This window comes from Eulemur rufifrons, chromosome 1 (assembly GCF_041146395.1).
Source record: "Eulemur rufifrons isolate Redbay chromosome 1, OSU_ERuf_1, whole genome shotgun sequence".
Classification (NCBI taxonomy): domain Eukaryota; kingdom Metazoa; phylum Chordata; class Mammalia; order Primates; family Lemuridae; genus Eulemur; species Eulemur rufifrons.
Window position 1 is genome coordinate 19,541,719 of NC_090983.1, and position 109,696 is coordinate 19,651,414.

Consider the following 109,696-nt stretch of genomic DNA (forward strand, 5'->3'; position numbering starts at 1 on the left):
CCCTGCTGCCACCTTGTTCCCCAGGCTCCCCCAGATGCCACCTTCCTTCTGTTCCCCTCGCCCCATCTTGCCGCCACCTCAACACCCCAAGTAGTTCATCAACGTATTTACCCAACAAACCAGACCTGCTCCTCAGGGGGATTCTGCTGCAAATGAGTTTTAGTTCCCATCCTGTTTTGCCAACAGGCCATATGCTGTTAGTTAGTGCCCACCAAGCCTACAATAACTGTGAGGGCCCTCAGGATTCCAGCGTACTGAAAAGGTAACAGGGAGAGGCTTATATAAATTCAGACTCACCCTCCCTAAGACCCCACCCCAGATCTGTCAGCCCCCTGGCCAGTGCCCTTAGCCACCCAACAATGCTGCAATGCAAAAGCAGGGGACAGGGGCACCTGGGAAACATAACACGGGAGGCTGTGGGTGGGGGCTGTGTCTGGGGCTGCTTCCTCCACACTCCTGGCAGCGCCTGTTCCCATATTCAAGCAGCTCCTGCAAAGCCACCTACAAATCCCTTTTGACTGGGAAAGTTGTCTTCCCCTGGGCCATCCTGCCCACAGATGAAATGCAAGTGATTTCATTATTCTGTTGCTTGCACTTGCTAAGACCACATAGCTGTTCAATGCTACTGACATTGGGATTTATAAGCCTAGCAGCAATTAACATCCAGGTGACACTATGAGGCACTATGCCATTATGCCTCTCTAAAGGAAGTCTAGTCCTAGGTTATGCTTAGATGGAGAAAAGGGGCACTTCCTTCCTTTCCAAAATGACCACAGGAAGCCAACACCATCTAAGCAGGGATTAGCAATTCTACCTCTGACTAGGGAGAGTGACCTCTATGAGGGTGAAAGTACAGAGTGAGGGAAGCCCCCTCTCCCCCCCTCTCTCCTAACATTCCCCTGACTGCTACAGGGAGGACTTACAAATAGGACTGGTGACTGGGCCACATTTATCAGGCGGTCATTAAGACCCCTAATAGGTTACATATGTGTTCAACATCATGCACATTTCCACTTCCCGCTCCATGCTGTCTGCCAGGCCCCACTCCTGTTTCTGCACAGGCCCGGCGAGACGCCTTTGCTCTGTCTCAGGTTCGGCAGCCAGCTGGTGGTGAGATCTGGATGTCGGAGGTAGACGACAAACCTAAGCCATGAGCTACAACCTAGCTGTTCCAAAGATCTTTGAAATAGCTAATACGAAATAGTGTATTGATTTCTATATTGCTGTTTGCTCCTTGTGCATTTAGCTCCAGCAGGGAGTTAACAGGAGAGGGTGGCTGGCAATGCAGGATACGGCCATTCCTTCGGCCTTGGTTGTGACACTAACTTAATATAATCAAAACTAAGGGAGGCCATATAATCTGTAATCCACTCGGGACACTTGTGAGAGTGAAAAAGAATGCCATTCATTATTCCAGGACACTAATTCCCTGTAAAATGGGATGCACAGTCACCCTGTCAAAACTAGCCAAACCTACCTGGGGTCTTAACCCACCACCTTTGATCACATGGACACTTTCTCATGTAATAACTGGGTAAGAAAACCTAAGTCCAATAGCAATAGATAATTATGAAAACCAGCACTGGAATACTCAGGTTCTAAAAAAATTAAGATGAAAAAGACAGGAGGTAGACCTATTTAAAAGTTCCTATGTTCTGCCCAGGCCTATAAAACCACCTCATTTGTGGAAAGCATTCCAGAATTACAGAGTACACCCACGGGCATGCTCTCACTTAGCCTGGAGAGGAAATAGGTTCAGCATCTTGACAAAGGCCAAGTGGCAGAGGCAGGACTCAAGTCACTCAAGTCTGGGGTCTGGGCTAGCCCAGTGTTTTCTCCCTGACCACACTGTGTCCCCTCATGGCTTCTGCCCTGAATGGGCCACCAGTTTGTGTTCCGAACCGAGAACACCTGGGGGAGAAGAGGATAATATGCAATGAGGCCCACGGGAGACAGTGGACCAAACAGAGTATCTGTTGCCTGAGTCAAAACTAGCTGCAAAGCCAGTCACCAGCACTGCACACATTCCAAATAGACGCCTAGATCTGTGACCATTTATTTTCAAAACCATCATGGGCTTGGTAAAAATACTGCCTAATCCCAACATGGTTTTCTAAAGAATTTTCTAAAAGTCTATTATATGTAAATTAATTGGCAAAGGATTAAAATCCAACATTTAAAACAGTGGCTCTTAACAGGGGGACAGCACATACCTCAAGGGGGCATTTGGAAATGCATAGGGTCATTTGGGTTGTGACTGGAGGGTGAGTCCCCCTCTTTTATCTCTGCCTCCTCTCTCAGTCAACAAATTTTAGTGATATAGAAGACCAAAGGTGACAGGGACCATAGTTGCTGACTTCCAGTTCACACACAAGCCTATCATTGGTGGGAGTACTGGGTTTCCGAGGACTAGCCCATGGCTAACTGTAGGAAAACACAGCACCTGCTACCCTCCAAGGCCACAGCCAGCAGAACACCTGGGAGTTCTGTAGATCTGCAAATGGCATTTCAGGGAACTGGGACCTTGGTGTGTTCCTCCAAAACGTCACGTCCCTATTCAAAACAGTTTGCTCTGACGAAGTCTACACAGCACCTATACTGTGCCTACAAGAAAGGAATTTGGAAATTACACGGCTAACTTAGTCATTTCTCTCCCTAGCCTATGAAACTCATTTTTTCCTTTAGGTATTTAAATAATTTAGGTAAAAGCAGGGTTAGGGAAACAGACATAATCCCACTACATACAACCTAAATCAAAAAGTATGAGAAGATCTAAAAGAATAACTTGATTCAAATTTTTCCTGGTTTGATAGAAGGATTGATGTTTCCAAGAAGAAATTCCCAAACTGCCAAAGACGGGGGTGATTATGGAGCCCAACTTACCGAGCTGATTCATATTGCCAGGAGGATCTGATGAGAATGATGCAGAATTTAGAGAACATGGTTTTCACTGCTGTGATTCTAAGAATGTCTCAGTTTTGTACAAATCACAAACATCCCCTCAGCTTTAACTATCCAACTGGACACTATGATATGGCATCCTTCACTGGGGTTACTTTAAATGGGGACCTGTATGTCAAGTTTGACTCAGATGTGCACAGTAAGGAGGGGACGTGCTCAAGGCCCAAAGTAAACCACTCCCCTCTCTCTCCTCAGCTGAATGGATGATATTCCATCTTCGAAATCCATTTGCAATCAATACATGAGGGTCTTTAATTCTCAGAACAGCACTGAAGAAGTCTTTTGCAGACAATTAGTAATTGGCAGTGATCCACAGAGGAATGAGTTATTTATGCCTTTAACGTCACATATGGAAAATAAAGCGTATCACTGACCATTTATGGGGGTGCTGAGGATATGGGAGATTGGGCACCAAGAAGTTTGTGACACTTGGGAAAAGAAGCTAGAACTCAGGGAAGGAATGAGGACAGGAAGAAGGAAAATAAGGGCTTTATGCTTTTCTTATTTAGGAAAGGAAGCATCACTCATAGAGACATGAAAGTAGACGTAGGTAGATGGAAAAAGTGGGAAATTAGGGAAGAAGAGTTTTAATAAATCCAAACTTTCTCTTTTGGAGACCTGCCAGTATAATGAATGACACGATTCTAACTACTGGTGGTAAATTTCCCAATATGAGGTTTTGTTTTTTAAGGTTTGCTGATGTGGAAGAGGCTGGGCCAAGAGAGGACCCTTGCTTCATGAGAGCACCGTCATACTCACTGCTTGAAGCGGGCATGCAGGGAAACTGAGCTCCCCTTCCCGCTCTGCTTAGGGAAAACCACCTGTATGCAGAGCCAAAGTAATGTGGTGAATAAAAGGCTTTACTAAAGAGAAATGGGTCCGTCCTTACCTGTGATTTTCCTAACCCAGCTATTTTTGGTAGGAAACAAATGCTATTGCTTGTTCAGTGTAAGCTGTGAATGCTGTTAGACAAAGGACTCCTGGGAAGGGTTGAGAAACTCACCATTAACCATGCCATGGTTCCAAATGAGACGCTAATCACTTCACAAGGGCTGCAATCCTCACCAATATATCAGGTCAAGATGAAATCTCCTTTCCAGAAACTTCAAAGCATGTGTATAATATACCGAGATCAGTAAGACCACAAAAGAAATAATTACGCCAATCAGAAGATAACAATGACTCTTTATAAAATTGCATGGGGTCTAAATTATCCCTTATAATATGTATGTGTGTACTCATTCCTCGAAGAATTAGGTGATCCACTTCCGAGTAACCTGCTGGGACTATCTCCAGAGCTTCTGAATGGCCTCCTCCAGCTTGTTCTGTCAGAACTTCCAACACCACGGCGAGAGCAGCTCTCTAAGATTCCCCACACATCCACCACCTATATCATGTCCAGCTGTAAACAAGAATAACATATTTAGAAAGGAACTAGGCCAATTTTGGAAGACTGCTCCTCTGGTGAGAGAGGGTTTAATGAAAATGGTTGTCTACATTGGTAGGCATGCACAGATTTGCACACTCATGCACTGCTCACTATTTTAGGAGTTAAATACCAAGTACCTCCTCATTTCAGTACTAAGAACTTCTCCACAAAATGGCTGAAAGCATAGCGTGCAGGTTTTGTTGGACAGTTGTCATGTGAGTCTTAAACATAGGAAGTTTCCAAACTTGGAGGATGGATAAAAAAGCCAACATTTACAGAGCTTCTCAGACATTCACAACATAGTAAAATGAGGTTCAGAATGAAATCCTCAAATGCCATTTATCAGTCTACTTTGTTTACACTGAGTTAATTGAGAGCATTTAAGAGGTAGGCTTTTTAAAGGCTGTTTTTGTCAACCCACACAAATTACATGTTCTATTGCTTATTTTGGGTTAAGAGTAATTTCAGTGAATTACAATATTTTGTTACTAAAGGATTAGCCTCCCTAGCTCTTTTTTAGCCTTTCAAAGGAGAGGATTAATCTGAATGAAAAATATAACTGAAACCATGAAACACAGGACGCTCCATTATGAAATTACCTGATTAAATTTATAATGGCAATAAATAATAGTGGAGGGAGCTTCTGGTGTGTTAGAAATTAAAACACAAATAAGCAACAAGTCTATGATAAGCAGCCTTTGTGGCTGTATTTACAGCTCAGGCGAGTTCGATCATTAGAACACCTGGTATACATTAAAAGTACTTACTAAATCGTCCACATCACCACCTTCTTCAAATACGGCTGCTGCATTTTCATTTGGTTTTTCTTTGGAAGCCAGAAACTGTGAATACAAAGTCAGTTATTTTTTGCCTCTTTTGACGGAGGAATAAGCTGCTAGCATTGCCAAAGGCAAACTTAAGAAGGTCTGAAACATCATCTTGGCCTACTCTCCTTCACATGGCTCTGAATGAGATGTCCCATTTTGAGGTTCAATACTAATAGTCACCAGAGAAAGTTCTCGTGCAGAGGGAGGAAGTGACATGGCTTGTCAAGACAGTGCCTATGTGGAAGGTCCCGTAACAGCATGGTAGATATTTCCGTTCCTGCATCCGCAGGGACTTGTTAAAGTTAAGAAAATAACCAAACATCCCAAACCAGTATGCTCTTTTGAAAGGAGTGTAAGAATCAAGTCAAGATTAAAATCAACTATTCTTGAACTATACTGAGGACAAAAAAGTATAAAGAAAGGACTTCCTGTAAGAAATGAGAAATACAAAAATGGGTGAGCTTGGGAAGTTGGTTAATTCCTTTTATGAAAATCTTTCAATTTGGGTTAGAAATTGTTTGAAAATAGGTAGATGAGAAATAGATGAAAAAACAATAGCTCAGCATCAGTGTTCTAGATCTGGACTTTTTAAAAGGCAGAGACATAGAAAGGCAAAGACCCTAAAGTAAAGTCTGGGAGGATCTAGGAATGGCAATCTGATTTTAAAGGGCTAGTGAATGCCCTTGACAATTATCTGAACACTCTTTTTAAATCCTGTCCCTCCAAGAGATAACAGCAGGGAGTCTTTTCCTTCAAGGCATGTGGCAAGTACATCTAAGAGCTAGGTTCTAGCAATGCCCACCTGTCCTAGCATGGGAAAGTGGTCTTCCGGACATCCTGTAGGAGTGAGTGTTTAAAGGGGGTGGTGGCAGGTGGGGCACGCCTCTCTCTGGTGGCATTCCTCAGGGGCATGACAGGGAGTGGGAACGTGGCGAGCCAGCCTTCCAGCTCACCTCTGCTCTCCTGTTGTTGCCTCTACCCAAGAGGGAAAAGCAGTTTATACTTCTCTCATTTTGTCAACATGAAAAATGGCAAGGACTGCTTTCCCTCTACATTCCTGGTATTTTTATGGTACAGTGGATACAGTCAAGGCCTCTGAAACCTAAGACCTATAAATAAACTATGTCTCTTTAACAAATCATAAACCAAAGTCACCTATTAAATATTAGGCTGTGTGAAGCAAGTTTCAAGAAGCAACCTCTGCCTGTCCTTTCATTCCTCAGGTACAGAAATTCACACGCAGGTAACGAAGTGGCAACAACAGCAGAGGCCGCGTCTGCCCAACTGGGCACTGCCTTCATCAGCACCGCGAGCGTGGCTTGCTGACTTAACCTCTTTTCTGGACTTTGTTTCCCCCTTCAGTCAAAACCACCTTGCTATTCATTAACTTCCATTTTGACTGAGTGAATAAGGAATTTATTTTCTTGTAAGAATATTTATGGATCTTTCTATAGCCCTTTGTTGCCCCTAAACTGGACCACGTGCAGGGCTGGAACCCAATGGTACAAGAGACGGAAAATCCCAGCAATGGGGGCAGACGGTCTGGAGCAGAATTGTAATCACTAATTCTATTTCTGTACTCAGGGTGATTATTAATAAAGATATCTGAGGGCCAAATACAGATAAATGAATAAGAAATCCATACGTTTACTGACATATGGTTTATGTCTAAAAGTTGAGCAAACTGTGCTCTATCCTAGATTCTCAAGTCAATCTTTATTTTGGGTTTTCCTGATTATCATAATTTTTACTTTGTCCCTCTCCTCTCTCACTCATTCTCATTATCCCCGCATGGTTTTCCCTATATCAGGAATATATGGCTACAGGATAAAACTTATCCAGTTGGGGTGAAGAGACCAAAAAGTAGAGCTGTGTCCTGCCATAAACCTCTGTGGGGCCACATATGACCAGCACCTTCCAAACAGATGACAAACTCCAGTACATCTTTTATTATCCCTTAGTTAGCTATTTATTGATGAATCTAGAAAAATCCCTGATGTTTTTTGGCGCTGAGCCTCTAAAAGCTCCAATTCCCACTCCCTCCCCACCTGCAAAGCCCCTTCACAATGCAATTAAAGGATAAATTAAGATAGGGCCGTCTGCACAGTATGACCATGGTATATATAATTAAACACAAATGGCACATCTGTGAGACAAGGCCAAATTCCTATGAAAGGAGGAACAGAAGAAAAAAACCCCTTCATTTCCATCACATGCTAAACATCTGCAACTGCTTTTCCTGACAGATCTGCTTCACATTTCTGTGTAAGCAAATTATGGCTAAGAGCTAGGCTGCCATCCATTATCCTTCCCAGAGCCCCAGGCAAGGCTGATCTCTTACACATATCACTCCTCATCATCAGAGTTTTTAACTGCAAGTAATTCCAGGCTGTGCAGAGGCAGGGAAGCTAGAGACACAGCAGAGAATTCAATGATTGGCCTGCTTTCTCAACAAAAGCAACGGATTCTCTGAACGCAGCAGAAAGGGGTAGGAGTCAACTCTCATCTTTTCTCGTGGTCTTTCCCTCTGCAATACGCTGAAAAAATAGAGAATAAATAGAGACGACATTGTGTGACACATTCTTTCTTCCTCAAGCCACCGTCACTTACTTGGGGTTACCACAAAAGAGCCTCCGTACCTGGAGATCTTTATAAAATGGATCATCTATTACTTTTCAAGTACACTGAAATACAATCCTGGCCACAAGCAGAGAAATGGAATCGATAACCGCTGTGTAGAAACTGCCAGTCCCATTTCTCCATAAGCCTAAAAACTAACAAATCAGCTCATGCTCAGACCTTTACCAATCCCCAAATTAAAAACACATGGCGTTCATCGGGCTGACGCCAACACCATCAGGTGATTCCAAATGGTCATCCACAATCCAGATGTATAAAAAAGCCTCAGAAAGAACAAAAGTCAGTTTGCATGTGTTTTGCCTAAATTGACACACACTTGCATTTTATGAATGCTACCCATAGCTTTCTTCATGCTATAAAGGCAATAGGGTGCAGCAGAAAAATCCTGTAGCCTAGTGTGGAAAACACACCCATAACCTCAGCTCTGTCAGTTTCTCAGAACCCTGGGCAAGCCATCTGACCTTTTTATAACTAATTTTCCTCAAAAATAAAATGGGAACACTACTACTTACCCTACTTATCTTATAAGATTGTGGTCAGTTTCACATGAAATAAAGTATACAAAAATTCTTTGTGGTAGTGTAAGTTTTTGTTCTAATTCCTAGTATTATACCCAATATATGTCCACCAAATGATATGTACAAGATTATCCACAGCATCTTTATTGGTAATTGCCAAAGTTTGGAAACAGGCAAATGTCCGTCATAAAGAGAATAGATGAATAAATTGTGGTATAACTATATAGCCAAAATAAACGATGAGTAACTAAAACATGGATGAATCACAAAGGCATGATTCCAATTACACGAAGGTGAAAAACAGGAAAAACTACTCTCAAGTGACAGAAGTCAGAATAATGGTTACCTCAGGGGACAGGAGAGTTCTGGTTGGAAAGATACCACGGGAGCCTGCCAGGGTGATGGAGACGTTCTATTATTTTGATCTGGGTGGTGAGTTCCCAAGTATATGGACGTGTAAAAAGTCATCCAGTTGCACGTTTAAGATCTGTGCATTTACTGTATGCATGTTCCACCTCAATAAAAAGTTCAAGCTCTAAACAAATATTAGGTAATACTGTGACATTTTCATTATTGCGGTTCTTACATTAGCATATAAAAAAAATATACCAGAGATTTACGCAGAAAAGAGCAAAGGTCCAATAGGAGCCAGCAGTTTTAGAATACTGTTCTCAAGAAATGATCCTTAAACGTTGTTTTAGAATCCTTCCTGAGGTTTGGAGATCTCTCACACACTCACACACACAAAAATGAGTGGACTCTTGAAAGAGGGAGTGTGAATTTCTTTCCTCTAGGTAGACATGGCTGATGGCATTATAAGGTAGAGGCATGGAGAGGTGGCGCCATGGGTGGTGGAAAGGTGACTGGGAGTCCAGGGCTCTGGATTCTAGTCAATTCTGCCAGCCACTAACTTGGTGTGAGACACTGAGCTAGTCAACTTCACCTCTCTAGATGGAGTAGGTAAAATGACCAGATACCTAAGCATCACTGTGATGCTAAGGTGGAAAATCAATAAATGTCAACAACAACAAGAAGGATAGATTAGGCAGTTACAAGGAAGACAAGCACTAAAATGATGATTTTTTTTCTCATAGAGCTTGTATCAAATGATTATTTAGACACAGCTCAGCCTCTTGGAATCCTGTGAAAAACAACATTCCAAAGCCACGGGGATAAATCCTCTTTCCCTGCTGTGTTCTCAACACAGAGTAAAAAGAATGGGAGACCGAGAGTCAGTTCTAGAACTGGATTCCTGGCCAGTGACTTACTGTGAGATCTCAGACACATCACTTTCCCTCTCCTACCCACCACAGGGCCACACAGCGAGAACTAACTGATGGACGAAGGGCACACAAGCGCTCTACACTGACTTTACCAAAGGTCACCTGCTAATGACACATCTAACAACCCAACTAGAAATAGCATAAGTGAAAGAACTGACAGGTTATAATGATAATAAAAATGAATATAAAAGAGGGGCAATATTTATGCGTAGGTTTCAAAAGGAAATGAGAGGTACCAGGAAACTTAAAAGAAAGCGACTACCTAAACTTACATCATGGGAGACTGTTCTGTTTCTAAAAGAGGGCTGACTTATTTCTAAAACACACTGGAAGGAAATGGCTCTCCTTAAGATGGCTGTGCAAGTGTAAAGTTATAATATAATTTTCATTTGTTCATTTTTTATTTTTTAAACTTTTTGTAGAGATAGGGTCTCACTACGTTGCCCATGCTAGTCTTGAACTCCTGGCCTCAAGAGATCCTCTCGCCTTGTCCTTCCAAAGTGCTGGGATTACAAGTGTGAGCCACCACACCCAGCCTTAATTTTCATTTAAAATGGACATCCTGGATAATTATACCCTTTCAAATGTCAACATTTAATAGCAAGAATTTGACAGCTTGCTAATTTTCAATAACTTACAGCGAATACCTCAAAAGAATTTAAATGGACTAGGATTGTTCTTTAATCTCTGATTATAGTCACGTTTCCTTAAATGATTATTTGGGAAGTGACCAAACTTAACACTTGAAGGCAATACAAATGAGTATTTCAGTGTATGGTCAACAGTGATTACACTTCCCCCACTTGGCTAACAGAAGTAGCTGAGGTATGTCTCTATTAAACCACAAGGAATCAGTTTCCTTGAGCCAGAATTTTCCTCTGCAATTCTCCCCCTTATCATTTCTATGTGTACTCTCCCTTCTATAATTCTTTCTAAAGATCAACAGATGCCATTTAAAAACATTTTTAATACAAAGGATCAACTTTCCACTCTGAAAAACAAAGTGCTCATGTGATATTAAAGAGGACATAAAGCTTAATCTCACAAGTCAGACGTGGTAGAGGGGAATCAGAATTATAGGCTCTACTTTATGGTCTTCCGGGTCATTCTATCCACTGCCTGGTTCTAGGCCAATTATTTGTTGAGATGAAGCAGGTAGGGACTACTGTATTAGAGACTGTTAGTGTAAGATTCCGTTTATAAGATGTAATCCATTCAGGAATGAAGGTACAGTGCAGTGCACAGGAACTAGCATTTTAATCCTCTTGCTGCCTCTGTGTGCTCACAGTGTGACCCCGTTTAACCTTTCTGGGGCTTGGCTTTCAGTGGTAACAGGGATGGGATGGCAGTTCCTGCTCCTTCCTGTCAAGTCTTAGCAGATCACTGTGAGAATCACAGAAATAGTGCAGGGCTCTTTGGTGCTGGATTTAGATATATACAAAATTTTATTACCATTATTTTCTACCATTATCCACATATGATATATATAGTATTCTAGGTAAACATCATATAATGTGAATGTTCCTTAGAAGGCAAAGTGTTATATAAATATTTGGTATAAATATTAAATTGGCTGAAGCACCGGTAAATGTGAAAAAAAGAAAATGTCATTTTCTAGATGTGAAAGAGAGTCTGCAAGGTTAATGTGCAATATACTTTTTTGAAGGCTGTGAGATAATGTATATCAAAGTGCCTAGCATAGAGCTGTTATCAATATATTTCAGTTGAATTTCCTAATTTCCTATCTGCTATGACAGTAACGTTAAGTTTTGCTGCGAGTATTGGAAAGAGAATTACTTTCCTTTGATTATGGAAACACCGTGCTCCAAAAGGAAGATACCAGTCAAAGCCAGGCAACCAGTGGTGGGAGCAGAAGAGATTCTCTTCACTTGTTTTTTACTGCTTTCTCTAATGAAAGCTGGTGAAGTTTTCAGAGTTGTCTTAAACTACAAGTGAAATCAGCCTGCTGATATGCTAAGGACACCACCTCATACCTGGTCATTAACTGAAATTTCTCTCTATAGTTTAACTATCAGACATTAAAATTCCTGATGCTTAGGCTCAGTGCCCTTAAATTCCAAAGAAGGCATAGCATTTGCAATATAAAACAAGCCTCACACAATTTGCAAGTGCATTATCCATTTTTAGATTTCTTTCCTCTCTAATATTCTGGCTGCACTTAGCTGTGACACCTCTGGTTAAGATGCACTGCTGGGAGGAAGCATCACCCTTTTAGATCTGTGCTCCGCACTTCCTCCAAAAACTGTTACACTCTCATCTGAAGGATAGATTTTTAAAAATGCAATGACTGAAATTATTTGTCTTGACTTATTTTACTTGATTAGCAGAAACTAAGTCTTCAACCAATGTGACAGTTAATATTGTATGTCATCTAGGCTAGGCTATGGTGCCCCGTTGTTCCATTAAACACCACTCTAGGTGTTGCTGTGAAGGTATTTTGTAGATGCGATTAATATTTACAATCAGCTTACTTTAAGAAGGTTACCCTCGATAATGTTGGTGGGGCTCATCCAATCAGTTGAAGGCCTGAAGAGCAAAAACTGAGGTTTCCTGAAAAAGGAATTCTGCTTTAAGATTGCCACATATGGCTGGGCGTGGTGGCTCACACCTATAATCCTAGCACTCTGGGAGGCCGAGGTGGGTGGATTGTTTGAGCTCAGGAGTTCGAGACCAGCCTGAGCAAGAGCGAGATCCTGCCTCTACTAAAAATAGAAAGAAATTATATGGACAGCTAAAAATATATATAGAAAAATTAGCCGGGCATGGTGGCGCATGCCTGTAGTCCCAGCTACTTGGGAGGCTGAGGCAGGAGGATTGCTTGAGCCCAGGAGTTTGAGGTTGCTGTGAGCTAGGCTGATGCCATGGCACTCTAGCCTGGGCAACAGAGCGAGACTCTGTCTCAAAAAAAAAAAAGGAAAGATGGAAAGATTGCCACATAGAAATCCTGCCTGAGTTTCCAGCCTGCTGGCCTGTCCTACAAATTCCAAACTTGTCAGTCCCCACAATCCCATACGTCAATTCTTTAAAGTCAGTCAATCAATCTCTCTTTGTGTGTGTGTGTGTGTGTGTGTGTCTGTGTGTGTTTGTATGTGTGTATATGCGTGTATGTTCTATTGGTTGTTTCTCCAGGGAACCCTGACTGATAGATCCTAGCTCAAGGGGAAAATATTATCCCAACATTGTATAAAGTGACATAAAGAAATAAAACCCAACAGTTAAATGACATACTGACTGTGGCAGAAGAGGGTATAGACACCATGGAACTCCTTCTGAGATAATAATCACCACCTTACTATGCTTCTAAAATTCCAGGATCTTACTCCTTAAAAGTAGGGACCATACCTATTTTTTAACAAAATTCTTTTGCCAGGCAAAGTGCTTAATAAAAATTCCTGTATATCCTAACTTCTCTCCCAAACCATACTATGGTTTCTGCCAAATGCCTCTACTGAGTTGAAAATTCAAGACATTTTTAATTTGGTCTGAATTTAGCCATATGATATACATTTCCAGCCTTGCTCACGTCACTTCCCTAATGGATTCCTGTCTGCCAGCCCCAGACCAAGTTCTCCCTTAGCCTGTAGAGTTTTTGAGTTTCTGTGGCCTCCTTATGCTCCCTTATAACTGACAGCCTGAGCCTCTGGAGGACAGAGGTGCTGGCATGTCATCCAGTACTGTGCCCAGCACAGAGCAGAAGCTCGAGGCTGACAGTTGCCAGGCATTGTGCCAGCAGGACTAGATCAATCGATGACTGTAATTGAAACTGAATGTTATGAACTATATACTTTTGAGCTATTCAATTTAATTTCATTAAAATTTCATCACAACCTTGAGGTATAATGAAGGATTACTGAACGAAATAGCCACATGTATCTGACTCATGACTACATCAGATGCAATACTTACACACCAAGCAGGGAGGCCCTGACCTAACAATTTGTGTCAATAAAAAGCTCCTGGGGTCTGTATACATGGGGGTCTTTTACTGAAAACCCCTGGATGCCCCTTTTGCTAGAATACTAGTGCTTCTGTACCCCCTACACATTGCATTCATCTGAGGGCTTTCAAAACTCAAACAAACCAGGCCCTGGACCCATCTTAGAGTAACAGAATCTCTGGGGTTATTCCCTGATTTTTAATTAGTATTAAAAAAAAATTCTCCAGGTGACTAATGTATGGGTGGGTATCACTGGGCTAGCCGGATTTCATAGCCTTTACCAGGGCCTAGGCTATGTTTGGTATGCTCTATGGAGTTCAGCACCTCTAGAACTATTAAGGCTGGGATTACAGGTAAATTTTAGAAATGCAACCATGGCCTATGGGAAACCAAAGTAAGATGATAATTTCTCCCATAGGATGCTGCAGTAGAAGCAATTTGCTCGCTGGCTGAATAAAGAATGGGATAATTTAGTTATCCTTAAAATTTAACTTCTTCAAGGGTATCAAGAAAATAATATCCACTGCAATAATTCATTTAAAGAAGGGGAGTTGCCCCTCAATACCTTTTTGGCCTCCTCAGCTGTGACAGAGCTTCCAGGGGCTTCATCTTTGGTGATGAGAGTAATTCCATCTAAAAAGTAATTCATAGAGTAAAATCCACATGCAAATCAATCCCAATCTTACTTTTCTTTCCACCACACCTCCTCCCCACTTTGTGCTGAAGATTTTTACCACAGGTGCTCTGTTCCATAAAAAATATAAAACTATAGAGGCAATAGATTCACATTGTTTGTTTTATCTGACATTAGCCTTTCCCCTATTTTTGCTTGTGCAATAAACAATAAAGGCCACATCCCAAATGCCACCAGCTCCACGAAGCCTTCCTTGATCAACTCCAGAAAGAAATAGCCTCCCCTTCTTTAGAATTCCCAGATCAATCTTTTATCCTTTCAGAACGGCTCTGGTCATATCTTATGTTGTGTAACTATTTGTACATATGGTATCTCTCTGAATGGACTATACTTTTCTCAGGGGTTGCTTTCATCCTTAACGTTGTTGATAGGTTCTTGGAAACTGTGACTTTAAGTGAAATGACATATAGCAGGTCCTTGAATAATGTCATTTTGTTATAATGTTGATGAGAAGAAAATGGTTTTGTTACATACCTTTCCCTTAAAGTTGCAGTTTTCAAGAATCTATCAACATTGAGGACTTAGTGTAGTATATAGCAGAAGCTCAATAAATAAACGATAATTGAATGACTGTATGCTTTTATCCAAACCCATCAGGAACCCAGTATGGGACTCTGCACACATTTTGGCTTATGGCAGTGTTACTGACTACTGACAGAGTGGCCCGAGGACTAGGGCAGAAGGAAACATGCTCAACAAGAGGCACGTCTACCACTTAGCACAGAGCATCACTTTTAGCTCAGTGAGAGCAAATCAAAGACAGAAAATCTACCTTTTAGTTTTCTCTTCTTCCTTTTTTTTCCTACCTCAGATGGCTGATGCACAATACTCTTTCAGAAAAACACATATGCATTTGACATCCATTTTTACCTACAAATGACATAGGTCATTTGTATTCTCTCAACAGCATATAATCTATCAGAAAACATGTATCTTGTGTATATCCTGTATGTTTCTCTTCAGCAAATGATATGCTGTAGGCATTCAACAAATAACAAAACCAATCTCTTTCATCTACTAGGTCGGCAGCAGAGACACAAAAATGATTTGAGGAAGCCCCGTTCACCACCTATTCTAATTGCTTTTGCTTTTCGTCCCCAGTGTAGAAGTTAAAGGGCTGAAAAATTAACTGTCAGGGCGACGGTTGCCTGTGTGATGAAAAGCAGCCCATTAGAAGTAGAATAGATAGGTATGTGACTCCCTTTATATAGAATTTGGACAGGAAGACAGGTTGAAACTAATTGTGGATCTCTACTATAAGTGAAAAGTATCATATTAACTCTTAAACATCACTATTTTCATAATATGTATTTTTAATAGGTAATATCTTATACGTGGGTTCTAAAAGAATCAGATCAGGTTAAAAAACGGGCAAAGGGCATAAATAAAAGCAAAGATCAAGCCTAACACCGAGAGACTGTGTGTTGCCTTCTCTCTGGGTGGAATGTGCACTGGTCGCTGTGAACAAGTGAAGAACTGAATGGCTTTGGGGCATGACGGTGCTGGCCTGCTGATACCCAAAGCCTAAGAACACGATCATGAAAAGGCAGAAGGGAGGCAAAATGCGGTGAGGTCAAAGTGCTGTGGATCCAGCAGGAATGAAATGGCCTAAGAATCCGAAAAAGGGGCAATGCTTGCCTGCACCGCTGCTCCACTCCACCAACAGAAACGCACGGCCTTGGAAATGGGTCATGCTGTGCAAAGTTCCAGATGGGACTTACATGTTTACCTATCGTTTATCACTTTGCATCTCTGCTTATTAACGGAGAGCCTTTCCCACGGCCAAGTAAAAAGTCATCAGGTCCCCACACAACTCAGCACATAACAGAATTTATATTTAGAATTTGCATGTTTATTTAGAAAAGAAAAAAGGTGTAAGTATTTGGACAAAAAGACGAATGAAAACTTACCCTGAATGACAATTTCCCAGAAATGATTTAATTGTTTAGTTTCTACTTTCTCTTGAAGGGCTTTCAGGAAGCTGTTAAAGCGCTGCTCTTCTGAAAACTGTGGTGGCAAGTGGGGGGAGAAGTGGCAGGTCAGAGTAAACACAAAACCCAGCCCAGACCCGGACCACAGTACTACCTATTTTGAATCACCACAATTTATATATGTATAAAAATGTCCTTTTGTAAGTGAGAAGGTGGCATTTCAAATTGAGCTATGTTCACTGGGGACCAGAAATGCTTCCATCTGTGGAAGGTGTAGAATATCCCAGAGCCACATAGTTTTTTTGGTGGCCTGGCACTTTGTTTTTTAACTTTTAATATAGAAGATTCCAAACAAAATCAGAGAGAATAATTTAGTGAGTGCACACGGACTAATCACCCAGCTTCAATAAGTATCAACTCAACCAATCTTGGTCCATCTATACCCCTGCCTTCTCCCATAGCCCTAGGATTGTTTTGATGCAAATTTCAGTCCTATTATTTCATTTATAAATATTTCTGTATAAAATATCTAAAATATATACTTTTTTTTTTTTTTTTTTTTACAAAACTACACACCCAGATGCCATGATACACCTCACAAAAAATTAATAATTCCTACATAGGAGCAAATAACATTTAGTATTCTCATTTTCTTAATTGTTCTATAAAACTTTCTTCCTTTCTTTCTTTTTGAGTTTTTACAGTTCAAAAAAGGTCTCTATATGAAGACTGATCGTCTCTAAAGTCTTTTGCTCCTCTTCCATTGCTGGTTCTCTTTTTTTTTTTAAGAAACGCAGTCAGGTGTGGTGGCGCACACCTGTACTTCCACCTACTTGGGAGGCTGAGTGGTAGGATCACTTGAGCCCAGGAATTTGAGACCAGCCTGGGCAACACAGCAAGACACTGTCTCTAAAAAAAGTTAAAAAAAGGAAAAAAGAAAAAGAAACCCAGTGACCTGGTACTTTTAAGGACATGCAGTGGCAACCATGCACAGCACAGAAGTTCTACCAGACACTCCTTCTAGCCTGGGGCAGTGCTAATGACAAGCAATACATTTTTACCACTTCTTTCCGTCCATCCAAGTCTTTCTTCATCCCACTGAGTCATCCTTAGTCTTGTCTTGGCTCTACTTATCCAAAATTTTGTTTTTTATCTGTAGGGTATTTGGGTCATTTACTTCTGAATCTTTTACTCTAATTTTAATGAATTTCTCATTTTCCTGTCATTCTTTGTAAGCATCTAAATTATTCAAGCATTAATTTGTTCATTCATTCTGCAAATATTTAATAAGCACCCACACAAGAACATATACAACCCATGCCTACTTTAAAAATATGCTTTCTAATTTAAATTTGTTCACCTCTTGCCTAAACATTTAAAAGTCTGTAAATAATTTGGGAGATTTTTAAAAAGCATTTTCTAAAAATTTCTAATAAAACAAACAAAACTTAACCCACACCAAAGGGAGGGGGAACTGAGTAATTAACTTTCAGTGCTCTTTGTTTTCTGGCATTCTGAGCCCTACTTCTGTCTTCATAAAATCTTTTTCAACAATTATATCAATATACATTTTCCATCAATTTCTCTAAAATAGCCTGGCCTTTACAATAATGACTGGGCCACTAGAGGTTACGATGGAAATTACCTTGGTTTCCAAAGTAGGAACACAAAGCCAGAGCTTTATGTAATAAAAAGCTAACGCCCAGGGAGAAAACATCCCACCCACCAACCCACCTTTGTTGCCCTTCAGAAATGACAATGACAGTGATATGGGTTTAGTCATTTCTACTTCTCTTGGCATACACTGCTATTCACATTGAGAATGATTATTTCCAAAGCCCAAGTTTATTTGTGGAATGCCCTATGTTATTCCCTTGTGATGGTGGCCAACTGTTCGGGAGGAGAAGACAAGTGAGAATAGCATTACCTGAATGGCTTCTTCACGGAAGGCTTTGATGCAGTCCATGCTCTTCATAAAATATGGTACTTCGTTAGTATCCAAAAACTGTTCAATGTGATTTATGAGCTGGTGACTCACTAGAACGTAAGACAATAAATTTTCCTAGATTGGAGTGATGCTTGTTAGAGAGAGGGCGTGCTTCTGTATTATGTATGGTTCAAGAGCTCATGGTCAGTATGCACAATAGCCATACTTCTTTTAGGTGGGAGATGAGATGCAAAATTCTGATTTCAAAAGCCTATATTTGAGAAGTTTAAATATAATATTTGTCAAAAAATAAAATTTAACTCCAAAAGGTTGAGAATTATGGCTAAATACTTCTTTTTGGGATGTCATACACTAGGTTGTGGTTATTGTTGTTTTTTAAATTGTTTTTGTCATTAACTTTTTATTTTCCTTCCAGAATTTAGGAGCAACTAAAGAAAACAGATCCTCTCTAGTTCCTCCCCTAATTCCACTCAGGATTATTACCAAACAGTGCCAGGCAATGAAAAATAATGAACCAGGGACACCCCATTTTCTACCAATCCCAGGTTAAATTAGAAAAGACCAGCTCCAGTCTTTATATAATATCCCTTTAGAATAAGAAATCTATATATCTTATACTCATAGCTGGACCTAAATTCTCCCTGTTGCTTAGCACTTCACAAGCCATGAATACTTAATAAACACTAACTGGTAGCACTATAAATGCTATAGAAAGAAGAAATACATTAATAATGTTATCATTTCCAAGGTGAGTTACAACTTGAGGTTGCCTCACAAAGAAACAAAAAAGTTCTTCAGTATGAAAAAAAAGCAGAGGAAAACAGAAACGTAAAAGTCATCAGGAAACTTAACTTGCTGAGCAGATCAAAAATGACCCTTATAATCTGTGTAGAAGAACAAACCAAGGAGATGTGAGCATTCATACCCTAAAAGCCCCCTCTCCTTTGTCCCCTCAAGCCACTCACTACCAGCTGGCTATTTGGCAATTTATGCTGAATGGTCAAGATATATGACTGCATGTTTCCCAAAATCACAGCCTCATTTGAGCATTCTAATAGCTATGAATGTGTGTGCACAATACTAAAGAAAACTACTTTCAAGCTTCACCAATAAAGGCTCAAGGCCACTAACTCTGAATCACAGTGACCTGAACATTACTCAATGCCTTATGAAAGACATGAAATCAGTGCTATCTACTTATTTCCTAAGGACCTTACAGCATGTGGAAAGGATTAAAAAAACTGCAGGAAGTATTTTCTCACATACCACTTCTGCAGCAAGGGAGAAATATCCCCAGTAACCATTTCATCTTTTCCACCAACTAGGAGATTATGATCTCCATTATAATAAAGCACCTAACAAACTTGAGGGATTAAAGAAACATTTTCTTGCAATTTCAGAAATCTTTACCAATGTATCCTAGAGCAGTGAATTAATACCCAACTACAATTCAAAGGAGAGAAAGAACGTCCAGATGGGTCTTTTTAAACAAGGTAAATAATACAACCCTGATTAGCAGGCAGAGCAGAAAACCATCAACAAGAAGCTCAAAGCAAATAGAAGCTATCTCCCTTTTTCAGCTTGAAAGGCAAAGTAACAGAAATGTCTGATAATGAAGCAGTGTACCTTCTCAGTCTGATATAAAGTTCACTCGAAGTTACATACCAAGGCACAAATAAAAACCTTTACAGGCCGAGGGCAGTAATCCTAGAGGCTCCAGGTTCCCTACTTCTTTTGAAATGAGAATGAGAACTCTCTTAGGAAACTATTTCTGTTTGTTTGATTTAGTGATTATTTTCATTAATTCTTCCTAGTATATACTTATTGTGTATAACTATTATGTATAAGGCACTATGCTGTGTTTTATGAGGGATATAATTAAGTTGAAAATAAGACGTTTGCCTTTGAGTTTATAGTCTAATAGTGGACATAATACATATGCACAAAAATAATAATAGCAAGTAAATGTGAAGAGGGCTGTGAGTATTATAAAATATATTAATTGATCTGAATTTTAAAAAATATTTAGTGATTATAGAAAGCTTCATGAATTAACATGGCTTTTCACCTAGGCAATGAAAAATAGAATTTGGCCATTATACAGCAGGAAACAGAATGAGCCTAAGAAAGAAGAGGTGGGAACGCACAGGGTGTGTCTGGAGAAAAGTGAATAGTCCAGAACACGGACAAAAAAGAAGAGGACAAAAAAAGAATAAGAACTAGACAGAAAAGGGATGGAGGTAAGGGAGTTCCAAGAAGAGAGAACAGTATGTGTGAGAGTCCTGAGGCAGGGTAGAGCTTGGCTCCTTAGAAAGGGTAGAAGAAATAAGAGGTCAAGACCAAGCCTTTTAGGAACTACCACACTTAGAAGTTGGATAGAGGAAAGTGAGCTGAAGAAGGAGGCTAAGAAGGAATAGTCAGAGAGAGAGAAGAAAACCAGGAGGATATGGCATCACAGATACTAAGAGAAGAGATTATTTAAAGAAGAGAGCTGTCTGCTGTGTCTAAACTATTACATAAACACCACGAGAAAAAGAGTATAAAGAGATAAAGGATTAAGGATTGAAACTTAGGGAGTCCTAGGAGCTAGGAGCCCATGATGCAACTAGAAGGTACTGAATTGCTTTGCAAAAAAATAGCTTCCCGACTCATTTTATCCTGAAATATGATAGAATACACACACACACATACACACACACACACACACACACACAGCTGCCATCTTACAGAGAAAAATATTTAAGAGACTAAAATAAAGCACATGCCAAAGCCAACAATCCATTTGCAATAACAACACACAAAAGAAGGTACAGAAAGAAAAGGAAGTAGAAGTCTCAACATCTAGTTTCTCTTTGAAAATGAAGTCCTCGTGTATCTGCGGGCCTATCTGGATTTGGTTTTTCTTATTTACATGTTGGACTGTTCTGTCTTTTTCTCCAAAGAGTTCAGAAACACAGGTGCATAAACACATCCAAACTTCAAAAAAGGCAATGAATACAAAAAACCAGATTTTGCCCTATTCTAGGAATAATCAGCTACATGGCCTGTACATCTGGCCCATGATTCTAAATACTGTCTCTCTACCTAGACTATTTTGTGGTTCACTGACTGTAATGAACCATTTAACACCAGGGCATAGCTGTGATGGATGATGCTTTAATATACTGAATATAAGAATAGGATGTGGACTAGAGACTGCCCTTCCAAAGTTTGGTGGCACTTCACACTTCCCTGCCATTCTTAATACAAGTAAAACGCAAAAAGGGCTGACAAAAATAATATTCTACTTTGGCTGGATTATGCTTTTGACTTTGCCGCCACCCCCAGTCCCCCAGAAAGTGAATGCTGGCAATCAGGGTACTTTTTCTCTGCTTCCACATCAATTACAGGGCTAAGCAATGGCCTGTCAGTCTTCATACTCAGTAAATCACAGCCCCAATTATAATTCACCAAAATGTTCTTCAGAATTAGTCAGTGACTCAATAATACTCATTAGTAGCTAATATAAAAAAATGGCCCTTGGAAGGGCCATTTGTCTTAGGGTACTAAGTCATGCATACGGCTGTCATTTATCTCAAGTAGTACTTCAAAAATGTCTGTTCCAGATTTTGAGGTTTTAAATATGGGTATCATATATTAACCCAGCATCTTCCATGTTGATACACAAAATTAGTCTCAATACAGTAATACTTCAGTGTCATATTCAAAATGTTATTCAGATTCAGAAGAGGAAAATGGCAATTTTCTCATTTAATCTGAAATACATGTTCTTCCTCTCTACAGGAAACATTCAACGCCATCCAAAGTCCTACGAAGGGACTACCTCCCTTCTCGTTACATGGTCATAAGGGCCAAAACACCCAGGGCCACGTGCTTTTCAGCCTCTGACTTTACATTTACTAACTACCTCTGCTGTTTGCAAAGATGCTTCCAACAAAAGGAAAGGAAGCCATTTATTGTGGTTTTTTTCCCTCCACCTGACATCGCCAAAAAAGCAGCAGGTCCCTCACCTGTCACACATTATACATAAAGGACTAAAAAGGCATCTCGAACCATTTTGCTGAACTCAAGCATCATACAGGATGTTTCCCAATTTAATTCTTTTCATAGTATCAATGCGTCATGTGAATTTTACTTATGGAAAGCTGTACACTTTGCAGATTGTAGCAGTTAAATAATTTTTAAATGTCAAAAAATTTATATAGCCAATGACAATGGCATCTTAATAACACAAAATTAAAAAGTGACAATAAAAAATCAAGCACTTAAAATAAGTATAAGGTCAGGCCACTCATTATTCAGAGAACAAAAAGAAATATCCATCAGCAAATAATGCTCTAGGTAAGTAGTCCAGTCTTCCATAAACTAAATGCACATGTAAACTACAATCACTGTTTTAAGCCAGAAACATACAAGACACATTTGCCTGACAAGAAAAGGAGTTTGCGTTTTAATATAGGCAATTAAAACAGAAACGCATCACAAATAGGCTTCCTTTCTGGCCTATTTCTATGGGATATAAATTGACCATTGTGGTTAAGGGCTGTGTATATATCAGTCCAACCAGAAGACTAGAAATCACTCTGAATATTTAACACAGGAAATTTAATGTAGGCAACTGGTACATAGGTAATGAAGAGTGGTGAAGCCAACTGAGAATGGTGTTATAGCCTAGAGATTAGCAGCAGCAAGAAGGCCTTAGCATCCCTTGGCATGAGGGAAAAAGAAAAGTAGGGGTATAAATAGAGTCAAGGACCTGTCCTGTGGAAGCTGAAACCATGGAGGATCAGAGATGCTGCCCAACACAGAAAGGGAGAGGGAGATACCCTGGTTTCTCCCTCCCTCCCTTCTTCCCACCAATCTCCCACCAAAGTCTTCCACTGGCTGAACCTAGTATTAATAGAAATCTTTTCCACACAGGAGCCTGGGAAATGCAAGCTGCAGGGGCCAGCTCTGCCGGCCCCTCCCCCAGATGCAGTGCACACAGGGGAAGGGTGAGGAGTGCATCTAAGGATGGTGGGTTCTTATGAACTCCCAAGAGGGAGGCCCCATTTTATGAACTGGATATTTCTAGGAGACAGATATTAATAAAGCATTACTTAATTTAAATAATAAGAGAATATAACATTTACAGGTTTTTCTTCTTTCCTTCTTTCTAGTGAGGTAGGATGCAATGAAATTCAATTAAAAGTTATTGAAAAGGTTCACAGGCACATTTAATTTTTTTAAAAAAGTTGTATTTCTACAGAAACAGAATTATGTAAAAAATATTATTTCCACTTCTATCAATACTTTAAACATCTTTAGGGCCGGGCGCGGTGGCTCACGCCTGTAATCCTAGCACTCTGGGAGGCCGAGGCGGGTGGATCGCTCAAGGTCAGGAGTTCGAGACCAGCCTGAGCAAGAGTGAGACCCCGTCTCTACTAAAAATAGAAAGAAATTATATGGACAACTAAAGTATATATATACAAAAAAATTAGCCGGGCATGGTGGCGCATGCCTGTAGTCCCAGCTACTCGGGAGGCTGAGGCAGGAGGATCGCTTGAGCCCAGGAGTTTGAGGTTGCTGTGAGCTAGGCTGATGCCACGGCACTCACTCTAGCCTGGGCAACAGAGTGAGACTCTGTCTCAACAAAAAAAAAAAAAAAAAAAAAAATAAATAAACATCTTTAGAGCTACATATGCTTCCCTTCCTTCAGGTTTAACATGGTTGTGCCACAACTCTGTGGGCTGTGACAATGAACGAGAGTTACTGGAAACAACTGAGTACTTTCCATGGTGTTCACGTCCTCTCAGAAATCAAACGTACTTCTGAAATTTAAGTACAAAAAGAAGGCATCTTAAATATTTTTTCTCTAAATGACAAAAGTTATCCTGACTTATTTCTTTTTATCCTTTCTGCTTCCACTTCCAGTGTATCTCTTTAACTGAAACATTTAGAGTGTGTGTGTGTGTGTGTGTGTGTGTTTTCTTTTTGAGATAAGTTTCTCTCTGTCACCCCAGCTAGAGTGCAGTGGTGTCATCATAGCTCACTGCAACCTCACACTCCTGGGCTCAAGCGATCCTCCCACCTCAGCCTCCTGAGTAGCTGGGACTACAGGTGTACGCTACCACACCCAGCTGCTTTTTTTATTTTTTTGTACAGACAGGGTGTCACTCTTGCTCTAGCAGGTCTCAAACACCTGACCTCAAACAATCCTCCTGCCTCAGCCTCCCAAAGTGTGAGGATTACAGGCGTAGCCACCACACCCGGCCTTCTAATGAAATATTATTATAGAGGAAAAAGAAATATCACTGGATGGCAACAAAAGAAATGGAGAATTTGGGGAAAAAGTATAAACTTTATGAACCTGAAAATGACATTTAAATTTGGCTTCTTTTTAAAGCAGCTGGATTATGAAGCAGCCACAGATCTGCTCTTTGCCCTGTCTAGTCTGTCCCCCTTTTAGAAACTGTTCTCCCAGACTCTTTGTCCCAAACTTCCTCATCTAGCAGAAAAGAAGTTGCCTGCCTCCCTTTTAAGAACAGAAAAGGTCAGTAGCTATGACTCAGAGAACACCATGGCCATAATCTTCTGCATGACCAGTGGCACAGGAAATTGAACTAAGGTATATAAAGTGCTGACCACCTCCACATACAGATGCAGCCCTGTTTGTTTTCTTTTTAAATTATTATTATTTTTCTTACCAATAACTAAAAAACTCAATTAAAATCTCACCATTTAAGTTCTACAAATTCAGTCACAACCCATTTTTTCATGCTTAAAGATTTTCTCATTAAGTGCAGTAATTTCTTACAAATTGCACTAATAAAAGTAAGTCCTGCTGGGTGTTTTCCCCCCTTTTTAAATGCTGCCTTTTCATTGATGTGTTAAATTAAAACCCCAGGCACAAGGAGCAGAGTAAATGCAAAGTCTTTATTGTCAGAATCCATTCCTGCAGACTATGAGATCTCTCTGGTTTTATTTTTGTTTTTATTTGAGCTAACTGTGAGTCCTACTTTACAGCCACAGGAAGAAAGCTATTGAAGGTCTCTTGGCCTTGGCGCACTCTGTAGAACAAACATGGGACTGCCAGCAAATGAGAAACTAGAAAAGTGATATCCAGTTAGCCCACTGGCTTAATTTAAGCTCTCTTTATGTAAGAGAACATCATGACATATCATTTTTATTCTGGATGAAATAACATTTCTCATCTTAAACAGGTTAAGCATAAGAATAGATCTGTTCCCAGGTCAGCTGGTAAATTTTAGGTTCCATGGCATTCTATGGTCTTGTAATTTTTTATCAAAAACATTCAATTTAGGCCGGGCGCGGTGGCTCACGCCTGTAATCCTAGCACTCTGGGAGGCCGAGGCGGGTGGATCGCTCAAGGTCAGGAGTTCGAGACCAGCCTGAGTGAGACCCCGTCTCTACTAAAAATAGAAAGACATTATATGGACAACTAAAAATCTATATAGAAAAAATTAGCCGGGCATAGTGGCGCATGCCTGTAGTCCCAGCTACTCGGGAGGCTGAGGCAGTAGGATCGCTTAAGCCGAGGAGTCTGAGGTTGCTGTGAGCTAAGCTGACGCCACGGCACTCACTCTAGCCTGGGCAACAAAGTGAGACTCTGTCTCAACAAAAAAAAAAAAACCATTCAATTTAACCATAAAAGATCCACTAAACATGTCCCACAAAGCCTGAAGGTCATCAATTAATATTTACAGGGCATATAGCAGCTAGCTAAAGACCAAAGAACATCATTCTCTAGTGTAACTAATTTTCCCAAATTCCAGAAAGGAGTATACTTAAAATACAATATTGAGACATTATGTTAATGTAAGAAAGAAACTAAAGAAAAACTTTCTTATTAAACGAAGTGATTTCTTGGCTTATTTAAGTAATGTATATGCCATATGCCTGAAAAAATGTGTTGGGGGTAAAAGTGAGAGGTAAGGAGAGCAGAGAAAGAGGATCTTCACAATTTTCCAGGGTCCTAGAATTCTACAACTTGGCAAGACTTACTAAATTAAAAGTGATATAGAAGAATTAAGAACCATACCACTCCAACTTGATCCCATTCCATGTGGGCTGTAGAAAGGAGGATGAAAGGAAGCTAATAGTGTTTGGTACTGTAGCAATTTTACAGTATCTGTCCAGCTTCATACCTGAGTAGATGTCATCAAGCTAATACATGAAGTAAGCAGAAGCAGCCCAGTAGCCATAGTAACGGTGCAACCAAGAGGAAACACTCTGGAACAGGGGACCAGTCTGGCAATGGGATCCAATTAAAAGTTGGTAATTGAATGGAATTCAAACTCACAATCAGTCGAAGAGATACAGTGAGTGATGAGTCAGACTCCTTACCAAGCAGAGAAATAGGCGGCCAACGGCTGAATGCGCTTTTGTGGACGTTGGAGGACGGGAGGCAGCTTACAGCATTTCAGATGCCTCAAGAATTTGAGTCATTCTTGAAAGGACATATTACGTACCAGAAATTGTAGAGAGACTATATTCTATGTAGTAAATCCTTCTAAAAACTGACAAAAAATGATGCCTTGTGTTTATATGACATCTTTGCTTAGACCTCTCAGACTCTTCTTTTTTCCCCTTTCATTTTCTCCCCTCTCTCCTTTTCTGGTTTTATAAAGAAAGTTTTATAATATTCTAGAGCTCAAAATACAGAAATGCTATATTTCTCTACTTCTTCTTTGAAGGGGCTAAGACTTAAGAATTGATCCAAAGAACCAGAGAAGTAAATCTGCTGTAAATCAAAAATTCAAACTCTTACTACTCCTAAGTACTGTTTTATTAAAGTCGACAAGAGAAACCAAAAACTACTACTAGCCAGCAATACTCAGAGAACATCAAAACAGATGGTGGTCATTTCGTTTTACTGATGGTAGATTAGCAGCAGCATTTATGATAATGCATCATAGTTTAATGAAACTACAGCCAAACATTGGTACCCAAAGACACACTGGTTCTCAAATCATGGGCATCTCTTTAGAGTGGGACTTAGGGGTGAGAGAGAAGAATGGACATTTTTGTGAAGACAATATCATGAACAAACATGAACATATACTTATTTTTTTAATGAGGAAAAGCCCAAGGAATAATTAAATCATCGTGAAACATATAAGAGACTGTAGTGTAAGCAGACAATGAACAATTGTTTCTCTTTCCAGTGAATTCTAAATGGGAAGACATTTTCATAGGTTCACATTTACTGATGGTGATACTCAGAATACTTCTATTTCATCGATCTTTTTATTTCTTTTTTGTTTTATTCTTTCTGCACCATGCACCTTGCTCTTTCTGTTTATTATCCATATACTTAAAGAATACAGGTACAAAGGACCTTAGAAATGATTTCATTTCATCTGCTGTCCTCGTGAAAGTCTACCAATTTGAAGCAGATTTGCGTTTGGCAAATCTTATCTTTGGTTTGTGGATTCTATGTTCCTTATAATCTTATATATTTAAAATTCCAATTCTAAGTCTTGCTGGCTTCATCACAGTCCATCGAAGAATAATTAGAAATCGGGCAAATTATGGAATAATCCAACCTTAGTTACTGCATATATATTTTCCTCTCAGTGTATGAGACAAGTAATGAATCAAACAAAATAATCACATGCTTGAGAAAAATGGCACAAAAGAAGAAACAAATGAAAAGAATAATGAACCTAAAATTTTTCCAAATCTATAAATATTGATCTAAGACTTAACATATCAAAATAACTATTGCCACTAAAATTAACTTTCATTTCTCACAACAAATCACCTTCTGCTCTAACAAGTTGCTTAAATCTACACAATTTTTTCTGTACTGAGTAAGCTTATCCTCTACTAATATAAAGGAATTCTTCCCAAGAAGCAAAAGATTCCCAAAACACAAACATAATCTTGCATACATGTATCTAAGTTTATTTTTCTTAGAACTTCAATACTTGAAGGCTTTTATATAAAATACACTTTAGATGGGTGTAATGGCTCACACTTGTAATCCTAGCTACTCAGGAGGCTGAGGTGGGTAGATCACTTGAGGCCAGGAGTTTGAGATCAGCCTAGGCAACATAGTGAGACCCCGTCTCTAAATAAATTTTTTTAAAATTACCTGGGCGCATGCCTCTAGTCCCAGCTACTTGGGAGGCTGGGGTGGGAGGAGCGCTTGAATCCAGGAGTTTGAGGCTACAGTGAGCTATGATGTCACCACTGCACTCCAGCCTGGGAAACAGAACAAGACTCTGTATGTATGTATGTATGTATCTATCTATCTATCTAACAAACTAAATAAACAGTACACCCTATTACCTGAACTGGTCCTCTGTATAAATTCACTTGAATCTCTTGGCCCAGCTAAGTTAGCTAGGTGAGGCAAAAAATATAAAGGTCTCACTAGCACATAGGATCTCAAGGTAAGCAACTTTCAATACTCAAAACATCATGGAAAACAACTAGACAGAAAATCAACAAAGACATAGATATCAACAAACTATCAACCAAACTGACCTAAACTGGTATTTACAGTTGACCTAACAACAGCAGAATACCTGTCCTTTTTAAGGCCACAGGGAACATTTGTCAGAACAGTCTATGCTAGGCATCAGAATGAGTCTCAACAAATTTAAAAGGATTAAAGCTATTCAAAATATGTTCTCCAATTACAACAGAATTAAATTAAAAATCAATAACAGAAAGAAATTTGGAAAACTCAGTATTTGGAAATGAAAAATATACTTCTAAATAACCCAAATATCAAAGAAATAATCACAAAAGACATTGGAAAATATGTGAACTGAATGAAAACAAAAACATAACATCACAATTTATGGTGTGCAGATAAAGTACTACTTAAAAGTAAATGGATAGCCTTAAATGCTTATATTATAAAAGAGGTTTCAAATCAATAATCTAAGCTTCTACCTTAAGAAACAAGAAAAAAGAAGAACAAATTATCCAAAACAAGCAGAAGGAAGGAACGAACAAAGACCAGAGCAGAAACTAATTAAATAAAAAGAGAATGATAATAAAGAAAAGCAATAAAACTAACTAAAAGCTAGGATCTCAAAAACATAAAATCAATAAGCCTTTATCTAGACAGACCAAGAAAAAGATACAAAACCCCCAAATCAGGAATAGGCAACATATCTCAAAAATATTATAAGGGAATAATAATATGAACCATGTCATGCCAACAAATTAGACAACTCAGATGAAATGGACAAATTCTTACAAAGATACAAATGACCAAAATTGATTCAAGAAGCAATAAAAACTCCAAGTAGATCTGTAAGTTAAAAAATCTAATTAGTATTAAAAAGGTTCCCACAAAGAACCCAGGCCCAGATGGCTTTACTAGTAAAGTCTATCAAATACGTAAAGGAGAAATAGTAACAATCCCAAAGAAAAGGAAGGAAACCCCCTAACTTATTTTATGAGTCCAGTATTTCTTTGTTGCCAAAGCCAGACAAAGATATTAAAAAAAAAAAAAATACAAACAAATGTCCCTCATGAACATATACACAAAAATCCTAACAAAGTATTAGCTCTCTTGGTCGGTTTTGTGCTATTATAACAGAATACCTGAGACTGGGTAATTTACAAAGAACAGATATGTATTTAGCTCACAGTTCTGGAGGCTGCGGAGTCCAAGAGCATGGTGTTAGCATCTGGCAGGGGTCATTCCACCCTTCCGTGGAGGCAGAAGCAAGCCAGAGACAGAGAGAGGAAATTGGGCTGAACTTATCCTTTCTACAACTAACAGACTCCTGCGATAATGGCCTTAATCCATTCATGAGGGTGGTGCCCCCAAGACCTAATCACTCCTTAAAGGTTCCAACTGTCAACATTGTTACAATGTGAATTAAGGTTCTAGCACATGAACTTTGAGGGGCATAGTCAAACCACAACAATACCAAAATGAATTCAGGACATATAAAAAAGATTTTATACTATGATTAACTGGAATTTATTCCTGAAATTCAAGGTTGAGTAAATATTTCAAAATCAATTAATATGAGATACCATATTAACAGAAGAATAAAAACCACACAGTAGTCTCAATAGATACAGAAAATGCATCTGACAAAACTCAAAACTGATTCATAATAAAAAACTCTCAACCAACTAGAAATGGAAGGAAACTTCCTCAAGCTGACAAAGAGAATCTGGGGAAAACTTAAAACTAACATCATAGTAATGCTGAAAGACAAAGTTTTCCTCCTCAGGTCAGGAACAAGGCAAGGATGTTCACCCATCGTTTTTATTTAACACTGCACTGGAAATTTCAAGCAGTACCATCAAGAAAAAGAGATTAAAGGCATATAACTGGCAGGGTGGGGTAGCTCATGCCTGTAATTATAGCACTCTGGGAGGCTAAGGCAGGAGGATTGTTTGAGCTCAGGAGGTTGAGACCAGCCTGAGCAACAGAGTTAGACCCCATCTCTACTAAAAATAGAAAGATTAGCCAGGTGCTCTGGTGTGCGCCTGTAGTCCCAGCTATTCAGGAGGCTGAGGCAGAGGGATCGCTTAAACCTAGGGGTTGGAGGTTGCAGTGAGCTACAATGACATCACTGCACTCTACTTGGGGCAACAGAGTGAGACTTTGTCTCAAAAAAAGGCATATAAGTTATAAAGGAAGAAGCAAAGCTTTCTTTATTTGTAGACAACATGATCCTGTATGTAGAAAATCCTAAGGAGTATATACATAAAAAAACTACAACTAAAAAATAAGTTTAATAAAGTTGCAGGATATAAGATCAATAAACAAAAAGCAATCACAGCTCTCTATACTAGCAAAAAACAATCCAAAAATAAAATTAAAAAAGTAATTCCATTCACAACAGCATCAAAAAGAATAAAATACTTGGCAGTAAATTTAACAAAGTATAAGACTTGTACACTAAAAACTATAAAACATTATGGAAAGTAAACAAGATCTAAATAAATGGAGAAATAGTCAATGTTCATGGATTAGAAAACTCAATATTGTTAAGATGGCCTTAATTATTCTTATATACTCATTACAATCCCTAAATTGAAAGCTGATTCTAAAACTTCTATGGAAATGCAAAGGACCTAGAGTAGCCTAAACAATTTTAGACAATCAAGTTGGAGGACTATTACATGATTTCAAAACTTGCAATAAAGTTATAGTAACCAAGACAGTGTATGAGGGGAAGATAGACATATAGATCAATGTTAACAGAATGGAAGAAATAAATCCTTAAATTTATGGTCAACTGATTTTCAACAAATGTGCCAAGGCAATTTGATGGGAAAAGGTCAGTCTTTTCAACAAATGATGCTGGGACAATTGGTTATCCCCAGGTAAAACAATGAACCTGGACCTTACCTCATACTCATTCACAAAAATCAACTAAAGATGGATTACAGACTTAAATAGAAGAACTAAAACTTTCAGAAGAAAATACAGGAGAAAATCTCTGTGACTTGGGCTAGGCAAAGATTTCTTATATATGACATTAAAATGACAGCCCATAAAAGAAAAAAATGATAAACTGGACTTAATCAAAATCAAGAACTTTACTCTTCAAAAGACAGTATTAAAAAAAAAAAAAAACGCAAGCCACAGAGTGGCAGAAAATATGTGAAAGTCACATATGTGATACAGGACTTGTATTCAGAATATACACAGAACTCTCTACATCTCAGTAATAAGACAATCCAATTAAAAACTAGTCAAAAGATATGAAGAGACATTTCACCAAAGAACATCCATGAATGGCTAATAAACACATGAAAAAATTCCTTAGTTTTTTAAGAACTGCAAATCAAAACCACAATGAAAGAACTCAAACACTGCCACTCAAATAGCTGACACCACCAGTGTTATTAAATATGTGAAGAAATTGGAATCCTCATATGTTGCTGGTGGGGATGGAAACTAGTGAGCCACTTTTGAAAAGAGTTTGGCTGTTTCTTAAAAAGTTGAACTTCACATATGGCCCAGCAATTCCACTCCTACCCAAGAAAAACAAAAACATACAAAGACTTGCATGCAAATGTTCCTAGCAACACTATTTATAAAAGCCTTAAACTAGAAACAATCCAAAGGCTGGTGAATAAATAAACAAAATGTGGCATACCCATGAATGGAATATTATTCACCCATAAAAAGAAATGAACTACTGATATACCTATAGGGATAAACCTCAACTACACGCTAAGTGAAAGAAGCAAATGCAAAAAGACTGTATATTAAGCAATTCCACTTTTGTGAAATTTCTAGAATGAGCAAATCCATAGAGACAGAAAGCGGTAGAAGCAAGAATTGAGTATAAACAGGAATGGAGAACTTTTTGAGGTGAGGGAAATGTCCTTTAGCTGAATTGTGGTGATGATTATACAGCCCTATAAATTTACAAAAGATCATCAAATTGTATAATACCAGTACATTTTATAGTGGAAAATTTTACTTCAAGAGAGATTAAAAAAACAGAATTAATGAGTGCAACTTATCTAAGATGAGACTTGTGGAAGTTTACCACAGACAGGAGGGAGACACTAGATGCTTCTACTACAGAATAACTACTAAAGCTTAGACAGCAACTCTTACCCTCAATGCCCCAAGAAAACATTATTCGATTCCAAGGGCAAGGGAATTATAAAAGGCAATTCTCATATAAGCAAAGGCTCCTGACTCCAATGGCCTACCAATGAAATACAGTGAGTATCCTGAGTGTTATGGCTGAACCTCATTACCGCTGAAAGACATAAAGAGATAATTACAGGATTTCAGCAGTTTAATCTGACAAAGGAAAACAAAAATGGACCTTGAATCATAACGACTAACTGAAGATTTTTCTACAACTGTCCATAAGGAAACTGATAACAAAAAAACTAATTTTTCTCCTGTTTCCAAAGACATCTATTGCTGGTAATATTCTCAAGCCCTGCTGAAACTGTGTTCTATATTGGAATCAAACCCCTTCCTTTTTCTAGCCAAAGAAGCAAGCATGCCATTTTTTTAAGGTTTTATGTAGACATACAGGGATCTAACAGGACTAACTGAACCAAATTATACTTGCCACTTTTTTCTGTGTCAGCATATTTTTTGCCTTGGGCTTGCAATTTGAAAGGGGAGGACAAAACACTTTTATTACATTTAAGTAGAGCTCCAAGCTGTTTCTAGGCTCCTGTTAACACATTTTAGCTGATTAGTGACTATTTTAACAAAAGCCCGACATCTTTTCCTAAACATCCTAATTGGTTAAGAGCTTCTGTTGTTTGCCACCAGCAGTCACTTTAAGTCATTGATTAAAGCAGTTTGCACATCAGCACAATCTGAAATCAGTTTCCTTTTTCAACCAGCTGGGCTTACGAAGCAGTCTTGAAGACAGCCCGATATTAAGGAGAACGAAGTGCAATGCCCTGCATGACAATGATGTACCACGGAAGGAAGAACTGCAGAATTTAGAGGAGGCAGAGGGAAAGAACCAAACTGCCATGAGTAAGTACTTGAAGCGCTCTCTGCCTCACAAATCATACTCATAAGCAGTTACTGCAAGGACAAACTCTTAACAGCAAGTTGGATGACATACCCTTTCTCCTAAGCACACAGGAATTCTGTTTCCATCAGAGCTGATTGTGAGCACTTTGCTGTTGCCCTGATGGTGGCCCGGGTCATCAGTGCAAGCCAATGGTTCAGTATGTTAAATGCAGGCTCAAATAGACTCGGGCTCTTTTAGTTGTTTTGACGCTGGGACAGCGTTCAAGAATTCCACATTTTCAGCTAGAGGGAAAAATATCCTTTCCACTTTTAACATAAAAAGAGAAAAATTACTCAGCAGGTTTAAGGCAAGCAACTTTACTATGTAGCATAAAGAAAACAAAACACTGGGAGAAAATAGGAACCCGTCATATATTACATATAGACTTCCTTTAATGCTCTCGGGAAGAAATCCAAGCACTGAGAACGTAACTATAGCAAAGATGCTTTCAATTTTATGCTACCAGTTGTCTTTCTTTCTTAATGGACAGCTAGGCTACATTTTACAAGAGCCATACCCTGTAATTAGGGACATTCTGATGCACAGATTGACAGGAACTTGAAAGGATTTTAGAAGCTGAGTAAGAATGGATGGAAGCCTTTTAGGGAGAGTTGCTGAAAAACAAATACACTTAATATAAAAATGGTTATGTGCATATCATGGTCTTTGGTTTCTATGTCATGTCTTCTTTATTTTTTCCTTTCATCTTTATTCCAATGCTTTCATTTTAATTATTTGGTTGAGGAGTTTTATAATATTAAAATGTCAACTTCAGGGTAGTGCTGTGCCATCTAATGAAATCTGTGCAACAAATGCAGAAGTTTAAGCCACAAGAGGCCAAGAACTGGCTCTCTGGAATTTGATCCAGTGTCTTCCACCCATTTGCAATAATCTGCGGAAAGCCATCTTAACTACTCTGGGCTCCAGTGCACCCACGCAGAAGATGAACAAGACCCTAAAGGCCCATTGATGTGTAATTACCACGTTGAGTAATAATGCATCACTTAAGGTACCTGTGTGTATCCTCCACAATTCCAAACAGACTGATTTTTGTGTTAGAATGAGCCTAGTCTTGATAAACAAGGCATAAAATAAGCCTGGATCATCAAGTTCTGGGGTTTAACAATTTAAAACAAGTCAAAAAAGGAATCCAGTGAAGAACAAGTGAGATATTTAATAAAAAATATGAAGTACAGATTAAACCTCTAAAATCCTTAATCATGTATTTTCTCTCATGATAAGATGCATCAATACTATTCTGGGAAAGCACTAAGAAAGTATGTCAAATTGTTAAAAAAAACCTTTTAAACATTTAAAGATGTTTAAAATTTTAGTCACTGTTTGTATTTAGAATTGTTAAGATTTTTAAGGCATTTGACAAAATTTATTTTTCTTAAATTTACCAGCTCTGTTTAGATAAAGGCCATATTTTTATCTTTATCTTTATTTGAACAAGGCTATGATGGTTACATAATTCATATCCAAGATTACATAAATCAGGGCCAATTAAAAAAAGAAAACACATACACATGGGAAATTTATCCTTGATCACAATTCTCGAGGATCCACAGGCTGGGGCAGGGAACTTGGGGCCTTAAGGTGAAATGGGGCCTTCTAGGTCTTTAAGTGCGGCCTTCTGACTGAATCCAAATTTCACAGAACAAACCCTTTTCTTAAAAGGGGTGCAGCAGAGAAAGATGAAGCTTTTCTCGCCTCTTTTGGTGCTTAAAAAAGAACAATCTTCAAATCAGAAGGCCACAGGTTCCCCAATTCTGGTAGGACTTAACTCATGGTAGAAAATCATATAATCTATGTAAGTAAACTGCTGTGCAAACAGGATAGTGTTATAACCGACAAAAACACAATTGAAAAAAATTGTCTATTTGGCTTTGATGAATAATACCATTTTATTACTAACTGCACCATATTCTATCTAGCACTGGAAGGACTTGAATTTTTGGAAAACTCTTCTAAAACTGAAATGCTGTTTTTGATGAATGACAATAAGGTAGGTTGGAGAACAAAAGGCAAAAAGACTTGAGGATGAGATGTGATCCAAAGGAAGTGAAAGGAGGGGAAAAATGAGAGAAATTAAATGCTTCAGCAGCCACAGATTAAATTGATCATCTTCTAATCAAACAGACAAGTGCACATTACTGTTCACTTGCACATAAATCTACTGTTAAAATACCAGCTGTTTGGGGGTCTGTGCCATTTCTACTTAGGATGTCTTCTCTTGACAGGTGTGTTTTTTTTTTTAAACCCAGTCATGTTCATGTGAATTCAATTGGGTGGAATGGAGTTCTGCCACCTGTCACTATGCAGAAGCCTAATATAGAACGTATAATCTAAGTGGCAAAGACAAGGCCCATGAAAGAGAGAATCATCTTAGTATAAAATAAGTCACATTCCAGCCTTTTATCTGTTCTCAGATATCCACCTTTTCTGGCTCGTAAGGTCCTGAAAGAATCTGTTCTGGACACACCAGGGACATTCAAGCTATTTTACATAATGCCCTGTACTCAGCGGGAATTTATAAATTCAGACTAATTTGGAGGATTAAAGTAATGTGGCTTTTCCTTCTTCAATTTGCTCTCTTTTGACCATTTCAGCATTCTTCCTAAGTAAAAGTAGGGAAAAGGCAAGGAGTTGGGAATTCAACTCCTTGGGAGTTAGAAGTTAAGACTGTTTCTCCTCAGCAGCTCTGCTGATCGGCTGAGGAGAATGTCCTAGTAAGTGGATAAACTCAATGTGAGCGGCCACTGCGGACTCCATGGCACCCACAGCCACAGATCACAGATGACGGCGGTGATGCGTCATGAACAGTGTACGCAGGGAAACAACCCTACTCTCACAATTGATAGATGGCCAAGAATTTTTCTACTGTAACACTGTGGTGACAGAATGGCGGGTGGGTGGGGAGGGAGGAGGAAAGGGACTGGAAAAAGAAGGGCACCCAAGAGGGAATCAAGGACAGCTTGCAGAAGCATGGCAGCCAGGAAGAACACTTTCCCAGCTTCAGAGCGTTAGTTATCTCCTCTCTGCCAATAAGCTTAGAACGAGAAACATCCCGAGTGCTGAAAATTAGAAGGTAAGAAAATGGGTAGCTGCCTACTGTAGACTGCTGATGTCAGGGGAGAGGATCACGGTACTGTCTCGGTTTGACTACGCTACTATTAGGCCCCACAGAAAGTACACCCATATTTTAGTTTATAACAATAAGTGAAATAGCCAAGTTCTACCTAAGGATAAAACCATCTTACCAACTATCTATTGTTGATCACACTTTTGGCAACTGAATTGAAAATATAGATAAGCTGGAGAAAAGGGAAGGGCTTCCCCTCTCCCAATCCTGGACAGGGATCTCTCAAAGAGAAGATCACTGCTAGGGAGACAGCTTAAAATTTGGAGGGAGTACTCTTTGGGCTTGCAAGGGTATTGGGTCTTGGCTCACAAAGAGCGTTAATAAAAAGATTCCCAAGCAGAAGAACAAAGGCAGGACAAGGAACAGAGAGACAAAATTTCTGGAGCTGGAAGCAAGAAGGGGAGGAGGGAGATAAGGGAAGCCAAGTTAGGACCACAAGGCAGAACTAGTTGCTAACAAGCAGGCAGTCCCATTTTTTGACAGCTCTGCGGAAAGTCTGGTTTTGTGCCGTCACTGAAGAGCTTTGATTCACCAAGTCCTAGATGTAGATACAGAGGGACAGCCACCATCAAAATGCTAGCAACGTGCTGGGACTCAAAGTCACATTCAATATAAAAGGACAGTCTACACATCAAAAGTCCTATCTATAGGCACAAGGTTTTAGATACATGACCTTATAATGTTTTTAAAAAGTGTAGGAAAGGATGGCATTAGGAATCAGGAGTGACAGTGTGGCTAAGCTGAAAAATCTAGTATTTGAAAGAGACATGGGTTTGAATCCCTGTGTGATTTTGGGGGAAGCTCATCTCTTCTAATTTTAGTTTTTCCATCCACAAAATGGGGATAACAATACTTATTGTAACTTATTTGCCATCTAGGGTCCACTTGTCCTCATTATTTTGTCAAACTGCTTCAAATCCCCAATCCCATGGCCTGGGGAAAACCATGTTTTCCTGGGATGTGAGCAAATTCTCAGGAATTTACTCTCATGGTCTCTTCCGACTCTGGCTTCTTGTGTTCCCAGGTGCTTTTTCTGCTCTGTGTGAAGTAATGCTAGATGCCAAACTCTTCCTCTTCCAGCTTCCCCAAATAGAGCACTTAAACCTAGCATTTCCAGAGTGTCACTGATGTTGAGTACTTGTAGTCATGAGTTGGCACATATGTAGAAGGCTGTGTCATGTGTACATTCACTCCCTTCCTCTTAGCTCTTCTCCTAAGCCCCTCCTCTTCTGAAGTAGCTCCCCTTTTTCTAGTTCTATGGTGCTACAGAATTCCCCTGCACCCCTAAAGCCTCAGCACTGGCCAATTTCCAAGCCTGGAGACAGAGACTCATTCTCTACCCTAAACACTTATCAAAGTATCTTCCCCATAAAAATAACTCTCTCTTTCAGAAAATTCTAGCACCAGCTGTTAAAGCTCTAACTTTTCTCTACTTCTTCATATGACTTTGCAGGACTGCTATGTGGGATAAATAACGAATATAATACAGTGCTAGCACAATGTCTTGCACATAGGAGATACAAAATAACTAGTGACTACTATATAATGTTTATGACAACCAGGTTTAGTCTCTGAAAAGACATGCTACAGCCACCTGGGAGACTAACCACTTCCAAAGGGAGCACCTTGGACTTGGACTGGCCGAGGTAATGGCAACATACAATCAAAAGTTAAGGAGGTCTCAATCTTCCTTCAAAAAGCACAGTAATCATGAGACGGAGTTTGTTGACTTGTTACAGCAGTTATCTCTGTCCCCTTCCAAACACATAGTCATAATATACAGCTAAACAGCTAACAGCAAAGGCACAACGCTGTGGGAAGTCTCTTTTGATCACCCCAATGCATGGAAGAGGGAAATTCTAAAGTACTGTTTCTACCAATCCTTCTGGAAAACTATCACTTAGAATTTTAGATTTCCCTCTTCTATTTAGATGAAGTTCTGTTTTGGGAAAACTCAAAAGCTTTTCTCTTATATGCAAACCCTTAGCAGGGCAAAAAGCTCTTTCTCTGTCTCAAAACACAAAACATATACACCCCACTTAAAGGACTGCAGATTACCATGATGATGAAGCTGGTCTTCCTCAGGAAATTCTCATGCGCTTGGCCTTTGGCATGCCTGCCGATGGGATTTGGCCTGGTTGACTGTATGCTCTGAGGGCTCAGCTGGTCACATTTGCCTCTTGGGCAATAGCACAATCAGTCTGGGTATCTCGCCAGGACTCCCAGACTCTAAGTAGTAAAGTACCTTAGACCTATGTTAGGCAGTAGTGTTTCTCGACACTTAAAAATTACTCTTTCCCCTAACATGCCAAGATGTGGGAAGAGAAAGTTCTGTGCACGCATAAACACTCACACACATAGAAGCAGCACACAGAAAGGCCTGACATGGGACAGCAATAATGAATGCAATACTGTATACACAAACTTGCAGGATTAACAACTGCCAGTCGCCACTGTTCAAAGGATAAATGAACAGGACCCTGAATGCAGTCAAGTGAAGGAATGTTAGTCGTAGACCCTTCTGTCTAGCCTGGGAAGCTGTTATGATATTAAGCACAGTCTAAATTGGAATTCTAGGTAATACGTGATAAGAAAAAGTGAGGATGTAGTCAATTTGAGAAGGATCAAATTTAGGGGCAGCAGCAAGGTCTCTCTGGTACTACTATAAATGGGGCTCAAATTCTTAGGACTGTAACAAGAATTCTGTCCCTGAAAATAGGAAGATATGACACGAAAATGTTTTACTACAAGTTTACTCACAAGATCCAAAAAAACTTTAATTAAGTAGAACTAAAAGCTCCAAGGTTCTGACCCAGTTTCCTTAACAAGGAGACATACAAATTAGTTCTCTGTTTGGCAGATCTGTGCTGAGTTTACCTTCAGGTGCTCATAATGTCACCTGGCGGGGGGGGGGGGGGGGGCCTAACAAGGGACAATCACAAAGACTATCAGTAAAAGAAAATGCTGTCTAATGCATTACAACAAAAGACTACACTTACTAATCCAGATTTTAAATCAGTTAGTTTAACTAAGTACCTTCTCTTACATGCAAAGCCAATGGCATATATATCACTTACCTTCCTCAAAGCTGGCATTCTTCTGTCTCACTAAAACACGGAAGTTTTCAGCAGGATTTACGCTTCCAACCTAGAATATACCCACAGACAATAAACCTGCAGGTCACGTCTTTTTTTGGCAGCACCCCAGGCAATACAAGATGGCTTAATGTAGTAAATGTACTCTTATGAAACCAAAGACAAAGAGAAGGCTGTTTCTGTTCATTTTCATTTCCAGGGCTCTGTTCAACGCTAGCAGATTCCAGCGGTCAAACAGCTGCCCTCTGTATTTTCACTCACTTTTCTTTAAGCAAGCTGATTTCTTTCCAGAAGGGTCAGAAAAGTATTACAACCTAAGCCACCAGCCAGCCTAGCGTAAAGACTTTAGGAATTACAGACTGCCTGTACATCCTGACACTCAGCCAATTAGGAAGGGGAGGATTCTGCAGTGTGGGGTCAGTTCGGAATACATTTGCCCCACTAAGATGACATGAGAAATAACAGCCTGATGCTTGATTCACTGAAGTACCCTTTCTGAGGGACTGTTGCTGACCTTTTGGCATTGAAATTTTTCAGTAGAATATATAATATAAACATGCCCAAAGTTGAACACATCATCAAAAAATAAAAGCAGATTATGTAAAGAGATTTACTGTAGGCTAGGTGAGAAAGTTTTAAAGATGAAACTCTCTGCCCTTTCTGATTATACCTATGCCTTTAATCTGCTGGTTCCAACCCTAACAGGGCCTAAGTACTACCCAGCTCACAGGAAAGAAAACAATGGGGTCCCAAAATGTACCGAAGTTTCCAGTTTGCTCTCGTACAGCAAACAGAAAAGCTCTCAGAACAAATGAAATCATGATTGTTTTTCCTTTGCTATATAAAAAATCTAAATGAAATCCAAATCATTTTTCAGACATTCAATTTTTCTGAGAGAATTTCTGTTTGAGGTGTGAATAAAGGCATGTCTTATGACTATCCTTCCTAGTGTATTTCGTAATAAGGGACATTTTTTCTTTTTGAGACAGAGTCTCACTTTGTTGCCCAGGCTGAAGTGCAGTGCCAACATCACAGCTCACTGCAGCCTCAAACTCCTGGGCTCATGCAATCCTCCTGCCTCAGCCTCCTGAGCAGCTAGAACTACAGGCGCACACCACTACAACCAGCTAATTTTTTTTGTTTTTTGTAGAGACAAGGTCTCACTATTGCCCATGCTGGTCTCGAACTTCTGGCCTCAAGCAATTCTTCCTCCTTGGCCTCCCAAAGTGTCAGGATTACAGGCGTGAACCACTACGCCTGGCCAATAAGGGACAATTTTTAAGATTCCTTGATTCAGACCAATGCCACTTAAAATAAGGCAATATTTTCAAGTTCCAAAAACCTTCTCATTAAATAAAGATCTTAGGGGTCAAAGGATACTTAGTTTGGAGAAAACCTAAAACTTGTGAATCCTGTTCTAAGGTTGTATATTAGAAAAGAAATGGACCTATACTAACTTAAATTTTATGTATTAATACTTGGAGATTAAGACTCATATATTAACTCTCATTATCCTATCATTTTGACTAAATGGAAAGCTGCAAAATAAAGCTAACAACAAAATCTCTACAAAAAAATCTCAACACTGAGATGTTTCATGTTCTTTAGATTATAAAGAGCTCTACATCCTATATATCATATAGGTTATTCTACAGGTAATTCATGACAATAATTACTTAAAGGAAGAAAGGAAGAAGTACAGGATAGGCCTCCTTTATGGTTTATATAGAGAGAGGACCAGAGAAAGCCGTTATGATCTTATTTCAAAGAAAGAATGGACCAACAAAAAATGATGCAATCTCCCCCAAGCCCCAACCTTCCTGAGAAGGGGGAAGCACACTGCAAAAGCTCTGCTTACACTGGTGATGCTGCCTTCCGCCAGGCTGGAGACATTAAAACGGGCTTCCTCTTCCTCAGTCTTGCATTTTTTAGCAGTGGGTCCATCTTCATGACTAGAAAAGAAAGAAATGGTGTTTTTCCTCTTAAAATAAACAACACAAAAAACCAGAATGGCTGTTGTAAAAAGTTTTAACTTATTTTTCAAGCATCAAAAATAAACAGCTGCACTTAGTCCTTCTTTACAAACAGCCTGCCTCCCTTTCTCAGCCATAGGGCTCCTGACAGCACGACCTGAAGCAGCCCTGCCTTTGTTTCACGGCAGTATAGGAATCAGAATTAGCAGTCACATCGCAACATCCTTGCAAAGGATGAAACTGCAAGCACAGGTAATGGAAACTTAACATTTAAGTAAGAAATCCATTTACACTTCAGATATTATTTGCTAGTTTCTGTCTCAGAATTGATAGATATTAGCCTTCCATGTACAAAGAAGATCTTTGTGTTCAACAGCCCATCTTCTCCATCATGTATATGAGAACTTCATAAGCTTCTACTTAAAACTGTCAAAACTTACTAGACAATCCTTAATTAAATATGCAAGAGCTTCCTCTTAGAGAAGTCTTAAACTATTTTAAAAGAAAACTCTTTCAAAAAAACCTTTTAATTTGTTCTTTTATAAACCTAATTTTGTTTTGGGCAATATGTTAACAGAGTCCCAAAGCATCAGTGTGCTAAGGGAAAGATGACTCTGAGAAAGTGTATCAAACATCTTGCCTCAAGGAACATGCTGGCTTTAATAGCCTGCCTTAAAGTCAAGAGGAGGTCAAGTTAATTGCAAAGGAGAAGAAAATCAAATCCAAAGACTATGCCCATAATCTCCCTTAAAATGCAGAACATAAAGATTTTTCACCCAGAGAAATAAGCAATCTGGAACAAAAGCAATGATCAAGAAATGGCTGTATGATAACAGAAATTAGTAACCAATATCTAGTATTTCTTTTTTTTTTTTTTATTTCAGCTTATTATGGGGGGTACAAAAGTTCAGGTTACATACGTTGCCCATGTACCGCCTATCCCCCAAGTCAGAGCTCTAGGAGTGTCCATTCCCAAGACAGTGCACATTGCACTCATCATGTAGGTATACACCCATCCCCTCCTCGCACGCCCCCCTTCCCGAGTCAGCACCTTTAAGTGTGACCATTCCCCAGATGGTGTGCAGCACACTCATCATGTAGGCATACACCCATCCCCTCCCCCCACCCCCCACCTCAGTCTGATATCCGATTAGTATCATTCCCAGATGTGAGTTTAGGTGATGATCAGGGAAACCAATTTTCTGGTGAGTACATGTGATGCTTGTTTTTCCATTCTTGGGATACTTCACTTAATATAATGGGTTCCAATTCTCTCCAGGAGAACCAAAGAGATGTCGTATCACTGTTATTTCTTATAGCTAAGTAATACTCCATGGTATACATATACCATAATTTACTAGTCCAATCATGAATTGATGGGCATTTGGGTTGTCTCCACATCTTTGTGATTGTGAATTGTGCTGCTATAAACATTCGGGTACAGGTGTCTTTGTCATAGAATGACTTATGTTCCTTTGGGTAGATGCCCATTATTTTATGACTAATAAAAATTGTGTGTTTATCATGTATAACAGGTTTTAAAATATGTGTACTTGTGGAGTGGCATAAACATTACCTCACATACTTATCATTTTTTTGTAGTGAGAATGGTTAAAATCTCTCTTAGTGACTTGCAAGACTAGTATTTCTAAATGTGTTGGTTTTTTGCTCAAAACCTCAACCTCCAGACAACAAGACTTAAAGAGGTTATCCTAAAAATGAAGCAAAGGAAAAAAAGACATAAGCTGGCTTCCTCAGTGGTATTTCAATAATGAATCTTCTCTTACAGGTAGGCAAAAGAACTACAGTAATCATCACAGCCATACATATACAAATTAAAAGTTTTATTACTTGACATCTTTCCCATTCACCACTAACCTTTTTCCCTTTGGGAAGTACAGAAGAGGTAAGTGGAAGACAGAAGGATGGGAACCAGGAAATATCAAAAGGGGTAAGTCATCCAGAGCTCTTTCCTTGCAAGTAGACTAAAAAACAAACACACAAAGCCTTCACGGCAAAAATGGAAGAAAAATGCACAAACCCAAGGAAGAATAAAATAACATTAGAAGTTGAATCTGTTAAAAAGAAAAAAGGTCCCAGCCATCCATTTTGGTTAGCTTTTGCCAGTTCTTCCCAAGCAACAGGCAACAACATGGTACTGCTGAAGATCTGGAGACGAAAGACCTGGATGCTAGTCTTAATTTTGCCACTAACTGGCCCTGGAATCTTACACCTTGAAGATGTTCTCTGTGTGTTAACTTTTGTATATCTAGAGTTTAGAGTCTAGTAAGTTACTATCCTCTCTCAGCTTCAGTTTGCTCCTTAGGAGAACACTATGATGAAATACCATATTGTTCTTTTCCAAAAATACAAATAAACTTATATAATAGTATTAAGAAGCATCACACAAAGTACCATGCTAAGTTCTGCTGGAATACATGTTTGAATCACATGAAGAATTTTTTTTTTATTTCAGAGTATTATGAATTTCTTAAGCCCTTCAAAATAAGATTCTAGGGAAGGAAGGATAAAGAGACATACACACCAATTGTCCAGAACCAGGTGGATAAAAACAGCCCCAGAAATAAGCAAAAATAGTGAAAATTTAATAGGGTTAATATTCTCCAGGTCAAATCATTTAACAGCATTATTAGTAACTGTGCACATGTTAAACTCATAATATGTATGTGAAGTGGGAAAGGGTAAAAGACTCTCATCCCTAAATTATCTATGAATACATAATTTCTATTCTTAGATTTCTATCTAAGCTCTAGAAATTTCTCCATACAAGATCACAGTTGACGAATCTTAATAGCTGCTGCATTTGGATGGTAGGAACACATGTAATTTGTTTTTTCTGCTTTTCTCATTTTCTTTCAAAAATATATATAAATTTTGTAATTCATTTGTTCAGTCTAACATTTACTGAATACCTACTATATGTCAGCCATGAAGCTAGACTCTAAACTCTAGATATACCAAAATTAATATTAATACATAATCAACACCTCTAAGAAGTTCAGCCAAATAAAAAAATGAATACATAAACAGGCAATAAACAAAATACTGTGATAGGCAGCATATCCCTTTTGGAAGATAGCAAGTAGCTATATTAGGCTTGAGCATGAGGTACAAGCTAGGAAATGGTGAGAGATGGAGCTAGAAAATATTAAATTATGAGGCATGAAAAATGTGAGGAAAGAAAATGGTTTTTTCTAGGTAGCTGGATTATGGATAGACGCTTCTTTTCTTTCTGCTTATCTGGCTTTTCTCATTTGATCAACAAAGTTTGATCTTATGCTGAAGATAATAGGAATCCACTAAAGCACGGGATTTTAACCAGGAATCCAAAGATGACATCAAAAAATCTGTGAACCACCTCAAATTATATTCTAAACTTCAAAACTTGGTATGTTAGGGCATTTTTCTGGGGAGAGGGTCCATAGCTTTTGTATCAAACAGGTCCATCACACACACACGCACACACACACACGATTAAGAATCACTGCTTTAAAAGAATTTTAAGCAAAGGAGTGATGTGATCAGATTTGTTTTCTTAAAAAGTCACTCAGGTATTAGAATGGATTGGAAAGGGATAAGACTGGAATGAGGGGAGTCAGTGAAGAGGTTAGTTTGGTGAATAAGGCTAAAATGAGAAGGCCTATTATAAAAGCAATGGCAGTGGGCGATGCCAATAACAGCTGACATTTCTTTTTAATGCTTACCATGTGCTAGTCACTATGCTAAGCACATTTAAGTCATCTCAGTTAAACTTTGTAACAGCCCTGTGAGTTAGGTATTATCAGTGTCCTTTTACAGATAAGCAAACCAAGGCTCCAAAGAATTCAATCACTTGTCTAAAGCATGCAGTTAGTAAGGGGTCAGAACTCACTTTGTACTCTTAACCATTTTCCTATCCAGCCTCCTGAAAGGCAGGTATTTGTTATTGCTACTTGACACTGAGTGACTTGCCAATTTCAGCTGCTATTAAGGGGAAATGCTTGGGTTTAGATTCAAATCTGACTCCAAAATCAATGCTATTGCCTGAAGCAAAAAGGATGGATTTGAGATAATTTCAATACAAGTTGGTAAGCCAACTAGATGTGGAATGTAAAATGGATATGGATGACTCCTAGGAAATTAGGCATCATTCACTGAAATAGAGAATAATTGCATAAAGAAGGGCTTGAAAGGAGCATGGAAGGAGGAAGAAGATGACAAAGTCATTTCTGAACTTGAAGAACCTACAGACACTTAAGCTATCCAGTGGATAGGATGGAGATCTGGGCCACAGATAGATATTTAGTAGTTTTTGAGGCCCTATATATGAAGTAATAAAAGATCTTGCCTTTGCATTGCTAAGGCAAAATGACATTATGGATAAGAGTGCAAAGTCTGGAGTCAGATTGCTTGCATTCAAATCATTACCCTGACACTTACCAACTGTGATGCTGGGCAAGTTCCTTATCTCCTCTAATCCTCAGTCTCCTCAGCTTTAAGATGGGTGGAGGTCAATAAAAGAACCTCCTTCACAGGCAGGCCAAGTGAAGCCAAGAGGGTAACACATGTAAAGCTCTCAGCATCATACTTGTGTTCAGTAAATGTTAGCTATTTCTGAGGACAAGTCCTACAGAATACCAACACTCAATGTTGGGGTAACAAAAGCAGCCCCCAGAGGAATCTGAGAGGAAGTCGCTAAAGACTTAGAAAACAAAGTCTAGAGAAGTAAAAGTTAAGGAAGGTACACGAGTTTCAAGAGAGAAAGATAGTTGACCATGTCAAGTGCTACAAAGCAGTCAGGAAAGAAAAGGACTGCACAGCTGAAGTGAGCTGAGCGGTTGGTGTTCTTTGGAAAGCTAGTTTCAAGGAAGTGGTGGGGGTAGAAGCCCAAGACAATGACAGCTAAGAAAAGAAGCAGGGCAGACTGTTCTTCCAATAACCTGGCTTCTGGAAGGAAAGATAATAATTATATTAGTAATTAGTAACAGGTAGTAATTAGAGGGAGGAAGCTGGGGGGCACTATTTTATTTTGTTTTAGATGAATGGAATGTTAACATGAGGAAAGAAAGGAGCTGGTAGAGAGGGAGAAACTGAAAATATAGAAAGAGAAGAAATTCTTAATGGACTAAGGTATCGGATAAAACAGAAAAAGGGATCCCAGGACACAGGTAAGGGATTCACTGTAGACAGGATGAGGTGCCCTATTTTGCTGAGAGAGGAAAGAAGGAAGTAAAGGCACATGCAAAAACACGTTTTTGGATAACATGGGCCTGAAAATTGAGGAATTCCCACTTATGGGCTTCCATTTTCTCTGTGAAATCATCGCCACCACCATCATCGTCATTGTTATCACTAACGTGCCAGGGACATGACTAGAACTTTTAAAATCATTGTGTTGGGTGCTAGGGATACATACAACAGTGAACAGTGTATTATATGGCTCAATTTACCCCCATGAAAACCCTACGAGACAGACATTCATTCCTACTATCCCTATTTTACCCACGAAGAAGCTGAGGCCTAGAGAAGATGAGCAATCCATGCCCAAGTCACACTGCAGAACAAGAGGACCAACTCACATTGGCTGACTCTGGAGTCTTCAGTGCTAACCATCACCAAGTGAGGCTGTCTGCTGAGAGTATGTAGGGAGGAGTCTTAGGAGACTTGAAAGAGCAGAAAACTTTAGTTTATCTGCATAGAGACAAATAGAATTCAAGATCATGTCTGCATCAGTTGTGCAAGCAGCATTAGACCCTAGGTGTCCTAGTTCTCATGCAAGTTCCCTGTCAAGAGATGATATTTTCATTTCAAGGATGTACATCAACATTAAAGGAAGCAGTGCTTTTATATGATAAGGGTAATATTTAGTATATTTTGGGACTACAATATCAAATAGTGCTCTTATCTGCTTGAAATGAAGAAATCACTTCTAACACTAGATATTCAACAGGTCCAAGACAACATCAGACCTTCTCAAATGTTCAGTGTTTTTATTGATAATGATACTACTTTAGGTTTTGACTATCACCTTCCCTCTAATATATTCATGTGCCACATAAGTCAACGATAAATTGCATATACAATAGTGGTGCCATAAGATTATAATGGAGCTGAAACACTCCTATAGCCTAATGACACTGCGGCCATCATGACATCACAGTGCAATGCATTACCTTACCTTTTCTATCTTTAGATATGTTTAGATACAAAAATACCACTCTGTTACAATTAAGTGTGTATGGTATTCAGTACAGTAACATGCTGGACAGGTTTGTAACCTAGGCGTGTACTGGGCTGTAACATCTAGGTTTGTATAAGTACATTCACTCTATGATGTTCACATGATGATGAAATTGCCTAATGATGCAATTCTGAGAATGTATCCCTGTTGATAAGTGAAGCATATCTATCTATAGCTCGAAGTGCTTTAATATCTGTGATTTCATTGCTATAATATCTCTTGAGAGGAGGCTGTTTTTAAATGGAGAAAATCTCATAAAGGTAAAATTGTTTAACCAAAATCAGATCAAGAATGGCAAAGTAGGAATGAACACTAGTGATTCCCAGCTCAGGATTCTTGTCTCAAGACTACGAAACTTCCTCAGCAGACATTTGCCAACTCCTCAATCTTCTCCTCGTCCCTCCACTGAAAATAAGTACCCTGAATACAGGGATGATGAATACATACAAAAATACTACTAATTGCTAGCAGGTTTTATTTCCTTAGGGGAACTACCTCTAAAACTGATTGGAGCCCTTATTGTAGAAATTGAGGGTTTCAAGAACCTTGCGGAAGAATGGCTGAGGCATTCTTCTTGCATACAGGAGGCACTCAAATATTTGCGAAATGCGTCATTTCTACCGTTCTTAAAAACTGAGATTTCTGAGAAGAAAGGGGGTAGAACAGGAGTGTGAGTAGGTGTGTGTGAGTGAGATAATTCTCAGGCCCCAGGCAGATAACTTGGCTGTGTTGCAAACCATTATGGGAGGAAAGAACAAGAGCTCAGCACACCCAAGCTTCCAGAAGAGTAAGTGGCAGGACTAGAGCCCAAGGTGTAATCCACAGCAGGGATCAAATCACAGAACAACAGCCTTCTGAATCTGTGTGGTGTGTTTTTTTAACCAGCTAATTTACATTTTAATCAAAGGGAGGAGGGGGAAATGGCCCATTTCTTTCCCACATCACCAGAAGGTAATCAAGATCATGAACTAGAGTTTTAATACATACAGAGAGAATAGCACGGTGATTGCAGTGAGCCTGGAGCAAGGTACCATGGGAAAAAAAAGGCCAAAGACTTTTATTGAATTGTTCTAAAACACTAATCCAGAGGCACGCAGGCAGATGAGGACAGCAGAGAAGAGAAAGTGGATTTTTAGGGACACTCTTCCTATGTCCTTAAAGAAGAAGGCATGATAGGCTAAAAAGGAATATAAACCTCCCCAGAATGTGTCAGGAATACACATGATACAATTCGTCAGTACATTTTTTAAAATTCTGACAAAGCTCAGAGTGTTAACCTCTAGAAAGCCGCAGAAAACAAATATTTCTATTCAAGTTAGACAACAATTCTCTAAATCAATGATTTATAGAAACTTGTGAAGGTTTCTGGAAATTACTCAGTACACTTCCACTGAGGTATTTATAAATAATAAACTTTGCCAATAAAGATACAGCTGTGGGGAGGGAATAAAAAAAAAAGAAAAAAAAAATCATGGTCTAAAACCAGGTCTCAAAATGCAGCCTAAAGAAATACATAGATTATTCTGGTGTGAGAAAAAAAGTCAATAACTAGTTGACCTAAACCTGGTAAAATCAATGTTACATATCCAAATAATTCTGGATAATCAAGAATAGTATCTTCTGGGTTATTTTTATTTTGTTTTGAATGGAAATGGCTACAGATTGTGAACAGAATTTGATGAGGGAAAATACATAATAGCCACTTAAAGCTTGATTTAAGGATTACATGAAAAGCATTCTGTAATCCTTAAACTACAATTATCTTGCAAATGGCATAACCAACTACATCACTGATACCTAATAAAACAGCTAAAAAGGGCTAGATTTTTCACTCTCCTTTTTACTTTTCCTCCAAAAATCTCATTGATAGTCTTGACATCTAACCTCCCAACCAAAAAAACCTATGACCTTCAACACTCTCCTCTCATCCTTAGCATCTCACTTTAAAAAGGGTAAAATTTAGCCTTAGATATTCAAAAACTTTGCTTAGCCTTCCTATGTATAATTCACCAAGAATCTGATGCTGATCAAAAAGTCAACAACCCAGTAAGTAGCTCTAAAGGTGAACAGCAAGGATAAAATATGACTACAGTGGACAGATACAAGAAACCAGTATTTCAATGCTAGGGCCAAATGGCACAAGTTTCTTCCTTCCAACCGTTTAATTCTACAGACCCCTATGCAACACCCTGATTTCAGAGCCATGCCAAACTATTACCAATCTTACGTGCTCCAACATTCAATACAACTCCACTGAGTACTTACTTGTCTTGGAAAATATCCTGAGCAGTTACTTGATCCTTTTTCTTGATGGCTTCAGTCAGAGGGAAAAGGGTCTTTATTTTAGAGAGAGGAATCTGACATTTTGCTGTCACCTCAGTGGGGGGATCCAGCATATTCAAAATGTGCTGCTGAACTGGGGGCAGAGGCTCCTGCGGATGTAAAGCTCTGTGCAGCAGGCACTGTTGGAAAAGGTACAAGGATTTTAAAACACATTTGGAGACATCGTATACAGCTTCTGTATATTTTCTGATCAGGGATCCCCCATCTTCAGTTTGGGAGGCCTAAGTGATCCATATTGTATGTAGAAGACAACAAAGAGGGTTGGCCTAGAACCACCTTTATATAAGCAAGACATTGGCAATGCCTAATACCAATTGTGAAAACACATCCAAGCCTAGCAGCAATATCTTCTGTAGATTTCTTGGAAAGGAGCTTCACCTTATAAAAAGAAGCTGTGGCTTTAACTACTTGGGGAATATGCAAGGTCCCCTAAGAAACCTAATTCCAAGAGCTTCTGACAATCTGAGATTATAACCTTTTCATTATAATCTTTTTACTTCCTTTAATTATACTGTGCTTTCTCTCTCACTTAATCCTAGAAAATGCTGTGAGGTGGATGAAACAGGTGGCTAAGGAGGCTGCTCGTGCTCAGTGAGTCCAGGAAGGAGAAAGAGCTGAGAGCACTGAGTTGCTTCAGACGTCCCAAGAGTGCTGAGTGTGCACTTTTCTCCACGCGTCTATCACCTCTCCCCCTCCCCACTGCTACCGCTCTTGCCTGGGCCCCACACCTCTCCTCTGGTCTATCACAGTCACCACCCACCCGGCCTCCCAGCTTCTCCTTCCACTGTCCCACTACAGTTAAGGGGTCTGAGAATGAGCCTGTCACCATACCCTGGGAAGTCCCACATGACGTGGCCCTGCCTGCCTCACTGACAGCATCCTGGCCACTGCCCCGCTCCCTGACAACCCTGCTCACTCATATGCCAACCTCATCCTGCTTTCAGGTCCTGGGCTTAATGCTCCCTCTGCCTCTTCTGCCTTTCCCTAGACCTTGACAGCGTTGGCTCATTTTATCATTCTGGTCTTTGCTCACAAATTATGTCCTCAGAGAGGCTTCTTTGACAGTGTATATAAAGTAGCACCTCCACCCCATCCTACCACCCAATCATTCTTAATCATTTCTCTTATTTTGTATGTTTTTACAGCCTTTATTATTACTTTATCATTACCTAAAATTACCTTATCCATTTTTTAATTTATCTGTTATTAAGTCTAGGCCTCCTCCTGGAAAGCAGGGATCTTGTCTTCTTTACTGTTGAATTCCAAACACTAAAAATAGGGCCTGGCACATAATAAGCACCTGACAGACACTGGTTGAAGGAATAAAGTGCTCTTTCCCAGAGTTCTAGTTGTTGACAGAGGTATCAGGAAGCAGCACCAAGAGCAGGGCCAAGATCAAGGCCAGGAGAGGTTTCCCACTGCCCATGTGAGTGGAGATCTGCACAACAGGCCACTTCCATTCAATCACCTACACTACCTTGACTCTACTGACCCAGGCCTTGGCGGTACTTATATCTGCCCAGAAAAGTAAATGCCCTAAAAGGAGCGTAGAAAGGTAAGCATTTAAAAAACAAACAAAAAAAATAAATAAATAAAAGGAAGAAATGAAATGAAACTATCAGTTCATTGATATTTTCCTTCCATTGATAAATTCCAAAATTAGGTAGGAGAATAAGGATTCAATTACTCCCACTCTTAAACAACTTATACATTAGTAATTCTGAAGAAAAAACCAGCTTGGCATGGTGGTGTGTGCCTGTAGTCCCAATTACTTGGGAGGCTGAGGTGGGAGAATCACTTGAGCCCAAGATTTTGGGCCAGCCTGGACAATATAGCGAGACCCTGTCTCAAAAGAAAAAAACAACAAAACAACAGGGAGCTGAATGAATAGCTCCTGTAATTTCAAAATACTGTTTCATATCACAAAGTATATGATTTAAACTATCCCATGGATTCTTTTCCTACACCGAAGGAAATGTGAGCTAGAAGTTTCCATTTTTAAAAAAAAATAGGCCAGGTACAGTGGCTCATGCCTGTAATCCGAGCACTCTGAGAGGCCAAGGTGGGAGGAGTGCTTGAGCTCAGGAGTTCAAGACCAGCCTGAGCAAGAGTGAGAGACCCCGTCGCTACTAAAAATAGAAATATTATCCGGGCATGGTCGCACGCACTTGTAGTCCCAGCTACTTGGGAGGCTGAGGCAGGAGGATTGCTTGAGCCCAGGAGTTTGCGGATACAGTGAACTACCATGATGCCACTGCTCTCTACCCAGATGATGGAGTAAGACTATCTCAAAAAAATAAAATAAAATAAAATAAAAAATACATAGAAGATACTTAGGTTTAATAGTGAATATTATCCAAGAGTCAATGTCCTATAAATTCAGAAAACCCTAAAGTTTTAAGTACCAATTTCCTCCAGAAATTCCATGTGCTACCCCTCTGGCTTTCAGCCACCAACCACAACTCTTCCTTCTCCATAGTATATTGATTCATTTCGGAGTTTGACTCCTGCTTTCCTCTTTCTTAATTACTTGACTTTCTCTTGAGTATCAATAACATCAAGCCTGTTTAATGTAAAGCAAAAGGGGAAACCAAAATGGTCCCAAACCCTGTGACTAGACCCTAACCTTCTTGTGCATAATCTTAATCACAGTGCTCTCCCTCAATTCACTAAAATATCTCAACAGATTAGAAAGTCCTAAAGATAGATGTAAGCAGTAATCAAACACCCAATACAGCAGACTACCTCTCGTATGCTCTTAAAGATCCTATCTGTGATATACAATGATATGTTTTGGAAAAGAGCTAGAACAACCAAGGGATAAATATCCTGCCCAGCCTCCCTACTGAAAAACATTCTGGACACTCAGTATAAACAATCCAGGCAATCTTTTCAAACAGTGTTGTCATCCATACGTCAATGGTAAAGGATCTACAAGTGATGTTCTGAAGTATCAACCTCTCTCTCATATGTTCTCAAATGTCACATTTTAGATAAATAAAGGTAAGTGGGATACTTATAAAATCCGTTCAAGCAAAAAATTCCAATTCATTAAAAAAAATGAGGTTATGAGAAAGTGACATTTTTTAGTGACTAGGAAGCTGAGATCACAATCCTTGATCTATTTATTTCTCTTCTAAGCAACTGTTACTCCTTGATGTGTTTTTTACAGTTTGAAAAAGATTAGAGAAAAAACCTACAGGCCCTATGGCTAACTCAGAAATTACTAATACATTGATTTCAGCAACATTGTATCAATTATTCAAAAGGTAGTTTTAACTGTACACTTGACAAAAGACGTATTTTCAGAATTTCCTTCCAAAATTAAAATTAAGTTAACCTCCAGCCAATGAATTGATTATTAATCTCTCCGTCCTTCTCCCAGCTCATTCACCCTCAACTATAGATATTTCATTGAAAGAGAAAAAAGACATCTTCCTGGGTCCCACATCCTCCCGTAGATTACTATGTCCTTTCCCTCCATCAGGAAACCTTTCTCCTCTAGGCATTGTAACCTGGCTTCTACCCCATTACTCAACTGATACTGGGTCCCCAAAGTCATCAAAGACAGTAATCCCTAAAGGCCCTCTGCCAAGCTCACCTTTACTCACCATCGTGCAACATCTGACTTGGGATTCCTTGCTTACAGACACTTCTCTTCTTGTACCTTCCATGATGCCAGTTTCCCCTAGTTCTTTCTACCTCTCTGAGCTTTGTTGTGGGGTAGAGGTACAAGCATTGGGTTTTGTTTTTTAACAGCCCTTCCTTGTGTGTCTATGCCTAATTATCCACGCATATGTTGGGGTTCAGTACTTCGTTCTCTTTCCTTCTCACTCACTGTGCTCTCCCAGGTGATCCTGTTCACTTCTTTTTCTACCTAAATGAGGAAGACTCTCAAATCTATACATTTAGACCTACCTTCTCTTGTGGGCTCTGAATCACTATTTCCAACTTCCCACTGAGTGTCTGTATTGGGAGATCCAACAAACACCTCAGATTTAACACTTGGGAAAATAAATAAATTACCTTTTCCATCTGTTATTCCATATTCCTTATCACAAATACTGGTGACACCATCCTTTCAGTCACCCCAGCTAGGATCCTGTTCTCTTCAATTCCTCTTTATTTCTCATCAACCGCCATCCAGTATCTCAAGTTCTACCTACTCTACCTTCTAAAGGCCTTCAGAATCTGCTCTCCTCTCCACACTCTCCACCACTGCTTTAACTCAACCCTTCATGTGGGCCACTGCAGGTTTCCCAGCTGGTCTCTAGTCCATCTCCTATGCCGCCCCACCAGAACTGTTTTTTTAAAAATCATGTCACCCACTTGCTGATAAAATTCTTTCATGATTACCCACTTCCATTAAATCCAAACTACTTGAGTGTGGCCTACAAGGTTCTTCACAATCTACCTGCTACTTAGCTTCCCCTTTCCATCATTTTCCCATAGAGAACCTATTCCCCAGCCAAATGGAACTATCTGTGGATCCCTAGACACACCCCACTTCTTCATATTTTCATGCCTTTGTACATGCCATTTCTTTTGCATGGCATGGTCTCCTGCCATCATGCATGCCCTTTTTTCTTTTAGAACTCTAAATCTTAATTCCGTAGTGAAGCCTTCCTTAAGCTACCTAGTTGCAAGCATCTCTTTCTCCTCTTCTTCCCATTGTGTTTTCCCACCACTGTTGTAACTACTGGTTTTCTCTCTCTCTACTTCTCTAACTTCTCTAAAGGAATCCTTGAAAATAGAGAGCTTATAGCATCTTTAGCACATGGCACACTAATAGTACACACTCCTTTTGTTTTTTTTTTTAAAAAGGTGAATCCAATTTATACATGCCCTAGTGAAAATACCTCTTCACACGGATAAGCCATATTAAAAACTCACCCCCCACAAAAGCAAGTAAAGTTGGTAAGTTGTAAAAATCAAAGTTGCCAGTGCTTGCAGCTTTGAAAAATAAAAATGCCTGCATTTATGGCTTTTATCTGTTCATTATTCCAACAAACATTTATTGAATATAAATAGAGCTCACCCTAGACAAATCTGCCAAGTAGCAGAAGTTTCTCTTTTTCTCCATAGTGACCTGTTCGGACAAGGTTCCAACTGGTCTACTACATGCTTCCCTACAAATGGCACAGGCCTTCAGGTCTTCAAAGTCACTTGTCAAAAACACCGTTTTGTTTTTTTTTTAAATCAGTAATTTATACATGATTACACTTAGAATACTAGGGTACAGATAGTCCCCAATTCATGATGGTTCAATTTACAATTTTTCAACCTAACAATGGTGTGACAGCGATACACATACAACAGAAATTGGAAGGATACTCTCTTGTAATGCTGGGCAGTGCTATCGAGCCACAGCTCCAGTTAGTCACGGGATCTCGAGGGTAAACAACCAACACTCTACAGCATACTGTGTTGCCAGATGATTTTGACCAATTGTAGGTAAATGTAAGTGTTCTGGGCACGTTTAAGGTAGGCTAGGCTAAGCTATGATATTTGGGAGGTTGAGTGTCTTAAAGATATTTTCAACTTAGATAGAGTTATAGGGACATAACTCCATCACAAATCGAGTAACATCAGTATTTACTGAGTCAGCCTTTTACATGTTAAGCTTCATGTTTCTAACTTTAGAATAAAAGATTTTTTTTTCACTACTTAAACGAATTATAAGCATCAAAAAAATTGGCAGTTTCTTTTGAGTAGAGAATCCCTTGAATCACAACAGATCCCAATATGGACTTGAGCTAGTTAAGGATGTTTTGTGAAGTGATTCAAAAGAGACAACCTATGGTCTCTCCATCACATGCCCTGTGCCCCTTCCTGCCCCCAGAAGTGGGCCTTCCACTCCTCTGTGGGGAAGGGTTTGCCTGAAAAAGCTGCTTGTGATTTTTCTTTCAGTGTTGTGCGGGTCAAGGAAACCTATGTCCTGCTGTCATTAACTTAATCCAGGACTGGAATATTCCTTCCCCTTCAACCTTGGTCTATGCTTCCTCTTCCTGAGCATAAATCAGCTCTCTTGTCAACTTCCCCAATTTACCTTGATCCAATCTCCACCTTCCAATTCCTTTGTCCTAAGAAATACATATTTTATATTTTTCTGTATTTTAATTACTCTTTAATAGTTTCATAGTATAACCTCTTTATCTGACCTGTATTCTACCTAAAATTATGAAATTTTTGACAAATGTAGCACTGGAACACTTCTTCCCTAATAGTGGTTATATTATTATATAGTTCATAGAATTTCTCTTACTATTTTGATATTAAAAAAAACAAACAAAAACCTCATGCACATACAAGAGAAAGACCTGAAAAAGCACAAAATAATATGCTTTTCATTAAGACCTTCTGTATTTTTTTTTAAACTAGCCTTCTTCCAGATTTAAAAAAAAAAAAAAAGCATTCTAACTTTACTTTTCTTTCTAAGAGCTCAGGATATTTTTATCTTTTGAAGTAGGAAGAAGATGATGTTATTCTCCCATAAAATAGATAGAGCAAATGGGGCCCTCAGAAGATAAAGATGTTTATTTGGGACTGGCCAATTACCAAAACTTTTCATGTAATTGTCTTTCATTTAAATGAAATATGACTGGTTCATCTTTCCTCTCTCACCTGAAATAATCTTTGAAATTGAGGATTTGGGATTTTGGTGGTTGAAAACAAGTCTTCAATGGTGTCTTCCTCCTCATCTTTCTTTACCAAGCTCATGGAGTCAATCAAAGCATCAACAGCACTCAACTGTGACTCTTAAAACAAAGATAAATAGAGAAACAGAAAGAAAAATTATTACCTCTATTATTCTCCACTAAAACAAATGCTTTCCGTTTATAGATATTTGCAGCAATATTGGCAGGTTATAGAGTCCTGGCTCTGCAAAAAATATTCTCTAGTTACTTAAGTACTTAACCCGAGTCTCGGTTTGCTTATCCATGAAAAGAGCTATTTAGAGTAATTGACTGCTTAGGTCCCAGCCCTACCATTCACTGATCCTTTGATAATGGAGTACCGTATCAAAAGCAAGAGTTTGTTCCAGGGAATATGGACATACAAAATCCAACTTCCACAAGGAGATTCAAACATAATATTCAATATTCAATGAGATACTATTAAAAACTCTGTAATCAGCTAAAGGATAAAAACATCAAAAGGAAAAATAAAACCCCTTTAGTAATGAAGCATAAGCTTTATAAGGATTTACTGTAACTTTTAGCACAGTCTAGCACCTTAACAGGAAGACACCACTGAACCAGAATGAGCTGACTCCTTCCCAATCTACATAGGCAGAATCAGCTCTTTCCTCTCGCAAAGTCTCATGACATTAATCACACTGCACATCTGCACAGCTGTGTACATGTCTTACTCTACTCCATTCAAACTTTAAAACTTCCTTGAGAGCAGAAATATGACATCCTCTTTTTTATGTGTCTCGTAATACCTAACAGAAAGCAAGTGTTCCTCAATAAAAATCTACCAAGTCAACAAAAACGGCAAAGCCCAAAGCACTGTGGATGAAAGGCAACTCTCCCCAAAATGCTTCTACCGAAACTACCATGTGTAACTGTCATTCTGCTGATTCAGAATGAAACAGTGCTGAACTAAGCACTGTTTTTGGATCATTCACAGTCACCAGGCAAAGGTAGAAAAGAGTGTGCAGTTCCTGAAAAGTACATTATGCTTCTCTTCTTCACCTTTTCAAATATTCCTTTTGTATAATCACAACAAAATAAATGAGCATATGGATATTTATCATGAGACATTTCTTTTCTATCTGCTTTTGGACTTTCTAGGGGAGGTTTCAGGCCATTGCACAGCCATCACCGTCTTAAGCTGGCTAATTCAGCGTCCACCCGGCAAAAGGCAAAAGATAGGACTTGGATATGTGAACATTCAGTGATTTTTACCTACTACTACAAGTTAGTAACAGGCCAGATCATTGTGGCATTGCATGTCCCTTCATAAAGGTCTGCTTGGGAAATAGGCCAAATAGCTTTAAGGATCCATTTTTCCAATGGTGAAAATGTAAACAAATATGTTAACTCACAGAAAATAGATCAACAGATCAAAAGATATTTAATGTTTTGGCTCCTGAATGATTTATGTCTATAAGATAATTTATCAACAAAGTTCTCTTTTTAAAGCATTCTATTTATCTAAAAGCTTGGCATTATCAAGAGGTAGAGACAGAATAACACTGTAACACAGTGGCAACTTCTATACATTCAGTTCCATGCCTGCCTCCACTGTGATGCAGAGGGACTTGTCTCTAGAAAAGGTAAAGATACAGGTCCCTAGGGACACATTTGATTCTTGGCCTTTTCACAGCACACTGCTCCCAAAGGGTCTAACCACAATAACACACAGGGAGAACCCAGTTCTGAGATTTACCTCACAGTTCTCTCATCCTACACTGACACAGATAATACATTTTGTAAACTAAAATATCTACACATCATTTGTTGTTCTTTTTGGTCTGTGAGCTCTCAGCGGTAAGCTCTCTGGAAGACAGGCCCTGTGGCTGTCAGAATCATTCAGTATAACATCCTGACATTTGCAGCCAGGTGCTTAATAAAGGCCTCTCTCATCAAGCTTGAAGTAATTCCTAGAAGCCAGAAATAAGTAACAATGAGACCTGAACTGTTTACTGTAGTTACTGTAAACTACAAAGACAGAATAAAAAGAAAAGTTAATCTCCATCATTTTCAGTTTTCAGTTCAAAGTTACATAAGATTTTATGCAGGACACTGAAGTCACAGGTTTGATATCGCACACTGATTCACTTCAGCAGGGGCAAACCTCCTGCTCACAATTAGAGATGGCCATTCATTACCAACAAGCTGCTCCCTAGACACGTGCTCTATGTCAGAAGAGGGAACTAGACAGCGTTTGGAGAGTTCAGGGCAAACCTATCCCTACTAATGGAAAAACACCTGCCAAACCCTCTTCATCATTACTGTGTATAAGTATATGATTGGAATCCAACTAATTCTACCCTGTGAAATTCTGACCCTGACGAATGGCTGCAGACAGGTGAGTCCCCAAGAACAGTCTGTATGTAGAGCCAATTAGTAAGCTAAATGGAAATAAACTCACCCGTAGGAGTGAATTTCTTATTATTTTTCAAGGATGAAAACATGTACTGCCGCAAGTCTTCCATGAAAGGCAGCTGCACATACACTAAACACTAATGAGAAAGAAGGGGTAAAAGCAGAAACAACCAAATTAATGAAAAAATACAAAACTGGTCCCAAATCCTGTGAAACTGGCACAACAGATATATTTCAAAAATCAGACAGCTCAAATCTGGTACGTGAAAAGTAAAGTGTTTTGACTTTTGCCATTAGCTGTTCAAAACTACAAATAGTATGAAGAATATTAAACACAAAAGAAATGCTTCGAAGAAAGACTACCAAAGGATAATTATAAAATGCACGTCCAACACAACAAATGAGAAGACTGGGGTGATTGAAGGCTGATCTGGAAGTCAAGACATTTTGCCTTCTCTTTCCAGTTCTGCCATAGTAAGTTCTGAGAAAGAGGAAATGGCAAGGAATTTGTACTTTAAATAGGATACCCTTAAATAAACTGAATTTCACAAGGATCACAACAAAATCATATCCTCAACCTTTATTCATAGTCCCCATTAGTAAGGATGAAGGTAATTTCTTTTCCCATTTGGTTCTGAGAAGTCAAGAAGGATGAGAAGCAAGAAAAGGTCATGGTTAACCTCGCCCGATTCAATCTAATAAAAAGCTCCTTATAATTTATGTTCTTTCCTCACAACCAGAAGTGTGGTTCACGGACAAGCAGCATTGGCACTGCTTCAGGGAAATGCAGAATCTGGGCCCACTCCACATCTACAGTATCAGAACCTGCATTTTAACAAGATCCCCAGGTTAATTCTCACACACGTTACCAGTCGAGAAGCACTGCTTACGATAAAGGGACTGAAGGAAAAAAACATCAATAAAAAAGACCCATGGGTTTTACCTCGTAGGCCTCCTTGATGTAAGGAAAAGCCACACCAACTTGAGGATTCGCTCTTTTGTCATAAACATATCGAACGATGGCCACCATGTCTAATTCATCCAAAGCGTGAATCAGGGAGGAAAGTGCAACTGCTGCTGCCTAGTAAGAAAGAGGGATGCAATGTACAAACACATACCCAACATGGGAGAATTTTCACAACAAAACTAAATATGTAGAGTGTTACTCACTTTCTTCCCATTTCTGATTTTTTTCTAAAGTGCCCCTTTACCTACTTCAAGACCAAACTATACACATTTGCTTTTTTTAATGCTTTTCTTACTTTATTAAATTTTACTAATATTATTTAAGGGAAAAACACACAGTCAAGTAGGCTACATTGAAGAAATCTTATTTTTATGAGAGAGTTAAGAAACCACTAAGACATTTCCAGGTTTTATCTTCAGTGATGCTTCTTATCCTTATTCTGGGACTCCAGGTAATATTCAGCCCCTACGGCTACCACAAATGTAGCAAGTCCCCACCTGAATCCCTAAAAGGATTAAAAATAATGCACCAACAAAGGAAACACTGTTTGCAAAGCCACCCATGTATCTCAAAGCTTCACTGTGGCCCATGCCTTAGCCTTTGTGCAGCCAGCTTCTCGTGGACAGTTTCTAATGGTGTCCCTTCTATCTTCCACTGTTTATAATCTGGAAGTTCCATTTTACTATGTCCATATCCATGCGCCATGTCTGCCGGCAATCTGACCTCTCAGGACGCTCAACCCTCCAACCAGAGCCAACTGGAAACAGAGGTTTCCATTTGCTTTTGATCATATTTACTGTACCTCTTCTGGGACTTCTTTAAATCCTCTGCCTTATTGCTTCAACCTTCCTTCTCCTCTAATTTCACACCCTTCCCCTATAAATAAACTCCTATCTCAGCCTCCTAAACAAAATCTTTGTCGCTCTCTCTTCATAAATTGCTATCTGTATCTTTCCGTTCTTCACCCCTAAATATCATGAAATAATAGTCTTGCTGTTTCCACTGCTTAGAGCATAATTATTCTTCAATCTCATCTAGCTACTGCCCCCACTTCCTTACTGAAATTATCCTCTAAAGTCACCCACAACCTCCTAATTGCCAACTCCTTAGTTCCTACCATATTTGTTTGCCAGTAGCATCTGACCATCCCCCTTTCTCCCTCCACACCTTCTCCTTCTTTGGCTTCAGAAACAACATTCTCTCCTGATTATTCTACTTGTGGGCCACTCCTCCCCAAGCTCTTCTCATCTCCCAACCGAATTTTAAATTCTACTTTTGGTCTTTCTCTCCTCCTCTCACTCTAAAACTCTACTTGTGGATTATTTCATACAGTTCCATGAGTTGAAGAATCAAAAATCTGTATATTCAGCTTCAAAACTCTCCTAAGATCCAGACTTAGATTGACTACTGGCTGGCAGATATCTCATTTGGTATCTCATATGGCATCTTCAGGTATCTCAAACTGTCCATGACCAAAACTAAACTATCTTTCCCCCTCATTGTCCTCCTGGATTTATTTCTATTACCACCACCACACAGTCAACCAAACTAGAGGCCCCAAGATCTTTGATAATGCCACCTTTCTCATACTTCACCTTCAAGTGTTCACTGCACTCTACCAATTCTATCTCTATGCTGTCTCTCGAACTGATCCCTTCCATCACTGCCTCCCCTGTTCACAGAGCTGACCATGCCACTCCCTTCCATAAAAACCCAGGGGTTCCTCTACTCTAGCCTCACTGAGCTGATCATTGACTGGGCGCAGGTCTTGTATTTTCCCTCTCCTCTAGCTTTTGCTGATACCATTTTCTCCTAGCTATCATGCCCTCTCCAAATCCCTACCTTTCTAGTTTCCGATCCTTTTTCAAGGCTCAGTAAATCGACACCTTCTCCATTTCAGATTAACCTCAGTTAGCTCTTTCCCTCTGCAGAACTCCGCTGACATTGTGTACCTTTCTCAGTATCATAGCTAACCCGTATCAAAGTTAGCTATGTATATTCTCATTTCTTCCAGTAAAAACCTATGACCTCAATTCCTTGCCACCAAAATCCTCTGCAGATCTCACAATAGAATCATTACCTTTTCAGTTCAGTTCAAGGACTATTTACTCATTCTTTGCTAGCCACTGTCTTAGGCCCTGTGAGAAAGTAAAAATGAGTCCTTGACCTCACTGAACTAATTCATTCTTTATTAGTGGAAATGAGATATGTACCAAATATAGAAAGTGTATGTTCTAATAATAAGTCCCATCAGAGAGGACTAAATAAGCAAAATGGGAGTCTGAGGAAGAGATTACGTCCCCATTTGTTTGGAAGTCTTTATTTGTGTGTCTTTGACAGGACCAATGAGGATATTTAAAGGAAGGAAGGAAGGGGTCATGAGTGACTGCTACATTATAACACATTACTGCACTTGTGTATAACTCAACTAAAGCTTCATTTCCTTGCCTTTCTCTTCTCCCCTTCTCTTCCACATGCAGTGCAAATCAGCATATAAAAGTATAGATTCCCTATATAAAAATTATATGCTAATGACCAGGGAAAACATTCTCAAAAGGAATTATCCACAGAATCATAGAATATTTGAGTTAAAAAGAATAGCATTCATCTAGTTTAACAACCCACATGTGTATCTGACTGTTGGTAATAAAGACTCTGCTTAGAAACTTATGGGGATCTAACCATTTACAAGAAAATAACCCAATTGAAGACAGTAATTCTTATTGACAAAATAATTCCTCCACTTGAACAAGAACCACTACCTGTTAGTTCCAGTTCATGCCCTGATATGAAGCATAGTTTAACTTCTGTGCCACACAATAAACTCTAGATGTATGAGGAGTTACGTCTGTCATCCCTCTTGCTCCCTTACCTACCCACAAGTCTTCTTCATGTTTTTTTTTTACTGGAAGTCCTCATACGACATAGTTTCCTTATTCCCTGTTGATCTCAAAAGCTCCAATTAGATAATATCATTTTTTGACCATGACAGCAAAAACTGACACAAAGGGTAGGCCTTTGTCATTAGATGAAAATTTTTTTCTTGAGCGACCTCAAAGTGACCCTATAATATATAGAAATTAGTGTCTGTATGAGTCTGGATTTGAATTACATAATTCACAAGGCTGCCCTTAGCTAGTGAGTCCAGGTAATCAACCAACACAGCTTTGTGATATGATATTCCTCACTACTTACCCAGCATTCTTATAAAGTAATCAGAATTTTCTTTGTGTAAAGGGACAGTAAGTGGGAGTTAAAACTTTAGCAGAAGTTAAAAATGCAGCTAAGTTGTTTGACAGTGTATACCAAATTGGCAGGATTCCCAACAGGCTTTGTTTCAGGAGAAAGCCATGAACTAGGATTCTCAAATCCATAGAGCTCACTGTGCTCTAATGAATCCATTCAGTACACAGTAGAAGGTGAGCATTTCTTCTCCTAATTTTAACTGTTCTGATAGAATACTGGCATGTCCATCTACTAGCTCTGTAGCCAGTTACCTTTCAGAAGTGAGGAGAAAAAGAGGACTACCCTACTTACAACATCACCTGACCCCCAACCCAAACAAGCCCTCTACATCCAGTTTACTAGTTCCAAGTACAAAAACTTCAGGAACTTGGAAACCTGCTTAAGCTGCCTTAAACAGATACTAGATTGCAATCTCCCAGTGAAGATCAACATCTTCAAGGAAGTAAGTTCTGACTTAGAGGTCAAATAGAAAATATTTACAAAGAGGATAGGTGTGAGTATACAATGCAACTCATGGGTTGATAGCCAGGCAGAAACCAGCCTGGGAACAGAATATCTTGGGGAGATGGGAAAAGAGTACAAAGAGAGAGATGGAGAAGACGACAAATTTCCTCAGTGATGGAAGCAGAAGTAGTCCAGTCATCGAGGCACAACTCCAGGATGCTTATGTCAGCACTAAATGTTCAATGTTTACGAAAATCAAAACATCAACCTGACTCCAACCCTCCTTAACCTTGGACCATGAAATTCTCACACCTAAATGCAGTTGTTCAAAATGTTTTTAATATTTGTTTCGTCTCTATATCCTCAGGTCATGTGCTCATGCTAACACAAATTCATTTATCATTTCTCCATTTTCACAGTTTAACTGTAAATTTTCAGTGAATTTTTCCACTGCTGCTGTAAGAATTCATGTCATTTTAAACTACAGAAGCCCCAAACAACTAACTCACTTTCATAAAATGACAACTCAATTCTGTAGCACTACCTCAAAGACACGCTGCCAACTCACCTCATCATTTTTTGCTGCAAAGACCTTTAGAACTTGATTTCCCATAAAGAATTTTCTCTGGACCTACAAAAGCAAGAGAGGAAAAAAAAAATTGGTTTTGAGCCAAAATAAGTCACATATATAACCATAATGCCACACATTACTAAGAAATTTTATTCAACATGTTCTTACTGAAAAACATCCACAGATACTAGAAACAAACTATTACTTGAGGTTCAATTCAATTCAATATAACAAATATCTGAGCATATAACACGTGTCCAACATTGTCTAGGTACTATAAACACAACAGAAAACAGGATATAATATTGTCCTTCAGGTGCTTAGATAAATATGAAATCAACTGCAGTGCTGTATCACAGTCCAGGGTCACATAGTGCTACAACACATAAGGGCACCAAGCTCAGTCATGAGGGGTCAGGGGATAGGTCTTTTCTGCCTGTCTGCAATTAGGCAGACCCAGTTTTCAATAGGTCGGTTTCTACAAACTGGTCTGACTGAGGGTTCTGCTTTACTGAGAAGACTCAGAAGCACTGCCATTAATAATCATAAGTTTTAAGTTTATAATCCTCCCAAAGTGAGTAATTTTATTTTTAAGAAAAGCACATTTAGTGTAACTTGTTAAAGAATTGTTAGGGACTCTCAACTTCTAAAAAGTAGTTATTCTCACCATTAAAAATCTTACAGACTTTAAATAAATACTTCCAATTTTCTGCTTATGAGTCTTGAAGATGTATATAACAGTTTGGGCATATCATGAAAAACATTCTCCCCAGCCTCATTGAATTACTCTAACACTGAATGAAGCATGCAGGGAATATATGCCTGAGCAATATAAAGAAGTTCAAATCCAGAATACTGGGTAATATTTATTTTCATTATAATGAAATTCTCACTTGAGTTTTCCTAGAACCAATAAAAATGTCTTCATCCCTACAGAGCTTGGATAAAATACACATAAAAAATATACTTTATAATTATTAATTATGTTTCATCTCTTTGGCTATCTATTTCAAGAACGTTTAATCTAAGATCTCTGAGAATCTTTTAACAACCCTTTCTAGGATAGTATATGGCATCTGATGGTGAATGACTACATGTCTCCTTGTGTCTATTTTGTGTATCTTTGCATTGGTTGCTAAAAAACATATAACCTATGGACAAGTTTCATATCTTAGAACTCTACATTGGACATTGAGAAGAAAGGTCATGACTGACACAAATCAATGATATTCTAAGATTTAATGGTCATTCAAATCCCAGAGAGACCTTTAATCCTAAAACGCTCCATTTTACACAACAGCTCAGAGAATGCAATATAATAGCAAAGAACTGGACGGTGTTTCTTTAAGACTACTATGAGCTAGAATGGCCAGCAAAGCTAAGAAGTCACTTAATTGAATCTGTTCCTCAGATTTATGCTAAGACTTCTCTATATCTTGGTTTTTCTCCTCAAAAATCAAGGCTGGAAACACTAACCTCCAGACTACTTTTAGAAAAACTAAAGATGAAGTAAATATATATTGTAAATAAAATGACTAATCAAAAGCACACCATTTCAAATAACAGCTAGGAAAAAGCACATTTATTTTGTTCACAATTGTACCTGAGAAGATCTACAAAATCCCAAAACAGAGAAGCACTTCCCCTCTGATCTGTATTTCATTTGTTCCTCATCCACTTTAGAGAAAGGAACTATATCACTTCCATAGCGGAACCCTAGAGAACAAGAGAAGAGCATCTGTTAAGCATATGGGGCCTCATTTTCTACAAGCTGAAATTAGCTCTATGCATACATTAACAATACATGCACACTCCAGAGCAAGCCTCTGTCTTCTACTCCCTGGAATTGAATTACTGGCCCTTGTGATCAATGAGGAAAAAGCAGCAGCAGATACACAAACCATATATACAATATAGAGACGATTAAAATCTAATTACATTTTTAAAGTAGCATCTTCTGTAATCTAGTTACCTTAATGATTATCCAGCCTAGAATAAAAAATGTAGCAAATGCAATGTACTAGTTATCCTCCAAAGAGAAACCATGGTTGACTAAAGTACAGCATGATTTGTAAACATAATAACAAGAACACATTTATTCAGAAACCTGGAGACCCATAGAGAAAAATGCCGATACGAAATTTTCAGAACAAAATGTTCTTCAAAATGCATGCTGGAGATATACAAAAATGCCTAACAGAAGAAGCTAAAACTCTCCTGTTTAGAAATATTTACTTGATAAGTTGCAGATTTTCCTGCATTTAAATTTATTTCTGGGATTTGATTGTTTATTTTTTCTTTTTAATTACTTAGGATATTTATATAAATATGGGCTTGCGGCTTCTTAAAAAGAAAAAACCCACAAAATTCCAACCCTGTTCCATGTCCTCTACTCTATGGCAGATCATGTCCTTCCAATACAGAATATCTTATATATTTAGTGGTAAAAAGGAGTATCGAAATCCAAGGATTCCAGCCTTTGGTAAAAGCAAAGGAAAACACATGCATCTTTACTCCAAGAAACAAAAAACTTGTATGTATAGGGGCAGATTTTGTGATTCAGTGTTTATTTGTTCCTGTTAGTCTTTTGATACCATGTATTTAATTTTTTAAAAAACCATATTTGTGTTCTACATATGTCTTTTTAAAAAAGCTGGTGATGAAAACAAAAATTCCACCAAAAAAATTAACAGGAAATGTATTAAGAGTAGTATCTAAACCAAATGCTTTTCTTAATTTTTTTCTGTCAGCAGTCATTTTCTTACTTGAATTTTTAATAGTAACTTGGAAGTTCTAATTAAGACTTTTCTGAAAATACCAACATTATTTTTCACAGATCTAGAAAAAATAATTCTACACTTTGTATGAAACCAGAGAAGACCCTGTATAAAAAGCAAAAAGAACAAATTGAGGGGCATCAATTTATCGGTCTTCAAGCTATACTACAAGGCTATAGTAATTAAAACAGCATGGTACTGGCACAGGAACAGAGACATAGACCAATGGAACAGAACTCAGAACCCAAATACAAAACCATCCTCATATAGCCATCTAATCTTTGACAAACCAGACAAAAACAGACACTGGGGAAAAGAATCCTTATTCAATAAATGGTGTGGGAAAATTGGATAGCCACATGTAGAAGACTGAAACAGGATCTGCACCTCTCACCTCTCACAAAAATCAACACACAGTGGGTAACAGACTTAAACCCAATGCATGAAACTATAAGAATTTTAGAAGAAAATGTTGGGAAAACTCTACAGACATTGGCCTAGGGAAAGAATTTATGAAGAGGACCCTAAAGGCAACCACAGCAACAAAAGAAAAAATAAATGGGACCTGATCAAATTAAAAAGCTTCTGCACAGCCAAGGAAACTATCACAAGAGCAAACAGACAACCTACAGAATGGGAGAAAATATTCACACGCTATACATCTGATAAAGGGCTGATAACTAGAATCTATATGGAACTCAGGAAAATCAGCATGAAAAAATCAAACAACCCCATTAAAAAGTGGGCAAAGGACAGGAACAGAAACTTTTCAAAGAAGACAAATGGCCAAGAAACATATCAAAAAATGCTCAACATCTCTAATCATCAGGGAAATGCAAATCAAAACCACAGTGAGGTATCACTTAACTCCAGTGAGAATGGCTTTTACCAAAAAGTTCTAAAACAACAAATATTGGTGTGGATGCAGAGAGCTAGGAACACTCATACACTACTGGTGGGACTGCAAACTAGTACAGCCTCTGTGAAAAGCAATATGGAGATACCTCAGAGACGTACAAGTAGAACTACCATTTGATCCAGCAATCCCATTACTGGGCATCTACCCAAAGGAAAAAAAGACATTCTATAACAAAGACATCTGCACTCGAATGTTTATAGCAGCACAATTCACAATTGCAAAGATGTGGAAACAACCCAAGTGCCCATCAATACATGAGTGGATTAATAAAATATAGTATATATGTACACAATGGAGTTGTACTCAGCCACAAAAAACAATGGTGATCTAGCACTTCTTGTATTATCCTGGAGAGAGGTGGAGCCCATTCTACTAAGTCAAGTATCACAAGAATGGGAAAAAAAAGCACCACATGTACCCACCATCAAATTGGTATTAATTGGTCAACACTTATGTGCACATATAGTACTAACATTCATCAGGTGTTGGACAGGTGGGAGTAGGGAGGAGGGGATGGGTATGTTCAAACTTAATGGGTGAGGTGCGCGCACCATCTGGGGGATGGACACACTTGAAGCTCTGACTCGGGTGGGGCAAAGGCAATATATGTAACCTAAATATCTGTACCCTCATAATATGCTAAAATAAAAAAGAAATTTTAAAAATTAAAAAAAAAAACCTGTTTTCTGGTTGATGCACTTAAAGGGCAAATAACGCTAACTTTTGAACATGACAAAAGGTACAGAATAGACTACACCATATAACCATATTCCTTCACCCACATGCGTATACAAGTTCCTCTGTGTAAGAAAGAGAACTCTACATATTAGGGGATGAAGAGTGGAGGACAGGCAAAGAAAAGTATGTTGGTAACTGCAAAAAGGAAGGGAAAAAAGATGCACTTCTATACTCTTCTAACACAAGCAATATTTAAGTCTTCCCTCTCCATTGCCCCACCAATAAATTTTCTTTTTGCCTAAGATAATCAGAGCTGTTTTCTTTGCTAACAACCAAAAGAATTGGCACCCTCACCTCTAGACCCTTCTCCTTTCAATCCATCCTGTGACCAGCTGTCATATTAATCTTCCTAAAATACAGCCCCTTTCAAAATTATGTATTAAACTTTTAGCCTATCATACAAAGCCCTGCATGTGTCAGTCTGAATTCAGAAGAGGACACAGACACTGAGACTCTGATTCAAGTCCTGATAGTTTGAGCTGTGTGACTCTGAATATGTTAACAAATGTCTTTCAGCCTCAGTTCCCTTATGTCAAATGGAAATAACAAGAATGCCTGCTTTACTAGGTTGCCGTTGATGATTAAAAGAGAAAGTATAGGCTATTAGATATTAATACTATCTTCGAGTACTAACCTGCACATGCCCAATACACCAACCCAACTGGACTACTTAATGTCTCTGAGAAGGTCCTCTACTTTCTAGGTCTTATGCCTTTAATCACACTATTCTTCCTACTATGGGCCAGTCATAATACTAGAATTAATAATTAACCAATGATGGAGCCTTGATTAAATTCATTTTCTGTGCTACTGAATTGAATTTAAAAATTAGTAGAAATTGTAGGGTACTAATTATACTCTACACATAATCCATCAGGAGAAAGGAATCATAACCACCACCATCTTTAAGCTGCCATTCCCCTCAACCCACACAAATATACACAATAAGATATAGTGCTACAGATGAAAGGAATTTTTTTCAAGGCTTGCAAATCAAAATTATACTGGGCGATAAATTTATCTAGGACTCTAGTTTCTATCTCATTTGATATCTTGTAATTTTAGCTCTTAAACATTCAGATATCCTCACCCAGTTTCTAAGTTCTCTGGATAAAGATGCCATCTAGGCCAGGCGTGGTGGCTCACACCTGTAATCCTAGCACTCTGGGAGTCCGAGGCTGGTGGATTGTTTGAGCTCAGGAGTTCAAGACCAGCCTGAGCAAGCGCGAGACCCCCGTCTCTACTAAAAAATAGAAAGAAATTAGCTGGACAACTAAAAATATATATAGAAAAAATTAGCCGGGCATGGTGGCGCATGCCTGTAGTCCCAGCTACTCGGGGGGCTGAGGCAGGAGGATTGCTTGAGCCCAAGAGTTTGAGGTTGCTGTGAGCTAGGCTGACGCCACGGCACTCTAACCTGGGCAATAGAGTGAGACTCTGTCTCAAAAAAAAAAAAAAAAAAAAAAAAGGATGCCATCTAGACACGCTATTCACACCAAATGGGCATAATATATGAGTACAACTCTAAAGATCCCATTGAATATAATGCAATATAACAAACAAATACTTTTTATTAACCCCTAAATTAATTTAAGGGAGCATGTTTGGTAGGATATAAAACCTGAAACTGGTACTCAGAATAATCACCATGTAAGTCAAAAATAAAATACAATAAACAAAAAAACTTGCTTCAGCCATATTAATATAAGTATTACCCTAGCTAGTGAGTTTTAAACTTTAAAATAAAGACAGGTAGTAAGTCCTGTCACTTTAGACATTTAAAACTCAGAGATGGAATACCCGAGTGCAATCCTGGGAACCATCCTGCCTAAGACCCAACAGATGAGGCACCCAATGTCTCATTATTCCCTCAAATAATTACAACTCTATAACTCAGAGAAATATCTCTAAACAAATAATAATATAAATTCTCACTTGCCTCATATCACCTTGAAGAAAATCTCTTTTAGGCAAAAGTAAAAACTCTCACTGGCGTACCTTCAATAGTATCCTCTTTAAGAACTTCGGTTTCATCATCATCATTTAAGCAATAAACTGTTTCTTTTCGTATATCTTCTTTTTTTAAGGTTCTTGCATCCACAACTGTCCAAGTCTTTTTAACTTTCTCCTGTACCATCTTATATTACAAAAGATAAATAAAGGGAAAACATAAAAAGCTAGGATTCCAACTGATAGAAGATGAAAACCTAATACACTCTCTGGTTCACAGACAGAAATCCAGAACAACTACTCTAGCTACATTGTTTTGTTTGCGCTTATCTATTGTGAAAATCTTATTAATAGTTTATTTCACAATAGGACATACTGGATAACTCTCTCTACATTTCATTCTACCCTCCAAAGTAATCTATAAATAAATTACATTAACATTTATATATACAAATGTTCTGTACAAAACCTCAGATGAATAAAAGGAGGCCTATTTTAGCACAGTTTTCCAATATAAAAGAAAGGACAAGCGATATAACAATAGTCCGAAATAAACAAAGAAATTTGAAAAGGAGACGGAATAAAGAAGAAATGGAAGCGACTGTATTCTCATTCCTAGGAATACTATTCTAGGCATTGATGGAACCTGAGATAAAGAAAGGACTGGAAAGGACCGCCTCCACGGTTCTCATGGATGTATCATGTGTTTTGGAATCAAGTCCTTGAATATACAAGAAACAATTAAATATATGAAAACATTTTGTATAGTTTTTTTGTATATTTAAAATGTTTTTGGCCGGGCGCGGTGGCTCACGCCTGTAATCCTAGCACTCTGGGAGGCCGAGGTGGGCGGATCGTTTGAACTCAGGAGTTCGAGACCAGCCTGAGCAAGAGCGAGACCCCACCTCTACTAAAAATAGAAAGAAATTATATGGACAGCTAAAAATATATATAGAAAAAAATTAGCCGGGCATGGTGGCGCATGCCTGTAGTCCCAGCTACTCGGGAGGCTGAGACAGGAGGATCGCTTGAGCTCAGGAGTTTGAGGTTGCTGTGAGCTAGGCTGATGCCACGGCACTCACTCTAGCCTGGGCAACAGAGTGAGACTCTGTCTCAAAAAAAAAAAAAAAAAATGTTTTTATATATTTATTTTGTACATTTAAAGAAAAAAGGCGAGGAGGCTCATGTGGAGGCATGGGTCAGGGATTCCTACTCAAAATGGGATTTCATCAAATAATCATCAAAAGCAACTCATTTTTGAAAGTGTGCTATTGTGTACAAATGTACATATATTACAAAATGCAATTTCACAGTAACGACTCACCATTTTTTGCTATTTCATAGATGTCATTACTATCAGATCATTAATAATTGAATTAAATGTGACTGAATCTCCAAAATTGTAAACTTAAATCTGGTGTACTATCTATATTCCTGCTATGATACTACAATGATGCAACTTAATGCACTTCATTTGCTTTCTTTAAAAAAAAAAAGAGAGGCCCAGAACTCATGATTAACAATCAGTTATCAATGGAGAGAAAGAGAAAGAGGAGGGAGTCAAACTCTATTACAGATAATTCTTTAAACTTCCACTCCTGGCATGCCTTTTACATAAAAAGCTAAAGACAGATTAAATGAACAAGCAGATAGAAAAGCGGTAATTATGGTTCTGAATAACCCACATATGAATTGTCAGTTCCTTACATAAGCCTGTTTATCTGCCTGCTAACATTACTTTTAAAAATGCGTACCTACCACTTACCGATTTATAGGCCACTATCCTTATAGACAAATTGGAACCTATGGTCAGCTGGCAGGGCCAGGGCATGGAACACCTCGTAATTTTCTTGAAGACACACAGCTGCCTCAGACTTTCACTTAATAAAGAAAAATATAAAATGAAAATAACAATTTTAAAATGTTAACTTGTGCTGGATGATGCATTTAGTTTTCTAGAATGAGAAGTGAGCTGTTGTTGATTATGAAGAGAGGAACAGCAGGAGACGGCAGGAAAATGACAACCACAAGTTGGGACAGAGCCAGAATACAACTAAGTTGGCTTAGGAGGAAGTAGGAGTTGAATCACTTTACTGACAGGTGGAAACAAACATCTCTGTCTTCCCCTATTCAATCTTTTCTTTCAACTCTGCCAGTATTCTTAACATTTTTTCAGGACCAAGGGCACCTTTGAAGATATGATAAAAGCACATTCACAAATGAAGTCTGCACACAATATAAAGGTTCACCAACTCCCTGAAAACCATGAACCTAAGGATAAGAACCCCTGTTCTAGGATATCAAAGGGTGGGCACCATCCTGTAATATCACTGCTCACAACTCTTCAATTCATTAGTTAATTCCAATTCTCTTAAAGACATGATATGTTTTTACATACACACAATAGACTTAAGTAAAGACTATCAGGGGATAGTCGTCCATATTTAGTCTTAAGGTAAAGCAGATAACTCTAGGTATCTTAGTGGTGGGAAAAGCTGGAGGTGGGTACAGGAGGACAAACACAATGTAGAATGCTCGTTCAGTTAAACAAAAGGGAAAATAGATTCTATTTTTATGTGGCACCTAATCAAACACAACAGAGAAGATTTAGGAGACAGGTAGAATCTGTGGTATTCACCAAAATAAGGAACAAATGAATAAGTGACTAAATGCACTTAAAGCATATGGTCCTGACTTCAGGGATGAACTCTTGGGTACAGATGAAAAACAGATTTAAATAGAGGTAAAGAGAATTCTCTTAACATTATCCACAAAGTTATGGACAGAGAGGCCTCAAGAGACTTCAATTTTCAGAAATAATTTACAATGAATAATAGATATTTTACCAGACACTCCACTTCCAAAACTATGGTAATACTCGGCTTTGGACTTATTGGAGAATGAATGGGTCTGAACCAGGTCTAACTCGTCTCATAGGACATTACTAGTTCAAGTACAAGTCAGGTCTAAAACCACCATGAGGTTTGGATTCTCTTCCAGACCAGTATTTAATACGATATATAAGATCTGAGAACAAATGGATCAGTTCCACAAAAGAGCTGAATCACCCAAGCAGAAGTCAAGTTGTCTTCCTAAGATTTTCTATATGAAAATAAGCCTAGTCCAGTGCTGTCCAGTACAACTTTCTGTGATGATGGAAATGTTCTATTTCTAACAGTACCAATCCAAAAGGCAGCACTTGAAAGGTGGCTAATGTGACTAAGGGAATGAATTTTAAAATTTATTTAATTTTAATTAACTTGAATTTAAATATCCATATGTGGCTAACGGCCACTGTGTTAGATGGCAAAGTTCTGGTCCACACCCTTATGGCAGACCTATGATCAAAGTAGCTTTAAGTTGCTAGGATAATGAATAGGCAGTAATTTATCTGCTTGCTATGCTAATAGAAAAAAAAAACTTGTAATTTGTATGGACCTATAATTTTTCTTTATGATATATGGTTAATATGTTAGTTTAAGACATGTACTCCCAAATTTAAAAGAGAAAAAATTTAGAATCACATATTTGCACATACTATGACAAGAATACATATTATGTCAAGAAACTTCACTTTACAGGGATTCTTCATTGATATCTTTGCCAACCTCTTGGGAAATTACAATTCCATCTCCAAAATTTCCATTTTCCTTTCATTTTCAAGGCTGTTAGCAAATCAGAATGTATTGTTTGTCAATTATAGCTCACCAGAAATATTTAAAAATTGTGGCTGTGAAAAAAATTCAGATATGTACTGCAGCTCTTTAAAAAAAGTCTAGTTGTTGAATCTTTAATTGAGAACTGTGCCTAAACAGCCTGTATTTTGTGTATTGACAGCTAAACTGGAATTAATTCATCAATATCAAGCAGTATCATCTCCGAGAATTTCAACCCCCACAAGCAATACTGCTTGATAAAAGTATTCTATTGCCACTTTTGCCAAATCAGGCCCCTCAAACACAAAGTATTCTAGATGCTATTGATCCCTCTCAGGTTCTCTGCTCAAAATAAACGTATGTCCATTCCAGCCAAGAATAAGATAAAGAAGCTGGTCTCTCCCATAATCTCTAACTAGATGGTTGAAAACAGCAATCTGCTTTATTATATTATATAGTACTTCAGGGATTTCATTTTTCTTAAGTCATTTTGCCTTTATATAACCCACATGAAATAAGTAGGCTATGAATTCTTCACATTTTGGGTTTTTGTGGGGTTTTCTTTTCCAGATTAAACCATTTTGTGACCAAAAGTTTAAAAAAAATCACTATACTATAGTATGCTGCTTTCTAAAACCTAAATGAGAGGATAAGAGGATGCTGACTCAGACCTGACAGTGCTTTTTATAATTAAGAATATTTTTTGCAGGAGGTTGAGGCCAGGAGTTCGGGGCTGCAGTGAGCAATGATCGTGCCATTGTATTCCAGCCTGGCAACAGAGCAAGACCCTGCTTCTTGTAGGGTCTGCAGATTTTTGTAGATGTATGAAAAGGAGGGGCCCAAAAAATGTGCCCCAAGCTTGGCATAAAGAAGAAATCTACTACTTCACTCTTTACAATTTGACTTGTTAAATCTCTCATGGTATCCATCTATTCCCAAACTTCACAAGCCCTGTAAATTAATGAGAAATCAGGTGCCAACCATACAAAATTTAAAAAAGAGGATTAAGGGTGAGTGTACCATTTCTTTAATAAAACTCAGAATATGTATTAAACAGTGACTGCTAATTCAAGAGTGGCCCAGAAAAAGAAAAGCACATTAGGGAGACCTCTGATCAAAGGAGAAGTTTATGTGGGTATGATTGAAAGTTGTCATCAATGTTTTCACTTCTTACCTGAAGGAATAAATTTCATCCAGGCCATCTTCACCTTCTAAAGACATCATCACTGTTTTCACCATGTGAATACCTTCTTTTTGCTGCTCAGTAATTCCTTTTTGAGGAAAGGAGGGTCCATGGTGGTCCAAGGGCAAGTTACCTTCTCCTCTGTCCCCAGTTCCATCTTCCTTGGCAATTGGGAAAGGCAAGCTATCAGGAGAAGATCAGTAGTAATTAAAAAGACAAGCTCTGAAGCCGAATAATAAAATTGGTTCCAATCCTATGACTGTCATTCACTAACTATGAGAAAGTGGGCATATTGGTCTATTTCACCAAGCTTTAAATTTCTCATCTGTCAAATGACTTACCTACCTTAGCCAATATTCTTTCAGTTTCAAGTGACTGACAGCTCTCTGATTTGAAAAGGGGAAAATTTACTGGCTGACATAACCAAATAATTGAAAGGGGAGGGTGGCACAAGGCCTTAACAAGATTAGATCCATCTCAACTGCCACTAGGATTATCTGACTCTCTCTACGTGTTTTACCTTCATTTGCCTTTATGCTGCCTTCACTCTCTCAGACTGGCCTCTCCCACATTGCCTCTGACCATGTTATAGCTCTGCTACTGTCTGAATGTGTCCCCCAGAATTCACATGCTGAAACTTAATCACCAATGTGACAGCATTAAGAGGTGGGGCCTTTAGGATGTGATAGTCATGAGGGTGGAAGAGTTCACGAATGGAATTAGTGATCTTATAAAAGAGGTTGAAGGGAGTGCCCTTTTGGCATATTTGCCCTTCCAGCATGTCAGGACACCATGTTCACCCTTTTGTCATGTGAGGATGAGGACACAGCAACAAGGCATCATCTTGGAAGCAGAGATTCCCTCACCAGATACCGAATCTGCTGGCACTGTGATCTTGGACTTCTCAGACTCCAAAACTGTGAGAAATCCATTTCTTTTGTTTATAAATTTTGCTAAGTGGATGGTTATTTTTAAGGCACTTTCTCTATCATTTTCTTTACTATACTTAAACAGGGCTTTCTGTTTAAATCTTTCTATGCATGCTTAACATGACAGATTTGCATGTCCTGCATTACCTAGCAGATAAAAATCTTCCAGAGAGCAAAGTATGGCACATAGCGTTTGTATCAGGTTATTGCTGTTTCCATAGTATCAACCAGGAAGGGACAAATGACATAGAAATGAAGGTCAGGAAGTTACCCTGGAAAAAGAAGTTATAACAACAGTTCTTTCCACCATACATCAGACCAGAAATAAGCTTCCTCAGTAGCCAGTACAAGAAACTAAAAACTATGTCCAAGAAATAAGTCTGCTCAGAACACAGTGCTTCTTTGAGCTGCTGGTATTTCTTTAGTCCAACTAGAACAATCGATCATACACAGAATACACTAAACAATAAAACCATAAACTCTACTGTGTATGCTAGAGGTTTGCAGCACAGGAAGAAAGCATATTACTCAAGAAAAAAATACAAGTCAAATAAGCAAGTAGAAGGGCTATGTTCCCTCTTCTACACGCTTTTCTGTACTGCTCACACAAAAAGAGAGTAGACCTTTCAAATTACATTGAGAGAGGTGCACTATGCTTCTACCATGTAGAGGCATCCTGAGATTATGAACAGGGAACAGAAGCTGAGCTGGGCTTCTGAAGTACTTAGAAAACCTCAACTCTGTAAGAAGTGTCACTTAAAAAGCACTTAATTTCTCTGAAGTACCATCTCAACAAGTACCAGTTTGATGGGTTATTCTGAACTATTTTTCTATAGTCCTACAGAAAGGAGAAGTCCCTTGGCTGTCTTAGGAGATACATGCATGCAAGAGAGGTTCTTAATTCCCCATAGCAGGCATTTTAAAAAGCCAAAGGCGCACCACTCTGAGCTAGAGGCTTCTTGGTATAGCTCTTAATTTGAAAAATGAACGTCCCCAGGAGATTAATAATTCAATATCCTATACCATCACTCTGCTTTCACCAAAAATAGAACAAGAAAAAACAGGTTTCAAATGCAGCAGGAAGGATCAGTGTAGTGAAAAGAAATTTTTGTTAAGGATATAAGATAGAGAAAGTAAATGCTGGAGGGAAAATTCAAGTGTTTTGTGAGAGGAGAAACTCTCTCCCTAACAAATTGTGAAATACACATTTTTTTCCCTCTAAATCTGTTACCCCATCTCTAAATACACATAAGCAAATTACATTTTATATATGTGTCTGCATCTTTTGTTCTGAAGAAAAGCAAAATGTAAACATTTTATGTGTTTAAAATGATTCCCGTCTACCCTAAAACATTTATTGTCTGTCTGTAGGACACAGTTCTCTAGCACGGTTTTGTTTTGCTTTTGTTGTTGTTGTTTTTGAGATAGGGTCTCACTCTGTTGCCCAGGCATGAGGGCAGTGGTGCAATCATAGCTTGCTACAACCTCAAAATCCTGGGTGAAGTGATCTTCCTGCCTCAGCCTCCTGAGTATCTGGGACTACAGGGTGTGCACAACCATGCCCAGCTAATTTTTCTTATTTTTTGTACAGACAGGTCTCACTATGTTGCTCAGGCTGGTCTTGAACTCCTGACCTCAAGTGATCGCCCTGCTTTGGCCTCCCAAAAGTGCTGAGATTACAGGTGTGGGCCACTGAACCCGACCTCTAGCGCTGTTTAAGAAAAGAAACCAGGCTGGGCACGGTGGCTCACGCCTGTAATCCTAGCATCTGGGAGGCCGAGGTGGGCGGATTGTTTGAGCTCAGGAGTTCGAGACCAGCCTGAGCAAGAGCGAGACCCTCGTCTCTACTAAAAATAGAAAGAAACTATATGGACAGCTAAAAATATATATATAGAAAAAATTAGCCGGGCATGGTGGCACATGCCTGTAGTCCCAGCTACTCGGGAGGCTGAGGCAGGAAGATTGCTTGAGTCCAGGAGTTTGAGGTTGCTGTGAGCCAGGCTGACGCCACGGCACTCTAGCCCGGGCAACAGAGTGAGACTCTGTCTCAAAAACAAAAAAAGAAACCATCAATCTGGTAATTGTTTGGATAAAGTCTTCTACATAGGAAGGAGATAAACTGAATATCCTCAAAAGATTCGCTACACTTGATCTTAGCCAAAGGCTGAGAAGCGATAAAAAATTCTTCTAACTCCTCAGTTCTTTGAGTCCAAGAACAGTGAACAATGATCTGCTATTGAGCTCAATTCCTCTGGATCACTGTGACTTTCATCTCTTTGTCCCCCAAATTTAGAACAGTTCCTAGAATACAGAGTAATCAGTGAGTGTGGAGTTGTTAGTCATCTGACAGACTCCAACTCAGAGCAGAAAGAGAAGACTTTGTGAACCAAACACTCTGTAAAGGGGTCCCACTTACTGCATTAGGAGATCACAGGATTTGTCTACATACGTTATTCTTAGTATCTTACAAGAATTGCAGGGAGATGCCAGATTTCCTCAAGTTATGAATTATAATATCCAGCTGATCTTTGCTGAATGGGCTGCTGAGGTCAGTGAATACTTCAATATGCCTCTTCTCAAATTTTTTTCCTCTAAAAGAAAGAGTTATCACATTAAGAAATCATTCTCCTGAATTATTTTCTACAAATTCAAACATATTTTGTCACTGAGTGGAGAGAGGCTAAGAAATGAATCTAGATACAGTTAATAAATGTGATTACATCCTAGAAGTATATGTATTATTGATAGTTAAATTCTTATTAAACACATTATCAACCCTGGTATACCTTATACTTTGAATATCTTGGGCTAAATTTCTCAGCATTATAGAAATATTATGTCCCTGAATTCCTAACTCTAACTCAGCTCAAAGATGTGGTCGCTGTTATTAAAAAAGAGCTCTTCCAGCCTCCACATAGGCAAAATGTAAACAAGGAATTCTCCCAGTGTACTTCAACTTCAGAACTGCACTCAATTGATACTCACTTTTCAAACACCTTGATCTGATTCCACAAACAGGACTAGTGGTAGAATTTTGCAGAGGATGTACAAAGATTGAGAAATGATATTATAGATTTAGGCCTGGAATTTCAGCACATATATTTTTCCTAACAGGCTGGGGGGGGGGGGCAGGTATGTGTATTCAAAGATACACATTTTTAAGGCACAGTGATTTAATAATGAATTAGGAAGTTGGCCAGAGTCACTATGCACTTAATATCAACTACATATGTGATTACCACTTAGCATTTTTAAAAAAACTGGTGATTGGCTTAAGTCAAATAGGAAGGGAACTGAAATAAGCCAAACATTTATTTCTCCCAGAAAAATTCCTACCAAGTATAGCCCTTGCTCTTTTAAAACTTAAAAAAAAAAAAAAAGTTGACCTGAACCATTGAATTCTGTCAAATGTTTCTTTAGCCACACAAACATGCTGCTTGATTTAATAATGAATCACATAGTACAGTGAATATATCAACCCACAAAATTTTTGTAGAAAGGCTCATTTCCAACTCTTCGGTTCAGACACTTACACAGTTTCACGTTGAATCACATCCATGCACACGATCAGCGCATCCAGAACTCAGCTAGTTAAGGGCAGAGATATAACCAAACAGTTCCTTCTTCCCATGAACATGCAATTTTTTTCCAGCAAAGTCCACAGTGATGGGAATTGTTAACAATGGACTATGTGATGACTTAAGTACTTGCCCAAGTGCCCTTCTTGCACAGTTTATTCACTAACATATATTCTCACATTTGCTGTATATCAAAATATACATCCTGACACATACAACTAAAAAAAAGAAAATAAACAAGAGGCAGTCTAATACATTTCATTCATTCAACCAAAAATTACAATGATATTTAACAGTATCTAGAACTCATTTCTGGTCCATTCTTAAATATGAAGTGAGCCATAATATAGCATTTGCAAGTCACACCCAGCACAGCAGCACCTCCCAGTGATCAAGGATGGCACTATAAATTGTTTAGAAAAATAACAAGAGTAAGCCCTTAAATTGAAAATCTCACAGTTTGAATAGCAATCTGATTTCTGACATAAAAACATCCTCTATCCAGAAAAGGGTGGAGAATGCTAATACCCATACTCTCCTAAAAATATCTTTTCTCTACCTCCAAATGTTTTTAACCAGCACCACCTCTGCATATAGTTAATACACACCTATACTCCCTAGTATCTTCCTCTTCCTGTGCCTCCCAACCTCTCAATGCCACTAATGCAGAGAAGAGACATGTGACGAAAGTGCCTGGAGCCCAGGCACCTAACCTGATTAATTTCTCATTAAATCCTAATACATATCACTTCCCCATCCTCAGAGCAAAATATACCCACATACTCAGAGCTGGGACTCTGGGGATGTCTCACCAGACTGGAGAGATTAAAGGAATCTGTGATTCCCAGATTAAAGAAAATTTCTTAAAAGTCTTCTCTGGCTGAAAAAGGATACAATCAGCTTGTTGAGAACCTGGTTGGATTTTGTTTTCAATGTCCTCCAGCAAATCAAAATCCGGCAGCATCAGGTGTCTGTGCACTGTGATGTTCTGATACTGATCCCCAGCAGCAAGGGCATTCTCAGTGCCATCTGTACCAAACAGGACTAAAGCAATCTCATCCTTGCTCTCAGCAAACACCTAGAGAAGAACATCAGAAGGCTGAAAACTATATTAGAACAACCTACAAGGGATAAAATACCTAACCTTTAGGAAACAGGACAATCATACTACCCTATGGCAGGTCCCCGGGGCCATAGAATATTGGGCTGGACAAAACACAGGACTTATGGACAATGAAAATTCCTAGGTTCTAAGCAGACATTTTCATTGACTATAATTCCCACTCTTCATTTCAGCACAAGTTGGGGTGAGGAACAAGAGGGTACAATTAATAACTGCTCCTGATGACTTCCAGCCAAATTGGACTCTAATTCTCAATGATAACTAACTATGGATAATTTGAAAAGATTTTAGTCTGTCTTTCCGGAATGTCTATCCAAGGTTTAAATTTTCTGGAGAGTAACAAAAGCAAGTTCCAGCTTCATCGCCTATATCCCAGCAATTTCACTGACAGGTATATACAGTATACCCTAGAAAAATTCTTATGCATGTATGTAAGGAGACAATAGACAAGATAGTTTACAATTCAGCACTGTTAATAACAGGCCACAAACTGGAAGCAAATTATCAACAGGAGAATGCAAAAATGCACTGCAGAGTATTTATACAATGGAGTACTACACCCCAGTAAAAGTAAATTTGTGCAACATTTCTCAACGTGAATACATTAGGTTGAGAAAAAAATACGTTGCAGAATTACATGTACCATATAAAACCGTTTACATACACTTTTGACAGCTTCATACAATACTAAACATTTTCTATAAATATATACTTATGTCCAACGGCATAAAATATGCAAGGTACTAACTACCAAAATCCTGACAAAAGGAGAAGAAGAGAGAAAAAAAGGATTGGGAAAGGGCTTCAAGTTTATCTATAACAAAATACTTTATTTTTTAAAGGAAAAAAGAGAAAGAAATCAAATAAATATGGTAAAACACTAGGATTATATAGCACAAGAACGGGAAAATAAGTTTCCATTATATTATTCTCTGCATTTCCTAATAAAATATTTTTTAAAAACCCACTGTCTGACACAAAAGGCAGTTCTGTCCTCACCTAATTATTAACATAAGCCTTTCACATTGCTGGGGAAGAATACTGTGAGGAGAGATAATGGAATTCTGTCATTCTTCATTTTTGTTGGTCTATTAAATGCTCTTGTCTGTAAACAATTCCACCTACCATTTCCAGTTGTATTAATACGTCGAGCAAAGGTCTCTGTTGCTAGGATTGAGACATGTCTAGCGTACTGACTAGGCAGGTATCTGCCTCCTAGACAAGAATTCATCTCAAGGCAAGATAATTTTGCTCCAACAACAAAACTTCAGACATGGGAAGGGAGGAAATTTTTGAGTGTAGTATGGGCCTGGCACTAGGTTTTTGTGCCCCTATGTTCCAGATTCAGACTCTTTCTTAAAAACAACCACCACCACCAAAAAACCATCCTATATTGGAGCACAACCATAATAATTGAATACCACCAACACAACTATAACCAAGAATGGGGTTATAGCACCCTATTCTTTGACACCTCAAGGACTCCAGGTCATCAGGATTTGTGGAAATCTAGGATGACAAGTGGCAACACCCAGAAGAAATGGCAGAGGTGTTCAGGAGAAGCAGCAGTATCCAGTGAATAAAGCAGGACCTCATGGAATTAACAAAACTGTCAGTCACACCAAGTAGAAGGGGCAGAAATAATAATAATAATCATAGCTAATACTTATACAGTGTTTACAATATGCTAAGCACTGTCCTATGCACTTTATCTACACTAAATCTTTTATTCCTCAAAACAACCCTATGTAAGAGGTATTATTATTTTCATTTTATACACGGGACACTGAAGCACTGTGGTAGACAGGCCCAAAGATAGCCACCATCCATTCCTTCTCTCCCTGTATTTGTAGGCTACTCCTTATAAAAAGAGAGGGAGTCTAAGTCCCCTCTCTTGAATGTGAGCTGGCCTTAGTGACTTGCTTCACTAATAGAAAACAACTTTCTGGGATTTCTAAAGCTAGGTCATAAGAAGCCACAAAGGGAGGGTCTCTTGGGACATTTCTTCTTCGAACCAGCTGATACACTGTGAGAATCCCAAGATACACAGGCCACATGTAGGAGTTCTGATGGACAACCTCAACTGAGCTCAAAGGCACCAGAAGGCATCATCTTCCAGCCATGTGAATGAACCATCTTAAACATCCAAGCCAGATGACTCCGGCTCCAGCCACCATCTGATTGCAACTGCATAAGAGGCCTCAAGAGAGTCACTCAACTGAGCCCACTCACTCATCCCACAGAACTATGAATGGTGATATTGTTTAATATGTCATTTAAGACATTAAGTTTTGGGGTAGCTTGTTACACAGCCAAAGATAAATGAACTAGGCACAAAGAAGTTGAAGGACTTATTCAAGATCATGAGGTTAGCAGAGCAAGGACTCAAACCCAGGCCACTGGCTCTAGAGATCGTGCTTTTAAACATTACTTTACACTGCCTCTTGTTTCTGATAAAAACCATAATATCCAGTGGAAGGGGCAGAATGAGGGAAGACAAATTATCAGGTTCTAGTGGTGGGTGGACTTAAATATGAGTATATGCAAGAAAACTTCTCAGATTCCCCAAAACAGTGTGGCTAGACATTATAAGGAGGTTGGTATCTTAACGCAGGTGGAGGAAACAAGCAGTTAAAACATGGGTTACAAGCTCAAAATCAATCTGAAACTTACCTGTCGCTGGACGAACATGGTCATTACCTTCTTTGCTTGTTCAAATGGGGATTCTTCACCAGGAAAGGAGTTCCTCATGGCAAAGCCCACATCCATACATAGCACAACAGCTGCCTAGAAGTAAAGTCCCAAAGAGTGTTTGAGAAAATAACAATCATAAGAAAAAGATTCATCCAGTGAGAGCATGATGCTGAAATTTAGTTTAAAAAAATAAAAAAATGTTTAACAATTATATAAATTAAATAAAATATAAATTAAAAAAAAAAAGAAAAAGATTCTGAGATATGTCAAAACCTGTATTGGTATTTAGAGGAGGCAGGATAAAGCGAAGGGAGATACTATTTAATCTAGAAAGTATCTGCCAGGAGAGGAGCATGCTCCATGTAGCTGCCTCTCCTTCGGGTCTGGGCCCCAGAATAAACCCATGTTGAGCAGATATGAAATCAACCTATAGGTCAGAGTTAAGTCCAACCCAACTGAGCCCAGCATTCTTCAGACAAACTGCAGTTGATCTGCAGACCAACTAGCATGAGAATAGATGCTTTTCCTGTGTCACTTATTTGAGGTGTGGTTTGTTAGGAAGCATTTTTTGTGACAACTGGTAAGTACTACGATGTATGTATGCTAACATGGCACACTCCAACAATGAGTCAGTTTATAAATTGGGAATCTAAAATAAAGACTATGATACCAAATCTCTTCCGGTAGAGGACACAGATACATAACAAATAATGCCAGCATAATGTTCCATGACAGCTATGCAGTGGGCAGTGAGAGACACAGGAGCATCCACCCAAGGCTGGTGGAGGGGAAAAATGAAGGGTAAGGAGGCAGAAAAGGCTTCCTGAATATGGACGTCTTTGAGTGAGTCTTCAAGAATGAGTGGGAATCAATCATGTGAACAAGAAAGTTACAGATGGAGAGAACCACATAAGCAAAGGCACAGTCATTAGATATACAGCAATCAACAGTAGTGAGCAGCTCTGGGCATCATGTCCTATAAGAAACATTAATTACCACTGACCATGAAATGAGCATGTTAGGGAAGGATCTTGAACAATATGAGCTGTAAAGAACAGTTGGAAAAAACTAGATATTTGAGCCAGATGAGATTAAGAGGAACATGATAGTTCTCAAATATTTAACAGCTGTGTTATGAAAAGACTGATCTACAAGAAAGATAACAGAATCAACATATAGAAGTTACAGGGAGATTGGTTTCACTCCATATAAGGTGGAAAAAGTAACATTTAGAAGCTGTCAATAGAGGAACTACTGTTTTCTGAAGCAGTGATCTTGTGACCCTAAAAGTATTTGAAAAACCTGTATGAGCTCCTATCAGGGAAGTTATAGATGATTTCTAAATGTGGTTAATCTCAGGCAACATAGGAAAAGACTATTTTTCTCTAGTTTACAAAAAAATTGAATATAAGGCACTAATATGAAGAGATTTCTGGAGTTAAAATAGCTTATTTGAAAAAAAGAAGGTAGTAACAAACTACAAAATTCCTTTAAGAGTAATAAAATTTGTATCTCACAGTTTCAATGCCCTGGACATAACAATATAAAAAAACTTAAGTCACAAAATATGCTGCTGCATTTATTTACTACAAGTTCATATAAGCTACTTTTTTTCCCCCTCTAATTGCATGACAGATTAAAAAAACTTTTGGGGGGGGCGGACAGGGTCTCACTCTGTTACTCGGAACAGAGTGCGGTAGCAACATGATAGCTTGCTGCAATCTCACGTTCAAGCGATCCTTCTGTCTCAGCCTCCCAAGTAGCTGGGAGTAGAGGCGAGTGCCACTGCCCCTGGCTAATTTTTCTGTTTTTTGTAGATATGGGGTCTGGCTCTTGCTCAGGCTGGTCTCAAACTTCCAACCTCAAGCAATCCTTCTGCCTCGGCCTCCCAAAGTTCTAGGATTCCAGGTGTGAGCCACTGCACCTGGCCAAAAATTGCTTTTAAACCAGAAAATTCTAGAAGATTAAAGGTATTTTGCCAGGAATCAGGTATGGGGAAAATTACATCAAAGAGTTTCACAACATGGAACTTCTTGTCTGAAGGCAGAAGAATGGTCTATGTAATACTTTGAGCTCCTTTCTGGCAGCGGTAAGAAAAACAGGAAAGAGATGCTGGGCAGCATAGCAACTCTCCATTTCTATACTGAAGCAATACAGGCTATTAGGATTTTACTTCAAGTCCATCTGCCACAAAAGTAACAGCTCCTCTACTAGAGCTAGGGTTTTCAGCCCCTGAATGAGGAGGAACAAAGGAAGTGAGTGGCATTTTGAGTTCATAATTTTTTTAATCAACATTTACCAACATAGAGTTGAGGGGACTAGGGATCAGGAGTAAACTCCTATCTTGTTTATCTATATTGAATGAATGAATCCCTGGAACCACACCTTCCCATAGTGACCCTTTTGAGACAATTACCACTCTCCTGCGATATTTAAAATAAATCACGTTAAAATTGATTGCAGTTTCTCTTACTAATCTGGGACATCAAGGATCACAGATTCCTAGCAACACAAAGATTCTCCAGGGCTCTGAAACCCTAACGGCCTGGGTTCAAATCCAGGTTCCATCACTTATAGATCGTGGGCTAATTATTATAATCACTTCAGTTCTCTATGCCTGGGTTCTCCCACTTGCAAACTGAGGATAAGTGGTTTTCACTTCATGGAATTGTTGTTAAGATTAAATAAGATGGAAATAAAGGGTTTAGATTATTTTATTGTCCTCTGTGTCTCACATGTTTATTGAATATCTTTCAATAAATGTGAGAAATTAAATTGTTACGGAGATAATAATGTGACGTTTTATATTTCAAGTTATTTTATTCACAGATCGTCCCTCTCCCAATTTTACACGCCTGTGGGGTAGGTGCTTATCATCCATTCCCATATAGATTTTTAAAAACTCAGGCTCAAAAGTAACAGAGGAGGTGGGATTAGAGGGTGGAGTGGGAATGAAGGGTAGTGAGGGGAGGCGGGTGAGGAGGGAGGTATAATGAGGAGCAGGTGGGAAAGGGAGAAGGGGAATGGGATGGATGGGTAATGGGAGGGGGAGAGAATGAATGAGGATCAAATTCAGGTCTTCGGACTCCAAATCCCCAGCTTTTCTCATAGCGCATCCCTCGGTCCTAGCCCTCCAGTTCCAGCCTGCCACTATGATCTTCCCTCCTGCTCCACTCTTTAGCACTGCCGTGATCCCACGATTCCTGCTTCCCAGCTACCCTCGCCGGATACCCGGCAGAGATAAGGCCCAAGGCCATGACTCGCTCTCTACCTTATTCCCCGACCACGCCATGTTGCCGGTCCGCAGGCGCCTTAGTTGCCTCTTCCGGGCGGGAACCTGAAGCGCCGCAACTCGGTTCCGGCGGACTAGCTGCCCACCGTAGAAAAAAGAGCAGCTTCCGGTTAAGCCTGGAAGGGGAGGGGAAACCGTATTCGGGCTCTGAGCATGCGCGTATGCCCTCGATTCTGCTTTGGTGAGTGGGTGGAGTCTGAGCTGAGACGCTAGTGTTGACAACTAATATTCATCACTGCTCCGAAACACTCATTTTCCTTTTCTCTCATTGAGAATAACACCTACAAAGTTTTGTGTCAAAGCTCTGGAGTTAGATTTCCTTGAGTGTAAGTCCAGAAAGTCACTTAAGTTCTCTAAGCATCTCCGTTTCTTCTTGTAAAAAGTGTAATAAAGACTTAACGAATGCGACGACCTTAAACCAACTCCTGAAGAATGAGTAGGAGTTTTCCACGCAAAAAAAAAAAAAAAAAAAAAAAAAGTAGAAAGGGGAGTTACAAACGCCGGTAGGCACAAAACAACATCTGCTGAGGCTCTCCCAATAGTCTGGAGTGTCACTACCTTGGAAGGACGGAGGCGAGGTTTTATTTAGTAGACGAGTCTAGGGAGTTGTTGTAGAAATGGCAGCTATAAACCACAGCGCTTGGTTGGCTCTCTTTCAAGGAAACTGTCCAGCACGCAGCCCCTGCCCCTTTGAGGGAGGCTAGTCCAAGCCGAGCTTTGCACAGAAACAGCTGTTTTTTATACCAGATGACCCACAAGCTGACAGGTGTTTCAACAAAGCCTCTGGCAACCTTCAAAGTGTCTGCAAACTTCTGCCCAAACTGGGAAAAATCAAGTCCAATCAGTATTCTCTCCTTGGAAATTGGACCTGGGAAAAACTAGAACTAAAGTTGAAAAAGTGTAGAGAATCCATAAGCAAAAGTTATAAATATGTTGAAGCCGGCAAAATCAGACATTGTCAGACTTGCTGGTGTTACAGAAGGTTCGATACTTGTCCCTGAGGCCAAATTGAGCATGAAGAAGAGAACAAGTGGTTTAAAAAAAAGAAAGAGAAGTTTATTAATTTGCTGGCAAATGAGGAGGGAGGTAGACTAGTGTCTCAAAAGACCACCATCCTGCCTTTAAGTAGAAAACAGGGCTTTTTAAAATAGTGGTATTTGGTGGTTGGACTCCGGTCTACATGACCATGACCAGTGTCAGATGTTGTGGCTTTGGCTACTGTTTAATTGGTGGTTTCCAGTTTAATTGGTGGTTTCACCTTATCTTCGATGAAAATGATCTTTTAACCCTTAAACAATTCTGTTCGGCCATCTCTTTGGTTTCAGATACTAGAAAACAAACAGCAAAGAACATTTTTCTGCCCCTTAGATTACTGGCCTTGGGAAGGAATGCAGATTTTAATTCCCAAAAAGGGTGGGAGGTTTTACAGAGACAACTCATAAAACATTTCATTGCCCCTTTTCAGACCTTTACCTGTTACATTCATAAACCTGTTAACTTAAATGATAAGTGACAGGAAATGAGAGTCACACACAATTGAGGTTCATTATCATAAGCCAAGATTTTGAGGATGCACCCAGGAAGAACAGGAACTGCAGACAAGCTCTGGCTGTTTTTCCTAAGGGGAAGTTGGAACCTTCAGCATTTGAAAGGCATACAGAGAGAAGGAAAAAGGTGAAGGGGGAGCTGATGAAGCACAGTGGTTACAACATTCTTGTGAGGCCCAGGAAATATACATTTTGCATAAAATAAGGGGGAATATTAGAAGGGAAAAGGGGAGCGAAGGAAGAATCAGTTATGTAGATGTCCCTGAGTAGATGGAAGAATGTCTGATTCTATCTTATCTCCAGTTCTGTAAAGATAAACTTGTAATTCACTATTAATGTGAAATTAAATAAGCTTTAGTTTTAGGTGATAGACATAAGAACAACACATGTGTCCTTGCTTATGGGAGGTTAGCAAGGAATTTCATTTCATTAATGAATGATCCATGGGGTCAGTTCTTTGTGGGTGCCTGTGGCCCTCACATCTCTTTTGCCTAAGGAGTTGGTGGAGGGGTGGCCCTGGGACTTTGATTTTCTTTTTACAGACCCCAGGAGGCTTTTCCACCTTTTGATTCAAACTCAAGGAGTTCTTTGAAAGCTGAAATATTTGTAATAATATTTTTATGGAGAAGTAGTGGGCAGGCAGCCCAGCTTTGCGAAGGCTCTTGGCCTTGCCACAGCCAGCAAGCACTTGGAAGCTGCCCTTTTCTTGCTGCCAAAATGCCCAAGAATGTCAGTTCAAAGAAAAGGGTGGTGAAGGAAGAGCGCACAAGGAAATTAGCAAGGTTGTTAGCTACACCTGCTCCTGCAAAAGTGGAAACGAAGCCAAAAAAGGCATCAAGAAAGGATAAATCATAGAACCACAAAAGTGCAAACAAAAGGGAAAGGGGGAGCAAAGGGCAAACAGGCCCAAGTGACTAACCAAGAAACTAAAGATGATTTACCTAAAGAAAATGGAGAAACTAAAAACGAGGGAGTCATATACCATGATAAGACATAGTATATGATATTAATCAGATTTGGCTTCTTTCTCTCCTGCTTCATCAGAAGCTAGACTCTGTGACTATATGTGGCTACTCCCTTCCTCCTCCACAACAAAATGATACTGGCTTTGTTGGTTCCATTTCTACCTGTCAGTGCAAGGTCTTTTTGGATTTGTTTGACACAGAATTGAGTGTAAAGGGGGAGGACAAGAGGTTGATGGGCTATGGCTAGTGGTGGTGCTGGGGTGTGTGTTGGGGAGGTGAGGAGGGAGTTAGACAGAGAGGACGGTATGGGAGCCACAGTGGCACATGAAAGAAATGGGTGGGTTGGGAAAGTAACAGACTGTTACTTTGGTGAACTCCGTGAGCCATGCCTGCCAGGATTCATACTCTTATGTAGTCCCTTCCCCTTCAATCTGGACTGGCCTTATGACTGCATTAACTGGTAAATGTAGCAGAAGTGACACTGGGCCAGCTCTAGGCCAAAGCCTTCAGAATGCCTGGCAGATTTGGCTTTTGTACCCTGGTAAACCCAGATGCCATGAATGAAGGCCAACTACCATGAGACTGTAATGATGTGCAAGCCCAACAGAGCCACATGGAGGAGCACTATTATGGGCTGAATGTTTGTGTCTCCTCAAAATTCATATGTTAAAATCCTAACCCCCAATGTGATGATATTTGGAGACAGGGCCTTTGGGAGGTAATTAAGCTTAAAAAATTCATGAGGGTAGGGCCCTCGTGATGGAATTAGTGTCCCTATAACAAGAAACACTAAAGAGTTACTCCTTCTCTCTCTCTCCCTCTCCTCCCCTTCACACAAAGAAGAGGTCATGTGAGCATACAGCAAGAAGGCAGCTGTCTGTGATGCAAGAAGAAAACCCTCAACAGAAAGTGAATATGCTAGAACCATGATCTTGACTTTCAGCCTCTAAAACTGTGAGAAAATAAATCTCTGTTGTTCAGGCTACCACATCTATGGTATTATCTGTTATGACAGCCCAAGTTTGTTTTGGCAGCTCAAACAGCCTAATGCAAGCACTGAGCACCAATAGCCCCAGGGATGTACCCAGAAGACACCCAGCACCTAGTTGGCAGCCACACAAGTAAGGTTGTATAGGAGTAGATCCTCCAGCCCCTAAAGAGCCATCCCAGCATTAGAAACATTGAGCAGACACTAGTAGTGAAGCTGTGCCCAAATTACAGAATTATGAGAAAAAGAATCTAAAGGTGGTTGTTTTAAGCTGGTATGTTTTAGGTGTCACAGCAGCAATAGATAACTAAAACAACAGAGGTTTTTTGAACTATTGCTGTAATGTAGACCATGTGTTCCCTTTGGGGTAGTTAATAAAGGCGAACAAAATATTTAATTTATTTTGAAATTACAATTCAAGTTGCTAGAATATGTTTGAGTTTTATATCACTCTGAGAGTGACCTATATGAGTGATGACTTTATGAGCGTTATAGAAAACAAAAATGTGCAGGCTTTGTGCTCTGACAGAGCCATAACAATGGTTATATGGGTATTTAGAAAAATTAGTTAAAATTTTAATAGAATACAGATATGAAATAAAAGTTTATATCTCAAACAGATGTGAGGAGTGATGGTACCATATTCCACCACTTCCATCAAATACCATTTTTAAAAATCCACAAAGAAAGGTTTTATCTTAGTAATTAAATTAATTGAGGCGAGAAAGATAAATGTTTGATGTTGGCCACTAGTTTTTCTAAACACTGCAAAACTTAAGCCCTGGGTGGCCATTCCAAAATGGCAGAATGAAACTTTTAAATCATTTGAAATTAGTCCTTTTTAAGATTTGAAATCTTGCTTTATAGGAAATCATGGGTTTTATCCCCCTTAGACATGAACTAAAATGAAGAATACTACCTAATACCAATAAACAAGGTGACTTAGAAACATCAGTGTCACCACACTGAGCTGATATGGTTTATCCAGCTGAGCACATTATGGCTGCCAAGCAACTGGAAAATAGAGTACTCCTTTTTGATATTCACCATAAAGATTAGATGACTATGAGCTAAAAGAATTGTTCAAATATGGTATTTAACTCTCTAGTTTCTCTAATGTTCTCTAGTTGCTTTCTGAGAGCAAAGATGAGATTGCTTTAGTTTTATTTGGTTCAGTTTTCCTTTCTCTAGTCCAGGCTTGTACACACCTCTGTAGAGCCGTTTTGAAATGATTCTGATTTACGAGCCTATTTCTTCACTAGGTGATAAGCCCAACTAAGGTAAAAGCCATGTTAACTTCATCTAGGATCCCTTGGACATGGTCTCACTCTCATCTCCCACTCCATTCCACTGTGGCTACCTTACCCTTGTTCTAATCATGATTCTTTTTAGCCTTTGCCATTGGTTTGCCAACCCCATAAAAATGTGGCAAATGTGGTAACAAGTTTCTATTGTGGTTTCTGGAAACATTCCATCTAAATAGAATCCCCATAAATCAGTGGCATATGGAAAGAGTCAATACATAAGGATTCATATTAAGATCATTACATGTATATAGGACAGCCACCATGCTCACCCTTTTTCTGCAAGCTGTAGAATTCAAAGAAATTTTAGAGAGCCTCAAAGACAAAGTGAGCAAATTTTAATCAGACTTTATTTTTATTTTCTTTGTCTTCATTTCAATTATTCATATCTCTGCAAATGCACCAGAGAGCACCAAAGTTATCTTTTAAAATGTTGGGGATATTTTTTTCTTACCAATCTATTAATAGTTATTTTCTCGCAAAAAAAGAGTTCTTCTGAAGATGGAGTTCAGCACCATACATTAGGCAAATGTCCCCGGCTTTCTGTGGGTGAGCATGGCCAACCCCTCTGGTTTGGTTCACAGCAGTTCTTTCAACAGCTTCTTTCTGAGACATGAACAAGAAAAAAGCACCATATATTCTTTAAAATACTTGCAAAATCTTCTGATCTCTTAGCATTTGATATTTTGAAATGAGAAGGATACCCTTCAAAATGATTTTTGTTATTTTAAATTCAGAATCTATTCATCTGGATGAATCTGTTTTACGCCCCCTAGTGGCCAGGAAGACACAAGTATCTCAGCACAATAAAGATCGTGTTTGTTAAACTCTAGAAAGGTCTGAGTGAGTAAAGCTTTGAGTGAGGTTTTGCCAAATAACAGAAGGCTCAATCTGGCTTCTCTGGGCTTAGGGCTACTTATCCCTATTGGGGGAACATTTGGCAAATGCAATCACTCTCTTCCCAGTCTTTAATCTGTAGATTGGATTGAATAGCACCACCCCATCCCCAAGTCCACCACCAGGAAAAAGAGTTATGCTACTATTATCTAATTATTCTCTCTTGTCCACTATTCCTTTTCAAAAAAATCTAAAACCACTTGATATTACATAAGTTTAATTGCAAAGTATGTGAGGTGCTAATACCTATATATATATCACATATGTGGTATATGTAGCTAATCTCTCTATATAAATCTTCCATGTAAAATTCAGGCCTAAATAAACAAATAAATGAATGAATAAATAAATAAATAAAATCATATTAGCAGTTTGGAATTTGTAATGTACTTAAATAATTATTGTAAGGCAGAGATTCTTACTTATCTACCAAAATAGCCATTCTTCCCTTTTCTCTCCAATTAGCATAACCCCAATATTCAGGTGAGAATATAGCTATCTAGCCAAATGACTACATTTCCTAGCCTTTTTTTGCTCTTGAGGTCATGTGACTGAGGTCTAGCCAATGAATATCAGAAGGGTTGACTTCCTGGAAGTCTCCTTAAACAGGAAGGGTGTGCTCTTCTTTGCCCCTTCTTCTGTCTTGCCAGAAACATAGGTATGATGGCTAGAGATGTAGTTCAGCACTAGGATTGAAGCTAAAGGCAAGGAAGGTCACATACTATTAATGGCAGAGGAATAGAAGAAGGCAAGAGTATGAATGACTTCATAGGGTCCCCAGATGGTCTATCTCCAGGGTTCTTCTATGTAAGAAAGAAATACACTTCTATCTTGTTTAAACCACTGATGTTTTAGGGTTTTAATTATATACAGCTAAATCTAACTGTAAATGATACACACCAATCTTTAATTTCTGCTACACTGTGGCAGCCCAGCTTCCTACATGTTTCACTCCATCCCCTTGGTGGACTTGGTCACTCCTGAGCCTCTTATTTTCCCTGTCACATTAAGTCACACATTCCCCTGGGGTCCAGGCACCAGTAACATCTTCAAGCTCCTAAAATGATACACAGTGGAGCTCCTTGTCCCTGATAAATGGTCATTTTAGGGTAGAGAATTAAGAATAGTTTGTCCATTGGATGGACTGGTTTAGCACAAATTGCTATTCTGTTCCCTGCCCTCCTCGGGGAGCCATCGAAATGGCAGGACAGATCAGTATGGGCTAGGATTTTCCAGAAGAACTGTGGTGGGGAGGGGGTACTTAAGGAAAGAATCTGGTGGAATTATAAGATGATATATAGGCTACTGGGGCCAGAGAAGGAAGTAAGTTGTTGGGAGATTAGACAATGGAGGTTTCTACTTCCTGGGTGGGGTCCTTGTTGGAAAGAGTGGCTGAGATATTGTCAGATTCAAGCAACTCCACAATGCTGTAAGGAGAACAGTCCTCCAGCCCCAGCTTGCTGCAAAGCCAGCCACAGAAGCCCTTCTCCATGTCCCGGGCAGCTTGCCACCATGCTCCCCAGGACCACGAGAGCTGGACCACAGCGGCATAGAGGCCCAGGGCAGAGGCCACAGCCATGATGAGCACTGGATAGAAGAGAATGAGGCAGGGGCAACATGAGATTTTGTGCCAGAAGGTCCTCTCCTCGTTGTACACAAGAAAGATGTTGTACCACGTGATAGTGCCATAGTAGAAAGAGACAACGAAAGAGAGGACGAAAACCACGGGAAGGCAGACCAGTGTCCAGAGGACCACATGGGGCCCACGGTCAGCTCCCACTTGGCAGGCCTCTCTTCCTTCTGATGTTGCTTCCCTTGACAACTCTTTAGGCCTGGTCAGTTCCTGCAGCTCCTTCTCTGTCAATGTGACGTGGATGTCCACCATCTGACCCTTTTTCTTTCCACGTGTGATGGTCCCAGTTAATGTCACATAGCGGCTGTCCAAAGGCATGTTCCACACACCTGTAGGGCACAAAGGAGGCGAGAGTCAAAATCAGAATTGCGGATCAGAAGTGCACCACAGCGTCGTCACCTGAGGCTGGGGATGAGGATGAGAGTGTCCTTTTTTATAGCATCGGACACAGCACTGGAGTCAGTACTTCAATGACGGACTGAAGGGGTCTCCCTCAGGAGGGCGACCACTGATATTGTTGCTCCCACGGTGAGCTCTCACTTCACATGTCAAATTAGGGTGCAGGGTAAGCTTGTTTTTCATGTTCTCTCTCCACATTTGGGCCTCAATCTTGGCACAATCTCTGTGACATGAAGGGGTGTGAGGAACTTTACTACAGATACCACTTTATAATCATCCTGTGTCTAGTTAACAAGTGTGTGAAAATGTCATTCATGACTATCAGTTACTGTGCGCAAAGACTGTATGTGTGTGCGTTAGACCAAGGGGCAGCCCACCCTGCCTCCCTTCTCCTGCCTAGCTCTACGCTTCTCTGAGTGGGGCCTCCTCACACACCCGTGGGCATCCCAGCCTCACATGCAGGCTCTGCACACATGCTACACACATACACCCCCACACACATACCACACACACACCACACTCTCCCACACACACCACTCTCCCCCACACACCGACACACACCATATACATACACACACAACACAGCACGCACACTCTATACCCAAACAGCACACATATGATACACACCACACACATATACCACACACACACACCACACACATACACACACCACACCCTCCCACACAACACATACCTATACCACACACACATATACATACACATAACACACCACATCCTCCCACACATATCACATACATACACCATGCACAGCCCCCAGCACTACACATACACCACACACATATACACACACAACACACATACCCCATGCACATATACCACACACATAGTACACACCACATACATACACCACCCATGCCCCTCCACATCACACACCCATATAAACCACACCACCTATACACCCCCCACATACCACACACAACACACTAGACATTACACACATATACATACCACACAACACACAAACACCCCACCCCCACATGCACCACACACCATATACACACATGCACACACACCCCACACACGACACTCTAGACATTACACACACATACATACCACACAACACACAAACACCCCCAACCCCCACATGCGCCATATACCATATACACACATGCACACACACCCCACACACGACACTCTAGACATTATACACACATACATACCACACAACACACAAACACCCCCAACCCCCACATGCGCCACATACCATATACACACATGCACACACACCCCACACACGACACTCTAGACATTATACACACATACATACCACACAACACACAAACACCCCCAACCCCCACATGCGCCACATACCATATACACACATGCCACACACACCCGGCATATGCTCCCCCAGCTACACCCCCCCTCATGTACCCCTCCAGACATCCATCCTTGGGCCACTCTGGAAGTGAGGTTGGAGATATGGATACAGGGAAGTCTGTGGCCTTTGGTGTGTAAAATGTAGTCTCGAAGTGTGGGGGGCGGGGAGTACAGGCTCTAGGTGAGCATGTTGCCTGTGTTGCCTGTGGACTCCTTGCCCCACAGCTGCGAGAGGTAAAATGGAGTCACCTACAGAGCAAGGTCCTGGATAGTGCCAGGGACTCTGACTGTCCTGATAGAAGGGTCCTGCTGTCCTCCAACCTCATGTTTTCAGTCTCCTTCATCTCAGTAAAGGACACCACCAACTATCCTCTCCTTTGTTCCTGCCAAACACCCAGGAGTTATTATGGATTTCTCTCTTTTCCTCACTCCCTGCCTCTGATCAATCAGCAAGTCCCAGATTGCATTCTGAATCCAGCCTCTCCTCTCTAGCTCTCTCTCCTGTTGTCAGCCCAAGCCTCTACATCCGTGCTTCTGTGGCTGGAGGGACACAACAGTCTCCCATCAGCTTCCAGTCTCACTCCTTCTAATCCATTCTTTACAGAGAAGGCAGAGTGATCTTTTAAAAATATAAATGAGGCTGGGAGCAGCAGCTCACACTTGTAATCCTAGCACTCTGGGAGGCTGAGGCAGAAGGATTGCTTGAGGCTAGAAGTTCCAGATCAGCCTGAGCAAGAGTGAGACCCTGTCTCTATAAAGAATAAGGAAAAATTAGCCGGGCATGGTGGTATATAAGCCTGTAGGCCCAGCTACTGGGGAGGCTGAGGCAGTAGGATCACTTAAGCCCAGGAATTCGAAGTTGCAGTGAGCTATGATGATGTTCCTGCACTCCAGAACTTACGTGGTTAGCATAATCTGCTTGTGTTAACAATTTTTGTGTATAAATCAGCCTCTTCCATTACATTAAAAGTTCTGAAAGGGTGGTGGAGATCTCCCTATCACCTAGAATAGAACATAATAGGTGCTTAGTAAATACTGTGGATTTGTTGAATGAAGACTGCAACATTGTGAGAAGAAATGTATCACCAAGAAAAAAACGGATCAGTGAGCCAATACCTGTCTGTTCTGGGGGATGCCCTTTTGGTTTCCTTCCCATGGCCTTAAACAAGTGGCCCTAGACAGACTCACCATCATCCACAGGATAGTCTAGGAAATCATCTCCCTCCTCCTCTTTAGGCTGCTCTCCACCTTCCAACTCCTCAGGCTCCTCATCCGTTTTCTCGTTGTCTGAGCGGTAGACGATGATGGATTCTGGGCGGGATTCTTTCTTCTTCTTTTTCCTGCGACCCATTGTGGATTCCCCATCCAGGGCCAAGGCAGCAGCCACAGCCTTCCTCAGTGAGCCCTGGTGGGGGCTTGGGAGCTGGATCTGGCCTTCCGCTGGTGCTGGCTCTTCCATCCCAGTCCTGATCTCTATCTATGCCTTATAAAGAGTCTGACTTGAACATGCAAATGCACAATCCATACATCACAGAGCTTCTTCCTGGATGGGGCATGTGCAAAGATATCCCAAGGATGTGTTCCACCTGAAAGACAGGAAAGCAAAGCCATCAGGAGGGAGCAAATAGGGTGAGATGGAGAAATTTGGGGAATGATCCTCAACTTGACAGAAGCCATTCCTTCCCTTTATTTCTCATAACACTTTATTTTGCGAGTGCAGCGGAGATCCTCTTACAAGAATGGATTGACAATAACATTTTATTTGTGTTACACTATTTTTGTCATTTACACAAACATATGATATTATGCAAAACCCATCAATCTAGTTGGGGGAGGCAGAATATAAGAAAATTGACAGATGAGAGTTAAGAATAATTCTTCCTCCCACCATAGATGGAGATTCAAATGGCTGGGACCAGAAATCCCAACTTCTGGCTACTGAGTCATACATTATAACTACACCTAAACAGATGAGTGCAACTTTAAATAAGCCATCCAAAGATGGTACAACTTTTCCAACCATATCTAACTTGCTATTCTCTAAAGGAACCCTCTCTCCTCCTTTTTAGACCAAGACCTCAGAAAGTTGCTGGGATCTGTCTTATCACCTGCTGTAAGGGCAGTGGAGAGGGTGCACTTAACACTCTTAAGTCAGATGCTTAGTAATAGAATTGGGAATTCTTACAGGTAGGATCTTCAGGATGAAATTGGCTGGTGTCACTACTTCCTCACTGCCCAACTTTGTCTGTTAGAATAGAATGGGCACCATTATCTTTAAATTCTTATCCATAGAGCTTGCTGGACTATGGAACTCATTTGGCTGAGGTATCTAAGAGCACAAAGGTGTATGCATGAAGAGTCAGGACAGAGAGACTTTCCAAGGTAAATAATCCAGGGGACAAGGAACTCAACCATTAGAATGAGTAGGCTTTGGGTATTAATGACCTCAACCAGGGCTCTTCCTCCAAAGTAGCTCCAACACAGAAGAGAGTGGGCCTCTACCCAGATGGTACTAGGTATAGAGGCTGAACATAGTCCCCCCTTAAGGTTAAGATTTCAAATTTTGTTGTTAAAAATGTAGATGAAGTTCAGGCCGGGCGCGGTGGCTCACGCCTGTAATCCTAGCATTCTGGGAGGCCGAGGCGGGTGGATCGCTGGAGGTCAGGAGTTCGAGACCAGCCTGAGCAAGAGCAAGACCCCATCTCTACTAAAAATAGAAAGAAATTATATGGACAACTAAAATATATATATACAAAAAATTAGCCGGGCATGGTGGCGCATGCCTGTAGTCCCAGCTACTCGGGAGGCTGAGGCGGTAGGATCACTTAAGCCCAGGAGTTTGAGGTTGCTGTGAGCTAGGCTGACGCCACGGCACTCACTCTAGCCCGGGCAACAGAGTGAGACTCTGTCACAAAAAAAAAAAAAAAAAAAAAAAAAAGTAGATGAAGTTCGAATTCTACTCTTTACGTGTCTGTATTTAATACAAAAATGTTTTTCCTGGTCCAAGTCCTCTAGCAAAACTGCCACTCAGAAATCCATATCATAGAATTGCATGATGAAGGGACAGGTAAACAGATCATACCTGCCTTAAGGGTATAATTACCACAGCTTTGGAGGTTGCCCTAAGCCACAATGTATTCCTAGTTAGAGCTTCTGTTTTACTCTTCAGTTTCCTGGGGCAGCTTGTGAAGGGCCTTCCCTGGCCCTTCTACACAGTGTGGGTTTTCAAACTAGGAGTTGAGACACCAAGCAGATTAAAGAGCCAGAGCTTCAGAGCTGGGAGAAAGTTTACCTCCTATTTCCCATACCTCTTCTTTGAAGATGTGCCAAGATGTTCAGAGGGAGATAGAAATGCCAAAGAGTACAGGTGAGAAGGTAAGTTGCAAACCTCATATTTCTTGTTCACTTGTCCTGTTTCTTTATTGTGGGGACAGTGCCCTTAGGGACATGTAGCAAATAAACACATGCATGGAGGTGATAATCATTATTAATGGGCTTTATGAACATAAAAATGTGTGGTGTTCAGCACTCCTGAGTGGCCAGAATGGGAGAGGCCAAGATTAGAGTTTCCTGAGCTTAAGGAAGAGCTTCCTGAGCCCAAGGACAGAATAATACAGAAAACAGGAGCTAAGAAATGCTTTGGAGTCTCTTGGGGATGTGAAGACAGATGTGACCATCTTATGAGTTGACTGGGGTCGGGGGAGGGATAATCCTATCTGGAGGCAATAAAGAGAGATGACCTTTGAAGACCCCATTAAAATCTTTGATAGGAAATATGAAATATAAAGGGGTGGCAAGCTCCTGGCAGCTCATCTTAGGGGGCCATCCTTTGCCTCAAGCACAGCTCTTTTTAGACAGGTGCCCAGCCATCGTCTACTCGCAAAACAGACGCCGTCCCCAATTCATCTTGAAACATGATTTCCTCATCTCCCTACAATTAGAACATTGAACTCTGAGAATACAAACTGTTCCCCAAAACTTAGGAAAAGATGGATTGTTTCATAGTCATAGTAAAAAGTAGTCATCAGAACCAGTTTTAAGCATGCTCAATTGATCAACAACTTCCCTCAGTGTCTTAGTCTGTTTGCGTTGCCATAACAAAATACCATAGACTAGGTAGCTTATAAATGACAGAAATTTATTTCTTATATAGGTCCAGGGTCTGGAAAGTCCAAGATCAAGGTGCTAGCAGGTTGGGTGTCTGGTGAAGGCCCCCTTTCTGGTTCACAGATGGTGCCTTTTCACTCTGTCCTCACATGGGGAAGGGGCTAGCTAGCTCTCTAGAGTTTATTTTATAAAGGACTAATCCCATTCATGAGGACTCCAACATGACCTAAGGTCTCAATACCATCACTTAGGGGTTAGGATTTCAACATGTGGATATTGGGGGAACACAGACATTCAGACCATAGTCCTCAGCAAAGATTCTTTTGGAACCCAACCCATCAGTCAGAGCCTTGTTTCTGAAAGTCAGCTAAGTGAGTCTGTCCCTGATTGGCTAACTTTCAAACTAGTATGAACTGACGTTCAGCCAATCAGGGGCTAGCACTGATGGGGTGGCTTTCAAAAACGTGTTCACTTCGGCAGTTGTTGATTGAACACGTTTAAAACTAGTTCTGCTGGCTACTTATTATCATGGCTACAGAACAAACAGTGTTTTCCTGAATTTTGGATACCTTTTATTCTCAGTTTGCTGTGAGGCTAGAATGAAATCAGATGTGTCTCCATACAAGTATATGAGTTAGCTGTTGCTGTATAACAAATTACCCCAAACTTAGAGGTTTAAAACCATAAATGTTTATTATCTCACACAGTTATATGTGTCAGGAAACTGGAAGTGCCTTATCTGGGTGGTGAGTAGTCTTCTCTGCCTGCTTCCTGCCTATAGAATTTGGAGGGCCAAAGACCTCTTTTTGTGCTATATGGTTTCTGAAACTTCTAGTGTTCAGTCAATATAATTTAAAAAAAACAATACTGTGGCTCTCCTGTAAATAGTTTCTGTGAGACAGAAATGTGAGAGTGCCTTAGCTCGTTCTGTTTCAAGATCTCTAAAAATGTCAGATAAGGCTGCAGTCATCTGAAGGCTTCAGTAGGGCTGGAGGTTCTACTTCCAAGAAGGTTCACTCACATGGTGCTGACTCAGGTTCTCCGGACGTGGGCCTCTTCGTGGGCTGTCTGAATGTCCTCACCACGTGGCTGGTTCCCCAAGGTGAACAAGTAGGTGTTCACCTTGACCACCCCAACTCTACTCTTGATCCTATCTCTTCCTCACCCTTTATTTTTTTCCCTCTCCAATAGCTACAACTTCTCCTTTTCACCGACTCCTTCCTCTTTGCCTTCAAACAAGCTCAGAGTTTTCTATCTGAAAAAAAATAACTTTACCTTGCCACTTCCTCTATCTGATTGTCCCATTTCTCTCCTTTCACAACCAAGCTTCTCTATCAAGTAGCTTATAACCACTCATTACCAGTTCGTCCCCTCAATCTTCTGTCCCCTCTTTTACCATCTTTTTCTCCTTACTCCCAAGCCCCATCCCCAAATACACACACACACACACACACACACACACACACAGAGGTCACTTGGAAAGGTGAGAAATAGGCCAGGAAATTAGCCTTTGTCAAGCCTAATGTGCTTGACAAATAAGTATAAACTCTTTATACACATTTTATTTGTATCACAGATAGGTCCTCACTTGACATATTAGGCTCATTCATGTTAAATAAACCAGTGAGAGAACTTGAATTTAAGTCTATATTTGCACAACTCCAAAGCCCAGGATTTTCCCACCACAATTTAGAAGTGTTAGTGGCTACAGTGGACAGCTGGTGGTTTTGTTTTTGTTTGTGTGTTTGTTGTTGCTATTCCTCCCTGATGTGACCACAGTGACCACTTCATCATTATTCTCCTTGTCCACACTCATGCCTTTGATTCTGCTAATTTCCAAGTCTTTCTTGAATCTTCCCTTACCTCTTTTGACTTTCTATACTCATTCTCTTGTTACTTTTGAAACCCTCCTTCTGTCCCTTTTGCTCCCTTATCTGCCTTCTCCAATCCATAATTGCCAACGTTTTTGAGACTCAATTCTCAATTCATTGTCCTCTATTCTCAACTGAACACTCTATTCCTCCTGTTGAAATGCGCAGCCTTCCTGCTCACAGCTATAGGACCACTTCTATGCCAAGAACGCCCTAATCTAGATCTCAAGAATGTATTTCCAGTTGCCTAGTAAAAATTTGCTAATTGAATCTCTCATCATTTTTGGCCAAGCACGTTCAAACCAGACTCATCTTTATTTTCAGCAGAAAACCTCACAGTGTTACCAAGAGGAAAGAATAGGGAAAGGGAAGGAGAAAGGAATGGAGAAGGAAACTCCACAGGTTTTATGGGGTGTCTATTTTCATAAAGTAGAACATTTACTGATTGTCTAATTTGTTAGGTTCTGTGCTAATTGGTTATGTAAATATATTACTTCATTTAATTACACATTCAATAAATAAATAAGTCTTTATTTATTTAGAGATGGGGGTCTCACTATATTGCCCAGGCTGGACTTGAACGCCTGGGTTCACGTGATCTTCCCGCCTCAGCTCCTGGAGTAGTTGGGATTACAGGCATGCACCATCGTGCCCAGCTTCAATAAATATTTATTGAACAATACTATGTGCCAGACATTGCACAGTTGTTCTAGGCACAGCAATCTTATGAAGCAAGTACTATTTTGCAGAGGAAGGCACTTGGACTTCATAATAGTAACAATTAAAACTCATTGGATGTTTCCTGTGTGCCAGGTGCTGTTCTAAGTACTTTATAGTAATCATACTGTTCAATCTTCACAACAAACCAGTGAAGTAGATACTATTATGATCTCCATTCAGAGGAGAAATTTGCTCAAGATTACATAGCTAGTAAGTGGTGGGGCTGGAACTCACACTTAGGTTCATTTCAAAGCTTATGTTCTTTTCACTGTGCCTATTGCCCCCCAACATTTACCTGAGGTTCCATGATTTAAACTTCCAGAAATGTCTTTCATGAACCCATTTACTAGATTAGGAATATATTCCTATATCCCTAATACTAATCAGTTTTTAAATCCTGTTAATCATTCCTGCGAAATCTCTTTGTTAATCTGTTCATTTGAATTTCTACTGCCACCATTTGCTAGAATACATCCTTCACCCTACTCCCTCCGAGCTGGTTTCCTGCCCTCCTTCTCAGAATTCTTCCTGCATCATTTTAAATGGTGATTAATAAAACAAAACAAAGCAAAACATTATGTATATTTTTTCCAGTAACCATCACCATCTTGCCATTTCTGACTAAAATATATCTAAAGGGTCTGCCTGGTGTTCGAGGCTTTCCATATTCATGCCCCACCCGAGGATTCAGTAGCAATTTTCCCCCCTCCCTTCCCCACAGCAGACGACTCAACACATCTGCTTATGTTGGTTTCTTCGCCTTCTTTACTCTTCTCCACCACTTTCGAGCCTGGCTCAAGATAGACTCACTCACGTCTCCTCTGTGACTACTCCACCCCACAGGTCTCTCCCCTCCCACCCCACCCCTGTTGTTGCAGGAGCATGGTAAGAATTCAGTGAGTGCTCAAGTGTAAAATGCCTAGTATGTGACTGATATGTCATAAAAGTTAGTTTCCAACTAGTTCTGCCTCTCCTGCACTGTATTTCAATATCATCTGTCATCCGTACCATACTCTTAGTACTCAAGTGTGCAGCATTTCATATCACTGTATTGATTATGGATGGTGTTCGAGTTTTCATTCATCTCCCCAGGTAGATAATAAACTTCTAGGGATCAGGAACAGTCTTACACTTCTTCACCACCAATGGGAAGACTTCAGGGTTGGACATGTGGCAGAAAGTCAGTAGGTACTTGTTAACTTGATAGGACAGAGAAGAAATATGATATAAATGACTGTTAAAAGAGGTGGGCTTAATTCTCTTCCTCATTTTTGTATACTTTATTATGCTACTTGTATTTAATGTGAGAAGTTGTTTCTATGAGAGAGAGGGTAAACAATTTTTAGATTCCATGAGAGAGAGGGTAAACAATTTGGTTTTTACTCAGTTTCCAAGGCTTTAATCAATAAAATGAAAAGAGACAGGACTTTTTCTTTTCTCTGGAAGTTGGACTTTGTCCATCCTCCACCTCTGCCCCAGTCTAAAGATTATTAATGAATGTGATATTGCAGCATGTTAACCTCAGTCAACCATTACTGGCTCTGGAAAACAAGTTTTAAAAAACATGTTTATACTTGGGAACTCATGCTTATAACAACTATTTTTAAGCCACTCTTGAAGAAAATTCTCCAGATAATTCTTAAGTTAATCCATCAACATTGCCCTCATTGCTACCACTACAGTCTAAAAGCCCATCATCTCTTACCTATGGTTCTAAAAAATGCTGCTTATCTTCTGGTTTCCGCTCTTGCTGCCTTCTAATCAATTATTCACTCAGCAGTAAGAAAGGTCTTTTGAAAACATAAAGAAAATAATGGATTTTCTGCTTAAAACTCTCCCGTGATTTCCCATTCTTATAAAAAGTGAAATCCAAACTTTCCATGTGGCCTGAGGACCTGCAGGGTCTGGCCCCTCCCCCTCCTGCCCTCCCACGCCATCCCACCTCCCTCACACCCACTACGCTCCAACCACACACTGGCTGCCTACATATTCCCCGAGAGCACCAAATGCTTTCTCACTCGAGGCCTTCTTAAGTGCTGTCTACCTTGCTGATCTGCTGCTCCACCCTTCCCCTTCACACTGTCGCCTACTTTGTTTCCCCAAGTCCCTGTTCAAATGTCTCCTCCCTGGAGGCCTTCTTGACACCCAAGCTAAAAAAGATTCCCTGCCCTACTTCTCATTATTCTTCATCCCAACAGCCTATTTCCTGTATAAGACTTGTTGACATTTGTAATTAGCATTTGTTTTTTTTTTTAAACAGCATCTTGCTCTGTCCCACTGGCTACAGTGCAGTGGAGTCATTGTAGTTCACAGCAACCTCAAACTCCTGGGCTCAAGCAATCCTCCTGCCTCGCCTCCCACTCAGCTGGGACTATAGGTGCACAACAGTATGTCCAGCTAATTTTTCTATTTTTTGCAGAGATAGGGTTTTGCTTTTGCTCAGGCTGGTCTTGAACTCCTGGATGGAAGTGATCCTCCCTCCTCAATCTCCCAAAGTGCTAGGATTACAGATGTGAGCCACCACACTCAGCCTGTAATTAGTATTTATTTGTTCTTTTACTTGTTTATTGTGTATCTCTTCTACTGGACTATAAGCTCTATGAAGTGGTACCATACAAATAGGCCAATAAGTAGGTGTTTGATAAAGTTTTTTTTTTTTTTTTTTGAGACAGAGTCTTACTCTGTTGCCCGGGCTAGAGTGCCATGGTGTCAGCCTTGCTCACAGCAACCTCAAACTCCTGGGCTCAAGCAAACCTACTGCCTAGCCTCCTAATGATAGTTTTTTAAGTGACTACATGAAGTGGTAGCAATTAAGGATTAGCCTGATTTTGTCAAAGACTGAGACTGAAGAGAAGTTTAATAAAGAGATATTAATAAGCTCCTTTATATGCCTAGTTATGGCACAATTGCTAGGTGTTCCTCGTATGTCTATTTTCTCCTTGTTAATAATGGAAGTTTCAGCTGGTCACATGGTTTCTATGGTAAAGATAACACTTCCCAACACCCCTTGTAGCCAGGGATGATCATGTGATTAGTCTCTGGCCAATGGGATGTGAGTAGATGTGATGTGTGCAACTTCTCTGTCTGGCCCCCCTTCCTCTTCTCACCTTCCTAAGGGCTGGATGAGCCATCTGCAGCACACACAGACAAGGGCAACCCCTGGGGATAGCAGAGGAATGAGATAAAAGGAATAAGAGCCATGCTAACAGTCATAAACCCTCTTCCTGTGGACTATAATATGAGAGAAAAAATAAATATCTATTTTTTAAAATTCATGATTATTTTGGTCTCTTAAGGTAGCTGCACAGAAATCCCAACTACTACACTGGGATTATCCAAGGTTATTTTCTATCTCAATCCCTCTGCTATGTTCCAATTTGTCAGCCCTGGGGCACAGGCAGACCTTGGTATGCATTTCAGAGTTAGAGCATAAAATGGCATCACCCCCGATAATTGGTGGTTCAAGCAGTTATGAGTCTCCTGGATGGGCCAGGAATTCTGAAACTCAGCTGTCCAGTACAAAGGACATCATCACACTGTTACAGGCTCAAGCTCCATCGGAAACTCACTGGAGAGCTCAATAAAGTATCTGGTCCTATTCCCTATTGGTAAGGAGATGGCCAACAATTTACCAAAAGCAAGTCTTGTTGAAAGAAACCAATAGTTTTTAGGCATTCAATAAAAATCCAAGACTCACAACACCACAAAATGAGTATACCGAGGTGAGTAGCATCTCGGTATGGCTGAGTCATCAGCAGTAAGTCTGGTTGTTATTCCCTGATGGCCAGTCCCCATCCAATCAGTCACTCAGTCACTGACCTCCCAGGTGACCATAGGAGCAGACCTGATCCATGGCCTTCTCCAAACCCATCCAGATACTCAGCAGAACTTGTCGACTTGGTAGGTAGAGAAGCCAGGAAGCTTTGAAGCCTCTGCCCTTATGTTCGCTGCAGGGAAGCAAGTAACATACATGGATAAAGTGTGGCTGGAATAAGCTAATAATCGGCAATGACACCAAGGCTTAGCAATTGGTCCAATAAGGAGTGGTGGGGACTGTAGCAAACACAAGAGCTCAGCTCTTATCTAAGATAGGAACCTACCGTTCCCCTCTCTTCCACCCACCAAGCCAGGTCCTTTCATAGAGGAAGGCAGGCACATTTAGTATGGTATGTCTGAAATTTCATGTGAAAGTTTCTGATTTTAATTGTTAAGATTAGTCCAAATTTAAATATATTACCATGTGGACAAACAACCAAAACAAAACACAAATGGGCTGTCATTTTGCTACCTGTGGCTGACAAAGTACCCAAATCAGGGTGTGCTTATTCCATTGGGTTAAGAACATTAGGATCTGGTGCTTTGCACATTTACCCACGCTGAATCTGAACCACTGGGGCTGAGAGGGGGGTGTATTATCATTTTAAGCTAATTTACTGCTACTACAGTGCTTTGCCCCAGTCCTGCTGTTTTTTCAACCCTTCTCTGATTTATGTTACCTGTCACCCAAAGGGCTACCTGTCTGGGTTGGTCACACTCCGATGGAACAGCATCTGGAAACTCCTAGTCTCCAGCCAGTTGCTGTGAATTGGCCGTGAGCACAGTCAGGCTGTAGCCTGTTTCTTTGTGATCCTGTGAGCAGCATTTCTCTTGTCCTTGCCTAACTTGTCTGGTCCTGAAAGGCTCTCACACTGAGGCAGGTTCATCATCCAGGGAGCATCTGACTATCTCCAGAGGAAATAGTTCCAGGCAGCCAGGGTAGTTGGTTACAAGGAGCTTGAGCATCTCCTTATTGAGAAAGCTGTAAGATCTCATCTTTGCTACCTGATCTTTTGTTTGCTTATTGTCCTACCTCTGGTGGCACACAAACTGCTTCCACCTCCACTTCCACTCCCAACATACCTACATGCTGGAATATAAACTGCACAAGGGCGGGGAGACCTGTCTTGTTGACTGCATGGTATCTCCCATCCCTTGAGCAGTACTTGGCATGTGGCAGGTGCTCAGTAAGTGCTGGCTGAATGTTGTGAGCCAGTTAAGAGCCTCACTCATGTGAGCCGGCTCAAGAGTGGTCTTGCTTCAAGGTAGGGTGGGACCAGATACCTCACTGACATTCCCTCATCACCAAGATTTTGGGAGTCTAACTGTTAAGAATCCCACAAGCCCCTGTCAGTCTGAGCCAGCAGCTGCTTTGCAGAAGGAAGAAAATAAAGTTACCAGACAGATGGGGTGGGGGAGGGGTGGGAAGATGGGTGAGCAGCAAGAGCATCTCAGAAGATGAAGGGAGTCATTGCTAATGGGGTGTGACGGGAGGGAGGGATGTAAAGGATCACAGCCACAGCAATGCCTTTTTCCCCAGGACAAAAGGGGCAGTGATGCAGAGAGCAGGGGAGGGCAGCATTTGATTTAGCCAAAAGAGTGGTCAACACAGCATGGCGTGGTTGCCCAGGGAGGAGATGCCTCCACTAGGGGCCAGAATTAAAATCTGAAAACAAAGAGCTTCTGCGCAGAACTACTGGTCATGCCTTTTGGGGTTAGGTCTTTCAAACTCTGATTGAGGTCAGAGGCAGAGGCAAAGGGATCACACCTCCTTATTTTTACCAAAAGATCACTTGAAGAGTGATCTCTCTTAGTTTCTACCTGGATTGTGAAAAAGAGCTTTCTGACAACTCATCCTGCAACTTCCTTGCAACTGAGGAATGGCCCTTGTCATCATCCTCAGTGGGTATAAGTTACACAGTTCCTAGCCACCTTTTCACTGCATGACATCAGAATGCCCCTCTCAGTCCACTCAGCAGCCACATAGAGGCTTGGGTACAGCCAGGCCCATACTGATCCACCCTGGCACATCTCTGAGAGTCTATAGGTCCAGACCAGGTCATGAACCACATTAAATTACATTTTTTATAAAATTATCTTTCAAAGGAATTTAAAGTGTCTCCACTCTCAAGAATGAAAGTCTAGAATTTTCTGGAATAAGATATCCCTCAGAACTAAGTCAATATTTCTTCTCCTGTTTAAAAGAAAATACTTTGTCATTGAGATCAAACCACCAGAAATTATATTTTTCTGCAACAATACTTTGAAATTTCTTATTTGAATTTACTTTGTTTTAAAGGAGATGACAGTATTGTAATTTTTAAAAATTTGGTCATAAATACATAACCAACTTAAGTAGTAGAGGCAGGTGATTCCTCAATAAACTATCTAGCAAATAGGAACCAGAAGGGATTTCTTCCTTTCTTTAATGAATATAGATTGGAATCTATAAGCAACACAGAGGAAGAAGTGCTTCTAAAAGGAGGTCAGAGAAGGGGAACA

At 39.7% G+C, this 109,696-nt stretch overlaps 2 protein-coding genes across 2 annotated transcripts; both read right to left on the minus strand.

Moving 5' to 3' along the window:
- Positions 1-3,272: 3,272 nt before the first annotated feature.
- XRCC5 (X-ray repair cross complementing 5) lies at positions 3,273-87,688 on the minus strand. The gene is made up of 21 exons (XM_069467382.1): positions 87,586-87,688; positions 84,294-84,407; positions 81,392-81,575; positions 80,453-80,501; positions 79,388-79,510; positions 75,982-76,173; positions 72,917-73,031; positions 71,200-71,338; positions 66,371-66,483; positions 64,765-64,827; positions 60,483-60,620; positions 59,586-59,676; positions 57,108-57,241; positions 50,406-50,602; positions 41,785-41,878; positions 39,909-39,978; positions 18,169-18,278; positions 16,221-16,317; positions 14,182-14,249; positions 5,158-5,232; positions 3,273-4,363 (listed from the first exon to the last, which is right to left on the minus strand). The coding sequence occupies exons 1-21, from the start codon at positions 87,604-87,606 to the stop codon at positions 4,349-4,351; spliced, it is 2,202 nt and encodes a 733-aa protein (XP_069323483.1). The 5' UTR covers positions 87,607-87,688; the 3' UTR covers positions 3,273-4,348.
- A 6,958-nt stretch (positions 87,689-94,646) lies between these two features.
- On the minus strand, positions 94,647-98,139 carry TMEM169 (transmembrane protein 169). Its single transcript, XM_069467394.1, has 2 exons — positions 97,869-98,139; positions 94,647-95,269 (listed from the first exon to the last, which is right to left on the minus strand). The coding sequence occupies exons 1-2, from the start codon at positions 98,137-98,139 to the stop codon at positions 94,647-94,649; spliced, it is 894 nt and encodes a 297-aa protein (XP_069323495.1).
- Positions 98,140-109,696: the final 11,557 nt, after the last annotated feature.

What these genes read in the sequence shown, in the direction of transcription:
- TMEM169 (XM_069467394.1), bottom strand. Translation starts at nt 98,139, where the DNA reads ATGGAAGAGCCAGCACCAGCGGAAGGCCAGATCCAGCTCCCAAGCCCC. An exon ending in AGACTATCCTGTGGATGATG is followed by an intron (nt 95,270 to 97,868) that starts GTGAGTCTGTCT and finishes TGTGCCCTACAG; the next exon opens with GTGTGTGGAACATGCCTTTG.
- XRCC5 (XM_069467382.1), bottom strand. Translation starts at nt 87,606, where the DNA reads ATGGCGTGGTCGGGGAATAAG. An exon ending in GGCATCTCCCTGCAATTCTT is followed by an intron (nt 76,174 to 79,387) that starts GTAAGATACTAA and finishes TTCTCCTGATAG; the next exon opens with CTTGCCTTTCCCAATTGCCA. An exon ending in TTGCAGCAAAAAATGATGAG is followed by an intron (nt 60,621 to 64,764) that starts GTGAGTTGGCAG and finishes CTTTCTTACTAG; the next exon opens with GCAGCAGCAGTTGCACTTTC.